Raw genomic sequence first — 144179 nt, 5'->3', positions numbered from 1 at the left:
CAAAAAGCAGAATATCAGACAGGTGGTACTGAAACGGAGCAGGAAGCCTCGGAGGAGGACAATGATGGAGAAGGATAACACTTAACAGACCGTCCCGTTAAGATTACGCCATTACCAGTCTGTCCCATTAAGTTGATGCCTTTGCCAGTCTGTACCGTTAAGGTGACACCCTTGTCATTTTGTCCCGTTAAGGTAGCGCGCTTGCCAGTCTGTCCCGTTAAGGTGATGCCCATGCCAGTCTGTCCCCTTAAACTGGTGACAACACAGAATAGAACAGTCTGTTGCTTTCAATCCCAACAAGTCACGAGTGCAGTTGAGATAGAAGGAAAGGAAATGTTTTGGAGCCGCAGTGAGGCTGAAACACTGTGTGAGGAAAACAAAAGGAAAAGCTTGTGTGTGAGTTAGTTTCTGTTTGTGTATTTGATGTTTGCAGTTTGATTTCTTTGTCTGTCTCAGGTTAGTGTCTATTAGGGTCAGTTAACCCTCTCTCATCTGGTCCTGCATGTTGTCTTAAAGTAGTTGGTTGTTTAACATGAGTGTACAGTTGGGTTTTAAATTGGTGTGAGTGGGGAGGATAAAAGTTACTATAACATGGATGTTGGAATGTTAAATAGCAATTCTATAGCAGCAGCTTTTTCGGGAGCAGTTAGTGCGAGCGAGTGAGCAGCTGGGAAGGTCAGTTTCAAAGTAAACTTAATTTCCTTTTGTTTTCGGTGGAGACCAGGGGGCTGCTGGGTAAGTAAAACCCTATATATTTGGGCTGTTTCTGAACCCGAGACCCTACACTTTCAGTGTCTCCCCCCACCCACCCTCCTCCTCTAACCAAAAAAAAGGGACTCGGTGGTGTGCAGATAAGGTCAGGCTTTTTCTACTTCTCTTTTTGTTTTATCGTGTGATTGGTAAAAACTTTTCGCTCCTTTTTCATTTAACTAAGTTAAGCTTAAGATTAAAAATGGCAGGAGATCTCAGACCCGTGTCATGCTCCTCTTGCTCAATGTGGGAGCTCAGGGAACGGCTGATACCCCTGACTCCTTCACGTGCAGGAAGTGTGTCCAGCTGCAGCTCTTGTTAGACCGCATGACGGCTCTGGAGCTGCGGATGGACTCACTTTGGAGCATCCACGATGCTGAGGAGGTCGTGGATAGCACGTTTAGCGAATTGGTCACACCGCAGATTAGGATTGCAGAGGGAGAAAGGGAATGGGTGACCAAAAGGCAGAGAAAGAGCAGGAAAGCAGCGCAGGAGTCCCCTGCGGTCATCTCCCTCCAAAACAAGTATACTGTTTTGGATAATGTTGAGGGAGATGGCTCACCAGGGGAAGGCAGCAGTAGCCATGTTCATGGCACCGTGGCCGGTTATGCTGTTCCGAAGGGCGGGAAAAAGAGTGGAAGGGCTATAGTCATAGGGAATTCGATTGTAAGGGGAGTAGATAGGCGGTTCTGTGGTCGAAAACGAGACTCCCGAATGGTATGTTGCCTCCCAGGTGCACGGGTCAGTGGTGTCTCAGACCGGCTGAAGAACATTCTGAAGGGGGAGGGTGAACAGCCAGTTGTCGTTTTGCACATAGGCACTAATGATATAGGTAAAAAACGGGATGAGTTCCTACAAGCAGAGTTTAGGGAGTTAGGAGCCAAGTTAAAAAGTAGGACCTCAGAGGTAGTAATCTCAGGATTGCTACCAGTGCCACGGGATAGTCAGAGTAGAAATGAAAGAATAGTCAGGATGAATGCGTGGCTTGAGAGATGGTGCAGGAATAAGGGGTTTCAGATTTTTGGGACATTGGGACCGGTTCTGGGGAGGTGGGACTATTACAAATTGGACGGTCTACACCTGGGCCGGACTGGAACCAACGTCCTTGAGGGTGCTTTTGCTAAAGCAGTTGGGAAGGGTTTAAACTAATGTGGCAGGGGGATGGGGACCAAATCAGGAGGTCAGTTGACAGCAAGGAGGTAGTAACTAAAGCCTGTAAGGAACTAGATAATGAAGTCAGTGTGACTAAGGGGAAGAGTCGGCAGGGAGCAGATGATGAACGCAAAGGGGCTGGTGGTCTGAGGTGCATTTGTTTTAATGCAAGATGTGTAGCAGGTAAGGCAGATGAATTTAGGGCTTGGAGTTGTACCTGGGAGTATGATGTTATTGCTCTGACTGAGACTTGGTTGAGGGAAGGGCATGATTGGCAACTAAATAACCCAGGATATCGGTGCTTCAGGCGGGACAGAGAGGGAGGTAAAAGGGGTGGAGGAGTTGCATTACTGGTCAGAGAGGATATCATAGCTGTGCTGAAGGAGGGCACTATGGAGGACTCGAGCAGTGAGGCAATATGGGCAGAACTCAGAAATAGGAAGGGTGCGGTAACAATGTTGGGGCTGTACTACAGGCCTCCCAACAGCGAGCATGAGATAGAGGTACAAATATGTAAACAGATTATGGAAAGATGTAGGAGCAACAGGGTGGTGGTGATAGGAGATTTTAATTTTCCCAACATTGACTGGGATTCGCTTAGTGTTAGAGGTCCAGATGGAGCAGAATTTGTAAGGAGCATCCAGGAGGGTTTTCTAGAGCAGTATGTAAATAGTCCAACTCGGGAAGGGGCCATACTGGACCTGGTGTTGGGGAATGAGCCCGGCCAGGTTGTTGAAGTTTCAGTAGGGGACTACTTTGGGAATAGTGATCACAATTCCGTAAGCTTTAAAATACTCATGGACAAAGACGAGAGTGGTCCTAAAGGAAGAGTGCTAAATTGGGGGAAGGCCAACTATACCAAAATTCGGCAGGAGCTGGGGAATGTAGATTGGGAGCAGCTGCTTGAAGGCAAATCCACATGTGACATGTGGGAGGCTTTTAAAGAGAGGTTGATTAGCGTGCAGGAGAGACATGTTCCTGTGAAAATGAGGGATAGAAATGGCAAGATTAGGGAACCATGGATGACAGGTGAAATTGTGAGACTAGCTAAGAGGAAAAAGGAAGCATACATAAGGTCTAGGTGGCTGAAGAAAGACGAAGCTTTGAAAGAATATCGGGAATGTAGGACCGATCTGAAGCGAGGAATTAAGAGAGCTAAAATGGGTCATGAAATATCTTTAGCAAACAGGGTTAAGGAAAATCCCAAAGCCTTTTACTCATATATAAGGAGCAAGAGGGTAACTAGAGAAAGGATTGGCCCACTGAAGGACAAAGGAGGAAAGTTATGCGTGGAGTCAGAGAAAATGGGTGAGATTCTAAACGAGTACTTTGCATCGGTATTCACCGAGGAGAGGGACATGACAGATGTTGAGGTTAGGAACAGATGTTTGATTACTCTAGGTCAAGTCGGCATAAGGAGGGAGGAAGTGTTGGGTATTCTAAAGGGCATTAAGGTGGACAAGTCCCCAGGTCCGTATCTATCCCAGGTTACTGAGGGAAGCGAGAGAGGAAATATCTGGGGCCTTAACAGATATCTTTGCAGCATCCTTAAACACGGGTGAGGTCCCGGAGGACTGGAGAATTGCTAATGTTGTCCCCTTGTTTAAGAAGGGTAGCAGGGATAATCCAGGTAATTATAGACCGGGGAGTCTGACGTCAGTGGTAGGGAAGCTGCTGGAGAAGATACTGAGGGATAGGATCTATTCCCATTTGGAAGAAAATGGGCTTATCAGTGATAGGCAACATGGTTTTGTGCAGGGAAGGTCATGCCTTACCAACTTAATAGAATTCTTTGAGGAAGTGACAAAGATGATTGATGAGGGAAGGGCTGTAGATGTCATCTACATGGACTTCAGTAAGGCGTTTGATAAGGTTCCCCATGGTAGGCTGAAGGAGAAAGTGAAGGCGCATGCGCTCCAAGGTGTACTAGCTAGATGGATAAAGAACTGGCTGGGAAACAGGTGACAGAGAGTAGCAGAGGAAGGGAGTTTCTCAAAATGGAGACGTGTGACCAGCGGTGTTCCACAGGGATCCGTGCTGGGACCACTGTTGTTTGTGATATACATAAATGATTTGGAGGAAAGTATAGGTGGTCTGATTAGCAAGTTTGCAGACGACACTAAGATTGGTGAAGTAGCAGATAATGAAGGGGACTGTCAGAGAATACAGCAGAATGTAGATAGATTGGAGAGTTGGGCAGATAAATGGCAGATGGAGTTCAATCAGGGCAAATGCGAGGTGATGCATTTTGGAAGATCCAATTCAAGAGTGATCTTTTCAGTGAATGGAAAAGTCCGGGGGAAAATTGATGTCCAGAGAGATTTGGGTGTTCAGGTCCATTGTTCCCTGAAGGTGGCAACGCAGGTCAATAGAGTGGTCAAGAAGGCATACGGCATGCTTTCCTTCATCGGACAGGGAATTGAGTTCAAGAGTTGGCAGGTCATGTTACATTTGTATAGGACTTTGGTTCTGCCACATTTGGAATACTGCGTGCAGTTCTGGTCGCCACATTACCAAAAGGATGTGGACGCTTTGAAGAGGGTGCAGAGGAGGTTCATCAGGATGTTGCCTGGTATGGAGGGCGCTAGCTATGAAGAGAGGTTGAGTAGATTAGGATTATTTTCATTAGATAGACGGAGGTTGAGGGGGGACCTGATTGAGGTGTACAAAATCATGAGAGGTATGGACAGGGTGGATAGCAAGAAGCTTTTTCCCAGAGTGGGAGATTCAATTATGAGAGGACACGAGTTCAAAGTGAAAGGGGAAAAGTTTAGGGGGGATATGCGTGGAAAGTTCTTTACGCAGAGGGTGGTGGGTGCCTGGAACGCGTTGCCAGCGGAGGTGGTAGACACGGGCATGATAGCGTCTTTTAAGATCTATCTAGGCAGATACATGAATGTGCGGGAAGCAAAGAGCTACAGGCCCTTAGAAAATTGGCGACAGGTTTGGATCGAGGATCTCGATCGGCGCAGGCTTGGAGGGCCGAAGGGCCTGTTCCTGTGCTGTAATTTTCTTTGTTCTTTTTCTTTATTCTAGTTCCTTTGTGCTGGGAAAGAGAGAGAAACGACGAGAGAAAGTGAGACAGAGAGAGGGCGGGAGAGAGAGGTGTGGAGGGAAGAGAAATAGAAAGAGAAACACGCATCCATGGATGTGGATGACTCGGACTGAGGTTTACTACAGGTTTAATCACATTGTTTGGAGTTAGAATGTTTACTTGTGAGAATTCACCTCTGTTTTCAGTTTTAATTCCAATTGTTTGAAAGTAATTTGAAGAAAGAACAGATCAAAACAACTGAAGCAATTTATTTCCTTTGTTTTCTTTCTTTTAAAACCCCTTGTTATTCTAATCTTTTAACTTAAGTTTAAAATTGTTAAAATAAACATTGTGAATGGAGAATACAAAGTAAAGTATGGGAGGCTTCCAGCGGCGCTTCTGGCTGAAGATTGTTACAAATGCTTCAGCCTTATCTTTTACACTGATGTGCTGGGCTCCCCCATCATTGAGAATGGGGATATTTGTGGAGCCACCTCCTCCAGTTAGTTGCTTAATTGTCCACCACCATTCACGACTGGATGTGGCAGGACTGCAGAGCTTAGATCTGATCCGTTAGTTATGGAATTGCTTAGCTCTGTCTATCGCACAGTACATAATAAAGTTCATCCTCACATTTCCCCTGCATCTCTTACCCAAACCTTATCTCTAGTCCTTGTACCATCACCTACAGGGAACAGATTTTCTTTGTTTACCTTATCTAAACCTGTGATAATCATGTAAATCTCCTTCATAACTCCCCTTATTCTCCTTTCTACAAGGAAAATAACACCAGATTTACCACAATAACCTTGTACTCAAAATCCCGCATCCCTGGAAACACTCTGGTAAATTTCCTCCACACGCACCTTCACATTCCTCCAAAAGTGTGGTCACCAGAATTGGACGCAGTAGTCTAGTTAAGCTTTATAAAGAGTCAGCATAACTTCCCTGCATTTCTCGGGGTACTGATCACCATACTGGTCTGGTACAGTGTGAATATGGGTCAGCCCGCCCAGGATACTGATCACCATGCTGAGCTGGTCCAGTGTGAATATGGGTTAACTAGCCCAGGATACTGATCACCATGCCGAGCTGGTCCAGTGTGAATATGGGTTAACCAGCCCAGGATACGGATCACCATGCTGAGCTGGTGCAGTCCGAATACAGGTCAAGCAGCCCAGGATACTGATCTCCAGGCCGAGCTGGCACAGTGAGAATTTGGGTCAACCCGTGCAGGATACTGATCGCCATGCCGAGTTGGTACAACGTCAATAAGTGTCAACCCAGCCCAGGATAGCGATCTCCATGCCGAGCTGGTACAATGTCAATGTGGGTCAACCCAGCCCAGGATACTGATCACCATGCTGAGCTGGTACATGTCAATGTGGGTCAACCAGATCAGGATACTGATCACCATTCCGAGCTTGTACATTTGTAATATTCATCTCCTAGTCAAGGATACTGATCGCCACGGCGAGCAGTTACAGTCTGAATATTGGCCCTCACGGGCCTGTATGCCAATTTTCCGTCTCCTTAAGGGTAGGTCGGAAGTGTTCCAACAGCCATGCTTCCACCACCATTCTGCCTACTGTCATTCATCAGCCATGTAATGGAAGGTGTCATCAATAGTGCTATCAAGTGGCATTTAATCACCAGTAATCTGCTCAACGATGATCCGTTTGAGTTCCCCTAGATCCACTCATCTCCTAATTTCATTAGAATCTTGGTTCAAACATGGACAAAATAGCTGAACTCCAGAGGTGGGCTGAGAGTGACTGCCTTGGACATCAAGTCAGCATTTGACCGAGGACGGCATCAAGCAGCCCTAGCAAAACTGAAGTCAATGGTTATCAGGGGGGAATCCCTCTGCTGGTTGGAGTGATACCTAGCACAAAGGAAGATGGTTGTGGTTGTTGGAGATCATTTATCTCAGTCCCGGGACATCACTGCAGGAGTTCCTCAGGGTAGTGTCCTAGGCCCAACCATTTTCAGCTGCTTCATCAATCACTGTCCCTCCATCATAAGGTCAGAAATGGGAGTATTTGTGAATGACTGAATCAGGTTTAGTACCATTTGTGACTGCACAGGTACTGAAGCAGTCCATACCTAAATGCAGCAAGACCTCGACAATATCCAGCCTTAGGCTGATAATTGACAAGTAAAGTTTGCTCCACACAAGTCAGGAGTTCATCGAAATAATCTCCACTTGCCTGGATGGGTGCAATTCCAACAACACTCAGGAAGGTTTAAACCATCCAGGACAAAGCAGCCCGATTGATCAGCATTTCATCCACCACATTAAACATGCACTATCATCCAACATAAAAGAGAACCCGAAGATCTTCTAATAGGCAATACAAACATTTGGTCCAGGCATGTAGATATCAATCAGATAGGACGAGGTTAGGTGGTGACTATCCGGGACAAAGCGTGTATATATGCTTCGAGGCACAGGGAAGGTTAAAATAGCAAATGATTACTTCGTTTCGCTGTTGGAACAGGAAACTTATAAAATATTAGTGGAAGTGGAGAGAGTAGAGGCAATGGAGAGAGTGAAAATTCAGAGGGAGGAGGTACGGGAAAGGCTAGCTGTGTTAGAGCAGATAATCCACCAGGTCTGGATGGTTAAAGGAAGTGGGTATGTCGATAGCAGAAGAGCTTTCCATAATCTTACATTCGTCCATAGATGGGCGAGGTGACAGAAGATTGGAGAGTGGTAAATGTGACACCCTTATACTGGAATGGGTGTAAGGACCGTCCGAGCAACTACAGGCCATTCTGTTCAACATGAGTGGTAAGTCAGGGTATAGAAACAATTATCAGGGAAACACTCAAGAGGCACATGGAGAGTGTGAGGGAGAAAATGATGTATTCACCTCACTCGGCATAGATGGCCTTCATCACCTAACGGATACATAAATGGACAGCAGACTCGGAGATGTTGAATATGTCACGTGCTCCCATCTGGAAAGATCCGGATACAGAGACGTTCAATGAAACTGTGACCTTAACAGCCACTGACAGCTCCGTCCTCACCCTGGTGTCAGGCTCAAGTTCGTGTTGCAGGAGGTGATACAGCTCTGTGACCATCTCCTTATTGAATCAGAGTCACCTCACACACTGCTCCTGGGTTAGGTGTTGGTAGAAAACCCGGGCTGGGTAGGGCAGAGCACACTCCTCCTCCCTGTTTACACAGCTCCGCTCTCTGCAGACTCTGCTTCATTTGTTGGTCATGCGACAGACCCAGAGACACTGTAACTACAGTCCCCATACCCCGTCCAGAGTTGGGTCACCAAATCCTCTGTCCTCCCTGAATGTCTGCAGCAGCTCACAACAAAATATCCAGAAAACCATCCACAGCACCTCCACTAACTTTACAATAGCAGAAGTAAGTCAAACGCCCCTCAACTGTAAGTTGGATGCCTGGTCCTTTTAACTAACACTAGAGAGTGTTCTTCGTGCTGCTGACTGTATGTTCAGCTGAGAGTGACTAACAGAGGCGGTCAGTGGACATGTCCAGACCAAGTTTCAAATACGTGTGTCAATGCTTTCGGAATGCCCTGCTCAGCATGAAACACCACTGGAGAGAAGCCACGAGTGACCGGTAGCGCATCCTACCTTTTTAAGGGTTCTAGGAGCCATAGCTTCAGCACCAGTGGCTCTAAAGTGTCCAAAATTACAGCCACAGAGAGATATAGAGGGAGAAAATTCACTTTTAAAATTGAATTGTATCAATATTGCAAGGGAAACAATTTGCAGGAATATGGCAAACTGACTGGTGAATGGGACTAGTTGGAGGGGTGAGGTCATAGAGGATTCTGAACACAAGAATAAGAAGAATAGAATTGTGGTGCGAATGGACCAGGAACCATTGTATATCTGTGAGCACAGGGTTAATGGGTGATTGGAATTTGGCGTGAGTTAGGGTACAAGCAGAAAAGATTTCAATGGCTGTGGTTCATGAAGGTTTGTAACTGGGAGACTTGTCGCTTAACATTAGGACAGTCGAGTCTGGTTTTAACAAAGCGACACATAGTGGCTTAAGGAGCATATGGTCTAAGACAGGGGATGATATTACGGAGGTGGCAGTAGACAGGAATGGTGATGGACAGGATACAGTATTGGAACTCAGCTTAGGGTCAAATCAATCAGCGAGGAAGTGAACAGTTTGTGTCAGCCTCATATATTGGTGGATTCATGAAGTAGAGAATAGAGTTTGCATTGTGGATTGAAAACTATGGCTTCAATCTCCCCAGTGCTGAAATAACAAGGACAGTAACGCAGTTAAACATGTTTTATAGAATTAATAGCTGGACAGAAAGACTTACCAGGGACACCAACAATAGCTAGGATGGGATAATAAATGTATTGAATCATCCGAAGTGCATCATAAATCCGCCATACTAATGGTATCCAATCATCATCTGCAGTAAGACGATCAAACCAATCGGATAAACTCCTGTCTATTGTTGTAACATTCCAATCTATTGTTCTCAGATTCTGAGTCATTGTAACATTCCAATCTATTGTTCTCAGATTCTGATCTGTCCCTCTTTCTGGAGCCGCTGATCCCTGTTAGTGCCGGGGATGATGTTCCCACTGACACTATGGGATAACACATTGAGAGGATCCGCTTATTAATAGAAGATGGAACCCCTCCAGTGACACAATTAGGGTTCATGGAGACTGGCATTAATTACAGTCACTTAACAAACAGGCTCAGTTAACACATATCAATCCAACACTATTGGTACCATGATAATGAATAACATTTACGCTTTCCAGGTGGATGTATGAGGGCTGCTGATGGAAAGAATGGTTGAAATAGCAGAGGAAATGGCCAGAATCTTACAATGCTCCTCGGAGATGGCAGTGGTGATAGATTACTACAGATTCCTCAATGTATCATCCTGTTTAAAACAAGATAAATGGATAAACTCTGGAATCACAGTTCCAGCAGAATAACATTGATGTAAATTTGGGGAAACTATGACAGACTGTAATCTGGGACCTGTATTTGTATTGGTGCTTGCACACAGGGAGCTCCCTCACCACCCCAACTGCCTGCTCGGGACAACCGGAGTTGCCCGGGTGAAGAATGTCTTGTTAAAATCAGAAGAGGAGAGTACCGGGCGGCTCCAGCCGTCCCGGGCGAAGAAGCCTCCCCCAACTGGAAGACAACAGACAGTTTTGGACTAATTTTGATAAAGGTGCTCCAACTGGCAGTTGGATCAAACATCCTTTTCAGCCTTTCTCTCCCTTCCTCCACTCAGTCGCCTCAGTCACCTATCCTCCCTTTTTGATTAGAGATGCAGCACTGAAACAGGCCCTTCGGCCCACCGAGTCTGTGCCGAACATCAACCACCATTTATACTAATCCTACACTAATCCTATATTCCTACCAAACATCCCCACCTGTCCCTATATTTCCCTACCACCTACCTATACTAGTGACAATTTATAATGGCCAATTTACCTATCAAACTGCAAGTCTTTTGGCTTGTGGGAGGAAACCGGAGCACCCGGAGAAAACCCACGCAGACACAGGGAGAACTTGCAAACTCCACACAGGCAATACCCGGAATCGAACCCGGGTCCCTGGAGCTGTGAGGCTGCGGTGCTAACCACTGCGCCATCCTACCCCATCCTCCTCTACTCCCACTCCACTTTGTTTAAAGTTAGCTTTTTTTTTAATTCTGTAAATTTGTTTTGTTTCTTGGGGGTGGACGTGGCTCTTAGACCCCATGGCAAGACCTCCTTCGCCGGTGGCGGGGCCTTCCCGTACAGATGCTGCTGCAGCTGCACCTGTTGCCCCATCACCGTTTGCTTTATTAACATCGAAGCATGGGGTCAAGAGCTACATCCACCCGAACATGACTATAGAGGCATGCGTGAAAGCAATGGCCGAGGTTGTCGGCCCTTCGGCCATTGTTGCAGCCTCTAAAATATACGGGAAGGCAGTGTTATTCCTGAAGACCGAGTGGGCGGTGTCCCTGGCTCTGAGCAAGGGGCTCACCATAGGCGGGACCTTTCTGCCAGTGGATCCCTGGAGGCCACTGCGCAAAGGCTCATTCTATCCAATGTCCCACCCTTCATCCCTGGTGAGCTCCTCCTTCCCCACCTGCACCATCTGGGGGAGGTAAAGACGGGGCTCACCCCAGTCCCGCTCGGTCTTCGGGAGAGCAGCCTCCGACACGTGTACTCCTTCCGCCGCCAGTTATTCATGCAGCTGGCGCGGGAGGAGGTGACAGAGGGCCACTTTAATGTAGAATTCCAGGGGACGGCCTATCGCGTCTTCTGGACCTTGGACGGGGTGCGGTGCCATGTCTGTAAGGAAGTGGGGCATGTTCGTAAGAACTGCCCCAAACTCCCGGCTGCCAACTCCAACTCGGCGGCCCAGGGTGGCGACGCTGCACCTCCTCCCACCCCCCCTACACCACCCCCAGATACCATTCAGTCGGTACCGGAGGCTGTGGTTTTCATGGCCTCCGGCAGGGAGGGGAGTGACCGTCCAAGTGGAAGGAAGGCGCGGAGGAGAAATAAACATCGAGAGGCGCGTCCCCTGGACACCGTGACACTACCCGAGTCTGAGCTCAGCACAAAGCCCGATCTCGGGAAGTCAACTTGCCCCAGGGCTGGGCTCAGGCCCAGTGTGAATAAAAAAAGGAGAGTGTGGATGATATGGAGGTCTCTGAGCCTCCGCACACAACTGGGAAAAAGAGGAGAAGGCACCACTGCACAGAGGTAACAAGGGGCCCTGAGGCGCAGGGCCCATCTGTTGGAGGGGAGCTGTCTCCTGTCTCGGGTCCACAGGTTTCCCCTACCGCCACCACCAAGGCTACAAAGTCCGGGCAGGAGCTCCCTATTCCTCAGGATGGAGGGGAGGGGAAGGCCGCGGGACATGAGGCCCCTCCTGAAGGTGTAAGTGGGGCCCTGCTTGTGGTGGGGGAGCCTGGGGACTCCGCCCATGCTGCCAATGCTACTGGGTCGGATGCCCTGAGTGAAGGGGAGGGCGAGGCCCCAGAGGGTCGGCCCTCCCAGCCGGAGTCCACCACCAACCAAGAGACACCCGACACGGTTATAACCGAGAATGCTGCCCCATCTGCTGGGCCTGTGGGTGCTGGCGAAGCGGGAGATGGCCTCCTCTCTCCGCCTCCCGTCTCGGCTCCGGCTGGTTTTTACGGAGTCGGGATCTTCTGTCTCCCCTGGACCACTCATTGTTCTGGGGACGGAGGTGGAGGGGGGTCCTGAAACGCTGGTGCCTGCAGGCTCCAGTTTCACAATAGAACCCAGAGAGGACACCTCCGCCATCGATCCTGGGGGTAGGATCGTGACGGAGGTGGGACCAGCTGGCGCGGCCGGGACGTTCGCCCCACAGTGTGCGGTGGGCGTGTCGGCCGCTGGCGGTGACGACCCGGAGGAGGATGGGTATTCGGTGTGGGGCATGGAGGATGATCTTGATTCCACCGCCAGTGATGTGGTGGTGTCCCTCGTGCCTCCCACAGAATCTCCTCTCATCTCCACGGCAGAACTCCGGGATTTCCTTGCGGTTTGCAGGGGCTGCCGCAATAAAGTTCAGCTGGCCCTCGACCGCTGGTCGAATCTGGCGCTGATCATCCAGTCCGTCCGTGCTGCCCTGAAGATAACGGGCAAGCGCGCGGGCGTGAAACTGGTTGAGAGGCGCCGTTTTAATGTGTTCTTCAATGGGTTGCTGGGGAGTGGAAGGCCAGGTGCACTTCCACTCCCTTCTCACAGTGAGCTGTTGGTGACGGGTTTTAAGTACCTTTGACATGAAGATAACCATAGCCAGCCTCAACATCAATGGCAGCAGAGGGGCTCACCGCAGATTTCACAATCTCTCAGTCCTCAGTGAAGGGAGATACGCGGTGAGCTTTCTGCAGGAAACCCACACCGTTCCGGGAGATGAAGCCACCTGGCTCCTTGAGTGGCAGGGTGGGGTCTACATGAGTCACCTCACCCCTATTTCTAGTGGGGTGGCGATCTTGTTGACCCGTCTTTTCAGCCGGAGATCTTGGGGATCAAGGAGCTAGTGCCGGGCCGCTTGCTCCACCTCGCCTGGGTAGCGTGCCGCTCCACTTTGTGAACGTGTACGCACCCAAAACCTGGCGCGTTGCAAGCGCGCTTCTTTGAAGAAGTATCCGTTCTCTTGAGCTCCATCGATAGCGGCGAGTGCATCATCCTCGGGGGGGGGGATTTTAACTGCACCCTCGAGGTGGGGGATCGCTCCGGTCCCCAGCACGGCCAAGCGTCGGTGGAGAAGTTGAGGGGACTGATCAGCTCCCTTAACTTGGTGGACGTCTGGCGGAATCTCCATCCCGACTCCAGCACCTTCACGTGGAGGTCTGGAGGAGGGGGGTCGCGAATCGATCGCCTCTACATTGCACAGGCTTATGCCTTCCATGTCTCGGCGGCCTCCATGTGGCTGGTGCCGTGCTCGGACCACCATCTGGTGTGGGCAGAGATCACTCCGCACCGCACACGGGCGGGGTCTGCGTACTGGCACTTTAACAACCGGCTGCTGGAGGACGAGCGATTTCGGGACTCGTTCTGTCGATTCTGGGCCTACTGGAGAAGGAAGCAGGGGGGCTTCCCCTCCTTGAGGCTGTGGTTGGATGTGGGCAAGACTCACATCCGTGTCTTCTGTCAGGAGTACGCGAAGTGATCGACCAAGAGGCGGGAAGCCGAGATCGGGCGCCTTGAGAGGGAGGTGCTCGACTTGGAGTCCCGCTTCGGTCATGCCGTCGTGGACCCGGCCCTGTGGCAGGTGTACAAAGAGAAGAAGGGCGCGCTGAGGGACCTGCAGCTCATAGGGACCCGAGGCGCGTACGTGAGGATGCGAATCCAGATCCTGGAAGATTTGGACCGCGCCTCACCCTTCTTCTACACGCTGGAAAAATGGTGGGGGGTCCGTAAGCAGCTCGTCGAGCTGCTGGACGACGACGGATCCTCCATCACGGATCCGGAGGGAATGGGACTCCTGGTCCGGACGTATTACAGTGCGTTGTTCTCTCCGGATCCGTCCAGTGAGGATGCGCGCAGAGTTTTGTGGGAGGACCTGCCGCAGGTCAGCCCGGAGGGCGCTGAAGGATTGGAGGCTCCGCTCACGTTGGCGGAGCGGACTGGCGCCCTCCACCAGCTCTCGAGGGGCAAATCCCCAGGGCTGGATGGGTTGACCGTGGTATTCCTCAGGGCGTTCTGGGACGTCCTGGGGGACGATTACGCGTGGGTCCTGGGGGAAAGCCTGGCGACCGGGGAGATGCCCCTCTCGTGGCACAGGGCGGTCATCGTCCTGCTGCCGAAGAGGGGTGATCTCCACCTGCTTAAAAACTGGCGTCCGGTCTCCCTCCTCAGCACGGATTATAAGATCTTTGCCCGGGCTATGTCTACCCGCCTGTGCTCCGTGCTGGCCCACATGATCCACCCCGACCAGTCCTACACGGTCTCGGGCCGGTCCATCCAGGACAACATCCACCTGGTCCGGGACCTGATCCATCTTTCCCGGAGGACTGGTCAGTCGGTCGCCTTTCTCTCCCTCTTTCAGGAGAAGGCGTTCGACAGGGTGGATCACGATTACCATTTCGGGACTCTGCGCGCTTTCGGACTCGGGCCGCATTTCGTGGCCCGGGTCCGACTTTTATACGCCACCGCAGAGTGTCTAGTCAAAGTTAACGGGTCCTTGACGGCGCCCCTTCGATTTGGGAGAGGAGTGCGTCAGGGGTGCCCCATGTCCGGCCAATTGTATACCATCTGCGTGGAGCCCTTCCTGTGCCTGCTTCGCAGGAGGTTGACGGGATTGACTCTGCGCGAGCCGGCCATGCGGGTCGTCCTCTCGGCTTACGCCGACGACGTGCTCCTCGCAATCATAGATCCCGTTGACTTGCGGAGGATGCGCGACTGCCAGCTGACCTTTTCTGCCGCGTCCTCCGCGAGGATCAATTGGGAGAAATGTTCCGGACTCCTGGTTGGTCAGTGGCGGGTGGACTCCCTGCCGGAGGAGATGACACCTTTTGCGTGGAGCACCAAGCACCTCCTCTATCTGGGAGTCCACCTTCGCCCCGCTGAGGAAGCCTGGCCGGCAAACTGGCAGGAGTTGGAGGCGAAAGTCACCGCTCGGCTGGGGCGCTGGACAGGAATGCTCCGAGTGCTTTCCTACAGGGGCCGAGCGTTGGTCATAAACCAACTGGTGGCCTCCATGTTGTGGTACCGGTTGGTCACTTTGGCCCCGCCCCCTGTATTTGCCACCAAGATCCAGAAGAAACTCGTCGATTTCTTCTGGGGCAAGATGAAACACTGGGTCTCTGCCGCGGTCCTGAGTCTCCCGATCGAGGAGGGCGGTCAGTCACTGGTGTGTGTCCGCACCCAGGCTGCGACTCTCCGCCTTCGGACCCTGCAGAGATACCTGTACGTCGAGCGTCCTCCCAGATGGTGTGCGCTGGCGATGTATTTTTTCCGCCAGTGTCACTGCCTTCAAGACGACACGCAGCTCCCGGTGGAGTCCGTTAGCCGCGCCTCTCTGAGGGAGTTGCCTGTCTTTTACCGGGATCTTTTTCGAGTCTGGAACATGGTCGCCTCCAGTCAGGGCGCTCCCCCGCCGGCGGAGGTGAGCACCTCGGCTGTCAGGGCGGCCGACTCCGGGGACGGTCCGGCGGGCGGAGCAGTAGCCGAAACCCCCGGGACGCCCCTCACTGCGGGTGGCGAGGGAGCTGACCCCCGCTCGGCCGGAACTGCTCATCGGACCCAGGCCCCGAAACCCTCCTCGGGAGCTGGTCCCACACAACCCGAGCTGCCTCTCGGAAATGCCCTCCGTGCCATTCCAATCGGCGCGGAGGGGTTTCCTGTACGGGCTGCTCCTGCACACTCTCCACTTCCTCGCCCTCGTCAGCCGGCCGTACACGCCCTGGCGGTCCGCGTTGCCATCTGGCGGCGAGGGGAAACCCCGATGGAGGTCTCTCTACGCGGGAGTCTTCCCCCTTTACATCGGGGACCTGGGGTGGAGGGTGCTGCACAAAGCAGTCCCGTGCAATAGGCTTTTAAGTAGGTTCATGGACTCTCATGTACTTTCTGCGGCCTGGACGAGTCCGTGTTCCACATTTATATGGAGTGTGCGAGGTTGCAGCCCCTATTTGAGTATCTGAAGGGGCTGCTCCTCAAATTCTGGCTGCACTTCAGTCCCACGCTCCTGATCTTTGGGCACCCGGTGCGGAGGGGCTTGGGCCGGGATGAGGATCTCCTCGTCGGTCTGCTCCTGGGCCTGGCCAAGGTGGCAATTCACAGGTCCAGGTTGCGGGCCGTCGGGGGGTCCGTCCTCCCCGATTGCCTGCCCCTCTTCCGCGGTTACGTTCGCGCCCTGGTGTCCCTGGAAAAGGAGCATGCGGTGTCCGCTGGTACGCTTGAGGCCTTCCGCGACCGGTGGGCACCGCAGAGACTGGAGTGCATTGTCGACGCCGAGAATGGCATTTTTATTTGAGTTTTTTGTTTATTTATCTGTTTTTAATAAAGTTATTTTAAAAATATAAGTGTGTATATAATGGGGGCCTGAGGAATAAAGGCCCCCTCGACATAAAAAATATATAAAAGGGGCCTGGGGTATAAAGGTCACCTTAAAAAAATAAATAAAACGGGGGTTAGATACAGAGTAAAAAAAAAAGAACTGGGATTGGGCCACTGCATGCAGTGTCCGCCGGTACGCTTAAAAAAAGAAAAAAGAAAAAAAAAAAAAACGTGATTAGATACAGAGTAAATCTGTCTCTACACTGTACACATCAAACACTCCCAGGACAGGTACAGCACGTGATTAGATACAGAGTAAATCTCCCTCTACACTGTGCACATCAAACACTCCCAGGACAGGTACAGCACGTGATTAGATACAGAGTAAATCTCTCTCTACACTGTACACATCAAACACTCCCAGGACAGGTACAGCACGTGATTAGATACAGAGTAAATCTGTCTCTACACTGTACACATCAAACACTCCGAGGACAGGTACAGCACGTGATTAGATACAGAGTAAATCTCCCTCTACACTGTACACATCAAACACTCCCAGGACAGGTACAGCACGTGATTAGATACAGAGCAAATCTCTCTCTACACTGTACACATCAAACACTCCCAGGACAGGTACAGCACGTGATTAGATACAGAGTAAATCTCCCTCTACACTGTACACATCAAACACTCCCAGGACAGATACAGCACGTGATTAGATACAGAGTAAATCTCCCTCCACACTTTCCAATTAAAACACACCCAGGACAGGTACAGCACGTGATTAGATACAGAGTAAATCTCTCTCTGCAGCGTACACATCAAACACTCCCAGGACAGATACAACACGTGATTAGATACAGAGTAAATCTCCCTCTACACTTTCCACTTAAAACACACCCAGGACAGGTACAGCACTGGATTTGGCTGCTGACTTATTGGACTACTGACTGGTGGGTGCACAATGATACTCAGCTGACTGCGAATTGTGGACTGGGAGTTGGAGGCTCGAATTTGGGGGCTGTGTGACCGCTGTACGGAGAGAGCAATAGAGACAGAGAGGAAGAATTTTCCATCTAGCCATATTCCAAAAGAGGAAAACAGGAGACGAAAAGAACTGACAGCTGTTGTGAGTTTGGTTTTCATTGAAGCCCTTTCATTGATTGTTGTGGGGAGAGACCTGATGATCTTGGGTGGGGCATCTTTGTTTGAACAGGGAGATCCTTTGTTTAACAGCATCAGAGAGGAGCTTCCTTCCCACCCCAAAAATCTAGCCTGGGCTAGCTGGAGCTGCCCAAGTGAAGGGACTTTCTCTTTTCCCTCAACACCGGATGTAAAGTGTGCCTGGGGAGCTTACAGCTGTCCCAGCTGAAGACATCGTTCCCCCTCCCGATCCCCCTCCCCTCCCCCCACCTTCAACCCCATCACCAACTGGAAGACCAGCGAAAGGACTGCCTTAAAGAAACACCGACAAAGAGATTGCTTCCTCCTAACCTTTCTCTCCGTCAGCCTCTCTTCCTTCGGACAAAGCCCAGCAAAGTATCTGTTGTTCTATTTGTTGTTGTTATTCTATTTTCCCCCTCCTTTGTCTCAAAATATTTTTATTCATCGGTGGGTGTACCTTCCACCCCATGGCTTCACAGTCCTCTCCTGTGGCGGGATTTCCTATGCTGCAGCAGCTGCAGCCGCTCCTGTATCCCCATCACCCTTTTAAATCTTGACCTCAAAACATGGGGTGAAGAGTTACAACCACCCAGCCATGACTGCTCAGGCATGCGTTAAGGCAATAGCCGAGGTTGTCGGCCCCTCGTCCATTGTCACAGCCTCAAAGATGTACGGAAAGGCAGTGTTTTTCCTGAAGACGAAGCGGACAGTGGTCCTGGCACTGAGCAGAGGGCTCACTGTGGGCGGGGCATTCCTGCCTGTGGACCCTCTGGGGGTCACTGTACAGCACGCGATACTTTCAAACGTCCCGCCCTTTATTCCCAATGACTTCCCCCTCCCCCGCTTACACCGTCTGGGGAAGAGGAGGTCAGGAATCACCCCAGTCCCGCTCAGCCTTTGGGAAAACAGCCAGCGACAGGTTTACTCCTTCCGCTGCTAGCTATTCATGCAGCTGGCACGGGAGGATGTCATGGAAGGCCACTTCAATGGGGAGTTCCGGGGGCGGCCTAGTGCATCTTCTGGACTCGGACAGGGCGCGGTGCTGTGCCTGCAAGGGGGTGTGTCACGTTCGTAAGAACTGCCCCAACCTCCCCATCGCCAGCGCCACCTCAGCGGCCCAGGGTGGTGCTGCTGTATCTCCTCCCACTCCCCCTACGCCTCCAACAGACACTGCTCAGTCGGTCCTGGAGGCTGTGGTTTTCATGACCCCGGTGGGGAATGGGGCGCCCGTCTGAATGGAAGGACGATGTGAAGGAAAAATAAATGCAGAGAGGTGCGTCCCCTGGACACAGTGGCAGAACCTGACCCTGAGCTTAGTCCAGCTCCCGATTTTGGGGAACCCACCTGCCTCAGTGCTGGGCTCAGACCCAGGGTATCCAAACAAAAGGAGGGTGCAGATCTGGAGGCCTCTGATGACATGGAGGTCTCTGAGCCTTCACGCCCAAGTGGGAGAAAAGAGGAGAAGTCACCCCTCTACAGAGGGAACACAGGGCCCTGAGGTACAGGGCCCATCTGCTGGAGGGGAGTGTATCCTGGTTCAGGTCCCCAGGGTCCTCCACCCACCAGCACCATCAAGGCTGTAAAGTCTGGGTAGGAGATCCCTATCATTCAGTACATGCAGCCCCTCCTGCAGGAGAACGTGGAGCCCTGCTTGTGGTGGGGGAGCCTGAGGACACTCCTGGAGAAGCATCCCATTCTGCCACTGGGTCCGGTACCCTGAGTGGAGGTGAAGGCGAGGCTCCAAAGGGTCAGCCCTCCCAGCCAAAGTCCACTCCAAACCAGGATGTATGCAGGTATCCACAGGCTTCAGTTGCACAGTAGAAGCCAAAGAGGACTGCTCCACCATCGATCCTGGGGTTGGGATCATGATGGAGGCAGGACTAGCTGGCACAGCCGGGACATCCACCCAACAGTGTGTGGGGTGTGTGTCTGCCAATGGCGGTGACGACCCAGAGGAGGATGGGGACTCGATGTGGGGCACGGAGGACGACCTTTATTCCATCACCAGTGCGGTAGAGGAGTCCCGCTTACCTCCCACCGAGTCTCCTCTCATCCCCACGGTGGAACTCCGGGAATTCCTCACGGCATGCAGGGGTTGCCACAATAAAGTTCAGCTGGCGCTTGGCTGTTGGTCGAATCTGGAGCTGATCATCCAGTCGGCCCATATCACCCTTCAAGAAAGCGGGGAAGGACACGGGAGTGAAACTGGTTGAGAGGCGCTGGTTTATAGTGTCCCTCGATGGGTTGCTGGAGGAGTGGAAGGCGAGGTGCACTTCCGTTTGCTCCTCACAGTCCGATGTTGGTGACGGGTTTCTAAGGACTTTTGACATGAAGATAACCATCGCCAGCCTCAACATCAACGGCAGCAGGGGGTCTCACCACATATTAGACAATCTCTCAATCCACAGGAAACACACACCGTGCCGGGATACGAATCCAGCTGGCTCCTGGAGTGGCAGGGTGGGGTCTACGTGACTCATCTCACCCAGATTTCTAATGTGGTGACTATCTTGTTGGCCCCAACTTTTAAGTTGAAGATCTTGGGGGGTAAAGGAACTTGTGCTGGGCCACTTGCACCACCTCGCCATTTGCCTGGGTAGCGTGCTGCTCCACTTAGTGAACAAGCGTGCTTCCTTGAAGAAGTGTCCACTCTCTTGAGCTGTATCGATAGTGGTGAGTATAGCATTCTTGGTGGGGGGTGGATTTTAACTGTCCCCTCGAAGTGGGGGATCACTCTGGTCTCCAGCGTGGCCAACCATCGGTGGAAAAGTTGAGGGAACGGATCAGTTCCCACAACTTGGTCCCACATCCGTCATGCTGTCGCTGTCCCGGCCCTGTGACAGGCGTACAAAGAGAAGAACTCACTGAGGGACCTGCACTTGTAAGGTCCCGAGGCTCATACGTGAGCTCGCGGATCCAGATTCTGGAAGATTTGGACCACGCCTCACCCTTCTCCTACTCGCTGGAAAAATGGCTGGGGGTCCGTCAGCAGCTCCGCTGTCATGGATCTGGAGGCAATGGGCCTCTTGGTCCTCACCTATTGCAGCACGTTGTTCTCTCCGCATCTGTCCAGCGAGGTCGTGTGCAGCGTTTTGTGGGAGGACCTGCTGAAGGTCGGCCCAGAGGATGCTAAAGGATTGGAGGCTCTGCTCACGTTTATGGAGCTGACTGGTGCCCTCTCCCTGTTCTCGAGGCAAATCCCTGGGTTTGGTCCGGCTGACTGTGGAGTTTCTCAGGTTATGCTGGGACGCCCTGGGTGGCGATTACACGCGGATCTTGGGGGAAAGTCTGGCGATTGGGGAGATGCCCCTCTCGTGGCACAGGGTGGTTGTCATCCTGTTACTGAAGAGTAGAGATCACTTGTTTAAGAACGGGCATACAGTCTCCCCGCACAGCACGGATTATAAGATTTACTCCGTCCAGGAATTCCCAACACAAAGAGATAAGCATCTCCATAGACAGTGTACCTACAGTCCCCATACCTCGTCCAGAGTTGGGTCACCTAATCCTCTGTCCTCCCTGAATGTCTGCAGCAGCTCACAACACAACCTCCAGAAAACCATGCACAGCACCTCCACTAACTTTACAATAGCAGAAGTAAGTCAAAGGCCCCTCACCTGTAAGTTGCATGCCTGGTCCTTTTAAATAACACTGGAGGGGGTTCCTCGAGCTGCTGAATGTATGTTCAGCTGAGAGTGACTAACACAGGCGGTCAGTGGACATGCACAGACGAAGTTTCAAAGACGTACATCAAAGTTGCTGGAATGGCTGAATGATGTCTCTTCAAACCACTTCTCACATTAACAGCACATGTTTGGTGAACCTGGACGAGAGCCCTGTCCAGCATGGAGCACTGGAAGTGATCGGAAGCTCATCTCATGCCATTTTATGGATCCAAGCCTTGATGGTGTTGGGCCCAGTGGCGCTGTAGAACTGAAAATCATTTCTGGACGTAGATGCAGAGAGAACGACCATACGAATTAGCAGCAGAAGTAGGCCATTCAGTCCATCGAGCCTGCTCCACCATTAATAAGATCATGGCTCATCTGTTTGTGTTTCGAATTCCACACTCCCATCTACCCCCGATAAACTTGGATTCTCTTGCCTAACAAGAAACTATCTACCTCCGCCTTAAAAATATTCAACGACCCCATCTCCAACACCTTCAGAGGCAGAGAGTTCCAAAGTTGCAGAACCCTCTGAGGGGAAAAAAATCTCCTCATCTCTGTCCAGAAAGGGCGAGTCCGAATGTTCAAACAGTGCCTTTTCAAACAGTTATTTTTAAAGGGGATTTGAAAAAAAGGCTTACAGGCAAAAGATTTGCCAGAATGTGGGAATGTGTAGGGGAATGGGACTAATTGGAGTGGTGAAGCCATGGAGGGATTCAAACACAATAATGAGAATATTAAAATGAAGATGCTACCAGACCGGAAGCCAATGTAGATCAGTGAACACAGGGGTGATGGGTGATCGGGATTCGGTGTGAGGTAGGATACAGGCAGCAGATTTCTGGATGGGCTGTGGTTTATGGAGGTTTATAACTGGGAGGGTGACCAGGAAAGAATTGAAATAGTCCACTGTGGATTTAACAAAGGTAGGCATGGGTTTTTATGCAGTAGATGGGCTGAGGCAAAGGTGGAGACGGTTGATAGTACAGAGGTGGTAGTAGACAAGGTTGGTGATGGAGAGATTATGGAGATGAACTGAGCTCATGTTTAATTCGAATACATAGGCTGCAAACTGCCTGGTTCAGCCTCAGATATTGGCCTGGGAGGAGTATATGGTTCGTGGAAAGGGGACGGACTTCCTTATGGTGACCGATCACACGAGCTCCATTCGTTCCAAAATTAAAATTGCAAGAACATTATTTCAGTGAAACAGATTTTGCAGATCTCACAGCGGGAAATACAGACTTACCAGGGGCAGCAACAGCAGCAAATATCGCAGAGTAAATTACAAGAACTCTAATACACTCTACCATCTAATAATAATGGTTTATAAGACCTAATATCTGGAGATAGGGATTTTCCAGGAATAAAGGAAGCAGCTAGGTGGGCAGAGTAAATGTCAGCAATGGTATTGCAGTTAAACATGGTTTATTGAATTAAAAGTTAGATAGAACGACTTACCAGGGAACCCTATAATAGCGAGGATGGGATAGTAAATTTATTTCATTATCTTCAGTGTGTACTCGATCCGTCTGTTTAATGAGAACTGATCATAATTTGCAGAAAGAAAGTCAAACTCCCAGATGAAACTCCTGCCCATTGTTGTCACAATCCGATCGATTGTTCTCAGATTCTGACCCATTGTTGTGACATTCCAATCTATTGTTCTCAGATTCTGACCTATTGTTGTAACATTCTTATCTATTGTTCTCAGATTCTGACCCATTGTTGTGACATTCCAATCTATTGCTCTCAGATTCTGACCCATTGTTGCAACATTCCAATTTATTGTTCTCAGATTCTGATCTATGCTCTCCCTCTCTCTGGAGCCGCTGATCACTGTTAGTGCCGAAGATGATGCTCCCGCTGACACTATGTGATAACACATTGAAAAGAGCCCCTTATTAATTGAAGAGCGAAACCCTCCAGTGACACAATTAGGGTTCATGGAGACTGACATTAGTTACAGTCACTGAACAAACAGGCTCAGTTACCATCTTTTAATCAAACACTTTTGGTACCACAATAAACTAGACCATTTACCCGATCTGGATGGAATGTATGAGGGTTGGTGAGAGAAGGAATGGGACGAAAGAGCAGACAACTGGGCATGACCTTTCAATTCTCTTTGGATATGGGAGTGCTGACAGAGGACTGGAGTGTTGTAAATGTTATACCCGGTTTACATAAAGGAGAGATGGAGTAGACCCTGTAGTGTCCAGTCAATCTGAAGTCAGTGGAGGGGAAATTTCAAAACCCAGGACAGAAATATTCGTTGCTTGGAAAAACATAGCAGAATAAATTTCAAGCAGCACAGATATGCTAATGACAATTCATGTCTGGCAAACTTCAACAAGAACTGATCCCAGGGTATTTCACAGCAGCATTATGAAACAAAGTCTAACAACAAACCACAAAGGAAGATAGTAGGTTAGGTGACCAAGCTTGTTCAGAGAGTGAGGTTTTAAAGGAATGTCTTAAAGGATAAAAGCGAGGTGGAGAGGTGGAGAGATGGAGCTGTGTAGGGCGGGTATTCCAGAGCTTTGGGCCGAGGCAACTGAAGGTGTGGCCACAATGGTGGAGTAATTAAAATCAGGGATGCACAAGAGGCCAGAATTAGAGGAGCAGAGATATCTCAGAGGTTTGTGGGGCTGGAGGAGATTACAGAGATGGTGAGGCAACGGAGGGATTGGAAAACAAGAATGTGAATTTTAAAATCCAGACATTGCTTGACTGTGAGCTGATGTCGGTCAGCCATCGGGGAATGGGACTTATTGTGAGTTAAGAAACAGGCAGCTCAAGCAAGGCTGAGGTCAATGGGACTCAGGAGGAAAACCCTCCGCCGGCAGTAGTCACACCTAGTACAAAGGAAAATGGTTGTGGTTGTTGGAGGTCAATCTTCTCAGCTCCAGGACATCACTGCAGCAGTTCCTCAGGGTAGTGTCCTCGGCCCAACCATGTTCAGCTGCTTCATCAATGACCTTCCTTCAATCATAAGGTCAGAAGTGGGAATGTTCGCTGATGATTGCACAATGTTCAGCACCATTCACGACTCCTCAGATACTGAAGCAGTCTGTGTGCAAATGCAGCAAGACCTGGACAATATCCAGGCTTGGGCTGATAAGTGGCAAATAACACTTGCGCCACACGAGTGCCAGGCAATGACCATCTCCAACAAGAGAGAATCTAACCATCTCCCCTTGACATTCAATGGCATTATCATCGATGAATCCCCAACTATCAACATCCTGGGATTTACCATTGACCAGAAACTGAACTGGAGTAGCCATATAAGTACCGTGGCTACAACAGCAGTTCAGAGGCTAGGAATCCTGCGGCGAGTAACTCACCTTCTGACTCCCCAAAGCCTGTCCCCATCTGCAAGGAACAAGTCAGGAGTGTGATGGAATACTCTCCACTTGCCTGGATGGGTGCAGCTCCAACAATACGCAAGAAGTTCGACACCATCCAGGACAAAGCAGCCGCTTGATTGGCACCCCATCCACAAACATTCACTCCCTCCACCACCGATACACAGAGGCAGCAGTGTGTACCATCTACAAGATGCACTGCAGCAACGCACCAAGGCTCCTTTGACAGCACCTTCCAGAGCCACGACCTGTGGCACCTAGAAGGACAAAGGCAGCAAATACATGGGAAAACCATGACCTATAAGTTCCCCTCCAAGTTACACACCATCCTGACTTGGAACTATGCCGCCGTTCCTTCACTGTCGCTGTGTCAAAATCCTGGAATTCCTTTCCTGACAGCACTGTGAGTGTACCTACCCCACATGGACTCAAGCGGTTCAAGAAGGCAGCTCACCACCACCTTCTTAAGGGCAATTAGGGATGGACAATAAATTCCGGCCTGGCCAGCGATGCCCACATCCCATGAATGAATTAAAACAACATATACACCCAGGTCCCTCTGCTCCTTCACCTCCTTTAGAATTGTAGCCTTTCTTCTATATTGTGGCTCCATTTACTTCCCATCATGATGAGTCACGTCACATTTCTCCACATTGAACTTCATCTGCCACCTGTCTGCCCATTCCACCAACTTGTCCGTGTCCTTTTGAAGTTCTACACTATCTTGCTCTTAGTTCACAATGCTTCCAAGTTTCGTATTTTCTGCAAAATTTGAAAGCGTCCCCTGTAAACCAAGATCTGGGTCATTAATATATGTCAGGAAGAGAAATGATCCCAACACTGATCCTTGGGGAACTCCACTAGAAACCTGAAATAAAACAGTAAGTGCTGGAAATACTCAGCAGGTCTGGCAGCATTGGTGGAGAGAGAAGCAGAGATAAACTTCCAGGCCTGTGGCCTTTCATCAGAATTGGCAACGGTTAGAAATGTAATAGGTTTTAAGCAAATAAAGCAGGGAGGGAGCAGAAGAGAACAAAAGGGCTGTTGATAGAACAGAGGGTCAGAGAGATTAACTGACGAGGAGGTAATGGAGCAAAGGCAAAGAGAGTGTGCTTATTGAGTGGTGAAAGACAAAGCGTTAGTGCAGAGAGGGTGTTAAATGACAGAATAATGAACAGCCCTAGCTAAAAGCAACAACTTAAAAAATCCAGTTTAAAGATGGCACATGGAAAAATATGATAAAACAAAATAATAATTAAAAGGGTCAGTCATGCTCTGAAATTATTGTACTCAATGTTCAGTCCGGAAGTCTGTAGAGTGCCTAATCAGACAATGAGGTGCTGTTCCTCGAGCTGACGTTGATGTTCACTGGAACACCGCAGCAGGTCAAACACAGATTGGGTGAGTGCTTTGTGGAACACCTCCGCTCAGTCCAAAAGCATGATCTCGAGCTTCCACTCGCTTGTCATTTCAGCACCTTCCACCCCCACCACTGCTCTCATGTCCACATTTCTGTCCTTGTGTTTACAACCCCCAACCCCGATTTACTTGCTTAAAACCTAATACATTTCTCACCTTTGCCACTTTTGCTGAAAGATCACAGACCTCAAAAGTTAACTCTGCTTCTCTCTCTACAGATGCTGCCAGACCTGCTGAGTATTTCTGGCACTTTCTGTTTTTATTTCAGATTTCCAGCATCGGCAGTATTTTGCTTTGATTCCACAACAAACCTTACTCCAGCCCGAAAAGCATCCATTGATCACTACTCTCTGTTTCCTGTCTCTCAACCAATTTAATTTCATGTTGCTACCGTGCTTTTTATTTGATGAGCTATAACTTTGCTCACAACTCTGTTGGGTGGCACTTTATCAAATGCTTTTTGGAATTCCATTTCCACCACATTAACAACATTGCCCTCATCAAGCTTCCTTTTTACCTCATCAAATAACTCCAGCAAATTAGTTAAACATCATTTCCCCTCAGTAAATCTGTGCTGTTTTTCCTTAATTAACCCACATTTGTCCATGTGCCTATTAATGTTGTCTGGAATATGACACTAATTTGGACAACAGACTTTCTGAATCTCAGACTGTTACCAAGGAGAGGGATGGAATCAATAGCAAGGGAACAGAGTTGGAGTGGGGAGTGAAACAATGATTTCAGTCTTCCCAATATTTAATTGGATGACATTCCTGCTCATCCAGTACTGGATGTCGGATAAGCAGTTGGATAATTTAACAGCAGTGGAGGAGTGGAGAGAGGTGGTGCTGAGGTAAACTTGATGGAGTTCTTTGATAAAACAATGGCGATGGTTGATGAGGGAAGGAATGGTGGAAATAGCAGAGGCACTGGCCAGAATCTTTCAATCCTCCTTGGATCTCGGATTGATGACAGAGGACTGGAGGGCTGCAAATGTTAGTCCCTGTTACAAAAGCAGAGATTAGATAAATTCTGTAACTACTGGCCAGTCAATCTAATATTGGTGGTTGGAAATTACTATAAGCCAGAACGCAGCACAAAGATATATCTTTCTTGCAAAAACATGGGATAGTAAATGACAAGCAGCACGGATAGGTTAAGGACAAATCATGTCTGATAGTCTTGATCAAGTTAATTGATGACTTAACTGTGAGTGTTGATGAGGATAGTGTGTTTCCTGTTATGGATATGGACTTTCAAAAGGCCTGTGATCAAATGACATTTCATAGACTTGTTATGAAAAATGGAACACCTGGATTAATGTGACAGTGATAGTGTGGATATGACATTGACTCAGTGACAGAAAGCAGAGAGAAGTCGTGAACGGTCATTGTTCATACTGGGGGAGGGGGTGTATAAAGAGCTGTTTCTCAGGGGTCAGCTGCTGTTCCTGACATCTAGATAGATATATAAATGTTTCAGTCAAGAAAACCCGCCTGATTGGTTCCTTCATAATTGCAACAAAGGTAAAATACTGATTGAGGTGCTCAGAACGTCCACTGCTCAAAAGGAAATAACCCTGTTGCGGTGAAATAAGATATAGGACAAGAGGGGAGCCTGGGACCCCTCCTCACCTCGCTGTAACAGAAATCTGGAGGTTCCAGTGATCGTAAACCAACAAAAAATTAGAAATTGGAAATGGTAAAAACAATTGATCCTGAGAAAATAAAATAAAAATTCAATGCAGGTTTCATTGTGGTTTTCATTGCTGGAACACTAAAATGTCCACATTCGAAACCAATACCTTCAGAAGCCAGAGCATATGAACATACGAATTAGGAGCAGGAGTAGAGACACTAGGTCCCTCAAGTCTGCTCTGCCATTCAATAAGATCAAAGCTAATCTGATTCTAACCTCGACTCCACATTACTACCTCGCCCGAATAACCTTATCAAGAATCTGTCTACCTCTGCCTTACAAATACTTTAAGAGTCTGCTTCCACTGTCTTTTGAGGAAGAGAATTCCGAAGACAAACGACCCTCTGAGAGAAAACAATATTCTCCTCATCTCTGTTTTAATTGGGCGACCCCTTATTTTTAAATAGTGAACCTTAATTATAGATACACCCAGAAGGTTAAATCCACCCTGTCAAGACACTTCAGGATCTTATGTTTCAAACAATTCTCCTCTTACTTTTCTTAATTCCAGTGGATAAAAGCCTAGCCTGTCCAATCTTTCCTCATACGACAACCCACCCATTCCAGGTATTAGTCTAGTAAACATTCTCTGAACTGCTTCCAATGCATTTACACCCTTCCTTAAATAAGGAGACCAATACTGTACACAGTATTCCAGATGTGGACTCACCAATGCCCTGTATAACTGAAGCATAATCTCCCTACTTTTGTATTCAATTCCCCTTGCAATAAACGACAGCATTCAATTCGCTTGCCTGATAAATTGCTGAACCTGCAAATTAACCTTTGGTGATGCATGCACTGGGACTCCCAGATCCCTCTGCATTTCAGAGCTCTGCAATCTCTCACCATTTAGATAATATGCTTCTTTTTTTATTCTTCCTGCAAAAATGGACAATTTCCCACTTTCCCACATTGTAGTCTTTTTTCCTGGTTTTTCCCCACTCACTTAACCTATCTATATTAATTTGCAGCCTCCTTATGTCCTCTTCACAAGTTGCTTTCTGATTTATCTTTGTGTCATCAGCAAATTTAGCAACCATGCCTTCGGCCCCTTCATCCAAATCATTGATATAAATTGCAAAAAGTTGAGGCCCCAGCACAGATGCCTGTGGCACACCAGTCCTTACATCTTGCCATCCTGAAAATGACCCATTAATGCCTTCTCTCGATATTCTGTTAGCTAACCAATCTTCTATCCATTCTAACTTCTTACCCCCTTCACCAGGAGATTTCATTTTCGCAAAACCTTTGACGTGGCACCTTATCAAATGCATCCTGGAAATCAATTTACAGTACATCCACCATCCCCCTTTCTCCACAGCACATGGCACATCTTCAAAGAATTCCAAAAAGTTGATTAAACATGATTTCCCTTTCATAAAACCATGTTGATTCTGCCTGATTACCTCGAATTTATCTATGTGCCCTGCTATACCGTCCTTTATAATAGCTTGCAACATTTTCCCCAAGACATATGTGATTCTAACTGGCCTGTAGTTTTCTGTTTTCTGTCTCCCTCCATTTCTGACTAAAGGAGTTATATTCGCAATCAAGGAGTTATATACAAAGTGAAGTAACTTGGTACAGGTTAAAAGCCCTGTCTGCTGAAAAGTTGAGTAATGTAGCTGGACAGTTAGGGATTACTCTCCGTCCAAAAGCGAGGAAACCCGAAATCCTTAGACTTGTGGCCAACCATTTTTCACTTGAAACTGAAGACTCAAACAGGGTTAGAATCATAAAACAGATAGAGTAATGTCAGCTAAGGTAAAACTAGAACAGAAGAGACTAGAATTAGAATTCCAGAGAGAGAGAGAAAGAGCAGACTGAGTGTCAAGAAAGGGAAAAAGTAACTGTGTTCCAGAGGGAGAAGGAGGAAAGGGAGCTAAGGCGGCTCAAAAAACTACAGGAAGTCCCAGTACACCCAGTGAAGGCACAGCTAGTGAGGGAGCTGCCCCGAGCTCAGGACCATGTGCTGATCTCTTAAAGTTCTCCCAGTTCATTCCAAAATTCCATGACGAGGATGTGGCAGAATTGTTCATCACTTTTGAAAAGCTTGCAAGCAACTAAAATGTCCGGCGGAGAGCTGGACGCCGTTAATACAAAGAAAAATAACAAGAATAGCACATCAATTTTATATTTGTTGCCAGATGAAAGTTCCTCAGATTATGAGATGACTAAACATGCTTTCCTGGGCGCATATGAGATAGTACTGGAGGTGTCCCAGAAAAAAAATTGGACCCTCCAAAAGCAGCCTGACCAAACTTACCTCGAGTTTGAAAGAGACTCGGAGGGCGGAGCTCCAGAGCGTTGAGTGACCTCGGGTGGGAAAAAAAACATGAAAAAGTGACGTCACAGTAAAGCTGTGACCTGATTGGCTGGTGGGGAATCTGTACCGAATTTGAAAACAGTGGTGTTCCACAGGGATCCGTGCTGGGACCACTGTTGTTTGTGATATACATAAATGATTTGGAGGAAAGTATAGGTGGTCTGATTAGCAAGTTTGCAGACGACACTAAGATTGGTGGAATAGCAGATAGTGAAGGGGATTGTCAGAGAATACAGCAGAATATAGATAGATTGGAGAGTTGGGCAGAGAAATGGCAGATGGAGTTCAATCAGGGCGAATGCGAGGTGATGCATTTTGGAAGATCTAATGCAAGAGTTAACTATACAGTAAATGGAAAGTCCTGGGGAAAATTGATGTACAGAGAGATTTGTGTGTTCCGGGCCAATTTTCCCTGAAGGTGGAAACGCAGGTCAATAGAGTGGTCAAGAAGGCAAATGGCATGCTTTCCTTCATCGGACGGGGTATTGAGTACAAGAGTTGGCAGGTCATGTTACAGTTGTATAAGACTTTGGTTCGGCCACATTTGGAATACTGCTTGCAGTTCTGGTCGCCACATTACCAAAAGGATGTAGATGCTTTGGAGAGGGTGCGGAGGAGGTTCTGATAAAAATTGATTAAAACACTAATTAACTAATTAATATGTAGAATAACTAAACCAGAGGGAGGAGATTACTGTATTTAGACAGCATTTAATATTTATTGTAGAAATCTAGCACAGGAACCACATAGTGAAGTGTATCATAATTTAGTAAGGATTTAATAACTATTTATTTATTTTCTATCAATTAACTAATTAGTGATAGAAATGTCTGTTGGAGGGGTGAAGTGCTTCACCTGTGAGATGTGGGAAGTCCGTGACGCTTCCAGCGTTCCAGGCGACTACATCTGCAGGAAGTGTACCCAGTTGCAGTTCCTCACAGATGTATGGATCGGTTGGAGCGGCAACTGGATGCACTTAGGAGCATGCAGGTGGCGGGAAGCGTCATAGACAGGAGGTTTCGAGACGTGGTTACAGCCAAGGTGCAGGCAGATAGATGGGTAACCGCTAGAAGGGGCAGGCAGTCAGTGCAGGACTCCCCTGTGACGATCCCCCTCTCTAACAAGAAAGAGACTGCAGGATGGTATGTTTCCTCCCTGGTGCCAGGGTCAAGGATGTATCTGAACAGATAGGGGGCATTCTGAAGGGGGAAGGTGAACAGCCAGAGGTTGTGGTACACATCGGTACCAACGACACAGGCAGGAAGAGTGATGAGGTCCTGCAGTGGGAGTTTAGGGAGTTAGGTAGTAAGTTAAAAAACAGGACCTCTAGGGTTGTAATCTCTGGATTACTCCCTGTGCCACGTGCCAGTGAGGCTAGAAGTAGGAAGATAGTGCAGCTAAACACATGGCTGAGCAGCTGGTGTAGAAGGGAGGGTTTCAGATATCTGGACCATTGGGCTCTCTTCAGGGACAGATGGGACCTGTACAAAAAGGACGGGTTGCATCTAAACTGGAAGAACACTAATATCCTTGCTGCAAGAATTGCTAGTGTCACTCGGGAGGGTCTAAACTAGTGTGGCAGGCGGGTGGGAACCAGAGCAGGAGGACAGCTAGTGAAGTAAATGAGGAGGACATAGTAAAGAAGGCCAGGAGGACTTAGAGGAAGAGCAGGCAGGGAGATATTACTGTGCACAGCGGGACTGGTGGTCTGAAGTGCATTTGTTTCAATGCGAGAAGTATAACAGGTCAGGCAGACGAACTTAGAGCTTGGATTAGTACTTGGAAATATGATGTTGTTGCTATTACAGAGACTTGGTTGAGGGAAGGACAGGAGCAGCAGCTAAATCTTCCAGGCTTTAGAAGCTTCAGGCGGAATAGAGGGGGATGTAAAAGGGGTGGAGGAGTTGCATTACAGGTTAAGGAGAATATCACAGCTGTACTGTGGGAGGACACCTGCAGCGAGGCAGTATGGGTGTTCTTCCCACGTGTTGATTCTCCCACCACCTGCCGCAGACCCACTCCAGCAGCCATGTCCTTTAGGACTCGGCCAGCTCGGTCAGTAATGGTGCTACCGAGCCACTCTTGGTGATGGACATTGAAGTCCCCCACCCAGAGTACATTTTGTGCCCTTGCCACCCACAGCGCTTCCTCAAAGTGATGTTCAACATGGAGGAGTACTGAGTCATCAGCTGACGGAGGGCGGTAGGTGGTAATCAGTAGGAGGTTACCTTGCCCATGTTTGACTTGATGCCATGAGACTTCATGGGGTCCGGAGTCGATGTTGAGGACTCCCAGGGCAACTCCCTCCCAACTGTATACCACTGTGCCACCACCTCTGGTTGGCCTGTCCTGCCGGTGGGACAGGACGTACCCGGGGATGGTGATGGCTGTGTCTGGGACATTGTCTGTTAGGTATGATTCCGTGAGTATGACTATGTCAGGCTGTTGCTTGACTAGTCTGTGGGACAGCTCGCCAAACTTTGAGGGAAGGAATGGTGGAAATAGCAGAGGCACTGGCCAAAAGCTTTCAATTCACCTTGGATCTGGGAGTGATGGCAGAGGACTGGAAGATTGTAAATGTTACACCCTGTTAATAAAAGGAGACATTAGATAAAGCCTGAAACTTCTGACCAGTCCGTCTAATGTCGGCGGTTGGAAATTTTGAGAGGCAGTAACCCTGTACAAAGATATATATTTCTTGGAAAAACATGGGATAATAAATGACAAACAGCACGGATAGGTTAATGACCAATCACGTCTGATAATTTTGAGAAAGTTCGTTGATGACATAACTGTGGGTGCTGATGAGGATAATGTGTTTCGTATGATGTATATGGACTTTCAAACGGCCTGTGATCAAATGACATTTCATTGACTTGTTATGAAAAATGAAGCACATGGATTAATGCGACAGTGATAGTGTGGATATGACACTGACTCAGGGACAGAAAGCAGAGAGAAGTGGTGAACAGACATTAGAATTAGAATTAGAATTGGAATTAGAACATTACAGCGCAGTACAGGTCCTTCGGCCCTCGATGTTGCGCCGACCTGTGAAACCATCTGACCTACACTATTCTATTTTCATCCATATGTCTATCCAATGACCACTTAAATGCCCTTAAAGTTGGCGAGTCTACTACTGCTGCAGGCAGGGCGTTCCAAGCCCCTACTACTCTCTGAGTAAAGAAACTACCTCTGACATCTGTCCTATATCTATCACCGCTCAACTTAAAGCTCTGTCCCCTCGTGGTTGCCATCGCCATCCGAGGAAAAAGACTCTCACTATCCACCCTATCTAACTCTCTGATTATCTTATATGTCTCTATTAAGTCACCTCTCCTCCTCCTTCTCTCCAACGAAAACAACCTCAAGTCCCTCAGCCTTTCCTCGTAAGACCTTCCCTCCATACCAGGCAACATCCTAGTAAATCTCCTCTGCACCCTTTCCAAAGCTTCCACATCCTTCCTATAATGCGGTGACCAGAACTGCACGCAATACTCCAGGTGCGGTCTCACCAGAGTTTTGTACAGCTGCAGCATGACCTCGTGGCTCCGAAACTCGATCCCCCTACTAATAAAAGCTAACACACCATATGCCTTCTTAACAGCCCTATTAACCTGGGTAGCAACCTCCAGGGATTTATGTACCTGGACACCAAGATCTCTCTGTTCATCTACACTACCAAGAATCTTCCCGTTAGCCCAGTACTCTGCATTCCTGTTACTCCTTCCAAAGTGAATCACCTCGCACTTTTCCGCATTAAACTCCATTTGCCATCTCTCAGCTCAGCTCTGCAGCCTATCTATGTCCCTCTGTACCCTACAACATCCTTCGGCACTATCCACAACTCCACCGACCTTAGTGTCATCTGCAAATTTACTAACCCACCCTTCTACACCCTCTTCCAGGTCATTTATAAAAATGACAAACAGCAGTGGCCCCAAAACAGATCCCTGCGGTACACCACTAGTAACTAAACCCCAGGATGAACATTTGCCATCAACCACCACCCTCTGTCTTCTTTCAGCTAGCCAATTTCTGATCCAAAGCTCTAAATCACCTTCAACCCCATACTTCAGTATTTTCTGCAATAGCCTACCGTGGGGAACCTTATCAAACGCCTTACTGAAACCCATATACACCACATCCACTGCTTTACCCTCAGCCACCTGTTTGGTCACCTTCTCGAAAAACTCAATAAGGTTTGTGAGGCACGACCTACCCGTCACAAAACCGTGCTGACTATCGCTAATGAACTTATTCTTTTCAAGATGATTATAAATCCTGTCTCTTATAACCTTTTCCAACATTTTACCCACAACCGAAGTAAGGCTCACAGGCCTATAATTACCAGGGCTGTCTCTACTCCCGTTCTTGAACAAGGGGACAACATTTGCTATCCTCCAGTCTTCCGGCACTATTCCTGTCGACAATGACGACATAAAGATCAAGGACAAAGGCTCTGCAATCGCCTCCCTAGCTTCCCAGAGAATCCTAGGATAAATCCCATCTGGCCCAGGGGACATACCTATTTTCACACTTTCCAATATTGCTAACACCTCCTCCTTGTGAACGTCAATCCCATCTAGCCTAGTAGCCTGAATCTCAGTATTCTCCTTGACAGCATTTTCTTTCTCCACTGTAAATACTGATGCAAAATATTCATTTAACACTTCCCCTATCTCCTCTGTTTCCACACACAACGTCTCACTACTATCCTTGATTGGCCCAAATCTAACTCTAGTCATTCTTTTATTCCTGATATACCTATAGAAAGCCTTAGGGTTTTCCCTGATCCTATCCTCCAATGACTTCTCGTGTCCTCCCCTTGCTCTTCTTAGCTCTCCCTTTAGATCCTTCCTGGCTAGCTTGTAACTCTCAAGCGCCCTAACTGAGCCTTCACGTCTCATCCTAACATAATCCTTCTTCTTCCTCTTGACAAGCGCTTCAACTTCTTTAGTAAACCACGGCTCCCTCGCTCGACAACTTCCTCCCTGCTTGACAGGTACATACTTATCAAGGACACGCAGCAGCTGCTCCTTGAATAAGCTCCACATTTCGATTGTTCCCATCCCCTGCAGTTTCCTTCCCCATCCTACGCATCCTAAATCTTGCCTAATCGCATCATAATTTCCTTTCCCCCAGCTATAATTTTTTGCCCTGCGGTCTATACCTGTCCCTGCCCATCGCTAAGGTAAACCTAACCGAATTGTGATCACTATCACCAAAGTGCTCACCTACATCTAAATCTAACACCTGGCCGGGTTCATTACCCAGTACCAAATCCAATGTGGCATCGCCCCTGGTTGGCCTGTCTACATACTGTGTCAGAAAACCCTCCTGCACACACTGGACAAAAACAGACCCATCTAAAGTACTCGAACTATAGTATTTCCAGTCAATATTTGGAAAGTTAATTGTTCAGACTGGGGGAGTTTCAGTTCTGTTTCTCAGGGGTGTGGATAGGTATACAAGTGATAGAGACGTATATGTAAAAAAACATAATTTCAATGCTTGAAGGTGACATGAAACTCATAAATAAGGATGGCAAAGGCGCAGACCACAGAATTATCCAACCTCACAGACGTTGTTTATTTTTAATTTATTCTGGACTGAAATCCAAATGCAAATGTATTTCTCACTCTGTAACATATTTGTGTGATTTGCCTGTGTGTGTGTGCGTGAATGTGTACCGTATATTTTTATTATTTTATTTAGAGTCGTTTTAGATTTTAAAGTATAATAAACTCACCTCTTGTTTAAATTCAAGAAAAACTGTCCTACTGGTTCTTTCACGATCAGAACAAACGTAAAAGGTAAAATACTCATTGAGGTGGTCAGCACGTTCACTGCTAAAAAGGAATAAACCCCGTTGCAGAGAAATAAAAGATAGGGCATGAGGGGAGTCTGGGACCCCTCCTCACCTGGCTGTATCAGAAATGTGGAGGTTCTAGTGATCATAACCCAACGAGAAACCAGAATTTGTAAGTGTCATAGAGTCACAGAGTTATACAGCAAAGAAACAGCCCCTTCGGCCCACTGTGTCTGTGCCTGTCAAGAAGCCTATCCATTCTAATCCCATTTTCCAGCACCTGGCCCATAATCTTTTAAGCTATGGGATTTCAAGTGCTCATCTAACTACTTCTAAAATGTTCCTGCCTCTACCACCGCTTCAGGTAGTGTGTTCTGGAAGCCAACCACCCTCTGGGTGAATTACTTTTTTGCTCAAATCCCCTCTGAACCTCCTGCCCCTTAACTTAAATCAATGCCCCATGGTTATTGACCCCTCCACTAAGGAAATATTTCTTCCCACCTACCCTATCTATGCCCCTCATAATTTTTCGAGCTTTCTGTTTCTCTCCCTTTTTGTATAAAGGAGTTATAGTCGCAATAAAGGAGTTACATACAGAGTGAAGTAACTTGGGACAGGCTAAAATCCCTCTCTGTTGAAAAGTTGAATAACATTGCTTGTCAAGAAAGTGAAAAGTAAGAGTGTTCCAGAAGGAGAAGGAGGAAAGGGAGTTAAGGTGGCTCAAATAACTGGAGGAAGACCCAGTACACCCAGTGAAGGCACAGCTAGTGAGGGAACTACCCCTTGCGAAGGACCATGTGCTGAACTCTTAAAGTTCTCCCAGTTCATTCCAAAGTTCCATGAGGAGGATGTGGCAGAATTTTTCATCACTTTTGAAAAGCTTGCAAAACAGCTGAAATGATCGGCAGAGAGACGGACACAGTTTTTACAAAGGAAAGTAACAGGAAAAGCACACGTGGTTTATTCACTGTTACCAGATCAACATTTATCACATCATGAGATGACTATAAATGCTATCCTGGGTGCATATGCGACAGTACCAGAAGTGTACCATCAAACATTCCGACCCCTCAGAAAGCAGCCTCACTAAACTGACCTCGAGTTTGAAAGAGTTAAACAGCTTAGGAATTTCGGAACATAGGAGCTGAAGTAAGCCATTCAGCCCATCGAGCCAGTTCCACCATTCAATATGATCATGGCTGATCATCAATTTCAATGCCTTTTCCCCACACTATCCTCGTATCCCTTTATGTCATTGGCATTTAGAAAACTGTCAATCTTTGATTTAAACATACTCAATGACTGAGCTTCCACAGCTCTCTGGGGCAGAGAATTCCAAAGATTCATAACCCTCTGAGTAAAGAAATTCCTTCTCATCGCCGTCCTAAGTGGCTTATTTTTTTTATTCATTCATGGGATGAGGGCGTCACTGGCCAGGCCAGCATTTCTTGCCCATCCCTAATTGCCCTTGAGAAGGTGGTGATGAGCTACCTTCTTGAACCGCTGCAGTCCATGTGGGTTAGGTACACCCACAGTGCTGTTAGGAAGGGAGTTCCAGGATTTTGAACCAGCGACAGTGATGGAACGGCGATATAGTTCCAAGTCAGGAAGATGTGTGACTTGGAGGGGCTGAACTCATCCAGGCAAGTGGAGGGTATTCCATCACACTCCTGACTGGTGCCTTGTAGACGGTGGACAGGCTTTGGGGAGTCAGGAGGTGAGTTACTCGCCATAGAATTCCAAGCCTCTGACCTGCTATTGTAGCCACGGTATTTATATGGCCACTCCTGTTCAGTTTCTGGCCAATGATAGCCCCTAGGATGTTGATAGTGGGAATTCAGCGATGGGAATGCCGTTGAATGCCATGGGGAGATGGTTAGATTATCTCTTGTTGGAGATGGTCATTGCCTGGCACTTCTGTGGCGTGAATGTTACTTGCCACTTATCAGTCCAAGCCTGGATATTGTCCTGGTCTTGCTGCATTTCTACACAGACTGCTTCAGTATCTGAGGAGTCAGGAATGGTGCTGAACATTGTGCATTCATCAGCGAACATCCCCACTTCTAACCTTACGATTGAAGGAAGGTCATTGATGAAGCAGTTGAAGATGGTGGGGCCTAGGACACTACCCTGAGGAACACCTGCAGTGATGTCCTGGAGATCAGATGATTGACCTCCAACAACCACAACCATCTTCCTTTGTGCTAGGTATGACTCCAGCCAGTGGAGGGTTTTTTCCTGATTCCCATTGACCTCAGTTTTGTGAGGGCTCCTTAATGCCATACTCAGTCAAATGCTTCCTTGATGTCAAGGGCAGTCACTCTCATCTCATCTCTTGAGTTCAACTCTTTAGTCCATGTTTGAACCAAGGCTATAATGAGGTCAGGAGCTGAGCGGGCGTGGCGGAACCCAAACTATGCGTCACTGAGCAGGTTATTGCTGAGCAAGTGCTGCTTGATGGCACTGTTGATGATACCTTCCATCACTTTACTGATGATTGAGAGTAGGCTAATGGGGCCGTAAATTGCCCGGTTTGACTTGGCCTGCTTTTTGTGTACAGGACATACCAGGGCAATTTTCCACATTACAGGGTAGATGCCAGTGTTGTAGCTGTACTGGAACAGCTTGGCCAGGGGTGCAGCAAGTTCTGGAGCACAGGTCTTCAGTACTATTGCCCGAATATTGTCAGGGCCCATGGCATTTGCAGTATCCAGTGCCTTCAGTCGTTTCTTGATATCACGTGGAGTGAATCGAATTGGCTGAAGTCTAGCATTTGTGATGCTGGGAACGACAGGAGGAGGCCGAGATGGATCATCAACTTGGCACGTCTGACTGAAGATTGTTGCAAATGCTTCAGCCTTATCTTTCGCACTGATGTGCTGGGCTCCCCCATCATTGAGGATGGGGATATTTGTGGAGCCACCTCCTCCAGTCAGTTGTTTAATTGTCCACCACCATTCTCAGCTGGATGTGGCAGGACTAGAGATTTGATCTGATCCGTTGGTTATGGGATCGCTTAGCTCTGTCTATCGCATGCTGCTAACGCAGTTTGGCATGCAAGTAGTCCTGGGTTGTAGCTTCACCAGGTTGACACCTCATTTTGAGGTATGCCTGGTGCTGCTCCTGGCATGCCCTCCTGCACTCTTCATTGAAGCAGGGTTGGTCTCCTGGCTTGATCATAATGGTAGAGTAGGGGATATGCCGGGCCATGAGGTTACAGATTGTGGTTGAGTACAATTCTGCTGCTGCTGATGGCCCACAGCGCCTCATGGACGCCCAGTGTTGCATTGCTAGATCTGTTGGAAATCTATCCCATTCAGCACGGTGATAGTGCCACGCAACACGATGGATGGTATCCTCAATGTGAAGTGTGAAGGCGGGACTTCATCTCCACAAGGACTGTGCGGTGGTCAATCCTACCAATACTGTCATGGGCAGATGCATCTGCGGCCGGCAGATCGGTGAGGCCGAGATCAAGTATGTTCTTCCCTCGTGTTGGTTCCCCCACCACCTGCCGCAGACCCAGTCTAGCAGCCATGTCCTTTAGGACTCGGCTAGCTCGGTCAGTAGTGATGCTACTGAGCCACTCATGGTGATGGACATTGAATTTCCCCACCCAGAGTACATTTTGTGCCCTTGCCACCCTCAGAGCTTCCTCCAAGTGGTATTCAACATGGAGGAGTACTGAGTCCTCAGCTGAGGGAGGGCGGTAGGTGGTAATCAGTAGGAGGTTACCTTGCCCATATTTAACCTGATGCCATGAGACTTCATGGGGTCCAGAGTCGATGTTGGGGACTCCCAGGGCAACTCCCTCCCTACTTTATACCACTGTGCCACCACATCCGGTTGGTCTGTCCTGCTGGTGGGACAGGACGTACCCGGGGATGGTGCTGGCAGGTGCTGGGACAATGTCTGTAAGGTGTGATTCCGTGAGTATGACTATGTCAGGCTGTTGCTTGACTCGTCTGTGGGACAGCTCTCCCAACTTTGGTCCAAGCCCCCAGATGTTAGTAAGGAGGATTTTGCAGGGTCGACAGGACTGGGTTTGCTGTTTTCGTTTCTGGTGCCTTGGTCGATGCCGGGTGGTCTGTCCGGTTTCTTTCTTTTTTATGGACTTTGTAGCGGTTAGGTACAACTGAATGTCTTCCTAGGCTATTTCAGAGGGCATCTCTCGTTTTGAAATTGTGTCTGCTTTTTCTAGACTCCCCCACCAGGAGAAACATGTTAGCTGCGTCTACCCTGTCTATCCCTTTAAATATTTTTGTAGGATTCAATGAGATCATCTCTCATTCTTCGAATCTCGGGAGAGTACAGGCCCAGTTTCCACAATCTCTCTTCATAGGACAGTCCCACCATCCCGGGAACAAGTCTGGTGAACCTTCTTTGCACTCTCTCTGTGGTCAGCATATCCTTCCTCAGGTAAGGGGACCTTACTGCACACAGTACTCCAAGTGCAGTCTAACCAAGCATCGATACAATTGCAGCAAGACTTCACTACTCCTGTACACAAATGGTCTTGTGATAAATGCTAACATACCATTAGCCTTCCTAATTGCTTGCTGCGCCTGCATGTTTGCTTTCAGTGACCTATTGCTGAGGACACCCAGGTCCCTTTGTGCATCTACACTTTCTAATCTCTTACCATTTAAAAAAAAATACTCTGCACATCTATTCATTCTATCAAAGTGGCTAACCTCACATTTTTCCACATTATACTCCATCTGTCACATTCTTGCCCACTAAGTCTGTCCAAATCCCCTTGAAGCCGCTTTGCATCTTCCTCACAACACACATTCCCACCTAGTTTTGTGTCATCTGCAAAGTTGAAAATATCACTTTGGTCCCCATATCCAAATCATTGATATATATTGTGAACAGCCTGGGCCCAATCACTCATCCCTGCGGGACTCCACTTTTCACAGCCTGCCAATGCAAGAATATCCCGTTTATTCCTACTCTCTGTTTCCTACCTGTTAACCAGTCCTTACTGCATGTCAGTACATTACCTGCTATCCCATGTTCCTTAATTTTGCTTACCAACTTCCTGTAGGACACTTTATCAAAAGCCATCGGAAAATCCACCGGCTCCCCTTTCCTATTCTGATAGTAACATCCTAAAAAAACTCCAACAGGTTCATCAAGCATGATTTCCCATTTATAAATTCATGTTGCCTATGCCCAATCAGATCCATTTATCGCATACTTTAGAATAGATTCTAGCATTTTCCCTAGTACTGATGTAAGGCTAACAGGTCTGTAGTTCCCAATTTTCTCTTTTCCTCACTTCTTAAATAGTGGGATGACATTTGCTACCTTCCAATCTGCAGGAAGCATTCCAGAATTGATAGAATTTTTAAGGATGATCACAAATGCATGAACAATCTCCATTGCTACTTCCATCAACACTCTGGGATGTAGACTTTCAGATCCTGGGTAACTGACAAACATCAGTCCTATTAATGTCTCCAATAGAAACTTCTTACTAATACTAATTTCCTTCAATTCCTCATTCTCCCAAATCCCTTGGATGTCTAATTCTGGGAGATTTCTTGCATCTTCCTCAGTGAAGACAGACACAAAATAATCATTTAACTTATTTGTCATTTCTCTATTTCCCATTATAAATTCTCCTGACTCTGCCTGTAATGGACCCACATTTGTCTGAGCTCAACGTTACCTTTTAACGTATCTATAGAAGATTGTGCAGTCTGTTTTGGTGTTTACAGTTGACCAGTAGATGCAGACACTCAAGATACAGCCGACATATGACAACCTCAGAGTGGTGATCCTTCTCGAGGAGTTCGAAAACTCGCTCCTCCTTCCATTAAAACCCACATAGAGGAACAAAAGGTTCAAGGAGCCAGGCAAGTTGCAATGCTAACTGACAAATCTTCCCTTGAACATAAGGCCTTACCCCAAAGGGAAACCCTTCCCTAGTAACCCCAAAGACCCGAGGTTAAAAGACAGAAGGGTAATTGGAGTCCGAACAGACATGAGCAAGAAGGAAACGCTGGACACAAAGGGGGCCTCCTCAGGCTAAATAGGACGGTACTGAGAGCAGGAGTAACGGCCGAAGATCTGTGTGTTTACACTAATTATACAGTTGAATATTGGAAATGACGGGGAAAACCTGTAGGATTAATCAGGGACCATCAGATCAGTGCAGGGAAAGGTGCCCGAATGAAAAGCACAGCAGATCAGGCTGTGCCTTTAACTGCGGCAGTCAGACCCAGTAAATCTACCACAGAGAGTGTGGGAAAACTTAACAAAATCCCTGAGAGTTACCAGGTATTTGTATCCCAAGGAAACGTGACCCCATCCCCCTCGACTGAGGCAAGCAAGCCCATAGTCATACTGAGGGATACAGGGGCCACCCAATCTCTGATGCTGGGAAAAGGCATGACCTTCCTCCGAGCGTGCAGTGAATGCTAGAGTGTTAGTGAATGGTATCGGAAGATAGTATATGTCCAAACCTTTATATCGGCTGCTCTTGGAGTGTGACCCAGTTTCAGGACTGGTAACCATGTGGATTGTACCTAGTTTACCAGTGGATGGGTCGACCTGCTCCTGGGTAATGATCTGACAGGGGAAAAGGTGGCAGCTTCCCTAGTAGTTCTAGGGAGACCAAAAGAGGTTTGGGAGACAGAGCAGTCACAGGAGAAGTTCACTGGCATTCTCCCTGATCATGTGGTGACTCGGTCCATGGCCAAACAATCTCCTGAACTGACACTGCAGACGGATGACCCTACTGTCTGGTTGCCGGAAACCTTCTTTGGGAAGTTAGAGGACACAAAGGATTTTCTAAACAGATCCTCCTTAGTTGAGGCTCAACATCCCGACCTAGTGTTAAATAATAGCACAGACTGTCCAAACCAAAACTGAAGCAGAGGGAGTTCCAGGGTGCTACTATTTAAAGAATGAGGTGCTGACGAGGAAGTGGAGATCTCCTCACAGACCTGCGGATGAAGAGTGGACAGTGGTGCACCAGACAGTGCTGCCGAGGTACCTTAAAGAAATATTAAGAATGGTCCACGAGCTTCCAATGACTGGACATGGCAGTGTATGGAAAATCGAAGCCCGCATAAGACAGCATTTTGACTGGGTACAACTCCACAAAGATGTGGTGGAGTTCTGCAAAACTGGTCACATGTGCCAGGTTGTGGGGAAGCCCTGGAAGCCAGGAAACCTGCACCCCTAATTCCCATAGCTGCTATTTGGGAACCCTTCAGCATAGTGCTGGTGGATTGTGTGGGAGACCTGCTGAAAACAAGTAGAAAACAAGTGAAAACCAGTATATTCCCAGCATTATGGATGTGGTAACCCGATTCCCAGAGGCCATTCTCCCAAATAACTATCTCTGCCAAGGTAGTGGTGGAGGGGCTAACTCAGGTCTTTACCCGATATGGGCTGCCTGCTCAGATCCAGTCGGATCAGGGCACATATTCTCTGTCCAGTATTTTTGAATAGGTCATGGGTATTCTGGACATAACCCAGCTAAAGTCCTCAGCCTACCAGCCACAGTCACAAGGGGCTTTGTAGCGGTACCACCAGACCCTCAAGACAATGATCAGGCCATACTGCTATGAGTAACCCCATGACTGGGACAAAGGGCTGGGATTTCACCTGTTGGTTACCGGGACTTATCTAATGAGTCCACTGGGTTTAGTCTCTTTGAATTAGTTTATGGACACGAGGTGAGAGGTCCTCTTAAACTAATCAAGGAGAAGTTTTTGAGACACAGGGATGTGTCTTCCATGTTAGACCACATTTCCATGTTCTGGGAGCGGCTCAGGGGAGCCTGTGCAATGGCTCAGGAACACCTAAACACCTCCCAGGCAGCTATGAATAGATAAGCAGGCAAAAATGCCAAGGCTAGAACATTTCAGGACAAAGACCATGTATTGTTACTACTCCCAATGCAGCGTGAACCCTGAAAGCCCGGTTCAGTGGTCCATATCGAGTGGCAAAAGGAACAGTCAGGTAAATTATTTAATTGACACCCAGACCAAAGGCAAAAAAGGAAAGTTTGTGGAGGGGACAGACAAGTACAGATCTGTCAGACAGTCAGAATGGGAGGATTTAAAAGGACAGTGAGGATAGGTTAGAGGAGGTCCAGGAGGATTCCCAACCAGAATCCCCTATTCTCCGATTAGCCAACCCTGAAATGTTTGATCAATTGGACCAAACGCTCTCCTCCTTAAATGCATGTCAAAGAGGCACCCTAAAAAGGTTGCTAACAGCATTTACAGAAAGCTGCAAGGACAAGGACCCTTCCCAAAAAGGCATGCCAATGGTAAGGGAGATGCCTCACCTAGTCGAAGTGCCATAGGAGAGTGCAGTCAAAGCTGGACAGACATTTGCGAGCACTAATGTCACAGAGGACATAGTCCAGATTAGGAAAAATATTCTCCCCATAGTAAAGAGAAAAGGGAAGGGACAATACCCTAAAGTAAACAGCACTTGTGTACCTCACCAGAATGCTCAAAGTAAGGTCAGTGTGGATCTACCCACTGAAGCACCCAATGATCAGATCCCAAACACAAATCTAATCAAACCCAACAATTTCAAAGCAGAACTCAGCAAAAACAAAGGCCCAGAGGAAATCTCAGACATCTCACAGGGGCTAAAAAAACAATTTATTACACACTGTCAGTTTAGAGAGAAAGATTATCAAGGTGCAGGAACCTGAATGGTTTAAGCTTCATTGCAGGAGAGAAAAAATCAATGTAATTGTTGATGCAATGTCCAGGGTGAACCCGACATATCCCAGACAAAACTCCATAAAATTAAATCAGCACAACTGTAACAGACAATGTCAGCTGCAGTAATTCTAAGGGTAATGTGTGAATTTGAGAAGTGATTATTGAGAATGAATGTGTGTTTCTTTCTTTTTCTTCCCACAATTCTGTAATGAAATGTTCCTATCATCACATTTCTTCCCATGTTCTGCATATGTCAAATGAGGAATTTAATTCATCGATTAGAAATTTACACTTAACGTTTAGTGGAAAAAAATCCTACAGTTAACCTTGAAAAAACTGGCAGCCAAGATGACCACCGCAATTGGCATCTGAAACACCTTTTCACATTCCAAGGCCTCCAACATGTCTGATGTGCCTCGACCCAAATCATTGGCTGGCTCCAGTGAATGCATTCCCGAACATTACATTCATTAACACGGCAAACAGGGCCCTCCTGACACGTTGACTTTGAAAGAGGAAACACCTCCAAGTGTGAATACTGGTTTCCTGAACCCTGGGGAGATAGAAGTTTCGAACCTTGAATCTCATTATGAGGGTCAAGAGAATAAAGTGAGGCAGTCATGAGACCCTCTGTCCATCTCTGTGAAAGCTGGGAGCTTCCCCTGGACAAAGACAGACAAGTCAGTGATTCAAACTGTGCAGAAGCTGAAGGGCTGTGTCTCCATCTCCCTCTCTCTGTCTCTCTCTCCAGATAACATCACAAGTTAGAAAACCACATGCGACTGTGGGCCTTCCAAGCATACAGATTACGACAAACAGAGACATCAGGGAAAGGAGTAGATTGGAGTCCAGAATAAATATAAAAATAAAATACTCATTCTGTGAGGTTGGACGATTCGGAGGTCATCTGGCCGAAGTTGTATTCTTGAAGTCTTTGGCTGTTGGAAGTGTCCTTTGTGGCTGGCCCACATGGCTCAGGGATTTCTGGGAGGCAGATACACAGAAGGTCAATGAATCTGTGACCTTAACTGCCACTGACAGCTCCGTCCTCACCCTGGTCTGAGGCTCCAGGTTGTGTTACAGGAAGTAACAGTGCTCTGTGAACACCTCGTTATTGAATCACAGTCACCTCCTGGGTTAGGTGTAGGTAGGAAAAGTGCTCTTAGAAAACCCGGGGTGGGTAGGGCCCCCTCTCCTTTCTCTTTACAGAGTTTCCCCTCTCTGCAGCCTCTGCTCCATTTGTTGGTCATGTTACAGACCCAGAGACACTGTAACTACAGTCCCCATACCTCGTCCAAAGTTGGGTCACCAAATCCTCTGTCCTCCCTGTATGGCTGCAGCAGCTCACAGCACATCCTCCAGAAAACCATCCACAGCACCTCCACTAACTTTACAATAGCAGAAGTAAGTCAAAAGCCCCTCACCTGTATGTTGGATGCTGGTCCTTTTAAATAACACTAGAGGGGGTTCCTCGTGCTGCTGAATGAATGTTCAGCTGAGAGTGACTACCACAGGCGGTCAGTGAACATGCACAGACCAAGTTTCAAAGAAGTACATCAAAGCTGCTGCTATGGTACATTGACATCACTTTCAAATCCACCCTCAAAGGAACAACACATACAAGGTACAATTGAGCGAGAGCCCTGCGCAGTTTGGGACACTGTGCAGGCCACAGTAGAAGTGGCCGGCTGTGAAGACCACGCTGACAGCACAAAGATGATGCGACTGGGCTGGAGCCCCGCTCAGCATGGGATATTGTGCAGACCGCACCGGAAGTGGCCGGCTGTGCGATTCACATCTCTTTTTGGATCCCAATTCTGTACCGTCAGCAGCAGTCATGATGCAGAGTCTAAAATCGTGGCTCGGGACACATACAGAGTGAAATAAATTGACTTTAAAAGGAGAACTGAAAAAAGATTGAAGTCAAAAGAGTTGCAGGAATATGTGAAATGGACAGGGGAAAGTGAATAAATGGAGGGGTGGGCCATGGAGCGATTCAAACACAAGAATGAGAATATTAACATTAAGGTGTTGCCAGACTGGGAGCCAATGTAGATGAGTGAGCACAGCGGTGATGGGTGATCGGGATTTGGTGTGAGTTAGGATAAAGGCAGCAGAGTTCTAGATGGGCTGTGGTTTATGGAGGTTTATAACTGGGAGGGTGACCAAGATGGAATTGGAATAGTCAAGTGTGGATTTAACCGTGACACGGATGAGGGTTTATGCAGCAGATGGGCTGAGGCAGAAATGGAGATGGGTGATTTCACAGAGGTGGTAGTAGGCACACTTGGTTTTGGAGAGAATATGGAGATGAACTCAGCTCAGGCTTAAATGTAACACAGAAGTTGTAAACAGTCCGGTTCAAGCTCAGATATTGGGCAGGGTGGAGTATGTGCTTCCCAGATAGGGGATGGAGTTTGAGATGGAGACCAATGACACTGGCTTCAGTCTTCCCAAAATTTACATTACAGAACAGTATTTCAGTGAAACAGGGTTTACAGATCTCCTAGCCTGAAACAGAGACAGCAACAGTAGCAGAGAGAGTAAATGACAAGAACTGTAATACAGTTGACAATGGTTTATAGAGCTAATAGCTGAAGATATTCACCAGGCATACAACAGCAGCAAGAAGGGCATAGTAAATTAGAGGAGCAGTAATGCAGTTAAACATGGTTTAAAGAATTAATAGTTGGATAGAGAGACTTACCAGGGACACCAATAATAGCCAGAATGGGATAGTAAATGTATTGAATAATCCTCAATGTGAAATAGATACGAGTGTTTAATGAGTACCAATCATAATATGTAGAAAGAGAGTAAATAACCGAGGATAAACTCCTGTCCATTGTTGTAACATTCCAATCTATTGTTCTCAGATTCTGACCCATTGTTGTAACATTCCAATCTATTGTTCTCAGATTCTGACCCATTGTTGTAACATTCCAGTCTTTTGTTCTCTGATTCTAACCTATCCTCTCTCTATCTCTCTGGAGCAGCTGATCTCTGTTAGTGCCGGGGCTGATGTTCCCACTGACACTATGGAAGAACACATTGAAAGAAGCCCCTTATTAATAGAAGATGGAAAACACAATTAGGATCCATGGAGACTGACATAAATTACAGTCACGGAACAAACAGATTCAGTTAACCCTTTTCAATCCAACATTTTTTGTACCACAATAAATTTGAACATTTACCCAGTCTGGATGGAATGTATGAGGTTCGCTGAGGGCGGGAATGGTGGAAATAGCCGAGGCACTGGCCAGAATCTTCCAATCCCCCTTGGATATGGGCGTGATGACAGATTTTCACAGGCTGGCCACTCTCTGGGTGAAGAAACTTCTCCTCATCTCAGTACTGAAAGTTTTACCCCGTATCCTTAGACTATGACCCCTGGCTCTGGACTCCCCCAACATCAGGAACATCCTTCCTGCATCTACCCTGACAAGTCATGTTAGAATGTTATAGGTTTCGATGAGATCCCTCCTCACTCTTCTGAATTCCAGTGAATATAGTCCTAACCGACTCAATCACTCCTCATACGTCAGTCCCGCCATCCCAGGAATCAGTCTGGTAAAACTCTACTGTACTCCCTCTATAGCAAGAACATCCTTCCTCCGATAAGGAGACCAAAACTACACACAATATTACAAGTGCGGCCTCACCAACGCCCTGTATAATTGCAGCAAAACATCCCTGCTCCTGTACTCGAATCCTCTCGCTATAAAGGTCAACATAACATTCGCCTTTTTCTACCGAATGTTGCATCTGCATGCTTACCTTCAGTGACTGGTGTACGAGAACACCCAGGTGTCGCTGCATATTCCCCTCTCTCAGTTAAATGGTCAGCTATTTAATTGTTTTCCATAATAAATGTCCCTGTTTCTGACTGTAACGGACCAACATTTGTCTTCACCAATCTTTTCCGCTTCACATACCTATAGATTCGTTTACAGTCAGTTTTTATGTTCCCTGCAAGCTTACTCTCGAGCTCCATTTTCCACTTGTCAATCAATCCCTTGGTGCTCCTTTGCTGAGTTTTAAGATGCTCCCAATCCTCAGGTCTGTTGTTTTTTTCTGGGAAATTTATTTGCCTCTTCCTTGGATCTAATGCGATCTCTAATTTTCCTTGTAAGCCATGATTTGGCTGCCTTTTCCGTTTTACTTTTGCGCCAGACAGGAGTAAACAATTGTGGCAGTTCATCAATGTGCTCTTTGAATGTTTGCCATTGCCTTTCCACCGTCATCTCTTTAAGTTGTCAATGTATGATCGACAACTCATGCCTCATACCTTCGTAGCTTACTTTATTAAGATTCACGACTCTAGTCTCAGAATCAATTAGGTCACTCTCCATTGCGATGAAGAATTCTATCATATTATGGTCGCTCATCCCCGAGGGATCTGGCACTACTAGATTGTCAATTATTCCTCTCTCATTACACTATCACAAGTCGAGGATGGCCTGTTCTCCAGTTGGTTCCTCAAAGAATTGGCCCCGAAAACCATTCCGTATATTCTCCAGGAATTCCTCCACAATGTATTGTGACCAATTTAATTTGCCCAATCTATATGCAGATTCAAGAAACCAATAATTACAGATGTTCCTTTATCGCATGCGTCTCTAATTTCCTGTTCAATGCCATTCCCAAATTCAGCACTACAGTTTGGGGGTCTATATACAACCCCCACTAACGTTTTCTGCCCCTGAGTGTTTCTCAGCTCTACCCATACATATTCGACATCGTCAGAGCTAATATCCTGCCTCACTATTGCGTTCATTTACTCTTTTATCAGCAAAGCAACTCCACGGGGGGGTGGAGATAAGCCATTTTAGTGATGGTGTGAATATTTGGTAGGAAGCTCATCTCAAGACATCTCAGGGTTAACTATGTAACTAAGTTTGTGAACAGTTTGGCTTAGTCTCAAACATTTACAAAGGAGAGGGATGGAGTGTGTAACAAGGAAATGTTTGGAGCAGAGACAGAAAACAATGGCTTCAATCTTCTCAATATTTACTTGACATTGCAGATGTGTGAGGTAATACATTTTGAAAGGATGAATGAGGAGAGACAATACAAGTTAAATGGTACAGCTATAAAGGTGGCGAAATAACAGAGACACCTGGGGTGTTTGTGTACAAATCTTTGAAGGTGGCAGGAAAGGTTATCTTGACAGTTAATAAATGTATGGGATCCTAGGGTTTATAAACAGAGGCAAAAAGAACAAAAGCAAGGACATTATGTGAAACATATATAAAATACTAGTTCAGCTTCACCTGGAGTCTTGTGTCGAATACTGGGAACCACACTTTAGGAAGGACATGAAGCCTTCGGAGAGGGTACAGAACTGTTTTACTAGAATTTGTCCAGGCTTGAGGGATTAGAGTTATGTAGCTGGGGTTGTTCTGCTTAGAGCAAAGATCTTTCAGAGGAGATTTGATTGAGGTGTTTAACATTCGGAAGGATTTAGATAAATTAAATAAAGAGAAACTATTTCCAGTGTCCAAGAGACACAGATTGAAGGCGATTGGTAAAAGAAGCAGATATGAGGATTTTTGTTTCTGAGTGGTTTGGATTTGGAATGCAATGTCTGATAGGCTGATGGATACAGATTCAATAGTAGATCCCAAATGGGAATTGGATAAATATCTGAAGGAGAAAAAAATGCAAGGAATAGTGAAAGAGCCTGGGAGTGGGACTAACTGGATTGCTCTTTGAAAGGGCTAGCACAGACTTGATGGGCCGAATGACCTCATTCTGTATGTGCTATTCTATGAATCTATGATGGTTCCCACCTGGACTTTCACAATATTCCTATTCTTTCACAAGGAGTTTGATAAAGTACCACATGAAAGCCATGTTACCGAATTAGAAACACATAGGATAAAAGGACCAATATCAGCCGTGGCTCAGTTTGTAGCTCTCTCCCCTTTCAGTCACAAGCTTCCAGGATCAAGTGTCACTGCAGGACTTGATCACAAGAATCAATGCTGACATTGCAGTGCAGTACTGAGGGTATGTTGCACTGTCAGAGGTGCAGTCTAGCGAATGAAACTTTAAACCAAGTTGCAGTCTGTCCTCTCAGGTGGATGTTAAATATCCCATCGCACTATGTAGAAGCAGAGCAGGGGAATTATTCCCGTTGTCCTGGTCAAAATGTTTCCTTCAATCAACATCACAAAAACAGATCTGATCATTATCACATTTCTGCTTGTGGGATCTTGCTGTGCAGAAATTGTCTGCTTGTTTCCTACATGACAAGAGTGACTTCGCTTTAAGAAGTATTCATTGGTTGTAAATCACTTTGGAACATGCAGTGGTCACGAAAGGCGTTTCATAAATGGAAGTCTGTTCTTTTATTTTCAATGTCAGCATGCGGGAAATTAGCTCAGTGACAGAAAGTAGAGAATAGTGGAGAATGGTTGTTGTTCAGTCTGGAGGGAAGTACACAGTGGGGTTCCCCAGGGTCACTGTTGCTGCATGTTAATGCAATGGGCTTGTGTACAGAGGTGATAATGAGAAATATTTCAGATGGCAGGAAAGGCAGAAAAGTTAATAAGCAATGAGAAGGATAATAACACACTTCAGGAGGACAGTGACTGACTGGTGAAATGGGCAGGCGAATGGCAAATATTAGTTAACACAGTGAAGTGTGAGGTGAAACATTTGAGTAGGAAGTGCAAGGGAAGGCAACAGAAACAAATTGGTATTGTTTAAATGAGGAGACAGGAACAGAGAGACTTGGTGTGTATTCAGACAGATCTTTGAAGGCCGCACGAAAGGTTGACAAGTTTATGCCTGATATAACAGACATCAGGTAGAAAATACTATTGAGAAACAGGCTGAATATTGAAAGTCCAGAGGGGAAGTGAAAAAGAAAATAAGAGAAGCAAAGAGAGAGCATGAAAAGAGGCGAGCATTAAAGGAAATCCCAAAGTTTTCTATCGGCATCTAAATAGTAAAAGGGTAGTAAAAGGAACAATGGGGCCGACTCAGGACCATAAAGGGGATTTGCACATGGAGGCAGAGGGTATAGCTGAGGTAATAAATGAATAATTTCCACCTGTCTTTACCAAGGAAGAAGATATGGAATACTTTCCTTTATTAGCCGAGGTATGGAATATACGAGCAGGGAGGTTATGCTGGAATTGTATAACTCATTGGTTAGGACACAACTTGAGTACTGTGTGCAGTTCTGCTCACCTCATTACAGAAAGGATGTAATTGCACCAGAGAGGGTACACAGGAGATTTATGAGGATGTGGCGAGGACTGGAAAAATGCAGCTATGAGGAAAGATTGGACAGGCTGGGGTTGTTCTCCTTGAAATAGAGAAGGCTGAGGGGAAATCTGATTGAAATGTACAAAACTGAGAGTAGAGTGGAGCTGAAGGGTCCATTCACCTTAGCAAAGAGGTCAGTGATGAGGGGGCATGGACTTAAAGTGATTGGTAGAAAGACTAAAAGGGAGCTGCGGATTTTATTTTTCACCCAGCGGGTGGTCAGAGTCTGGAACTCACTGTCCGAAAGGGTAGTTGAGGCAGAAACCAACAACTCATTCAAAAGGTGTCTGGATATGCACCTCAAGTGCTGTAATCTATCAAATGCTGGAAGGTAGGATTAGAATGGATGGATCGTTTTTTGGACAGCATAGACACGATGGGCCAAGTGGTCTCTCTGTGTGCCATAAACTGTCTATGATTCTTAAGATGCAACCCAGGCAATGTTGAAAGAGGAGGTAAGTCAGACACTAGTGGGGTTTAAAATTGATAAAGAGGAAGTATTAGATAGGCTGTCTGGAATTAAATTGAATAAAGCACCAGGACCAGATGAGATGCATCCAAGGATACTGAGGGATGTGAGGGTGGAAATCGCAGAGGCACTGGACATAATTTTTCAGTCCTCCTTAGACTCGGGGTGATGCAAGAGGACTGGAGAATTGTAAACGTTACACCCTTGTTCAAAAAAGGGTGTAAAGGTAAGGCCAGCAACTATAGGCCTGTCAGTTAAACTTCGGTGGTGGGAAAACTTCTAGAAAGAAATAATCTTGGACAAAGCTAATAGTCACAAGGACAAATGCGAGTTAATTAAACAAGCCAGCATGGATTTCTTGAGAGAACATCATGTTTAACTAATTTGCTGGAGATGTTTGAGGTGGTATCAGAGAGAGTTGATGAGGGCAATTCTTTTTATGTGGTGTACATTGATTTTCATATAACGGTCTATTCAGTTTCAAATGAACCTGCCTCCACCATTCTCAAGCAGTGCATTCCAGACATTTAACTATTCCCTGCATGCAAAAACCTTTTGATACAATGCCACACAACAGACCTGTGAGCAATCTTGTCGCTCATAGAATAAAAGGGACATTAGCAACATGGATACGAAATTAGCTGAGTGACAGGAAACAAAGAGCAGTGGTTAATGGATGTTTTACAGGCTGGAGGAAGGTTTGTGGTGGAGTTCCCCAGAGATCAGTGTTGGGATCCTTGCTTTTCCCGATATATATTAAGGACCTAAACCTGGGTGTACAGGGCACAATTTCAAAGTTTGCAGCTGATACGAACGTTGGAAGCACTGTGAACTGTGAGGAGGATAGTGCAGAACTTCAAAAGAACACACACAAGTTGGTGGAATGGGCAGACAGGTGGCAGATGTAGTTCAATACAGAGAAATGTGAAGTGATTCATGTTTGGAGGAAGAACATGGGGTGACAATATACAATTCTATAGGGTGTTCAGGAGCAGAGGAACCTGTGTGTATATGCGCAGAAGTCATTGAAGGCGGCAGAACAGGTTGAGAAAGTGTTTAATAAAGCATGCAGTATCGTGGGCTTTATTAATATGGGCATCGAGTACAAGAGCAAAGAAGTTATATTGAACTTATATAAGACACTATTTCAGCCTCAGCTGTGGTATTGCGTCCAGTTCTGGGTGCCACACGTGAGGAAAGACGTGAGGGCATTGGAGAGAATACAGAAAAGTTTGACCAGAATCATTCCCAGGTTGAGGAATTTTAGTTATGAAGATAGATTGGAGAAGTTAGGACTGTTTTCCTCGGAGAAGGCCGAGAGGTGATTTATTGGAGGTTTCAAAAATCATGAGGTGTCTGGACAGAGTAGATAGAGAGAAACAGTTCCCACTCGTGAAAGGATCGAGAAAGAGAGGGCACAGATTTAAAGTCATGGGTAAAAGAAGCAAAGACGACCTGAGTGTGGTGGAGGCAGGTTCAATTAAAGCTGAATAGACTGTTATATGAGAAGGAAGAATGTGCAGGATTACAGGAAGAAGGCAGGGAACGGCACTGGGTGAATTGCTCATTCGGAGAGCGAGTGCAGACACAAAAGGCTGAATTGGTCCTTCTGTGCTGTAATAATTCTCTGATGTTTTTATTACAGGATGCTGACCAAGGGGACACTGTGATGGGGCGTCTCAGATGGGTGTAATGGTGGAGAATGGGGAATTCATGGCTGGAAAGGGAAGTTGTCCTATGGGAACTGGAATCTTAGCAGGGACTCTCCGACAGCCTGTCCGGGTCGAAGGCATCCAGGAAATATCTTCCCTCCCACCTCCTCCTGAGGTGGCCTCTGGATTCCTGGTGCCAATGCCTGTGTCCTCATGATGGTGATGATGTGAAGGGTGCAGCAGAACACCATGAACTTGGACACCTGCTCCAGTGAATACTGGAGGGCTCTCCCCGAGCGGTTCAGACATCGGAAGCATTGCTTCATCACACCGATGGTCTGTTCCACCATGTTCCTGGTGACTCCATTGCTCACATCATACACATGCTAATTCCATAACTAACGGTTGATGGTGGGAGGTGGATTGAGGGTGTAGAAGCATGGGCTGTGTCTAGAGGGGGTTCATTTGTCTCCAAGGAGCTACATCCTGGTTCTTCATGGAGCCCCGATGTGTTGGGACCGGCTGACTGCTTCAGAATGAAGGTATGGTGGCTGCTGCCAGGATGGTGGACATTCACCAACATGACGTACTGGCCATGCTCACACACCAACTGCACATTGATGGAGTTAGAGTTATTTCAGTCCCTGTACGTCAACCCATGGGTTGACATGGGGGCCCCTCAGAGCAACCTACACCATCAGGAATCCCGCTATCCTAACAAAGCCACGGGATCTTTCATCCTGCTTCTACCTGCTGAGGGAGATATTGATGACATAGATGGTCACCCTCACTTCCCAGAATTATCAGTGGACAACACACAGGCCTAGTAACGACTGGCCAGTTAGTTTAACATCAGTTGTGAGGAAAGTTTTAGAAACAATAATCAGGGGAAAAGGACAACACACACTTGGAGAGGTTGAGTTAATTAAGGATTGTCAGCACGGATTTCTAAAAGGCAGATCATGCTTGATGAAGTAATTAAATTTATTTAGAAAATCAGAGAAGGTTGATGAAGGGAATGTAGTGGATGTTGTCTACGTGGATTTTATGAAATTATTTGACGAAGAAACACACAGAAGCTTGGCTAACAAAATTGAACCTCATGGAATAGCATCTAATTGGATCAAAAATTGTCCATAGGATAGAAAAAAGAGAAATGTGTTAAATGGTTGTTTTTCAGACTGGAGGATGGTAGACAGTGATGTTCCCGAAGCGTCAGTGCTTAGGACCACTGTTTGATTTTTTGCTATATATGTGTTGCATGGATCTTGGAATACAGAGTAGATTTTCAAAATTTTCCGATGATACCAATCTTGGAGGTGTGGTAAACAGTGATGATGTTGCAAACCACCTGTAGCAGGATACAGATTGGCTAGCAGAATGGACAGAGAAGTGGCAGGTGGAATTTCATACAACGGAGTGTGAGGTGATGTATTTTGTCAGAAGGAATAGGAAGGTAATATAGACTTAATGACACAGTTCTAAAGATTGTGCAGGGACAGAGCTACCTGGGGCTGCATATGCATTGATATTTGAAGTTGGCATTACATATTAGGAGAGTGTTTAGCGAAGCATATCAGATCTTGGACTTCATCATTAGAGACAATGAATTCAAAAGGATACTGGATGGACACCCGAAGGAGATGATCTTGCAGGGATACGGGGACTGACTGTGAGAGTGGGACTGACTGGATTGTTCCACAGGGAGCGGGCACCGAGGGGCCGAATGGCCATCTTCTGTGGCATAAATCTATCTGTCACTCTCTATGACTCTATGTTTGATATGTCTCCTGCTCCTGCCTGGAAATATTCAGATACATGGAAGTTCACTGAAACTGTGACCTTAACAGCCACTGACAACTCCGTCCTCACCCTGGTGTTAGAAAGAACAAAAGAACAAAGAACATTACAGCATAGGAACAGGCCCTTCGGCCCTCCAAGCCTGCGCTGATCCAGATCCTCTATCTAAACATTCGCCTATTTTCTAAGGGTCTGTATCTCTTTGCTTCCTGCCCATTCATGTATCTGTCTAGATACATCTTAAAAGACGCTTTCGTGCCCGCGTCTACCACCTCCGCTGGCAATGCGTTCCAGGCACCCACCACCCTCTGCGTAAAGAACTTTCCACGCATATGCCGCCTAAGCTTTTCCCCTCTCACTTTGAACTCGTGACCCCTAGTAATTCAAACCCCACTCTGGGGAAAAGCTTCTTGATATCCACCCTGTCTATACCCCTCATGATTTTGTACACCTCAATCAGGTCCCCCCTTAATCTCCATCTTTCTAATGAAAATAATCCTAATCTGCTCAACCTCTCTTCATAGCTAGCGCCCTCCATACCAGGCAACATCCTGGTGAACCTCCTCTGCACCATCTCCAAAGCATCTGCATCCTTTTGGTAATGTGGCGACCAGAACTGCACGCAGTGAGGCTCCAGGTCGTGTTGCAGGAGGTGACACATCTCTGTGACCACCTCCTAATTGAATCAGAGTTAACTCACACACTGCTCCTGGGTTAGGTGTGCATAGGAAAAGTGCTCTTGGAAAACCCAGGGAGGGTAGGGCAGAGCCCCTTCCTCCTCTCACTTTACAGAGCTTCCCCTCTCTGCAGCCTCTGCTCCATTTGTTGGTCGTGTTACAGACCCAGGGACACTGTAACTGCAGTCAAGAACAAATACCAAAGAACAGTACAGCACAGGAACAGACCATTCGGCCCTCCAAGCGTGCGCCGATCTTGATGCCTGCCTAAACTAACACCTTCTGCACTTCCGGGGACCATATCCCCCTATTCCCTTCCTATTTATGCATTTGTCAAGATGTCTCTTAAAGGTCGCTATCGTATCTGCTTCTAACACCTCCCCCGGCAGCAAGTTCCAGGCACTCACCACCCTCAGTGTAAAAAATATGCCTCGCAGATTCCTTCTAAACTTTGCCCCTTGCACCTTATACCTATGTCGCCTAGTAATTGACTCTTCCACCCTGGGAAAAAGCTTGTAACTATCCAAACTGTCCATGCCGCTCATAACTTCGTAAATCTCGATTATGTCGCCCCTCCACCTCCGTCGTTCCAGTGAAAACAATCCGAGTTTTTCCAACCTCTCCTCATAACTAATGCCCTCCAGACCAGGCAACATCCTGGTAAACCTCCTCTGTACCCTCTCCAAAGCCTCCACGTCCTTCTGGTAGTGTGGCAGTCGGAATTGCACGCAAAATTCCAAGTGTGGCCTAACTAAGGTTCCGTACAGCTGCAACATGACATGCCAATTTTTATACTCTGTGCCTCGTCCGATGAAGGCAAGCATGCCGTATGCCTTCTTGAATACCTTATCCACCTGCGTTGCCACTTTCAGTGACCGGTGGACCTGTATGCCCAGATCTCTCTGCCTGTCAATACTCCTAAGGGTTCTGCCATTTACTGTATACCTCCCACCTGCATTAGCCCTTCCAAAATGCATTACCTCACATTTGTCCGGATTAAACTCCATCTGCCATTTCTCCGCCCAAGTCTCCAACCGATCTATATCCTGCTGTATCTGTTGACAATCCTCATTATTATCTGCAACTCCGCCAACCTTTGCATCGTCCGCAAACTTACTAATCAGACCAGCTGCATTTTCCTCCGAATCATTTGCACATACTATCAAACGTCCCAGCACTGGTTCCTGCGGAACACCACTAGTCACATCCCTCCATTAAGAAAAATACTCATCCACAGATACCCTCTGTCTTCTATGACCGAGCCACTTCTGTATCCATCTTGCCAGCTCACCTCTGATCCCGTGTGACTTCACCTTTTGTACCAGTCTGCCATGCGGGACCTTGTCAGAGGCTTTACTAAAGTCCATATAGATAACATCCAATGCCCTTCCTTCATCAATCATCTTCGTCACTTCCTCAAAAAACTCAATCAAATTAGTAAGACACGACCTCCCCCTCACAAAACCATGCTGTCTCTCGCTAATAAGTTCGTTTGTTTCCAAATGGGAGTAAATCCTATCCCGAAGAATCCTCTCTAATAATTTCCCTACCACTGACGTCAGGCTCACAGGCCTATAATTTCCTGGATTATCCTTGCCACCCTTCTTAAACAAAGGAACAACATTGGCTTTTCTCCAGTCCTCTGGGACCTCACCTGTAGCTAATGAGGATGCAAAGATTTCTGTCAAGGCCCCAGCAATTTATTCCCTTCCCTCCCTCAGTATTCTAGGGTCGATCCCATCAGGCCCTGGGGACTTATCTATCTTATTGCTTTGCAAGACACCCAACACCCCCTCCTTATTGATAATGAGATGACTGAGACTATCTGCACTCCCTTCCCTCGGCTCATCATCCACCAAGTCCTTCTCTTTGGTGAATACTGATGCAAAGTACTCATTTAGCACCTCGCCCATTTCCTCTGGCCCCACGCATAGATTCCCATCTCTGTCCTTGAATGGGCCAACCCTTTCCCTGGTTACCCTCTTGCTCTTTATAAATGTATAAAATGCCTTGGGATTTTCCTTAATCCTGTTTGCCAATGACTTCTCATCACCCCTTTTAGCCTTCCTGACTCCTTGCTTAAGTTTCTTCCTACTGTCTTTATATTCCTCAAGTCTGTTCCTAGCCATCCAGCCCTTACAACTGCTTCCTTTTTCTTTTTGACGAAGCTCACATTATCCTGTGTTATCCAAGCTTCCCGAAACTTGCCAAACTTGTCTTTCTTCCTCACAGGAACATGCTAGTCCTGGATTCTAATCAGCTGACGTTTGAAAGAGTCCCACATGTCAGATGTTGATTTACCCTCAAACAGCCACCCCCATTCTAAATTCTTCAGATCCTGCCTAATTTTGTTATAATTAGCCTTCCCCCAATTTAGCACCTTCACCCGAGGACTACTCTTATCCTTATCCACAAGTACCTTAAAACTTATGGAATTATGGTCACTGTTCCGGGAAAGCTCCCCCACTGAAACTTCGACCACCTGGCCGAGCTCATTCCCCAATAACAGGTCCAGAATGGCCCCATCCCTTGTTGGACAATCTACATACTGTTTCAAGAAGACCTCCTGGATGTTCCTCACAAATTCTGCCCCATCCAAGCACCTAGCACTAAGCGAGTCCCAGTCAATATTGGGGAAGTTAAAATCACCCACCACTGCAACACTGTTGCCTTTACATCTTTCCTAAATCTATCTACATATCTGCTTCTCTACCTCCCGCTGGCTGTTGGGAGGCCTGTAGTAAACCTCCAACATCGTGACTGCACCCTTCCTATTCCTGAGCTCCACCCATACTGACTCGCTGCATGACCCCTCTGAGGTGTCCTGAGCAGTACAGCTGTGATATTCTCCTTAACCAGTAATGCAACTCCCCCAACCCTTTTACATCCCCCTCTATCCCGCCTGAAGCTTCTAAAACCTGGAACGTTTAGCTGCCAATCCTGCCCTTCCCTCAACCAAGTCTCTGCAATAGCAACAACATCATATTTCCAAGTAGTAATCCAAGCTCTAAGTTCACCTGCCTTACCTGTTATACTTCTCGCATTGAAACAAATGCATTTCAGAACACCAGTCCCGCTGTGCTCAGAAACATCTCCCTGCTTGCTTTTCCTCTTAGTCCTACTTGCCTTCTTTACTATGTCCTCCTCATTTATTTCACTAGCTGTCCTACTGCTCTGGTTCCCACCCCCCTGCCACACTAGTTTAAACCCTCCCGAGTGACGCAACCTCCAACAAACCATCCACAGCACCTCCACTAACTTTACAATAACAGAAGTAAGTCAAAAGCCCCTCACCTGTAAGTTGGATGCCTGGTCCTTTTAAATAATACGAGAGGGGGTTCCTCATGCTGCTGAATATATGTTCAGCTGAGAGTGACTAACACATGCGATCAGTGGACATGTACAGACCAAGTTTCAAAGACGTACATCAAAGCTGCAGGTATGGTATATTGACATCACATTCAAAACCATCCTCAGAGCAACAACACATACATGGTACGATTGAGCTAGAGCCCTGCCCAGCATGGGGCACTGTGCAGGCCGCACTAGAAGTGCCTGGCTGTGCAGTTCACATCTCTCTTTGGATCCTAGCTTCTGTACCGTCAGCACCAGTAGTGCTGTAGAGTCTAAAATAGCGGCTCGGGACAGATACAGTGGGAAAGGAATTCACTTCAGAAGGAGAAATGAGAAAAGATTGAAGTCAAAACATTTTCAGGAATATGAGAATGGACAGGAGAATGGGACTAATTGGATGGGTGAGGCCATGGAGGGATTCAAACACAAGAATGACTATATTAAAATTAAGGTGCTGCCAGACCAGGAGCCAATGTAGATCAGTGAGCACAGGGTTGATGGGTGATCAGGATTTGGTGTGAGTTAGGATACAGGCAGCAGAGTTCTGTATGGTCTGTGGTTTATGGAGGTTCATAACTGGGAGGGTGACCAGGATAGAATTGGAATAGTTAAGTGTGGATTTAACAAAGGTACAGGTGAGGGTTTATGCAGCAGATTGGCTGAGACAGAGGTGGAGATGGGGGATATTACAGAGGTTGTCGTAGACAGGGTTGGCAATGGAGAGAATATGGAGATGGACTCAGCTCAGGTTTAAATAGAACACACCGATTGCAAACAGTCTGGTTCAGCCTCAGATATTGGGCAGGGAGGTGTATTTGTTTCACAGATAGGGGATGGAGTTTGTGATGGAGACCAATGACACTGGCTTCAGTCTTCCTAAAATTTACATAACAGAACAGTATTTCAGTGAAACGGGGTTTACAATGCCCTGCCGGGAAATAGAGACAGCAACAGCAGTAAAGATGAGAGAGCAAATGTCAAGAAATCCAATAAAGTTGGCAATGGTTTATTGAGCTGATAGCTGGACATATTCACCAGGAATACAACGGCAGCAAAACGTGCAGAGTAAATTACAGGAGCAGTAATGCTGTTAAACGTGGTTTATAGAATTAATAGCTAGATAGAGAGACTTACCAGGGACACCAATAATAGCCAGGATGGGATAGCAAATGTATTGAATAATCTTCAGTGCGAGACGCATACGAGTGTTTAATGAGTAAAAATCATAATATGTAGAAAGGTAGTAAAGATCCGAGGATAAACTCCTGTCCATTGTTGCAACATTCCAATCTATTGTTCTCAGATTCTGACCCATTGTTGGAACATTCCAGTCATTTGTTCTCAGATTCTGATCTATCCTTTCTTTCTCTCTGGAGCCGCTGATCTCTGTTGTGCTGGTGTTGATGTTCCGGCTGAAACTATGGGACAACACATGGGAGCCCCTTATTAATAGAAGATGGCAAACCTCTAGTGACACAATTAGGGTCCATGGAGACTGATATTATTTGCAGTCACTGAACAAACAGATTCAGTTAACCCTTTTCAATACAGCACTTTTTGTACCACAATAAAGTAGATCATTTACCCAGTCTGGATGGGATGCATGTGGGTTGCTGAGGGATGGAATGGTGGAATTAGCAGAGGCACTGGCCAGCATATTCCAATCCTTCTTGGACATGGGAGTGATAACGTAATTTCACTGGCTCACCACGCTCTGGGTGTTGAAATTTCTCCTCATTTCAGTCCTGAAAAGTTTACCCCGTATCCTTCGACTATGACCCCTGGTTCTGGACTCCCCCACCATCGGGAGCATCCTTCCTGCAACTACCCTGTCAAGTCCTGTTAGAATTTTAGAGCTTTCTATGAGATCCCTCTTCACTCTTCCGAACTCCAGCGAATATAATCCTTTCTCTCCTCATACGTCAGTCCCGCCATCCCAGGAATCAGTCTGATAAACCTTCATTGCACTCTCTCTATAGCAGGAACATCCTTTCTCGGAGAAGGAGACCAAAACTGCACACAATATTCCAAGTGCGGCCTCACCAAGGCCCTGTATAATTGCAGCAAGACATCCCTGCTCCTGTACTAGAATCCTGTCTCTATGAAGGCCAACATAACATTCGCCTTTTTCTACCGCCTGTTGCACCTGCATGCTTACCTTCAGTGACTGGTGTACGAGAACACCCAGGTCTCGTTGCATATTCCCCTCTCTCAGTTTATAGCAGTTCACATAATAATCTGCCTTCCTGTTTTTGCTAAGAAAGTGGATAACCTCACATTTATTCACATTATACTGCATCTCCCATGCAATAGCCCACTCACTCAACCTGTCCAAATCACCCTGAAGCCTCTCTGCATCCTCCTCACAACTCACCCTCCCACCCAGTTTTGTGTCTGCTGAAAATTTGGAGATATTACATTTCGTTCCCGCATCTAAATCATTAATATAGAGTGTGAATAGCTGGGGTCCTAGCGCCGGTCCCTGGGGTACGCCACTAATCACTGCCTGCCTTTTGGAAAAAGATCCGTTTATCCCTACTCTTTTTTTCCATCTGCCAACCAATTTTCTATCTATCGCAATACACTACCACTAATCCCATGCGCTTTAATTTTACTCACTAATCTCTTATGTGGGACTTTGTCGAAAGCCTTCTGAAAGTCCAAATAAACCACATTCTCTGACTCCCCCTCATCCACTCTATGACTTACATACTCGAATATTCTGATAGATTTATCAAGCAAGATTTCCCTTTCGTAAATCCATGCTGACGCTATCCGATTCTAACACTGTTCTCCAAATGCTCTGTCATAAAAACTTTGATAATGGACTCTAGAACTTTCCCCACTACCGACGTCAGGCTGACTTGTCTATAATGCCCTGCTTTATTTCTACCTCCCTTTTTAAATGGTGGGGTTACAGTAGCTGCCCTCCAATCAGCTGGAACTGTTCCAAAGTCGAAAGAATCTTGAAAGATGACCACCAAAGCATCCACTATTTCTAGGTCACTTCCTTAAGTAATGTGGGATGTAGATTTTCAGGCCCTGAGGATTTATCGGCCTTCAATAACATCAACTTTTCCCCAACACAATTTCTCTACTAATACTGATTTCCTTCGGTTCCTTCCTCTCACTAAACCCTGTGTTCCCCAACATTTCTGGTAAGATATTTGTGCCATCCTTTGTGAAGACAGAATCATAGTATGCATTTAGTTGGTTCGCCATTTCTTTGTTTCCCATAATAAATTCCCATGTTTCTAACTGTAAGGACCTGCATTTTTCTTAACCAATCCTTTCCTCTTCACATACCTACAGAAACCTTTACAGTCAGGTTGTATGTTCCCTGCAAGCTTACCCATGTACTTTATTTTCCCCTTATTAATCAATCCATTGGTCCTCCTTTGTTGAATTCTAAACTGCCCAATCCTCAGGTCTGTTGTTTCTTTCTGGCGAATGAATATGCCTCTTCCGTGAATCTAATGCTATCTCTAATTATACTTGGAAGCAATGGTTTGGCTACCTTTCCCATTTTACTTTTGCGCCAGACAGGAGTAAACAATTGTTGCAGTTCATCAATGCACTCTTTGAATATTGCCATTGCCTTTCCACCATCATCCCTTTAAGTAACGTTTCCAAATCCATCAGAGCCAACTCATGCCTCACACCTTCATACTCCCGTACTTTATTTTTCCCTTCTTAATCAATCCCTTGGTCCTCCTTTGCTGAATTCTAAACTGCTCCCAATCCTCAGGTCTGTTGTTTCTTTCTGTTGAATGTATCTGCCTCTTCCGTGGATCTAATATGATCTCTAATTTTCCTAGTAAGCCATGGTTTGGCTACCTTTCCCATTTTACTTTTGCGCCAGACAGGAGTAAACAATTGTTGCAGTTCATCCATGTGCTCTTTGAATATTTGCCATTGCCAATCCACCGTCATCCCTTTAAGTAACGTTTCCCAATCCATCATAGCCAACTCGTGCCTCATACCTTCATACTTTCCTTTATTAAGATTCACGACATTAGTCTCAGAATCAACTACGTCACTCTTCATCTTAGAGTCATAGATTCGTGCAGCATAGAAACAGGCCATTCGGCCCACTGCGTCCATGCCGACCATAATGCCTATCTATACTAATTCCACGTGCCTGCATTAATTCCATATCCGTCTATGCCTTGCTCATTCAAATACCTGTCCAGATGCCTCTTAAATGTTGCTGCTGGTCTTGCCTCCACCTCCTCCTCTGGCAGCTCATTCCAGATACCCACTATTATTTCTGTGAAAAATTTACCCCTTTGATCCCCTTTACACCTCCTCGATCTCAACTTTAATTTATGCCCTCCAGTTTTAGTCAGCCCTACCATGGGAAACAGACTCTGGCTATCTGCCCATCTATGCCTCTCATAATTTTTTATACCTCTATAATGTCCCCTCTCAGCCGTCTTCGCTCCTGGGAAAACAGACCCAGCCTATCCAATCTCTCTTCATAACTCAAGCCCTCCAAACCAGGCAACATCCTTAAGAATCTTTTCTGCACCCTCTCTAGCTTAATCACATCTTTCCTATAGTGCGGCGACCAGAACTGCACACAGTACTCCAAATGCGGCCTAACCAATGTTATGTACAACTGCAACATGACATCCCAACTCTTGTACACCATGCGCAGCTGATGAAGACAAGCATGCCATACACCTTCTTCACCACTCTGCCGAGCTGTGTTGCCACTTTCATGGTACTATGTACTTGCACCCCAAGGTCTCTCTGCTCAACAACACTCCCCAGGCCCTGTCATTCACTGTATATGTCCTGCCCTGGTTTAACTTCCCAAAATGCATCACTTCACACTTATCTGTGTTAAATTCCATTTGCCAATCCATTGCCCACTTTCCAAGTTTATCCATATCCTGTTGTAACCTTAGACAACCTTCTTCACTTTCTACTATTCCATCAATTTTTGTATCATCTGCAAACTTACCAATCATGTCCCCTACATTCACATCCAAGTCATTAATATATATGACAAACAAACGAGGGCCCAGAACCGATTCCTGCGGCACACCACTGGTCACCGGCCTCCAATCTAAAAAACAACCCTCCAGTTCCACCCTCTGCCTCCTATTACCAAGCCAATGTTGTATCCAATTGGCTAGCACACCCTGGATCCCATGTGTTCGAACCTTCTGGACCAGCCGACCATGCGAGACCTTGTCAAAGGCCTTGCTAAAGTCAATGTAAACAACGTCCATCGCCCTGCCTTCGTCAATCCTCATGGTCACCTCCTCAAAAAACTCAGTCAAATTCGTGAGACATGATTCCCATGCACAAAGCCATGCTGACTATCCCGAATCTGACGTTGCCTTTCCAGATGCAAATAAATCCTGTCTGTCAGAATCCCTTCCAATAACTCTCCCATCACTGATGTAAGGCTCACCGGCCTGTAGCTCCCTGGCTTATCACTGCTGCCCTTCTTAAATAAAGGCACAGCATTAGCTATCCTCCAGTCTTCCGGTATCTCACCCGTGGCTAACGATAATGCAAAAACCTCTGCTCGGGCTCCAGAAATCTCCTCCCTTTCTACCCATAGCATCCCAGGATACACCTGGTCAGGCCTTGGGGGATTTATCCACCTTAATGCGCTTCAAAACCTCCAACACCGCCTCCTTTGTAATGTTGATATGCTCCAGGATATTGCTGTTCCCTCCCTTGAAATCACTAGCTTCCATGTCATCTCCATGGTAAATATAGATGCGCAGTATTCATTTAAGACCTCGCCCATTTCCCGTGGCTCCACACATAGATTACCACACTGTTCCTTAAGGGGACCTACTCTCTCCCTAGCGTCCCTTTTCCTCTCAATCTACTTATAGAATATTTTAGGATTCTCCTTTAGCTTATCTGCCAGCGAAATCTCATGGCCCCTTTTCACCCTCCTAACTTCCTTCTTAAGGGTACTCCTACATCCCCTGTACTCCTCGAGGGACTCGTGTGATCCCCGCTGTCTGTACCTGACATATGCCTCCTCCTTTGTCCTGACCAGAACCTCAACATCCCTTGTCAACCAAGGTTCCCTAAACTTGCCAGCCTTGCCTTTGCATCTAACAGGAATATGCCAGCCCATAACTATTCCTTTCTCACTTTTAAAAGCCTCCCACTTGCCAGACGTCCCTTTACCTGCAAACCGTATCTGCCATTCAACTTTTGAGAGTTCCTGTCTGATGCCATCGAAATTAACCTTCCTCCAATTTGGGACTTCAAGCTGAGGACCAGTCCTATCCTCTTCCATAACTATCTTGAAGCTCATAGAGTTATGGTCACTGGTCCCAAAGTGCTCCCCCACTGACACATCATCTACCTGACCATCTTCATTTCCTAAGAGGAGGTCGAGTGCAGCCTTTTCTCTCGTAGGGCCATCCACATACTGTTTCAGAAAACTATCCTGGACACACTTAACAAATTCTTGCCCATCTGATCCCTTAGCGCTAAGACAGTCCCAGTCAATATTAGGGAAGTTAAAATCACTTACTATTACAACCTTATAATTCCTACACCTATCTGTGATTTCCCTACATATATGCTCCTCCAATTCCCTCTGACTATTGGGGGGCCGATAGTATAATCCCATCAAAGTGATCACCACTTGCTTATTTCGAAGCTCTACTCAAATGGCCTCACTGGACGTTACCCCCGGGATATCCTCTCTAACTACTGCCGTGATGCGCTCCCTAATCAATAGTGCAACTCCCCATCCTCTCTTAGCTCCACCTGAAGCATCGGTACCCCGTAACATTGAGCTGCCAGTCTTGCCTATCCCTCAACCACGTTTCTGTAATAGCTACAATATCACAATCCCATCTACTGACCCGTGCTCTGAGTTCATCTGCCTTATCTGTAAGGCCTCTTACATTACAGTACATGCAGTTTAGCCTACCAGATCTTCCACGCTCCCTGTCCGGCCCCTGCCCGGCCTGCCTACTGGACTTTCTTGCATTAACCTCTACACTTACCTCAACTACCTCATCGGAGAGACTACTACTTTGAGTCCTACCCCCCTGCAAGACTAGTTTAAACCCTCCCGAGTAGTACTAACACACCTCCCCGCAAGGATATTGGTCCCCTTCCAGTTTAGACGCAACCTGACCCTCTTGTACAGGTCACCTCTGCACCAGAAGAGATCCCAATCATCCAAGTAGCTGAAGCTCTCCCGCCTACACCAGCTCTTCAGCCACACATTCATTTGCCTAATCCTCCTATTCCTACCCTCACTAGCACGTGGCACAGGGAGTAATCCTGAGATTCTTCTTCTTCTTTGGCCTCCTTGTCTCGAGAAACAATGGATAAGCGCCTGGAGGTGGTCAGTGGTGTGTGGAGCAGCGCCTGGAGTGGCGATAAAGGCATATTCTAGAGGGACAGGCTCTTCCACAGATGCTGCAGAAAAATGTGTTTGTCGGGGCTGTTACACAGTTGGCTCTCCCTTTGCACTTCTGTCTTTTTTCCTGCCAACTGCTCAGTCTCTTCGACTCGCCAAACTTTAGCCCTGCCTTAATTGCTGCCCGCCAGCTCTGGCGATCGCTGGCAACTGACTCCCGCAACTTGTGATCTATGTCAAAGGACTTCATGTCGCATTGGCAGACGTCTTTAAAGCGGAGAAATGGACGGCCGGTGGGTCTGATACCAGTGGCGAGCTCGCTGTACAATGTGTCCCTGGGGATCCTGCCAACTTCCATGTGGCTGACATGGCCAAGCCATCTCAAGCGCCACTGACTCAGTAGTGTGTATAAGCTGGGTATGTTGGCCGCCTCGAGGACTTCTGTGTTGGAAATACGGTCCTGCCACCTGATACCAAGTATTCTCCGGAGGCAGCGAAGATGGAATGAATTGACACGTCGCTGTTGGCTGACCTACGTTGTCCAGGCCTTGCTGCCATTCAGCAAGGTACTGAGGACACAGGCTTGATACACTCGAAGTTTTGTGTTCTTTGTCAGTGCGCCTTTTTCAACACTCTCTTGGCCAGTCTGGACATAGCAGTGGTAGCTTTTCCCATGCGTTGTTGATTTTATTTTAGAGATACAGCACTGAAACAGGCCCTTCGGCCCACCGAGTCTGTGCCGACCATCAACCACCCACTGATACCAATCCAACACTGATCCCATATTCCAACCACATCCCCACCTGTCCCTATATTTCCCTACCACCTACCTCCACTAGGGGCAATTTTATAATGGCCAATTTACCTATCAACCTGCAAGTCTTTGGCATGTGGGAGGAAACCGGAGCACCTGGAGGAAACCCACGCAGACACAGGGAGAACTTGCAAACGCCACACATTTCTGCATCTAGAGACAGGTTACTGGTGATAGTTGAGCCTAGGTTGGTGAACTCTTGAACCACTTCCAGAGCGTGGTCGCCAATATTGATGGATGGAGCATTTCTGACGTCCTGTCCCATGATGTTCGTTTTCTTGAGGCTGATGATTTGGCCAAATCCTGAGATTATCCCTAGAGGTTCTACTTTTTAACCTTCTGCCTAACTCCCTGTATTCACTGTGCAGGACCTTATCTCTCTTCCTGTGTATATCGTTTGCACCAATATGGACCACGACCTCTGGCTGCTCACTCTCCCCTTTCAGAATTTTCTGCAGCCACTCCGAGACATCCTTGACCCTAGCAGCAGGGAGGCAACATACCATCCTGGTGCCTCTTTTGCGGCCACAGAAACGCCTACCTGCACCCCCTACGATAGAATCCCCTATCATGATAGCTCTTCCACCCGTTTTCCACCCCTGCTGTGCAGCAGAGCCCTCTGTGGTCCCACGGGCCTGGCTGTTGCCGCTTTCCCCTGGGAGGTCATCCCCCCAACAGTATCCAAAGCGGTCTATCTGTATGAGAGGGGGGTGGCCACAGGGGACTCCTGCACTACCTGCCAGTGCCTACTACTCTGTCTGGTGGTCAGCCATCCCTTTTCTGCCTGTGCAGCGATTACCTGCGGTGTGTCCACCTCGCTAAACATGTTATCCACGACTTCCTCAGCATTATGGATGCTCCACAGTGATTTCACCCGCAGCTCCATCTCAGTAATGTGGGTAGCCAGCAGCAGCAGATGGATCCACTTCCTGCACACATGGTCACCAGGGGCACTGGAAGCGTCCCTGATTTCCCACAAAGGGCAGGAGGAGCAGATCACGGGGCTGAACTCTCCTGTCATGACCTACCCTTAGACTAATTAGTTACACCCTTAATTTAAAAAAAATACTAATTACATGAGGGGCCTTTTTCTACCCACTTCAATCTAAGATTCTTAATAAACTACACTGAATTAAAAAAGAAACATTTCAGTCGTACTCACCTTATCACCAGAGTTCTTTTCCCACAAAAATAAACTTTTCACTTTTTTAAAGATATCGACATGCACTAACAGCTGCTACTCACCCAACCAATCAGCTTGCAACTCCCCCCTGCAGACACTCCCCCCTGCTCTCATGCTCACATCTATGTCCTGGGATTGCTGCAGTGTTCCAGTGAACATCAACGCAAGCTCGAGGAACAGCATCTCATCTACCGATTAGGCACACTACAGCCTGCCGGACTGAACATTGAGTTCAATAATTTCAGAGCATGACAGCCCCCCATTTTACTTTCATTTTTAGTTATTTTTTCTTCCTTTTTTTTACATTCTTTTTTACATTTTTTACAATCTTTTTTTGCATTTATTTCATTTCATCTTAGTTTGTTCAGTTTGCTGACCCACTGTTTTTTTCCAGGTTTTTTTTCAGGTTTGCACTTGCTGCTGTTCAATAATCAGTGTATTTACACCTAATCTGTACTAATGCTTTGTCTTTCAACACACCATTAACATATTGTTTGCCTTTGCTCCGTGACCTTTTGGTCAGCTATGTGGCCTGGTCCAATCTGCACCTTCTCCTTTGTTATCTCTTGCCCCACCCCCACCTCACTTGTTTATAATCTGTGACTTTTCTAATATTTGTCAGTTCCGAAGAAGGGTCACTGACCCGAAACGTTAACTCTGCTTCTCTTTCCACAGATGCTGCCAGACCTGCTGAGTGATTCCAGCATTTCTTGTTTTTATTTCAGATTTCCAGCATCCGCAGTATTTTGCTTTTGTTATGGCCTGTTCTCTGGTTGGTTCCTCAACGTATTGGTCCAGAAAACTATCCCATATACATTCCATGAATTCCTCCTTGACGTTATTGTGACAAATTTGATTTGACCAATCTATATGCAGATTAAACTCACCCATAATTACAGATGTTGCTTTATCGCATGCATCTCTAATTTCCTGTTTAAGACCATTCCCACATCACCACCACAGTTTGGGGGTCTATATATAACACCCACTAACGTTTTTTGCCCCTTAGTGTTTCTCAGCTCTTCCCATACAGACTCCACATCATCAGAGCTAATATCCTTCCTCACTATTGGGTGGAAATAAGCCGTTTTACTGATGGTGTGAATATTTGGTCGGAAGCCCATCGCCAGGCATCTCAAGGTTAACTATGTACCCACGTTTCTGAACAGTGTGACTTCGTCTCAAGCATTTACAAAGGAGAGGGATGGAGTGTGTAGCTAGGAAATGTTTGGAGCAGAGACAGAAAACAATGGCTTCAATCTTCTCAATATTTAATTGGCATTGCAGATGTGTGAGGTAATACATTTTGAAAGGATGAATGAGGAGAAACACTACAAGTTAAATGGTACAACTATAAAGGTGGTGAAATAACAGAGACGCCTGGGGTGTTTGTACACAAATCTTTGAAGCTGGCACGAAAGGGTAGCGAAACAGTTAATAAATATATGGGATCCTAGGTTTTCTAAAAAGAGGCAAAATGAACAAAAGCAAGGACATCATGTGAAACATATATAAAATACTAGTTCAGCTGCACATGAAGTCTTGTGTCGAATACTGGGAACCACACTTTAGGAAGGACATGAAGCCTTTGGAGAGGTGACAGAACTGTTTTACTAGAACTTGTCCAGGCATGAGGGATTACAGTTATGTATTTGGGATTGTTCTGCTTAGAGCAGAGAACTCACAGAGGAGATTTCATTGAGGTGTTTAACATTAGGAAGGGTTTAGATAAATTAAATAAAGAGAAACTGTTTCCAATGTCCAAGGGACCGCTAACCAGAGACACAGTTTTAAGGTGATTGGTAAAAGAAGCAGACATGAGCATTTTTGTTTCTGAGTGGTTTGGATTTGGAATACAATGTCTGATAGACTGATGGATACAGATTCAACAGTGGATCCCAAATGGGAATTGGATAAATATCTGAAGCAGAAGAAATGTTAGGATATAGTGAAAGAGTCAGGGAGTGGGAGTAACTGGATTGCTCTTTGAAAGGGCCAGCACTGAATTGATGGGCAGAATAACATCATTCAGGGCTGTGCAATTCTATGATTCTATGATTGTTCCTGTCTGTACTTTCCCAATATTCCTATCCTTTCAACAGGTGTTTGAGAAGGTACCACATAACAGCAGTGTTACCGAATTAGAAACACATGGAATTAAAGGGTCAATGTCAGCCGTGGCTCAGTTTGTAACTCTCTCCCCTTTCAATCACAAGCTTCTAGGATCAAATGTCACTGCAGGACTTGATGACAAGAATCAAGGCTGACACTGCAGTCCTGTACTGAGGGAGTGTTGCACTGTCAGAGGTGCCGCCTTATCAAAGAAAAGGTAAAGCCAGGCCCCGTCTGCCCTCTCAGGTGGATGTAAAGATCCCATGGAATTATTTAGAAGGTCAGGGGAATTATTCCCAGTGTCCTGTTCAACATTTACCCCTCAAATTAACATCACAAAAACAGATCTGATCATGATCACACTGCTACTTGTGGGATCTTGCTTAGGCTTTATTAATAGAGACACAGAGTAGAATAGTCAGGATGATATATTAATCCCATAGAAAAGACTAGTTCATCTGCACCTGGACTATTGTGTCCAATAATGGAAAACCCACTTTAGGAAGGACATTAAACCTTTGGAGAGGGGATTTCACTGGAACATTTCCAGGGATGAGGGATTACAGTTATGTAGCTGGGATTGTTCACCTTAGAGTTGGGAAATTTAAAAGGAGATCTGATCGAAATGTTTAAGATTATGTGGAGTTTATATAAATTAAATTAAATGAAATTGTTTCCAATGTGTGAGGGGCCATTAACCAGAGGACACAGATTTACGGTGATTGGAAACAAGAAGCAGAGGTGACACGGGGATTTTTTTTATGCAATGGGTGTTTCGGATTTGCAATGTGTGGTCTGGTAGGCTGAAGGATACAGATTCAATAGTAGATTCCAAAAGGGAATCGGATAGATATCTTAAGGCAGAAAAAATGGAAGAATCTGGGAAAGAGCCCGGTTGAGGGACTAACTGGAAGCTATTCAAAAGTGACAGCACAGACTTGATGGACCAAATGGCCTCCTTCAGTGCAATGCTATTCTATAATTCCTATGATTGTTCCTGCCTGTACTTTCCAAATATTCCTATCCTTTAAACGGGCGTTTGATAAAGTACTACATCACAACCATGTTACCAAATTGGAAACACATGGGATTAAAGGACCAATGTTAGCAGTGGCTCAGTTTGTCGCTCTCTCCCCAATCAGTCACAAACTTCAAGGATCAAATGTCACTGCAGGACTTGATCACAAGAATCAAGGCTGACACTGCAGTGCAGTACTGAGGGAGTGCTGCACTGTCACAGGTGCCGCCTTATCAAAGAAAAGGTAAAGCCAGGCCCCGTCTGCCCACTCATGGGATGGAAAGATCCCATGGAATTATTTAGAAGGTCAGCGGAATTATTCCCAGTGTCCTGGCCAACATTTACCCCTCAAATCAACATCACAAAAACAGATCTGATCATGATCACACTGCTACTTGTGGGATCTTGCTGTGCGGAAATTGGCTGTGTTTTTCCTACATTACAAGACTGACTAAACATTAAAAGGTACGCGTTGGTTGTAAATCGCTTTGGGACATGCAGTGGTCATAAAGGCGTTACATAAATGGAAGTGCTTTTTTTTATTTTCAATGCCAGCAAGCAGGAACTTAGCTCCGTGACAGAAAACGGAGAGTATTGGAGAATGGTTGTTGTTCGGTCTGGAGGGAAGTACACAGTGGGGTTCCCCAGGGTCACTGTTGGGATCACTGTTGCTGCATGTTAATGTAATGGGCTTGTGTACAGACGGGATAATGTCAAAGTTTCCAGATGACAGGAAACTCAGAAATGTTAATAAAGAGTGTGAATGATAGTAACAGACTTCAGCAGGACAGAGACTGACTGGTGAAATGTACAGGAACATGGCAGATGTAATTTAACACAGTGAAGTGTGAAGTGAGACATTTGGGTAGGAAATATGAGGAGAAACAATATAAACTCAATGGTACCATTATAAAGTGGGTGCAGGATTAGAGAGAACTGGAGGTGTACACACACAGATCTTTGAAGGTAACATGTAGTTTTCTTGGTGTTAGAGAGAGGCACAGAGTAATAAAACTCAGGAGGAAATGCTGATTTTTATACATTCTTGGTTAGGTCCCAGCTGGAGAATTGTGTCCAATTCTGATCACCACACTTTGGTAAGGATGTCAAGGACTTAGTGAAGATACAGAGATGATTTACTAGAATGGTACCAGGGACCTGGGAATTCAGTTACGTGGAGAGATTTGAAAAGCTGGTATTGTTCTCTTTAGAGCAGTGAAGGGTAAGGGGAGATTTAATATAGAATTCAAAATCATGAAGGGTTTTGATAGAGTAATTAATGTGAAACTGTTTCCAGTGTCAGAAAGTTCAGTATTAAGAAGACACAGATTGAAGGTAATTGACAAAGAACCAGAGGTGAAATGAGGAGAATTTCCTGACACAGCAAGTTGTTGGGATCTGGAATTCACTGCCTGAAAACATGGTGGAAGCAGATTCAATAATATCTTTCAAAAGAGAATTCAGCAAATACATGAATTGGAATTTAAAAAGCTGGAATGTGGGGCAAGAGGAGGGGAGAGGAACTAATTAGATATCCCTTTCAAAGAGACTGCACTAACACAATGGGCCGAATATCCTCCTTCTGTGCGTCGGGTTTGTGATTCATGATCTGCCCGTGCCCGTTCTTGTTGAGGCAGGTGACACACAAAGCTTCTGCGGTCTCCTCATTTCCATGAATTCTACTTACTGCCCAGGGTGATCCGCACTGCTGTCTGTCTGCACTGTTAACTGGGACAGAACTGTGTGTGAGGCTGGCTCGTGTTTCAGCCAGCATTCAGCTTTTAAAGGCAGTCTGTCCCTCTTAAAGGGAAGCTGCACTGAATCACAGGAGTCTGCGTGTGCTGACTGTGAATTCTGCAATTGGAAACAAGGTAAATGGAACATTAGGGCGGCACAGTGGTGCAGTGGTTAGCACTGCAGCCTAACAGCTCCAGCGACCCGGGTTCAATTCTGGGTACTGCCTGTGTGGAGTTTGCAAGTTCTCCCTGTGTCTGCGTGGGTTTCCTTCGGGTGCTGCGGTTTCCTCTCACATGCCAAAGACTTGCAGGTTGATAGGTTAATTTCCCATTATAAATTGCCCCTAGTATAGGTAGGTGGTAGGGAAATATAGGGACAGGTAGGAATATGTGGTAGGAATATGGAATTAGTGTAGGATTAGTATAAATGGCTGGTTGATGATCGGCACAGACACGGTGGGCCGAAGGCCTGTTTCAGTGCTGTATCTCTAACACTAAAACTAGAAAACTATAGAGGGCTTTGCAGTTCACGGATGTGGTGCTGGAGGCCTTAGTCATGGAGGGTGACAGGAGGAAAGAGGCCATGTTTCCATGGCGTGCGGCCGAGGCCCTCAAGTAACGCTCTCTGAAGGGACTGGGAGAAGGTGGCCAGGGATGTCAATGCAAGAGGTGTGGGCCCGAGGACGTGGCAGCAGTGCCAGAAGAAGTTTAATGAGCTCACACGGGTGTTCGATGTCAGTGACTTCATCTCCAAATGGCATCTCCTACCCCCAACATCACCAACATCTCACACTGCTCAATGCACCACACCCCCATCACTCACCCATCAGGAGCACCTAACACTCAGGACTCACACCGAACATTCACATACTCCACCTCACCCTCACACACCTTCCACTGATACCAGCCTCATACCCACCTCTCACTGCCTCCACATACCTCCAGCTATTCAGCTATGGCAGGCACATCACCCAAATACAGTGAAACACAATTACTGATATTCCATCCCATCTCTTACAGGACAAGGTGGCCCATAATCACAGGCGAAGAAGTGAACCGGCGGGGGCCAGGCAGACCTTCATCCCCTGAGCCAAAGGGAGGAGCTGGTTCTCCACATCATGGGACCGGCTGTGACAGAGCCCGTAGCATCCGACATGACCAAGAGCATTCAGGATGATGTTATGCACCTGCCTGATGTCCCTTCTTAACTCCCACCTCCCCCTCATCCTGCTGTCTGGGATGATGTACAAGCTGCAGATGGTGGGACCATGGACCTCCTGCTTTCCATCCCACCCCCAATCCCACAACCCAACCCTCCCCTTCTGATTTTGTACTTTCCAACGATAACTGAAAACTGCCAGCTTCCCAGTCACAGCAGCTCCAGGAGACAGAGAAAGAGCAGCAGCACAGCACTGATGGTGAAGCCCCATCACTTGGTCTGATACTCACAGCCAACAGCTCAAATACTTACACTGTGTGTGCTGTAGAGGCTGGTATAGAGTCAGAATCTGCACGTGGTGAGTCACCGAGCACGAGTGAGCTGCAGCCAGGCCACGGGGAAAGGATAGTTCATGTGCCAGCTCACCGGAGGGCAAGGTCACAAACGAGTTATTATACACAGGACTCAGATATAAACATTGCTGGAACAGCATGCAGGAGAATGCTGATCGACATGTACACTGAGATACTTTGTCCATTGACAGGCCTGTCCGACAGTCTGTTATCACTGTCAAGGAACATGGAGGAGTCCGGCTCCAACATGGCACAGGACATTGCACAGAGCGAGAAGCCTATTCCTTCCCCTGTGGAAGTGGTCACTAACTCTATGACAGCATTAGGGGACTCAGCTGCGATACAGTGTTTGGTGACCATTAGATTAGATTAGAACATTACAGCGCAGTACAGGCCCTTCGGCCCTCGATGTTGCGCCGACCTGTGAAACCATCTAAGCTACACTGTTCCATTTTCATCCATATGTCTATCCAATGACCATTTAAATGCCCTTACAGTTGGCGAGTCTACTACTGTTGCAGGCAGGGCGTTCCACGCCCCTACTACTCTCTGAGTAAAGAAACTACCTCTAACATCTGTCCTATATATATCACCCCTCAACTTAAAGCAATGTCCCCTCGTGTTTGCCATCACCATCCGAGGAAAAAGACTCTCACTATCCACCCTATCTAACCCTCTGATTATCTTGTATGGCTCTATTAAGTCACCTCTCCTCCTCCTTCTCTCCAACGAAAACAACCTCAAGTCCCTCAGCCTTTCCTCGTAAGACCTTCCCTCCATACCAGGCAACATCCTCGTAAATCTCCTCTGCACCCTTTCCAAAGCTTCCACATCCTTCCTATAATGCGGAGACCAGAACTGCACGCAATACTCCAGGTGCGGTCTCACCAGAATTTTGTACAGCTGCAGCATGACCTCGTGACTCCGAAACTCGATCCCCCTACTAATAAAAGCTAACACACCATATGCCTTCTTAACAGCCCTATTAACCTGGGTAGCAACTTTCAGGGATTTATGTACCTGGACACCAAGATCTCCCTGTTCATCTACACTACCAAGAATCTTCCCATTAGCCCAGTATTCTGCATTGCTGTTACTCCTTCCAAAGTGAATCACCTCGCACTTTTCCGCATTAAACTCCATTTGCCATCTCTCAGCCCAGCTCTGCAGCCTATCTATGTCCCTCTGTACTCTACAACATCCTTCGGCACTATCCACAACTCCACCGACCTTCGTGTCATCCATAAATTTACTAACCCACCCTTCTACACCCTCATCCAGGTCATTTATAAAAATGACAAACAGCAGTGGCCCCAAAACAGATCCTTGCGGTACACCACTAGTAACTAAACTCCAGGATGAACATTTGCCATCAACCACCACCCTCTGTCTTCTTTCAGCTAGCCAATTTCTGATCCAAAGCTCTAAATCACCTTCAACCCCATACTTCCGTATTTTCTGCAATAGCCTACCGTGGGGAACCTTATCAAACGCCTTACTGAAATCCATATACACCACATCCACTGCTTTACCCTCATCCACCAGTTTGGTCACCTTCTCGAAAAACTCAATAAGGTTTGTGAGGCACGACCTACCCTTCACAAAACCGTGCTGACTATCGCTAATGAACTTATTCTTTTCAAGATGATTATAAATCCTGTCTCTTATAACCTTTTCCAACATTTTACCCACAACCGAAGTAAGGCTCACAGGTCTATAATTACCAGGGCTGTCTCTACTCCCCTTCTTGATCAAGGGGACAACATTTGCTATCCTCCAGTCTTCCGGCACTAATCCTGTCGACAATGACGACATAAAGATCAAGGACAAAGGCTCTGCAATCTCCTCCCTGGCTTCCCAGAGAATCCTAGGATAAATCCCATCTGGCCCAGGGGACTTATCTATTTTCACACTTTCCAAAATTGCTAACACCTCCTCCTTGTGAACCTCAATCCCATCCAACCTAGTAGTCTGAATCTCAGTATTCTACTCGACAACATTTTCTTTCTCTACTGTAAATACTGACGAAAGATATTCATTTAACGCTTCCCCTATCTCCTCTCATTCCACACACAACTTCCCACTACTATCCTTGAGTGGCCCTAATCTAACTCTAGTCATTCTTTTATTCCTGATATACCTATAGAAAGCTTTAGGGTTTTCCCTGATCCTTTCCCCCAATGACTTCTCGTGTCCTCTCCTTGCTCTTCTTAGCTCTCCCTTTAGATCCTTCCTGGCTGGCTTGTAACTCTCAAGCGCCCTAACTGAGCCTTCACGTCTCATCCTAACATAAGCCTTCTTCTTCCTTTTGACAAGCGTCTTCAACTTCTTTAGTAAACCACGGCTCCCTCGCTCGACAACTTCCTCCCTGCCTCACAGGTACATACTTATCAAGGACACGCAGTAGCTGCTCCTTGAATAAGCTCCACATTTCGATTGTGCCCATCCCCTGCAGTTTCCTTCCCCATCCTACGCATCCTAAATCTTGCCTAATCGCATCATAATTTCCTTTCCCCCCGCTATAATTCTTGCCCTGCGGTATATACCTGTCCCTGCCCATCGCTAAGGTAAACCTAACCGAATTGTGATCACTATCACCAAAGTGCTCACCTACATCTAAATCTAACACCTGGCCGGGTTCATTACCCAGTACCAAATCCAATGTGGCATCGCCCCTGGTTGGCCTGCCTACATGCTGTGTCAGAAAACCCTCCTGCACACACTGGACAAAAACAGACCCATCTAAAGTACTCGAACTATAATATTTCCAGTCAATATTTGGAAAGTTAAAGTCCCCCATAACAACTACCCTGTTACTCTCGCTCCTGTCAAGAATCCTCTTCGCTATCCTTTCCTCTACATCTCTGGAACTATTCGGAGGTCTATAGAAGACCGGTGACCTCTCCTCTCCTGTTTCTAACCTCGGTCCATACTACCTCAGTAGACGAGTCCTCAAACGTCCTTTCTGCCGCTGTAATACTCTCCTTGATTAACAATGCCACACCCCCTCCTCTTTTACAATCTTCTCTGTTTTAACTGAAACATCTAAATCCCGGAACCTGCAACATCCATTCCTGCCCCTGCTCTACCCATGTCTCCGAAATGGCCGCAACATCGAAATCCCAGGTACCAACCCATTCTACAAGCTCACCCACCTTATTCCGGATGCTCCTGGCGTTGAAGTAGACACACTTTAAACCAAGTTCTTGCTTGCCAGTGCCCTCTTGCGTCCTTGTAACCTTATCCCTGACCTCACTACTCTCAACATCCTGTACACTGGAACTACAATTTAGGTTCCCATTCCCCTGCTGAATTAGTTTAAACCCCCCCGAAGAGCACTAGCAAATCTCCCCCCCAGAATATTGGTACCCCCCTGGTTCAGGTGAAGACCATCCTGTTTGTAGAGGTCCCACCTACCCCAGAATGAGCCCCATTGTCTCAGCTTCCACAGCAGCACAGACGGCAGACACCCAGTATCTCAGTGATCCGGTGGATTACATGGATTGCTGAGGTGTCATCAAGTGGGATTTACAGTGGCTCCGTGGAGCATGAACCTGCTTTCCTCTCTCAGGATGACAGTATTTGTTCTCCCTTCACTGTCACTCCACCAATGTCCTTGCTGTTACTCATCAGCCAGCCCAGGCTGCTGCTGCCCATATTGAGGTGGTGCAGTCTGAATCCGAGCCCTCAGTGCCCAGAGCCGCTCGAGGACGTCCTCCAAGGCAATCTGCAGTCACCCCCCAGTGAAAGTCAGCAGCCTTTCACCAGCCATGCTGCAGTCACTAGAGAAACATTGTGCAGGAGCACAAGGCAGGTCGAGGGAACTCACAAGACAGGCACCAAGGGAATACACAAGTGTGAATAGTTCAGTTTTGTTTGTTTAATTGGTGATGGATAGAGATGTTAATGAAAAGGTTTTTGTTGGTGGCTTTTATTGCAGGATGGTGACCAAGGGGACGCTGTCACGGGGCGTTCAGATGGGTGTAATGGTGGAGAATTGGGGGGATACATGGTTGGACAGGGAAGTTGTCCTGTGGTATCTGGAATCTTGGCAGGGACTCTCCGACAGCCTGTCCGGGTCGAAGGCAACCAGGAAATATCCTCCCTGCCTCCTCCACTTCCTCCTGAGGGAACCTCCGGATTCCTGGTGCCAATGACTGTGTCCTCATGATGGTGATGATATGAAGGGTGCAGCAGAACACCATGAACTTGGACACCTGCTCCAGTGTGTACTGGAGGGCTCCCCCCGAGCGGTTCAGACATTGTAAGCATTGCTTCATCACACCGATGGTCTGTTCCACTGTGTTCCTGCTGGAGTGTTTGTTTGACTGGCAGTGGAAAGTGGGTTTGGGGGTGTAGGAGGTATAGTCATGTCTGGGGTGGGGGGGGGGGTCCATTGTCTCTGAGGAACCGCATTCCGGTTTTCCATGGAGCTCCGAAATATTGGGACCAGCTGACTGTTTCAGAATGAAGGTATCCTGGCTGGTGCCAGGATAGTGGACATTCACCAACATGATGTACTGGGCATGCTCACACACCAACTGCACATTAATGTAGTGAGAGTTCCACCAGTTCCTGTATCTCTCCCCGTTGTCAAGGGGACCCCGCAGAGCCACCTACACCATCACGAATCCCGATATCCTGACAAAGTCACAGGACCTTTCATCCTGCTTCTCTCTGCTGAGGATTGGACACAGGGCAGTCTTTGAGGTGGACAGGGGTAGACACTGAATGAGGGTCCACTGATACCCCACAAGCCTGAGGATTGGACACCGGGCAGTCTTTGTAGATCCAATAGTTGGATACAGAGACTTACCAGGTACACCAATAATAGCGAGGATGGGATCGTAAATCGTTTCAATCATCGTCAGTGCAAAATAGATCCGCCATTCTAATGTTATCCAAAAATAATCTGCAGCAATTTCGCCAAGCCAATAGGATAAACTCCTGCTGCCCATTGTTGTAACATTCCAAGATATTGTTCTCAGTTTCTGACCCATTGTTGTAACATTCCAATATATTGTTCTCAGTTTCTGACCCATTGTTGTAACATTCCAATCTATTGTTCTCAGATTCTGACCCATTGTTGTAACATTCCAATTTATTGTTCTCAGATTCTGACCCATTGTTGTAAGATTCCAATCTATTGTTCTCAGATTCTGACCCATTGTTGTAAGATTCCAATCTATTGTTATCAGATTCTGATATATCCTCTCCATCTCACTGCAGCCACGGATCCCTGTTTCTGTCAGGGTTGATGCTCCAACTGAAACTATGGGATAGCACTTTGAATGGAGCCCATTATTAATAGAAGATGGAAACCCTCCAGTGACGCAATTAGTGTCCATAGTGACTGACATTAATTACAGTCACTGAACAAACAGGTTCAGTCAACCCCTTTCAATCCAACACTTTTTGGACCACAATAAAGTAAAAGATTTAGCCGGTTTAGATAGGATATATGAGGTTTGTTGAGGGAAAGAATGGTGGACATAGCAGGGGCACTGGCCAGAATCTTACAATCCTCCTTAGATATGAAAGAGTTGTCAGAGGACTGGAAGGCTATAAATGTCACACCCTGTTTCCAAAAGGAGAGATTCGATAAACCCTATAACTACCGACCAGTCAGTGTATGTTGGTGTTTGGTAATTTCTAGAGGCCGTAGCCCAGTGCAAATAGATATCTTGCTTGGGAAAACAGGGTATAATAAATAACACGTGCCAGTGAGGATAGAAATAGGAATATGGTGCAGTTAAACACGTGGCTGAACAGCTGGTGTAGAAGGGAGGGTTTCTGATATCGAGACGATTGGGATCTCTTCAGGGACAGATGGGACCTTTACAAGAAGGACGGGTTGCATCTAAACTGGAGGGGCACAAATATCCTGTCTGCGAGGTTTGCTAGCGTCACTCGGGAGGGTTTAAACTAGTGTGGCAGGGGGTGGGAATCAGAGCAGAAGGCCAGAAAGTGAAATAAATGAGGGGGAACAAGTAAATAAGGCCAGTAAGACGAAGAGGAAGAGCAGGCAGGGAGATGTTGCGGAGCACAGCGGGACTGGCGGTCTGAAGTACATTTGTTTCAATGCAAGAAGTATAACAGGTCAGGCAGATGAACTTCGAGCTTGGATTATTACTTGTAAATCTGATGTTGTTGCTATTACAGAGAATTGGTTGAGGGAAGGGCAGGATTGGCAGCTAAATGCTCCAGGCTTTAGAAGCGTTAGGCGGGATATACGGGGTGTAAAAGGGGTGGGTGAGTTGCATTACTGGTTAAGGAGAATATCACAGCTGTACTGCAGGAGGACACCTCGGAGGGGGCATGCTGCGAGGCAATATGGGTGGAGCTCAGGAATAAAAAGGGTACAGTCACGATGTTGGAGGTTTACTACAGGCCTCCCAACAGCCAGTTGAAGGTAGAGGAGCAGATATGTAGACAGATTTTGGAAAGATGTAAAGGTTGCAGTGGTGGGTGATTTTAACTTCCCCAATATTGACTGGGACTCACTTAGTGCTCGGGGCTTGGATGGGGCAGAATTTGTGAGGAGCATCCAGGAGGGCTTCTTGAAACAATACGTAGATAGTCCAACTAGGGATGGGGCCGTACTGGACCTGGTATTGGAGAATGAGCCCGGCCAGGTGGTCGAAGTTTCAGTCGGGGAGCATTTCCGGAACAGTGACCATAATTCCATAAGTTTTAAGGTACTTGTGGATCAGGATAAGAGTAGTCCTCGGGTGAAGGTGCTAAATTGGGGGAAGGCTAATTATAACAATATTAGGCAGGAACTGAAGAATTTAGAATGGGGGCGGCTGTTTGAGGGTAAATCAACATCTGACATATGGGAGTCTTTCAAATGTCAGTTGATTTGAATCAAGGACCAGGATGTCCCTGTGAAGAAGAGCGATCAGTTTGGCAAGTTTCTGGAACCTTGGATAACGCGGGATATTGTGAGTCTAGTCAAAAAGGAAAAGGAAGCATTTGTAAGGGCTGGATGGCTAGGAACAGACGAATCGTTTGAGGAATATAAAGACAGTAGGAAAGAACTTAAGCAAGGATTCAGGAGGGCGAAAATTGTTTATATGAAGTCATTGGCAAACAGGATTAAAGAAAATCCCAAGGCTTTTTATACGTATATAAAGAGCAAGAGGGTAACCAGGGAAAGGGTTGGCCCACTCAAGGACAGAGAAGGGAATTCTACGTATGGAGCCAGAGGAAATGGGCGAGGTACGAAATCAGTACTTTGCATCAGTATTCACCAAGGAGAAGGACTTGCTGGATGATGAGCCTAGGGAAGGGAGTGTAGATAGTCTCAGTCATCTCATTATAAAAAAGGAGGAGGCGTTGGGTGTCTTGCAAAGCATTAAGGTAGATATGTCCCCAGGGCCTGATGGGATCAGGCCCAGAATACTGAGGGAGGCAAGGGAAGAAATTGCTGGGGCCTTGACAGTAATCTTTGCATCTTCATTGGTGGCAGGTGAGGTCCCAGAGAACTGGAGAATAGCCACTGTTGTTCCTTTGTTTAAGAAGGGTAGCAAGGATAATCCAGGAAATTATCGGTTGGTGAGCCTTACGTCAGTGGTAGGGAAATTATTAGAGAGTGTCTTCGGGGCAGGATTTACTCCCATTTGGAAACTAATGGACGTGTTAGCGAGAGGCAGCATGGTTCTGTGAAGGGGAGGTCGGATCGCACTAATTTGATTGAGTTTTTGAGGAAGTGACGAAGATATTTGATGAAGGAAGGGCATTGGATGTTATCTATATGGACTTCAGTAAAGCCTTTGACAAGATGGCAGACTGATACAAAATGTGAAGTCACATGGGATCAGAGGGGAGCTGGCAAGATGGATACAGATCTGGCTCAGTCATAGAAGACAGAGGGTAGCAGTGGAAGGGTGCTTTTCTGAATGGAGGGATGTGACTAGTGGTGTTCCACAGGGATCAGTGCTGGGACCTTTGCTCTTTGTAGTATATATAAATGATTTGGAGGAAAATGTAGCTAGTCTGATAAGTACAACACAAAGGTTTGTGGAGTTGCGGACAGTGATGAGGATTGTCAGAGGATACAACAGGATATAGATCGGTTGGCGACTTGGGTGGCGAAATGACAGATGGAGTTTAATCCGGAAAAATGTGAGGTAATGCATTTTGGAAGGTCTAATGCAGTTGGGAAGTTCACAGTAAATGGCAGAACGCTTAGGAGTATTGACAGGCAGAGAGATCTGGGCGTACAGATCCACAGGTGACTGAAAGTGGCAACGCAGGTGGATAAGGTAGTCAAGAAGGCATACGGCATGCTTGCCTTCATCGGTCGCGGCATAGAGTATAAAAATAGGCAAGTCATGCTGCAGCTGTACAGAAACATAGTTAGGCCACACTTACAATATTGCATGCAATTCTGGTCGCCACACTACCGAGAAGCACGTGGAGGCTTTGGAGAGGGTACAGAAGAGGTTTACCAGGATGTTGCCTGGTCTGGAGGGTATTAGCTATGAGAGGAGGTTGGATAAACTCGGAATGTTTTCACTGGAACGACGGAGGTGGAGGGGCGACATGATAGAGGTTTACAATGTTATGAGCGGCATGGACAGAGTGGATAGTTACAAGCTTTTTCCCAGGGTGGAAGAGTCAGTTTTTGGGGACATAGGTTTAAGGTGAGAGGGGCAAAGTTCAGAGGGGATGTGCGAGGCAAGTTCTTTACGTAGAGGGTGGTGACTGCCTGGAACCTGTTGCCGGGGGTGGTGTTGGAAGCAGTTACCGTAGAGACGTTTAAGAGGCATCTAGACAAATACGTGAATAAGATGGGTATAGAGGGATCCGGACCCCGGAAGTGCAGAAGGTTTTAGTTTAGGCAGGCATCGTTATCGGAGCAGGCTTGGAGGGCTGAATGGCCTGTTCCTGTGCTGTACTGTTATTTGTTTGTTCTTTGACATTCAGCACTGATAGGGTAATGGAAAATCATGTCTGATAATCTTAATCAAGTTAGTTGATGACATAACTGTGAGTGTTGATGAGGATAATGTGTTTTGTCTTATGTATATGGACTTTCAAAAGGCCTGTGATCAAATGACATTTCGTTGACTTGTTATGAAAGATGGAACACATGGATTAATGTGACAGTGATAGTGTGGATATGACACTGACTCATGGACAGAAAGCAGAGAGAAGTGGTGAACAGACATTGTTCAGACTGGGAGAGGGGGAGTATACAGTATTGTGTCTCAGGGGTCCGTATTGGAACTAGCGCTGTTCCTGACATACAAATAGATATATGAATGACATGGACCTTTATGTAAAGTAAAACATAATTTCATGTCTTTCAGATGACATGAAACTCATAACTAAGGGTGGCAAATGCACAGACCACAGAATCATCCAACCTCACAGACCTTGTTTTTTAAAGAATTATTCCGGATTCATATCCAACCACAATTTATTTCTCATTCTAATTTATTTGTGTGTGGTTATCGTGTCAGTGTCTGCGTGAATGCAGTATATTTTAATTATTTTATTTAGATTCAATTAGAATTTTGAAATGTAATACACTTACTTCTAGTTTAATCTCAAGAAAACCTGTCTGATTGGTTCTTTCACGATCACAACAAACACTCACTGAGGTGTTAAGCACGTCCACTGTTAAAAATGAATAAACCTTGTTGTGATCAAATAAACACTAGGACAAATGGGGAGACTGGGACCCATCCTCATCTGCTTTCGACAGACATCTGGAAGTTCCAGTGACCATAACCCAACAACAAACGAGAAATTGGAGTCACAGGGTTGCACATCATAGAAACTGTCCCATTGGCCCACCGTGTCCACGCCCGCCATCAGGCCTATCTATTCTAATCCCATTTTCCAGCACTTGGCCCGTAATCTTGTACGGTATGGCGTTTCAAATGCTCATCTAAATACATCTTAAACGTTGTTGTGAGGCTTCCTGACCTTCACCCCTTCAGGCATGTGTTCCAGATTCCAACCACCCTCTGGGTGAAAATAATTTTTCCTCAAATTTTCTTTATACCTCCTGCCCCTTAATTTCAGTCTTTGCCCCCCTAGTTATTGACACTTCTGATAAGGGAAAAGGTTTCTTCCTATCTCAGTCCTTATAATTTTGTGCACCTCAGTCAGGTCCCCAGTCAGCCATCTCTGCGCTAAGGAAAACAACTCTAGCCTATCCAGTCTCTCTTCATAGCTGAAATTCTCCAGCCCAGGCAACATCCTGGTGAATCTCCTCTGCAGTTTTCCTCCCCAGTGCAATCACATCCTTCCTATAGTGTGGTGACCAGATGTGTACACAGTACTCCAGCTGTGCCCTCACTAGCGATTTATACAGCTCCATCATAGCCTCCCTGCTCTTACATTCTATAACTTGGCCAATCAAGGCACGTGTCCCATATGCCTTCCTAACCACCTTATCTCCTTGTACTGCTGCTTTCAGTAATCTATAGACAAGTACACCATGGTCCTTCTGACCCTCTGTACTTCCAGGGGTCCTCCCTTGCATTGTATATTCCCTTGCCCTGCTATTCCTCCCAAAATGCATCATCTCACATTTCTCAGGATTAAATTCCATTTGCCACTGTTTGCCCATCTTAATAGCCCATCTATATCGTCCTGTTATCTAAGGCTTCCCTCCTCACTATTTTCAACACCGTCAATTTTCGTGTCATCTGCGAACTTACTGATCATGCCTCCTATATTCACGTCTAAATCATTGATGCATACTACAAACAGCAAGGGTCCCAGCACCGATCCCGGTGGTACACCACTGGTCACAGGCTTCCACTCGCAAAAACAGCGCTCAACCATCACCCTCTGCCTCTAGCCACTAAGCCAATTTTGGATCCAATTTGCCAAATTACCCTGGATCCCATGGTCTCTTACCTTCTTAACCAATCTCCCATGCGGGACGTTATCAAAAGCCTTACTGAGGTTCATGTAGACTACATGAACTGCTTTATCCTCATTGACACATCTAGTCACCTCCTCGAAAATTCAAGCAAGTTTTTTAGACACGATCTCCCCCTGACAAAGCCATGCTGACTATCCCTGATTAATCTCTGCCTCTCCAAGTGGAGATTAATCCTGTCCTTCAGATTTTTTTCCAATAGTTTCCCAACCACTGATGTTAGACTCACTGGCCAGTAATTACCTGGTATATCCCTGCTACCCTTCTTGAATATGGTACCACATTCGCTGTCCACCAGTCCTCTGGTACCCCTCCTTTGGCCAGAGAAGTGGCAAAAACAACTGATCCTGAGAAAACAATTACAAATTTCAAAGCAGTTTTATTGTGTTTTCCACTGCTAGAGCACTAAAATATCCACATTCGAAGCCAGTACCCTCCGAAGCCAGCGCAAACGAACACGTGAACATACGAATTAAGAGCAGGAGTAGGCCACTCGGCCCCTCAAGCCTGCCTTGCCATTTAATAAGATCATCGCTAATCTGATTTTAACCTCAACTTTAACTTCTCACCTACCTCTGATAACCTGTTACCCCCTTGTTTATCAAAAATCTATCTACCTCTGCTTTAAAATATTTAAAGACTCTGCTTCTACTGCCTTTTGAGGAAGAGAATTCCAAAATCTCACAACCCTCTGACAGAAAGAAATTCTCCTCTTTCCTGTTTTAAATGGGCGACTCCTTATTTTTAAATAGGGACCCCTAGCTCTAGATTCTCTCACAATGGGTAACATCCTTTTCCACATGCACCCTGTCAAGACCCCTCATGATTGTATATGTTCCAGTCAAGTCGCCTCTTACTCTTCTAAACTGCAGCGGATACAATCCTAGCCTGTCCAATCCTTCCTCCTAAGACAATCCACCCAATCCAAGTATTAGTCTCGTCAACCTTTTCTGAACTGCTTACAATGCAGTTACATCATTCCTTAAATAAGGAGACGAGTACTGTACACAGTACTCCAGATGTGATCTCACCAATGCCCTGTACAGCTAAAGCATAATCTCCCTACTTTTGTATTCAATTCCCCTCATGATAATCGATAACATTCTATTAGCTTTCCTAATAACGTGCTGTACCTGCATACTAACCTCTTGCGATTCATGCAGTAGAACACCCAGATCCCTCTGCATCTCTGAGCTCTGCAATCTCTCACCATTTAGATAATATGATTCTTTTTTATTCTTCCTGCCAAAATAGACAAGTTCACATTTTTCCACATTGTACTCCATTTGCCAGATCTTTGCCCACTGACTTCACCTATCTATATTCCATTTTTAACCTCCTGATGTCCTCTTCACAACTTACTTTACTGCCTAACTTTGTGTCATCAGCAATTTTAGCAACGAGACCTTTGGTCCATTCATCCAAGTCATTTCTATAAATTGTAAAAAGTTGAGGCCCCAACATTGATTCCTGTGTCACACCACTCATTACACCTTGCCAACCAGAAAATGACCCATTTATGCCTACCTTCTGTTTCCTGTGAGCTAGCAATTCTTCTATCCATGCCAATATGTTACCCCCTATACCATGAGCAATAACGTTTGATGTGACACCTTATCAAATGCATTCTTGAACTCTAAGTACAGTACATCCACCTGGTTCCCTTTCTCCACAGCACATGCTACTTCTTCAAAGAAATCGAATAACTTTTGTTAAACATGATTTCCTTTTCAGAAAACCATGTTGACTCTGCCTGATTTTCTGATTTTTCTAAGTGTCTGCTATTACGTCTTTAATAATAACGTCTCACATTTTCTGCAAGACAGATATAAAGCTAACTAGCCTGGAGCTTCCTACTTTCTGTCTCCCTATCTTTTTGAATAAAGGAGTTCCATTTGCAATAAAGGAGTTACATACAGAGTAAAGTAACTCGGTACAGGTTAACATCCTATCAGTTGAAAAGTTGTGTAACAAATTAAAAGCAAAATACTGCGGATGCTGGAAATCTGAAACAAAAACAAGAAATGCTGGATTCACTCAGCAGGTCTGGCAGCATCTGTGGAAAGTTGAGTAATGTGGCTGGACAGTTAGGGGTTACTCTCCGTCCAAAAGCTCGGAAACCCGAAATCCTAAGACCCGTGTGCAACCATTTCTCACTTGAAGCTGAAGACTCACACAGGGTTAGAATTACTAACAGATAGAGTAATGTCAGCTATGGTAAAACTAGAACAGAACAGACTAGAATTAGAATTCCAGAGAGAGCGAGAAAGAGCAAAGTGATAGGGAAAAAGTAAGAGTGTTCCAGAAGGAGAAGGAAGAAAGGGAGTTGAGGTGGCTCAAACAACTAGAGGAAGACCCAATACGCCCAGTGAAGGCACAGCTAGTGAGGGAGCTACCCCGAGATCAGGACCATGCGCCGAGCTCTTAAATATCTCCCAGTTCATGAGAAAGTTCAATGAGGAGGATGGCAGAATTTTTTGTCACTTTTGAAAAACTTGCAAAGCAGCTGAAATAGCCCGCAGAGAGAAGGACACTGTTTTTGCAAAATAAATTAACAGGAAAAGGTTTATTCACTGTTTCCAGATGAAAGTTCATCAGATTTATGATGACTAAAAATGTTATCCTGGGTACATACGAGATAGTACCAGAGGTGTACCAGCAGAAATTCTGAACCCTTCGAAATCGGCTTGACTAAACTTACGTCGAGTTTGAAAGAGGTAAGCAGCTTCGGAACATAGGAGCTGGAGTAGGACATTCAGCCCATCGAGCCTGGCCCGCCATTCAATATCATAATGGCTGATCATCCACTTCAATGCCTTTTTCCCACAATATCCCCATATCCTATTATGTCACTGGTATTTAGAAAACTGTCAATCTCCACTTTAAACATACACAATGACTGAGATTACACAGCCCTCTGGGGTAGAGAATTCCAAAGATCACAACCTTCTGAATAAAGAAATTTCCCCTCATCTCTGTCCTAACTGGCTTCTCTATTATTTTAAAATTGTATCTGCTGGTTCTAGACTCCCCAACCAGAGGAAACATTTTACCAGCATCTACCCGGTCTAGCCATTTCAGTATTATGTAGGTTTCAATGAGATCATGGTGGGTGCGTGGAATGCGCTGCCAGCGGTGGTAGTAGAAGCAGATACATTAGGGGCATTTAAGCGACTCTTGGCTAGGTACATGGGCGATAGTAGAATGAAGCATAGGTAGTTACTTAGATCTTGAGTAGGTTAATGGTTCGGCACAACACCGTGGGTCGAAGGGCCTGTACTGTGCTGTACTGTTCTATGTTCTATGACCTCTCGGTCTTTGAAACATGAGAGAATACAGGCCTAGTTTCCCCACTCTCTCTTCACAGGACAGTCCCGCCATCCCAGGAACAAGTCTGGTGAATCTTCGTTGCTCTCCTTCTACGGCAATAATATCCTTCCTAAGGTCAGGGGACCAGAACTGCACACAGCACTCCAGGTGTGGTCAAACCAAGGTTCTATACAATTGAAGCAAGACTTCACTACTCCTGTACACAAGTCCTCTTGTGATAAAGGCTAACATACCATTAGCCTTCCTAATTGCTTGCTGCACCTGCATGTTATCTTTCAGTGACTTATTGACAAGGATACCCTGGTCCCTTTGTACATCTACACTTTCCAATCTCTTACCATTTAAGAAATGCTCTGCACATCTGTTCCTCCTACCAAAGTGGATAACCTCACATTTGTCCACTTTATATTGCCTCTGCCATGTTCTTGCCCACTCACTAAGTCTGTCCAAATTCCCTTGAAACCGCTTTGCATCTTCCTCACAGCATGCATTCGCACTTATTTTGGTATCATCTGTGAACTTGGAAATATTACGTTTGTCCTCATATCCAAATCATTGATATATGTTGTGAACAGCTTGGGCCCAAGCATTGATCCATGCAGCACCCCACTAGTCGCAGCTGGCTAACGCAAGAATGCGCTATTTATTCCTACTCTCTGCTTTCTGCCTGTTAACCAATCCTTAATGCATACACATATATTATCCCCTATTCCATGTGCTTTAATTTTGTTAACCGATCTCTTGTGGGATACTTTATCGAAAGCCTTCGGAAAATCCAAGCATACCACGTCCACGGACTCCCCTTTACCAATTCGGATAGTAACATCCTCAATAAAAACTCCAACAGGTTCGTCAAGAATGATTTCCCATTCATAAATCCATGTTGACTATGCCCAATCAGATCATTATTATCCAAGTGTCCATTTATCACATCCTTTGGAATAGATTCCAGATTTTTACCAACGACTGATGTAAGGCTAACAGATCCTTAATTTCCGGTTTTCTTTATCCCTCCCTTCGTTAATAGTGGAGTGACATTTGCTACCTTCCAATCTGCAGGAACCACTCTGGACTCTATAGAATTTTGAAAGATGATCATCAATGCACCCACTATCTCCATAGTTACCTCTTTCAACACTCTGAGATGCAGGATATCATATCCTGGGGACTTGTCAACCTTCAGCCCCATTAATTTCTCCAATGCAACCTTCTTACTAATACTAATTTCCTTCACGTCCTCATTCTCCCGAGTCCCTTGGATCTCTAATTCTGGGAGATTTCTTGTATCTCCCTCAGTTAGGACAGACACAAGATAATCATTTCGCTTCTCTGCCGTTTCTCTGTTCCCCATTATAAATTCTCCTGACTTTGCCGCAATGGACCCACATTTGTCTTAACCAAACGTTTCCTTTTTATGTATCTATAGAAGATTTTACAGTCTGTTTTTATATTTTCTTTTGACCAGTAGATATTGACACTCAAGATAGAGCCCACATATGTAGACCTCAGATCGTTCTCGAGGAGTTCAAAAACTCGCTCTCCCTCCCATTAAAACCCACAAAGAGGGGCAAGAGGTTGAAAGAGCCAGGCTGGTTGCTTTGCAGGCTGATGAATTTTCTCTTGTACACAAGGCCTTAACACCAAAGGTAAACACTTCCCTTGTCTCCCCGAAGACCAGAGAATAAAAGGAGGATCATTGGATCCCGGCTAGCCATGGGCTAGAAGGAAAAGCTGGACACACGGGGGCCCATCCTCAAGCCAAATAGGACGGTACTGAGACCAGGAGTAATGGCCGAAGATCTGTATGTTTCCACTGTAATAAGGCCGCTCACCGTCGAGCTGAATGATGGAAATGACGGGGAAAACCTGTAGGATTAATCAGAGTCCACCAGATCAGTGCTGGAAAACGGGCCCCAATGGAAAGCACGGCAGATCAGACTGTGCCTCTAACTGCGGCAGTCAGACCCAGTAAACCTACCACAGAGAGAGCGGGAAAACTTAACAAAATCACCGAGAGTTACCTGGAATTTGTATCCCAAGGAAAAGTGTCCCTATACCCCTCCAATGACGCAGGCAAGCCCATAGTCATACTGAGGGATACAGGGGCGACCCAATCCCTTTTGCTGGGAAAAGGCATGACCTTCCTCCGAGCGTGCAGTGAATGCTAGAGTGTTAGTGAATGGTATCAGAAGATGGTATATGTCCATACTTTTATATCGGGTGCAGTTGGAGTGTGACCTAGTTTCAGGACCGCTAACCATGGAGATTGTACCTAGTTTACTGGTGGATAGATCGACCTACTCCCAGGTAATAATCTGACAGGGGGAAAGGTGCCGCTTCCCCAGTAGTTCTCGAGAAATCAAAAGAGGTCAGGGAGAAAGAGCAGTTACAGGAGAAGGTCCCTGACATTCTCCCTGATTGTGCGGTGACTCGGTCCATGGATAAACAATCCCTTGAACTGACACTGCAGATGGATGACACGACTGAAAAAAACTGAAGCAGAGGGAGTTGCAGAGTGCTACTATTTAAAGAATGAGGTGCTGATGAGGAAGTGTAGATCTCCTCATCAGACCTGCGGATGAAGAGAGGACAGTGGTTCACCAGACAGTGGTGCCGCTGAGGTACCTTAAAGAAATATTAAGAATGGCCCACGAACATCCAATGGCTGGACATGTCGGTGTATGAAAAATCGAAGCCGACAGAAGACAGCATTCTGACTGGCCACAACTCCACAAAGATGTGGTAGAGTTCTGCAAAACTGGTCAGACATGCCAGGTTGTGGGGAAGCCTCAGTCTGCAGTAAAACATTCACCCCTAATTCCCATACCAGCTTTTGGGGAACTGTGGGAGCAGTTTTGCTGAACTGTTATTTGAGTAAGTAGATTAATATAATCCTAGTGAATATATTTATACACTCATATACAAGTTGAAAGTATAGCCACATATTGTTACAGAATGGAGTATTTACCCAAGGCATTGTGGGACAAATTAGTTAGCTTGCAGCCTTGAGCAAGGTACTGCTTAGCACAGCCAATTAGCCTGACCAAGGAGGGCCCCCATATCAGTGCATAAGACAGCAGTTTTGTGTAACTGCAGACTGCACGAAGCAATCAGGAATGCAAGCTTGATAAAGGTAGAAGGATTCATTGTGAAGACTCAAGGATAGTTGATAAGGGGGTCTGGGAACATCACAAGATGATCAGGGGGCTTGCACGAGCTGATCACGTAACCACATGATGCCTAATGAGTAATCTAATTGGTAATATGTATAATGTATGTAATCAATAACCGTTATGATTGGATTATGTCCAGCTGGGATGGAATGAGTAACTGTATATCCGTTGTGGATTTCCTTTGTTCAATGGAGTGGCACTGGACCGCCTTTAGGTAAGGTGTGCGCCCCATGATATCATGCAATAAAGTGTTTATTCTCAAAGTCTGAGTCCGGAGAATTTGTTCAATAATTTTGGCATAATCTGTATTTCTCCAACAGGAACCATTCAGCAGAGTGTTGGTGGATTGTGTGGGACACCTACTGAAAACAATAGAGGGATTACCAGTATCTTCTCACCATTATGGATGTGGTGACCCGATTCCCAGAGATCATTCTCCGGAAGAACTATCTCTGCCAAGGTAGTAGTGGAGGGGCTAACCCAATTCTATACCCGATATGGGCTGCCTGCTGAGATCCAGATGGACCAGGGCAAACATTTTATGTCTAATCCTTTTGAAAAGGTCATGGGTAATCTGGACATAACCCAGCTAAAGTCCAAGGCTTACCAACCACAGTCACAAGGGGCTCTGGAGCGGTACCACCAGACCCTAAAAACAATGATCAGGCCATACTGCTATGAGAAACCCCATGACTGGGACATAGGGCTGGGATTTCTCCTGTTGCCTATCAGGGACTTAACCAATGATTCCACTGGCTTTAGTCTCTTTGAATTAGTTTTTGGACACGAGGTGAGAGTTCCTATTAAATTAATCAAGGAGAAGTTTTGGGGACAGAGGAATGAGGCTTCCGTGTTAGACTACATTTCCATGCTCTGGGAGTGGCTCACGGGAGCCTGTGTAGTGCCGCAGGAACAACTAAAGATCTCCCAAGCAGCTGTGAAAATGTAAACATAAAGAAATGCCAAGGTTAGAACATTTCAGGACAGAGACCATGTATTGTTACTACTCCCAATGCAGGGAGAACCCCTGAAATCCCGGTTCAGTGGTCCATATCGAGTGGCAAAAGGAATAGCCAGGTAAATTATTTAATTGACACCCCAGACCAAAGGAAAAAAAAAGTAAAGGGTGTGGAGGGGACAGACAACTACAGATCTGTCAGACAGTCAGGAGGGAAGGATTGAAAAGAATCGTGAGGACAGGTTAGAGGAGGGCCAGGAGGAATACCAACTGGAATTTCCTATTCTCCGATTAGTCAACCCTGAAATGTTAGATAAATTAATCCCCACACTCTCCTCCTTAAATACAGATCCAAGAGGCACCCTAAAAAGACTGCGAACAGCATTTACATAAACATGCAAGGACAAGGAAAGTTCCCAAAAATGCATGCCAATGGTGAGTGAGATGCCTTACTTAGTCGAAGTGCCGCAGGAGAATGCAGTGAAAGCTGGACAGACATCTGCGAGCACTAATATCCCAGAGGATAAAGGGCAGATTGGAAAAAAGATCCTCCCCATAGTAAAGGGAAAAGTGAAGGGAAAATAGCCTCAAGTAACCAGCACTTGTGTACCTCACCAGAAAGCTAAAAGTGAGCTCAGTGTGGATCTACCCACTGAAGAACCCAATGATCAGGTCCCAAACCCAAATCTAATCAAACCCAACAATTTCAAAGCAGAACTCAGCAAGAACAAAGGCCCAGAGGAAATCTCAGACACCTCTCAGGGGTGAAAGAAACATGTTATTACTCACTGTCGGTTTAGGGAGAAAGATTATCAAGGTGCAGGAACCTGAATGGTTAAAGCTTCATTGCAGGAGAGATAAAAAAATATATAGTAGCTGTTGATGCATTGTCCAGGGTCGAACCCGACACATAACCATCCCAGAAAAAAACTCCAACACAATTAAATCAGCACAACTGCAACAGAAAATGTCAGCTGCAGTAATTCTAAGGTTAATGTGTGAATTTGAGAAGTGATTATTGGGAATAAATGTGTGTTTCCGTCTATTTCTTCCCACAATTCTGCAATGAAATGCTCCTATTATCACATTTGCAGTGTCAAGATAACACATTATGCCAAATGATGAATTTTAATTCATCGATTGGAAACTTACACTAAATATTTAATGGAAAAATCCGACAGTTAAACTCGAAAAAACAGGCAGCCAAGATGGCCACCGCAATTGGCATCTGAAATACTTTTTCACACTCCAAGGCCTACAACAGGAGACACGTCTGATGAGCCTGGACCCAAATCACTGGCTTGTTCTAGCGATTGAATTACCTAAGCTTACAATCATTAACATGGCATACAAGGCCACCCTGACACACTGACTTTGAAAGAGCAAACTCCTCCAAGTGTAAGTACTGGTATCCTGAACCCTGGGGAGATAGAAGTTTCCAACCTTGAATCTCATTATAAGGTTCTAGAGAATACAGTGAGGCAGTCATGAGACCTTCTGCCCATCTCTGTGAAAGCTGTTAGTTTCTGCTGGACAAAGACAGACAAGCCAGTGGTTCAAATTGTGCAGAAGCAGAAGGGTTGTGTCCCTTCTCTCTCTTCAGATAACATCGCAAGTTTGAAAACCACATCCGACTGCGGTCCCTCCAGGTCTATAGATTACTACAGACAGAGACATCAGGGAAAGGAAGACACCTACAAGTCTGCCTCCAAGAAATCTCTTAGCCATGTGGGCCAGCCACAAAGGACACTTCCAATAGCCAAAGACTTCAAGAATACAACTTCAGCCAGAAGACCTCCGAATCGTCCAACCTCACAGAATGGGTATTTTATTTTTATATTTATTCTGGACTCCAATTCAACCATAAATTTACTTCTCACTCTGTAATCTATTTCTGTGTGATTCTCGTGTGGATGTGTTTTATATTGTTAAGTATAATAAACTCACCTCTTTCGTGTTTCAACTTTCTAAACTCCTCTCAACTTTCTGTAGTATTGAGTTCTCAGTGTCGGATATATGCTTTCCTTTGCTGTCTTATCTTACCATATAGGATCCTTGACATCCATGGGACTCTAGATTTGGCCGCCTCACTCTTTTCCTTTGTGGGAACATGTTTACCCTGAACCCCTTGAATCTCCACTTTGAATGCCTCCCAGTGCTCTGAGACTGATTTACCTTCAAGTCGCTGTTTCCAGTCCACTTTCGCTCCTCGGTTTAGTAAAATTGGCCTTGCCCCAATTGAGAACTCTAACTCCTATTCTATGTCTGTACGTTTCCATAGTTATGTTATAACTGACTGAATTATGATCACTCCCACCAAAATGCTCTCCCCTGACACTCCATACACCTGCCCATCGTCATTTCCTAAAACAAAGTCTAAAACTGCACCCTCACCTGTTGGACTTTCTGCATGCTGGACAAAAATGTTGTCCTGAATGCACCTCAAGAATTCTTCTCCCTCAATTCTTTTCATACTAAAACTATCCTCGTTAACATCGGGGTGATTAAAATACCCTACTATTACTGCCCTATTGTTCTTGCACTTCTCAGAGACTTGCCTACTTATCTGCTCCTCCATCTCCCTCTGACTATTTGGCTGTCGAGATCACACTCCCTGCAGTGAGATTGCCCCTTTTTGGTTCCTTAGCTCAATCCATATGGCCTCACTTGATGAACCTTCCAACATATCATCCCTCCTCACAGCTGCAAAAGATTCCTTGACCAGAATTGCCATTCCCCTCATTTCTTATCCCCCTCCCTATTGCGTCTGAAAACCCGGTAACCAGGAACGTTGAGCTGCCATTCCTGTCCCTCCTTAAGCCATGTTTCTGTAATAACTATGATATCATACTGCCACATGTTTATCTTTGCCCTCAGCTCATCTGCTTTATTTGCAGCACTCCATACATTGAAATAGATACCCTTGAACACTGCCAAACCATTTTTTCATTTTCTCACCCTCATTTCCTCTGTCTTCTAGACTCATCCATTAATTTGCCACCTTCCATTTTCATTTCTGATTTTGTCCCAGTTGAGTCTACCCTCAGGTCCCCATTCCCCCTGCTAAACTAGTTTAAACCCTCCCCAACAGTGCGAGCAAAACATTCCACAAGGAACCCAGTCCTGGCTCTGTTCACGTGCAACCCGTCCGGCCTGTAAAGGTCCTGTCTCCCCCAGAGCCGGTCCCAGTGTCCCAGGAATATGAATCTCTCCCTCCTGCACCATCTTTCCAGCCAAACATTCTTCTGTCTTATCTTTCTATTTCTATACTCAGTTGCACCTGGCACTGGGAGTAATCTGGAGAATTCTACTTTTTGACTATGTTTGATGTCCTGCTTGCTAATTTCTTCCCTAGCTCCCTAAATTCTGACTGCAAGACCACATCCCTCTTTCTACCTCTGTAGTTGGTTCCTATGTGGAGCACGACTTCTGGCTGTTTCCCTCCTCCTTCAAGAGGCTCTGCAGTCGCTGAGTGAGATCCTTGACCCTGGTACCAGGGAGGCAGCACACCATCCTGGATTCACGTCTGTGGCCACAGAAACGCCTGTCTGTTGCCCTGACTATTGACTCACCTATCACTATGGTTCTTCCAGTCATCCCTGTATCCTGCTCTGCAGCTGAGCCACCCGTGGTGCCATGGACTTGCTGTGGCTGCTCTCCCCAGGAGAATCATCACTTCCCTCAGTATTCAGAACTGAATACCTGTTGGAGACTGAGATGCACTCAGGGGTCTTCGGCACGACCTGCCTGATACTTTTTGAATGCCTGCTGATCACGCATTCCCTCTCTCCCTGCATGCTCTTCAACAGTGTGGTGAGCAAATCTATGAACATGCTAAAGCTGAATAAACTGGTATATGAGAAGGAAGGATGTGCAGTGTTACAGGAAGAAAACAGGGAATGGGATTAGGTGAATTGCTCATTCAGAGAGGCGGTGCAGACAGGAAGGGCTGAATAGTTCCTTTTGTGATGTAATAACACTGTGATGGGGCATCTCAGATGGTTGTAATGGTGGAGAATGGGGGATCCATGGAGGGAAAGAGAAGTTGTCCTATGGGAACCGAAATCTCAGCAGGGACTCTCCGACCACCTGTCCGGCTGGAAGGCATCCAGGAAATATCCTCCCTGCCTCCTCCTCCTGAGGTAGCCTCCGGATTCCTGGTGCCAATGCATGTGTCCTCATGATGGTGATGATATGAAGGGTGCAGTAGAACACCATGAACTTGGACACCTGCTCCAGTGAGTACTGGAGGGATCCCCCATAGCGGTTCAGACATCGGAAGCATTGCTTCATCACACCGATGGTCTGTTCCACCATGTTCCTGGTGATTCCATTGCTCACATTATACCCATGTTAATTGTGTGAGGTTGGTTGGTGGCGGGATGTGTTTTGGGGGTGTAGAAACATGAGCTGTGTCTAGAGGGGTTTCCTTTGCCTCCGAGAAGCCACATTCTGGTTCTGCAAAGAGCCCCAGAGTATTGGGACCGGCTGACTGATTCAGAATGAAGGTATCCTTGCTGCTGCCAGGATAGTGGACATTCACCAACATGATTTACTGGGCATGCTCACACACACATTCATGGAGTGAGAGTTCTTTCAGTTCCTGTACCTCTCACCCTTGACATGGGGGCCCCGCGCAGACACCTACACCATCAGGAATCCCGCTCTCCTGACAAAGCCACGGGATCACTCATCCTGTTTCTCCCTGCTGAGGGAGAAAATGATGACACAGATGTTCACCCTTACCTCCCAGAATTATCAATGTACAACACACAGGCCTCGCAACTACTGGTCAGTTAGTTTAACATCATTGGTGAGTAATGTTTTCGAAACAATAATCAGGGGAAAAATCAACACACACTTGGCGAGGTTTGAGTTATTTAAGGATTATCAGCACGGATTTTTAAAAGGCAGATCTTGCTTGACTGAGCTAATTGAATTTATTTTGATAATCTGAGAAGGTTGATGAAGGGAATGTGTTGGATGTTGTATACATGGATTTTATGAAATTATTTGATGAACAACCACACACAAGCTTGGTTAACAAAATTGAAGCACAGAAATAGCATCGAATAGGATCAAAAATTGTCCAAATGACAGAGAAAAGAGAAACGTGTTAAATGATTGTTTTTCAGACTGGAGGATGGTAGACAGTGATGTTCCCCAATGGTCAGTGCGAGGAACACTGTGCTTTTTCTTTGCTACATATAAATGACATGGATTTTGGAATAATGAGTAGAATTTACATTTTTTCTGATGATTGCAATCTTGTAGGTGTGGTAAACAGGGAGGATGTCACAAACCACCTGCAACATGATATAGATAGGTTAGCAGAATAGAAAGAGAAGTGGCAGGTAGAATTTAATAAAGAGGAGTGTGAGATGATCCATTTTGTCAGAAGGAATAGGAAGGCAATATAGACTTAATGACACAGTTCCAAAGACTGTGCCGAAACAGAGGGACCTGGGGCTCCATATGCATTGATTTTTGAAGGTGCCAGGACATATTAGGAGGGTGTTTAGCAAATCATATCAGATCTTGGGCTTCATCATTAGAGGCAAAGATACAAAATAAGGAAAGTTATGCAGAAACTTCATAAAGCTTTGGTTAGACCCCAACTAGAGAACTGTGTCCAGTTCCGGTCACCACACTGGAGGAAGGATGTGAAAGTCCCTGAGAGGGTGCAGAAGAGATTTACCAGAATGATTCCAGGGATGGGAGTTTAGTTACAAAGTGAGTTTGGAGAATATGGAGTTGTTCTCCCTGGTGCAAAGGAGATTGAGAGAGATTTGATAGAGGTGTACAAGATTATGATAGACTTAGATAAGATAGACAAGGAAAAACTATTCCCATTAACTGATGAAACACGGACTAGGGGACACAGATGGAAGGTTTTGGGTAAGAGATGCAGGGGGAATATGAGGAAGAACCTTTTTACACAGTGGATGGTAATGAGCTGGAACTCACTGCCCATGAGGGTGGTGGAAGCCAAGACAATCAATGATTTCAAAAGGAAACTGGATGGACACCTGAAGGAAATGAACTTGCAGGGATACGGGGATTGAGCGGGGGAGTGGGACTGACTGGATTGTTCAACAGAGAGCTGGCATGGAGGAGCCGCATGGCCTCCTTCTGTCTTGTAAATGTCTCTATCACTCTCTGTGACTCAATGTTGGATATGTCTCCTGCTCTAGCCAGGAACGATCCAGATACACAGAAGGTCAATGAATCTGTGACCTTAACTGCCACTGACAGCTCCGTCCTCACCCTGGTGTGAGGCTCCAGGTTGTGTTACAGGAAGTAACAGTGCTCTGTGACCACCTCCTTATTGAATCAGAGTCACCTCCTGGTTTAGGTGTAGGTAGGAAAAGTGCTCTTAGAAAACCCGGGGTGGGTAGGGCCCCCTCTCCTCTCTATTTCCAGAGTTTCCCCGCTCTGCTGCCTCTGCTCCATTTGTTGGTCATGTTACAGACCCAGAGACACTGTACCTACAGTCCCCATACCTCGTCCAGAGTTGGGTCACCAAATCCTCTGTCCTCCCTGTATGTCTGCAGCAGTTCACAACACAACCTCCAGAAAACCATCCACAGAACCTCCACTAACTTTACAAAAGCAGAAGTAAGTCAAAAGCCCCTCACCTGTATGTTGGATGCTGGTCCTTTTAAATAACACTAGAGGGGGTTCCTCGTGCTGCTGAATGAATCTTCAGCTGAGAGTGACTACAACAGGCGGTCAGTGAACATGCACAGACCAAGTTTCAAAGAAGTACATCAAAGCTGCTGCTATGGTACATTGACATCACATTCAAATCCACCCTCAAAGGAACAACACATACAAGGTAAAATTGAGTGAGAGCCCTGCGGAGTTTGGGACACTGTGCAGGCCACTGTAGAAGTGGCCTGCTGTGAAGACCACGCTGACAGCACATAGATGATGCGACTGGGCTGGAGCCCCGCCCAGCGTGGGACATTGTGCAGACTGCACCGGACGTGACCAGCTGTGCGATTCACATCTCTTTATGGATCCCAATTCTGTACCGTCAGCAGCAGTCATGATGCAGAGTCTAAAAGCGTGGCTCGGGACAGATACAGAGGGCAATAAATTCACTTTACAAGGAGAACTGCAAAAAGAGTGAAGTCGAAAGTTTGCAGGAATATGTGAAATGGACAGGGGAAAGTGAATAAATCGAAGGGTGAGGCCATGGAGAGATTCAAACACAAGAATGAGAATATTAAAATTAAGGTGCTGCCAGACTGGGAGCTAATGGAGATCAGTGAGCACAGGGGTGATGGGTGATCAGGATTTGGTGTGAGTTAGGATACAGGCAGCAGAGTTCTGGATGGGCTGTGGTTTATGGTGGTTTATAACTGGGAGGGTGACCAGGATAGAATTGGAATAGTCAAGTGTGGATTTAACGGTGACACGGATGAGGGTTTATGCAGCAGATGGGCTGAGGCAGAAATGGAGATGGGTGATTTCACAGAGGTGGTAGTAGGCACACTTGGTTTTGGAGAGAATATGGAGATGAACTCAGCTCAGGCTTAAATGTAACACAGAAGTTGTAAACAGTCTGGTTCAAGCTCCGATATTGGGAAGGGTGGAGTATGTGCTTCCCAGATAGGGGATGGAGTTTGAGATGGAGACCAATGACACTGGCTTCAATCTTCCCAAAACTTACATTACAGAACAGTATTTCAGTGAAACAGGGTTTACAGATCTCCTAGCCTGAAACAGAGACAGCAACAGTAGCAGAGAGAGTAAATGACAAGAACTGTAATACAGTTGACAATGGTTTATAGAGCTAATAGCTGAAGATATTCACCAGGCATACAACAGCAGCAAGAAGGGCATAGTAAATTACAGGAGCAGTAATGCAGTTAAACATGGTTTAATGAATTAATAGTTGGATAGAGAGACTTACCAGGGACACCAATAATAGCCAGAATGGGATAGTAAATGTATTGAATAATCCTCAATGTGAAATAGATACGATCGTTTACTGAGTACCAATCATAATATGTAGAAAGAGAGTAAATAACCGAGGATAAACTCCTGTCCATTGTAGTAACATTCCAATCTATTGTTCTCAGATTCTGACCCATTGTTGTAACATTCCAATCTATTGTTCTCAGATTCTGACCCATTGTTGTAACATTCCAGTCTTTTGTTCTCAGATTCTGATCTATCCTCTCTCTATCTCTCTGGAGCAGCTTATCGGTGTAAGTGCCGGAGCTGATGTTCCCACTGACACTATGGAATAACACATTGAAAGAAGCCCCTTATTAATAGAAGATGGAAAACACAATTAGGGTCCATGGAGACTGACATTAATTACAGTCACGGAACAAACAGATTCAGTTAACCCTTTTCAATCCAACACTTTTTGTACCTCAATAAAGTTGAACATTTACCCAGTCTGGATGGAATGTATGAGGTTCGCTGAGGGCGGGAATGGTGGAAATAGCCGAGGCACTGGCCAGAATCTTCCAATCCCCCTTGGATATGGGCGTGATGAGAGATTTCCACAGGCTTACACCTCTCTGGGTGAAGAAACTTCTCCTCATCTCAGTCCTTGAAAGTTTTACCCCGTATCCTTAGACCATGACCCCTGGCTCTGGACTCCCCCACCATCAAGAACATCCTTCCTGCATCTACCCTGACCAGTCATGTCAGAATTTTATAGGTTTCGATGAGATCCCTCCTCACTCTTCTGAATTCCAGTGAATATAGTCCTAACCGACTCAATGACTCCTCATACATCAGTCCCGCCATCCCAGGAATCAGTCTGGTAAAACTCTACTGTACTCCCTCTATAGCAAGAACATCCTTCCTCCGATAAGGAGACCAAAACTACACACAATATTACAAGTGCGGCCTCACCTGTATAATTGCAGCAAAACATCCCTGCTCCTGTACTCGAATCCTCTCGCTATGAAGGTCAACATAACATTTGCCTTTTTCTACCGAATGTTGCATCTGCATGCTTACCTTCAGTGACTGGTGTACGAGAACACCCAGGTGTCGCTGCATATTCCCCTCTCTCAGTTAAATGGTCAGCCATTCAATTGTTTTCCATAATAAATTTCCCTGTTTCTGACTGTAACGGACCAACATTTGGCTTCACCAATCTTTTCCGCTTCACATACCTATAGATTCGTTTACAGTCAGTTTTTATGTTCCCTGCAAGCTTCCTCTCGAGCTCCATTTTCCCCTTCTCAATCAATCCCTTGGTGCTCCTTTGCTGAATTTTAAACTGCTCCCAATCCTCAGGTCTGTTGTTTTTTTCTGGGAAATTTATTTGCCTCTTCCTTGGATCTAATGCTATATCTAATTATCCTGGTATGCCATGATTTGGCTGCCTTTTCCGTTTTACTTTTGCGCCAGACAGGAGTAAACAATTGTGGCAGTTCATCAATGTGCTCTTTGAATGTTTGCCATTGCCTTTCCACCGTCATCTCTTTAAGTTGTCAATGTATGATCGACAACTTATGCCTCATACCTTCGTAGCTTACTTTATTAAGATTCACGACTCTCGTCTCAGAATCAATTAGGTCACTCTCCATTGCGATGAAGAATTCTATCATATTATGGTCGCTCATCCCGAGGGATCTCGCACAACTAGCTTGTCAATTATTCCTCTCTCATTCTACACTAACCAGTCTAGGATAGCCTGCTCTCCAGTTGGTTCCTCAAAGAATTGGCCCCGAAAACCATCCCGTATATTCTCCAGGAATTCCTCCACAATGTATTCTGACCAATTTGATTTGCCCGATCTATATGCAGATTCAAGAAACCCATAATTACAGATGTTCCTTTATCGCATGCGTCTCTAATTTCCTGTCCAATGCCATTCCCAAATTCAGCACTACAGTTTGGGGGTCTATATACAACCCCCACTAACGTTTTCTGCCCCTTAGTGTTTCTCAGCTCGACCCATACATATTCGGCATCGTCAGAGCTAATATCCTGCCTCACTATTGCGTTCATTTACTCTTTAATCAGCAAAGCAACTCCACGGGGGGTGGAGATAGGCCGTTTTACTGATGGTGTGAATATTTGGCAGGAAGCTCATCTCAAGGCATCTCAGGGTTAGCTATGTAACTAAGTCTGTGAGCAGTTTGGCTTCGTCTCAAACATTTACAAAGGAGAGGGATGGAGTGTGTAACTAGGAAATGTTTGGAGCAGAGACAGAAAGCAATGGCTTCAATCTTCTCAATATTTAATTGGCATTGCAGATGTGTGAAGTAATACATTTTGAAAGGATGAATGAGGAGAGACAATACAAGTTAAATGGTACAACTATAAAGGTGGTGAAATAACAGAGACACCTGGGGTGTTTGTACACAAATCTTTGAAGGTGGCAGGAAAGGTTATCTTGACAGTTCATAAATGTATGGGATCCTAGCCTTTATAAATAGAGGCAAAAAGAACAAAAGCAAGGACATTATGTGAAACATATATACAATACTAGTTCAGCTCCAACTGGAGTCTTGTGTCGAATACTGGGAACCGCACTTTAGGGAGGACATGAAGCCTTCGGAGAGGGTACAGAACTGTTTTGCTAGAATTTGACAGGGTATGAGGGATTACAGTTATGTAGCTGGGGTTGTTCTGCTTAGAGCAAAGAACTTTCAGAGGAGATTTGATTGAGGTGTTTAACATTCGGAAGGATTTAGATAAATTAAATAAAGAGAAACTATTTCCAATGTCCAAGAGACACAGATTTAAGGCGATTGGTAAAAGAAGCAGATATGAGGATTTTTGTTTCTGAGTGGTTTGGATTTGGAATGCAATGTCTGATAGACTGATGGATACAGATTCAATAGTAGATCCCAAAAGGGAATTGGATAAATATCTGAAGGAGAAAAAATGCAAGGATATAGTGAAAGAGCCAGGGAGTGGGACTAACTGGATTGCTCTTTGAAAGGGACAGCACAGACTTGATGGGCCGAATGACCTCATTATGTCTGTGCTATTCTATGAATCTATAATGGTTCCCACCTGGACTTTCACAATATTCCTATCCTTTCACAAGGAGTTTGATAATGTACCACATAAAAGCCGTGTTACCAAATTAGAAACACATGGGATAAAAGGACCAATATCAGCTGTGGTTCAGTTTGTAACTCTCTCCCCTTTCAGTCACAAGCTTCTAGGATCAAGTGTCACTGCAGGACTTGATCACAAGAATCAATGCTGACACTGCAGTGCAGTACTGAGGGAGTGTTGCAGTGTCAGAGGTACAGTCTATCGAATGAAACTTTAAACCAAGTTGCAGTCTGCACACTCAGGTGGACATTAAATATCCCATCGCACTATGTAGAAGCAGAGCAGGGGAATTATTACCGGTGTCCTGGTCAATATTTATCCTTAAATCAACATCACAAAAACAGATCTGATCATTATCACATTGCTGCTCTTGGGAGCTTGCTGTGCAGAAATAGTCTGCCTGTTTCCTACATTACAAGAGTGACTTCGCTTTAAGAAGTATTCATTGGTTGTAAATCACTTTGGGACATGCAGTGGTCATGAAAGGCGTTTCATAAATGGAAGTCTGTTCTTTTATTTTCAATGTCAGCATGTGGGAAATTAGCTCAGTGACAGAAAGTAGAGAGTAGTGGAGAATGGTTATTGTTCAGTCTGGAGGGAAGTACACAGTGGGGTTCCCCAGAGTCACTGTTGCTGCATGTTAATGCAATGGGCTTGTGTACAGAGGGGATTATGTCTTCGTTTTCACATGGCGGGAAAGTCAAAAATGTTAACAAACAGTGAGAAGGATAGTAACAGACTTCAGGAGGACAGAGACTGTCTGGTGAAATGGGCAGGAACATGGCAAATATAATTTAACACAGTGAAGTGTGAAGTGAGACATTTGGGTAGGAAGTGCAAGAGAAGGCAACAGAAACAAATGGGTATTGTTTAAATGAGGAGACCGGAACAGAGAGACTTGGTGTGTATTCAGACAGATCTTTGAAGGCCGCACGAAAAGTTGACAATTTTATGTCTAATATAACAGACATCAGGTAGAAAATACTATTGAGAAGCAGGCAGAACATCGAAGGTCCAGTGGGGAAGTGAAAAAGCAAATAAGAGAAGCAAAGAGTGAGCATGAAAAGAGGCGAGCATTCAAGGAAATCCCAAAGTTTTCTATTGGGATCTAAATAGTAAAAGGGTAGTAAACGGAACAATGGGGCCGACTCAGGACCATAAAGGGGATTTGCACATGGAGGCAGAGGATATAGCTGAGGTAATAAATGAATAATTTCCATCTGTCTTTACCAAGGAAGAAGATATGGCATCCTTTCCTTTATTAGCCGAGGTATAGAATATACGAGCAGGGAGGTTATGCTAGAATTGTATAACTCATTGGTTAGGACACAACTTGAGTACTGTGTGCAGTTCTGCTCACCTCATTACAGAAAGGATGTAATTGCACCAGAGAGGGTGCAGAGGAGATTTATGAAGATGTGGCGAGGACTGGAAAAATGCAGCTCTGAGTAAAGATTGGACAGGCTGGGGTTGTTCTTCTTGGAATAGAGAAGGCTGAGGGGAAATCTGATTGAAATGTACAAAACCGGGAGGGGCCTGGATAGAGTGGAGGTGAAGGGTCTATTCACCTTAGCAAAGAGGTCAGTGACGAGGGGGCATGGACTTAAAGTGATTGGTAGAAAGATTAAAAGGGAGCTGCGGATTTTATTTTTCACCCAGCGGGTGGTGGGAGCCTGGAACTCACTTTCTGAAAGGGTAGTTGAGGCAGAAACCCACAACTCATTCACAAGGTGTCTGGATATGCACCTCAAGTGCTGCAATCTATCAAATGCTGGAAGGTAGGATTGGAATGGATGGATCGTTTTTTGGACAGCATAGACACGATGGGCCAAGTGGTCTCTCTCTGTGCCATAAACTGTCTATGATTCTAAGATGCAACCCAGGCAATGTTGAAAGAGGAGGTAATTCAGACACTAGTGGGGTTTAAAATTGATAAAGAGGAAGTATTAGATAGGCTGTCTGTACTTAAATTGAATAAAGTACCAGGATAAGATGAGATGCATCCAAGGATACTGAGGGAAGTGAGGGTGGAAATCGCAGAGGCACTGGACATAATTTTTCAGTCTTTCTTAGACTTGGCGGTGATGCCAGAGGACTGGAGAATTGTAAACGTTACACCCTTGTTCAAAAAAGGGTGTAAAGATAAGGCCAGCAACTACAGGCCTGTCAGTTAAACTTCGGTGGTGGGAAAACTTCTAGAAATAAATAATCTTGGACAAAGCTAATAGTCACATGGACAAATGCAAGTTAATTAAACAAGCCAGCATGGATTTCTTGAGAGAACATCATGTTTAACTAATTTGCTGGAGATGTTTGAGGTGGTATCAGAGAGAGTTCATGAGGGCAATTCTGTTGATGTGGTATTGAGTTTGATTTTCACATAACGGTCTATTCAGTTTCAAATGAACCTGCCTCCACCATTCTCAAGCAGTGCATTCCAGACATTTAACTATTCCCTGCATGCAAAAACCTTTTGATACAATGCCACACAACAGACCTGTGAGCAAACTTGTAGTTCATAGAATAAAAGGGACATTAGCAACATAGATACAAAATTAGCTGAGTGACAGGAAACAAAGTGTAGGATAGTGTAGAACTTCAAAAGGACACACACAAGTTGCTGGAATGGGCAGAGAGGTGGCAGATGAAGTTCAATACTGAGAAATGTGAAGTGATTCATGTTGGTAGGAAGAACATGGGGTGACAATATACAATTCTATAGGGTGTGCAGGAGCAGAGGAACCTGTGTGTATATGTGCAGAAGTCATTGAATGCGGCAGAACAGGTTGAGAAAGTGTTTAATAAAGCTTACAGTATCCTGGGCTTTATTAATAGCGGCAGAGAGTACAAGAGCAAGGAAGTTATATTGAACTTATATAAGACACTATTTCAGCCTCAGCTGTGGTATTGCGTCCAGTTCTGGGTGCCACACTTGAGGAAAGACGTGAGGGCATTGGAGAGAGTGCAGAAAAGATTCACCAGAATTATTCCCAGGATGAGGAATTTCAGTTATGAAGGTAGATTTGAGAAGTTCGGACTGTTTTTCTCGGAGAAGGCTGAGAGGTGATTTATTAGAGGTTTCAAAAATCATGAGGTGTCTGGACAGAGTAGATAGAGAGAAACAGTTCCCACTCGTGAAAGGATCGAGAACGAGGGGGCACAGATTTAAAGTCAAGGGTAAAAGAAGCAAAGACGACCTGAGGAAAATATTTTTTCACACAGTGTGTGGTTAGAGTCTGGAATGCACTGCCTGAGAGTGTGGTGGAGGCAGGTTCAATTAAAGCTGATTAGATTGTTATATGAAAAGGAAGAATGTTCAGGATTACAGGAAGAAGGCAGGGAACGGCATTCGGTGAATTATTCTTTCGGAGAGCCAGTGCAGATACGAAAGGCTGAATTGGTCCTCCTGTGCTGTAATAATTCTCTGATGTTTTTATTACAGGATGCTGACCAAGGTGACACTGTGATGGGGCGTCTCAGATGGGTGTAATGGTGGAGAATGGGGAATTCATGGCTGGAAAGGGAAGTTGTCCTATGGGAACTGGAATCTTAGCAGGGACTCTCCGACAGCCTGTCCGGGCCCAAGGCATCGAGGAAATATCTTCCCACCCATCTCCTCCTGAGGTGGCCTCCGGATTCCTGGTGCCAATGCCTGTGTCCTCATGATGGTGATGATATGAAGGGTGCAGCAGAACACCATGAACTCAGACACCTGCTCCAGTGTGTGCTGGAGGGCTCTCCCCGAGCGGTTCAGACATCGGAAGCATTGCTTCATCACACCGATGGTCTGTTCCACCATGTTCCTGGTGACTCCATTGCTCACATTATACACATGTTAATTGCGTAACTAACGGTTGACGGTGGGAGGTGGTTTGGGGGTGTGGAAACATGGGCAATGTCTAGAGGGGTTTCATTCATCTCCAAGAAGCCACATTCTGGTTCTTCATGGAGCCCCGATGTGTTGGGACCGGTTGACTGATTCAGAATGAAGGTATGGTGGCTGCTGCCAGGATAGTGGACATTCACCAACATGACGGACTGGCCATGCTCACACACCAACTGTACATTAATGGAGTGAAAGTTCTTTCAGTTCCTGTACCTCAACCCAGGGGTTGACATGGGGGCCCCGCAGAGCCACCGACACCATCAGGAATCCCGCTATCCTGACAAAGCCACGGAATCTCTCATCCTGCTTCTCCCTGCTGAGGGAGAAATTGATGACAAAGATGGTCACCAGAATTATCAATGGACAACACACCGGCCTAGTAACTACTGGCCAGTTAGTTTAACATCAGTTGTGAGGACCGTTTTAGAAGCAATAATCAGGGGAAAAGGACAACACACACTTGGAGAGGTTGAGTTAATTAAGGATTGTCAGCACGGATTTCTAAAAGGCATATCATGCTTGATGAACTAATTGAATTTATTTAGAAAATCAGAGAAGTTTGATGAAGGGAATGTGGTGGATGTTGTCAACGTGGATTGTATGAAATTATTTGACGAAGAACCACACAGAAGCTTGGTTAACAAAATTGAACCTCATGGAATAGTATCCATTTGGATCAAAAATTGACCAGAGGACATAAAAAAGAGAAATGTGTTAAATGGTTGTTTTTCAGACTGGAGGATGGTAGACAGTGATGTTCCCCAAGGGTCAGTGCTTAGGACCACTGCTTGTTTTTTTGCTATATATAAGTTACATGGATCTTGGAATACAGAGTAGAATTTCAAAAATTTCTTATGATACCAATCTTGGAGGTGTGGTAAACATTGAGGATGTTGCAAACCACCCGTAGCAGGATATAAATAGGCTAGCAGAATGGACAGAGAAGTGGCAGGTGGAATTTCATACAACGGAGTGTGAGGTGATGTATTTTGTCAGAAGGAATAGGAAGGTAATATAGACTTAATGACACAGTTCTAAAGATTGTGCAGGGACAGAGCGACCTGGGGCTGCATATGCATTGATATTTGAAATTGGCAGGACATATTAGGAGAGAGTTTAGCGAAGCATATCAGATCTTGGACTTCATCATTAGAGGCAATGACTTCAAAAGGATACTGGATGGACACTCGAAGGAGGTGATCTTGCAGGGATACGGGGAATGACTGGGAGAGTGGGACTGACTGGATTGTTCCACAGGGAGAGGGCACCGAGGGGCCCAATGGCCTTCTTCTGTGCCATAAATATATCTATCACTCTCTATGACTCTCTGTTTGATATGTCTCCTGCTCCTGCCTGGAAATATTCAGATACATGGAAGTTCACTGAAACTGTGACCTTAACAGCCACAGACAACTCCGTCCTCACTCTGGTGTGAGGCTCCAGGTCATGTTGCATGAGGTGACACAGCTCTGTGACCACCTCCTAATTGAATTGTATCAGAATTACCTCACACACTGCTCCTGGGTTAGGTGTACATAGGAAAAGTGCTCTTGGTAAACCCAGGGTGGGTAAGGCAGAAACCCCTTATCCTCTAACTTTACAGAGCTTCCCCTCTCTGCAGCCTCTGCTCCATTTGTTGGTCCTGTGACAGACCCTGTGACACTGTAAGGCCGGTGAGCCTTACGTCAGTGGTAGGGAAAGTATTAGAGAGGAGTCTTCGGGACAGGATTTGCTCCCATTTGGAAACAAACGAACTTATTAGCGAGAGGCAGCATAGTCTTGTGAAGGGGAGACCGTGTCTTACGAATTTGATTCAGTTTTTTGAGGACGTGACGAAGATGATTGATGAGGGAAGGGCAGTGGATGATATCAATATGGACTTTAGTAAGGCCTCTGCCAAGGTCCCGCATGGCAGACTGGTACAAAAGTTGAAGTCACACGGGATCAGAGGTGAGCTGGCAAGATGGATACAGAAGTGGCTCGGTCACAGAAGACAGAGGGTATCAGTGGATGGGTTTTTTTTCTGAATGGAGGGATGTGACTAGTGGTGTTCCGCAGGGATCAGTGCTGGGACGTTTGCTGTTTGTAGTATATGTAAATGATTTGGAGGAAAATGTAGCTGGTCTGATTAGTAAGTTTGCGGACAACACAAAAGTTGGCGGAGTTGCAGATAATGATGAGGATTGTCAGAAAATACAGCAGGATATGCGTGGCTTGAGAGATGGTGCAGGAGGGAGGGGTTCAGATTTTTGGGACATCGGGACCGGTTCTGGGGGAGGTGGGACTATTGCAAATTGGACGGTCTACACCTGGGCCGGACTGGAACCAATGTCCTTGGGGGTGCTTTTGCTAACGCTGTTGGAGGGGGTTTAAACTAATGTGGCAGGGGGATGGGAACCAAAAGAGGTCAGTAGAGAGTAAGGATGCAGTAACTAAAGCTTGTAAGGAACTAGATAATGAAGTCAGCATGACTAAGGGAAAGAGTAGGCAGGGAGCAGATGATGAAAGCAAAGGGCCTGGTGGTCTGAGGTGTATTTGTTTTAATGTAAGAACTGTAGTAGGTAAGTCAGATGAACTTAGGGCTTGGATTAGTACCTGGGAGTATGATGTTATTGCTATTACTGAGACTTGGTTAAGGGAAGGGCATGATTGGCAACTAAATATCCCAGGATACCGATGCTTCAGGCGGGATAGAGAGGGAGGTAAAAGGGGTGGAGGAGTTGCATTACTGGTCAAAGAGGATATCACAGCTGTGCTGAAGGAAGGCACTATGGAGGACTCGATCTGTGAGGCAATATGGGCAGAACTCAGAAATAGGAAGGGTGCGGTAACAATGTTGGGGCTGTTCTACAGGCCTCCCAACAGCGAGCGTGAGATAGAGGTACAAATATGTAAACAGATTATGGAAAGATGTAGGAGCAACAGGGTGGTGGTGATAGGAGATCTTAATTTTCCCAACATTGACTGGGATTCACTTAGTGTTAGAGGTCTAGATGGAGCAGAATTTGTAAGGAGCATCCAGGAGGGTTTTCTAGAGCAGTATGTAAATAGTCCAACTCGGGAAGGGGCCATACTGGACCTGGTGTTGGGAAATGAGGCGGGCCATGTGGTTGACGTTTCAGTAGGGGACTACTTTGGGAATAGTGATCCCAATTCCGTAAGTTTTAGAATACTCTTGGACAAAGACGAGAGTGGTCCTAAAGGAAGAGTGCTAAATTGGGGGAAGGCCAACTATACCAAAATTCGGTCGGAGCTGGGGAATGTAGATTGGGAGCAGCCGTTTGAAGGTAAATCCACATTTGATATGTGGGAGACTTTTAAAGAGAGGTTGATTAGCGTGCAGGAGAAACATGTTCCTGTGAAAATGAGGGGTAGAAATGGCAAGATTAGGGAACCATGGATGACAGGTGAAATTGTGAGACTAGCTAAGAGGAAAAAGGAAGCATACATAAGGTCTAGGCAGCTGCAGAAAGACGAAGCTTTGAAAGAATATCGGGATTGTACTCACAATCTGAAACGAGGAATTAAGAGGGCTAAAAGGGGTCATGAAATATCTTTAGCAAACAGAGTTAAGGAAAATCCCAAAGCCTTTTATTCATATATAAGGAGCAAGAGAGTCACTCGAGAAAGGATTGGCCCACTCAAGGACAAAGGAGGAAAGTTATGCGTGGAGTCAGAGAAAATGGGTGAGATACTAAACGAGTACTTTGCATCGGTATTCACCGAGGAGAGGGACATGACGGATGTTGAGGTTAGGGACAGATGTTTGATTACTCTAGGTCAAGTCGGCATAAGGAGCGAGGAAGTGTTGGGTATTCTAAAAGGCATTAAGGTGGACAAGTCCCCAGGTCTGGATGGAATCTGTCCCAGGTTACTGAGGGAAGCGAGAGAGGAAATAGTTGGGGCCTTAACAGATATCTTTGCAACATCCTTAAACACGGGTGAGGTCCCGGAGGACTGGAGAATTGCTAATGTTGTCCCCTTGTTTAAGAAGGGTAGCAGGGATAATCCAGGTAATTATAGACCGGTGAGCCTGACGTCAGTGGTAGGGAAGTTGCTGGAGAAGATACTGATGGATAGGATCTATTCCCATTTGGAAGAAAATGGGCTTATCAGTGATAGGCAACATGGTTTTGTGCAGGGAAGGTCATGTCTTATCAACTTAATAGAATTCTTTGAGGAAGTGACAAAGTTGATTGATGAGGGAAGGGCTGTAGATGTCATATACATGGACTTCAGTAAGGCGTTTGATAAGGTTCCCCATGGTAGGCTGATGGAGAAAGTGAAGGCGCATGGGGTCCAAGGTGTACTAGCTAGATGGATAAAAAACTGGCTGGGCAACAGGAGACAGAGAGTAGCAGTGGAAGGGAGTTTCTCAAAATGGAGACGTGTGACCAGTGGTGTTCCACAGGGATCCGTGCTGGGACCACTGTTGTTTGTGATATACATAAATGATTTGGAGGAAAGTATAGGTGGTCTGATTCGGAAGTTTGCAGACGACACTAAGATTGGTGGAGTAGCAGATAGTGAAGGGGACTGTCAGAGAATACAGCAGAATATAGATAGATTGGAGAGTTGGGCAGAAAAATGGCAGATGGACTTCAATCAGGGCAAATGCGAGGTGATGCATTTTGGAAGATCCAATTCAAGAGTGAACTACACAGTAAATGGAAAAGTCCTGGGGAAAATTGATGTACAGAGAGATTTGGGTGTTCAGGTACATTGTTCCCTGAAGCTGGCAACGCAGGTCAATAGAGTGGTCAAGAAGGCATACGGCATGCTTTCCTTCATCGGACGGGGTATTGAGTACAAGAGTTGGCAGGTCATGTTACAGTTGTATAGGACTTTGGTTCGGCCACATTTGGAATACTGCGTACAGTTCTGGTCGCCACATGACCAAAAGGATGTGGATGCTTTGGAGAGGGTGCAGAGGAGATTCACCAGGATGTTGCCTGGTATGGAGGGCGCTAGCTATGAAGAGAGGTTGAGTAGATTAGGATTATTTTCAATAGAAAGATGGAAGTTGAGGGGGGACCTGATTGAGGTGTACAAAATCATGAGAGGTATAGACAGAGTGGACAGCAAGAAGCTTTTTCCCAGAGTGGGGGATTCAATTACAAGGGGACACGAGTTCAAAGTGAAAGGGGAAAAGTTTAGGGGGGATATGCGTGGAACTTCCTTTCGGCAGAGGGTGGTGGGTGCATGGAACGCTTTGCCAGCGGAAGTGGTAGACGCGGGTACGATAGCGTTTTTTAAGATGTATCTAGACAGATACATGAATGGGCAGGAAGTAAAGAGATACAAACCCTTAGAAAATAGGCGACAGGTTTAGATAGAGGATTTGGATCGGCGTAGGCTTGGAGGGCCAAAGGGCCTGTTCCTGTGCTGTAATTTTCTTTGTTCTTTGTTCTTTGTAAATTACAGGAGCAGTAATGCTGTTAGAATTGGTTTACAGAATTAATAGCTAGATAGAGAGACTTACCAGGGACACCAATAATAGCCAGGATGGGATAGTAAATGTATTGAATAATCTTCAGTGCGAGATGGATACGAGTGTTTAATGAGTACCGATCATGATATGTAGAAAGGTAGTAAAGATCCGAGGATAAACTCCTGTCCATTGTTGTAACATTCCAATCTGTTGTTCTCAGATTCTAACCACATTTTGTTACATTCCAGTCATTTGTTCTCAGATTCTGATCTATCCTTTCTCTCTCTCTGGAGCTGCTGATCTCTGTTGTGCCGGGGTTGATGTTCCAGCTGAAACTATGGGATACAACATGGGAGCCCCTTATTAATAGAAGATGGAAAACTTCCAGTGACACAATTAGGGTCCATGGAGACTGATATTATTTGCAGTCACTGAACAAACAGATTCAGTTAACCATTTTCAATACAGCACTTTTTGTACCACAATAAAGTAGATCATTTACCCAGTCTGGATGGGATGCATGTGGGTTGCTGAGGGATGGAATGGTGGAAGTAGCAGAGGCACTGGCCAGCATATTCCAATCCCTCTTGGACATGGGAGTGATAACGTAATTTCACTGGCTCACCACTCTCTGGGTGAAGAAATTTCTCCTCATTTCAGTCCTGAAAAGTTTACCCCGTATCCTTAGACTATGACCCCTGGTTCTGGACTCCCCCACCATCGGGAGCATCCTTCCGACAACTCCCCTGTCAAGTCCTGTTAGAATTTTATAGGTTTCTATGAGATCCCTCTTCACTCTTCCGAACTCCAGCGAATATAATCCTAACTCTCCTCATACATCAGTCCCGCCATCCCAGGAATCAGTCTGATAAACCTTTGTTGCACTTTCTCTATAGCAGGAACATCCTTTCTCGGAGAAGGAGACCACAACTGCACACAATATTCCAAGTGCGGCCTCACCAAGGCCCTGTATAATTGCAGCAAGACATCCCTGCTCCTATTCTCGAATCCTGTCTCCATGAAGGCCAACATAACATTCGCCTTTTTCTACCGCCTGTTGCACCTGCATGCTTACCTTCAGTGACTGGTGTACGAGAACACCCAGGTCATGTTGCATATTCCCCTCTCTCAGTTTATAGCTATTCAGATAATTATCTGCCTTCCTGTTTTTGCTACCAAAGTGGATAATCTCACATTTATTCACATTATACTGCATCTGCCATGCAATAGCTCACTCACTCAACTTGTCCAAATCACCCTGAAGCCACTCTGCATCCTCCTCACAACTCACCCTCCCACCCAGTTCTGTGTCTTCTGAAAATTTGGAGATATTACATTTAGTTCCTTCATCTAAATCATTAATATAGAGTGTGAATAGCTGGGGTCCTAGCACCGATCCCTGTGGTACCCCACTAATCACTGCCTGCCTTTTGGAAAAAGATCCGTTTATCACTACTCTTTTTTTCCATCTGCCAACCACTAACCCCATGCGCTTTAATTTTACACACTAATCTCTTATGTGGGACTTTGTCGAAAGCCTTCTGAAAGTCCAAATAAACCACATTCTCTGGCACCCCATCATCCACTCTGTTAGTTACATACTCGAATAGTCTGATAGATTTATCAAGCATGATTTCCCTTTCGTAAACCCATGCTGACTCTATCCGTTTCTAACACTGTTCTCCAAGTGCTCTGTCACACAAACTTTGATAATGGACTCTAGAACTTTCCCCACTACCGACGTCAGGCTGACTTGTCTATAATGCCCTGCTTTATTTCTACCTCCCTTTTTAAATGGTGGGGTTACATTAGCTGCCCTCCAATCAGCTGGAACTGTTCCAAAGTCGAGAGAAGCTTGAAAGATGACCACCAATGCATCCACTATTTTTAGGTCACTTCCTTAAGTAATGTGGGATGTAGATTATCAGGCCCTGAGGATTTATCGGCCTTCAATACCATCAACCTCTCCAACACAATTTCTCTACTAATACTGATTTCCTTCGGTTCCTTCCTCTCACTAAACCCTGTGTTCCCCAACATTTCTGGTAAGATATTTGTGTCATCCTTTGTGAAGACAGAATCAGAGTATGCATTTAGTTGGTTAGCCATTTCTTTGTTTCCCATAATAAATTCCCATGTTTCTAACTGTAAGGAGCTACATTTGTCTTAACCAATCCTTTCCTCTTCACATGCCGACAGAAACCTTTTCAGTCAGGTTGTATGTTCCCCGCAAGCTTACTCGTGTACTTTATTTCCCCCTTATTACTCAATCACTTGGTCCTCCTTTGCTGAATTCTAAACTGCTCCCAATCCTCAGGTCTGTTGTTTCTTTCTGGCGAATGTACATGCCTCTTCCGTGGATCTTATACTATCTCTAATTTTCCTTGTAAGCCATGGTTTGGCTACCTTTCCCATTTTACTTTTGCGCCAGACAGGAGTAAACAATTGTTGTAGTTCATCAATGCACTCTTTGAATATTGCCATTGCCTTTCCACCATCATCCCTTTAAGTAACGTTTCCCAATCCATCATAGCCAACTCGTGCCTCATACCTTCATACTTTTCTTTATTAAGATTCACGACCCTAGTCTCAGAATCAACTATGTCACTCTCCATCATGGAGTCATAGATACGTACAGCATAGAAACAGGCCCTTCGGCCCACTGCGTCCATGCCGAGCATAATGCCGAGCTATACTGATTCCACGTGCCTGCATTAATTCCATATCCGCCTATGCTTTGCTCATTCAAATACCTGTCCAGATGACTCTTAAATGTGGCTACTGTTCCTGCCTCCACCACCTCCTCTGGCAGCTCATTCCAGATACGCACTATTCTTTGTGTGAAAAATGTACCCTTTTAATCCCCTTTTATCCTCCTCCCTTTCATCGTAAATCTATGCCCTCTAGTTTTAGTCACCCCTGCCATGGGAAACAGACTCTGGCTACCTGCTCTATCTATGCCTGTCATAATTTTATATACCTCCATCATGTCCCCTCTCAGCCTTCTTTGCTCCAGGGAAAACAGACCCAGCCTACCCAATCTCTCTTCATAACTCAAGCCCTCCAAACCAGGCAACATCCTTATGAATCTTTTCTGCACCGTCTCTTGCTTAATCACATCTTTCCTGTAGTGCTGCGACTAGAACTGCACACTGTACTCCAAATGCGGAATAACCAATGTTATGTACAACTGTAACATGACATCCCAACTCTTGTACTCCATGCCGCAGTTGATGGAGACAAGCATGCCATACACCTTATTCACCCCCCTGTCTACCTGTGTTGTCACATTCAGGGAACTATGCACTTGCACCACAAGGTCTCTCTGCTCAACAACACTCCCCAGGCCCTGTCATTCACTGGTTATGTCCTGCCCTGGTTTAACTTCCCAAAATGCATCACCTCGCACTTGCCTGCATTAAATTCCATTTGCCAATTCCTTGCCCACTTTCCAAGTTTATCCATATGCTGTTGTAACCTTAGATAACCTTCTTCACTTTCTACTATTCCATCAATTTTTGTTTCATCTGCAAACATACCAATCATGCCCCCAACATTCATATCCAAGTCATTAATATATATGACAAACAAGAGAGGGCCCAGAACCGATCCCTGCGGCATACCACTGGTCACTGGCCTCCAATCTGAAAAACAACCCTCCACTTCCACCCTCTGCCTCCTATTACCAAACCAATTTTGTATCCAATTGGCTAGCACACCCTGGATCCCATGTGTTCGAACCTTCTGGACCAGCCGACCATGCGGGACCTTGTCAAAGGCCTTGCTAAAGTCCATGTAAACAACGTCCATCGCCCTGCCCTCGTCAATCCTCTTGGTCACCTCCTCAAAAAGCTCAATCAAATTCCTGAGACATGATTCCCATGCACAAAGCCATGCTGAATATCTCTAATCAGATGTTGCCTTTCCAAATGCATATAAATCCTGCCTGTCTGAATCCCTTCCAATAACTTTCCCATCACTCATGTAAGGCTCACTGGCCTGTAGATCCCTAGCTTATCACTGCTGCCCTTATTAAATAAAGGCACAACATTAGCTATCCTCCAGTCTTCCGGTACCCCACCCGTGGCTAACGATAATGTAGAAATCTCTGCTCGGGCTCCAGGAATATCCTTCCTTTCTTGCCATAGCATCCTAGGATACACCTGGTCAGGCCCTGGGGATTTATCTACCTTAATGCGCTTCAGAACCTCCAACACCTCCTCCTTTGTAATGTTGATATGCTCCAGAATATCGCTGTTCCCTCCCTTGAACTCACTAGCTTCCATGTCGTCTCCATGGTAAATAAAAACGAGAAGTATTAATTTAAGACCTCGCCCATTTCCCGTGGCTCCACACATAGATTACCACACTGATCCTTAAGGGGACCTACTCTCCCCCTCGCGTCCCTTTTCCTCTCAATATACTTATAAAATATTTTACGATTCTCCTTTAGCTTATCTGCCAGCGAAATCTCATGGCCCCTTTTCACCCTCCTAATTTCCTTATTAAGTGTACTCCTATATCCCCTGTACTCCTCGAGGGACTCGTTTGATCCCCACTGTCTATACCTGACATATACCTCCTTCTTTGTCCTGTGGAGACCCTCAACATCCCTTGTCAACCAAGGTTCCCTAAACTTGCCAGCCTTGCCTTTGCATCTAACAGGAATATGCCAGCACATAACTATTCCTTTCTCACTTTTAAAAGCCACCCACTTGCCAGACGTCCCTTTACCTGTAAACCGTATCTGCCATTCAACTTTTGAGAGTTCCTGTCTGATGCCATCGAAATGAACCTTCCTCCAATTTGGGACTTCAACCTGAGGACCAGTCCTATCCTCTTCCATAACTATCTTGAAGCTAATAGAGTTATTGTCACTGGTCCCAAAGTGCTCCCCCACTGACACATCATCTACCTGCCCATCTTCATTTCCTAAGAGGAGGTTGAGTGCAGCCTTTTCTCTAGTAGAGCCATCAACATACTGCTTCAGAAAACTATCCTCGTCACACTTAACAAATTCTTGCCCATCTGATCCCTCAGCACTAAGCCAGTCCCAGTCAATATTAGGTAAGTTAAAATCACTTACTATTACAACCTTATAATTCCTACACCTATCTGTGATTTCCCGACATATATGCTCCTCCAATTGAGCTGCCAGTCTTGCCTATCCCTCAACCACGTTTCTGTAATAGCTACAATATCACATTCCCATGTACTGACCCATGCTCTGAGTTCATCTGCCTTACCTGTGAGGCCTCTTACATTAAAGTACATGCAGTTTAGCCTACCAGATCTTCCACGCTCCCTGTCCAGCCCCTGCCAGGCCCGCTTACTGGACTTGCTTGCATTAACCTCTACATTTACCTCAACTATCTCATCGGAGAGACTACTACTTTGAGTCCAACCCTCCTGCAAGACTAGTTTAAACCCTCCCGAGTAGTACTAACAAATCTCCCCGGAAGGACATTGATTCCCTTCCAGTTTAGATGCAACCCGACCGTTTTGTACAGGTTACCTCTGCACCAGAAGAGATCCCAATGATCCAAGTAGCTGAAGCCCTCCCGCCTTCACCAGCTCTTCAGCCACACATTCCTTTGCCGAATCCTCCTATTCCTACCCTCACTAGCACGTGGCACAGGGAGTAATCCTGAGATTCTTCTTCTTCATTGGGCCTCCTAGTCTCGAGAAACAATGGATAAGCGCCTGGAGGTGATCAGTGGTGTGTGGAGCAGCTCCTGGAGTGGCTATAAAGGCGTATTCTAGAGTGACAGGCTCTTCCACAGATGCTGCAGAAAAATGTGTTTGTCGGAGCTGTTACACAGTTGGCTCTCCCCTTGCGCTTCTGTCTTTTTTCCTGCCAACTGCTAAGTCTCTTCGACTCGCCACACTTTAGTCCTGCCTTAATTGCTGCCCGCCAGCTCTGGCGATCGCTGGCAACTGACTCCCACAACTTGTGATCTTTGTCAAAGGACTTCATGTCGCGTTTGCAGACGTCTTTGAAGCGGAGATGCGGACGGCTGGTGGGTCTGATACCAGTGACGAGCTCGCTGTACAATGTGTCTTTGGGGATCCTGCCAACTTCCATGTGGCTCACATGGCCAAGCCATCTCAAGCGCCGCTGACTCAGTAGTGTGTATAAGCTGGGGATGTTGGCCGCCTCGAGGACTTCTGTGTTGGAGATACGGTCCTGCCACCTGATGTCAAGTATTCTCCGGAGGCAGCGAAGATGGAATGAATTGAGAGTTGCTGTTGGCTGACATACGTTGTCCAGGCCTCGCTGCCAAAGAGCAAGGTACTGAGGACACAGGCTTGGTACACTCGGAGTTTTGTGTTCCGTGTCAGTGCGCCATTTTCCCACACTCTCTTGGCCAGTCTGGACATAGCAGTGGAAGCTTTTCCCATGCGTTGTTGATTTATTTTTAGAGATACAGCACTGAAACAGGCCCTTCGGCCCACCGAGTCTGTGCCAACCATCAACCACCCACTGATACTAATCCTACACTATACCATATTCCAACCACATCCCCACCTGTCCCTATATTTCCCTACCACCTACCTCCACTAGGGGCAATTTTATAATGGCCAATTTACCTATCAACCTGCAAGTCTTTGGCATGTGGGAGGAAACCGGAGCAGCCGGAGGAAACCCACGCAGACACAGGGAGAACTTGCAAACGCCACACATTTCTGCATCTAGAGACAGGTTACTGGTGATAGTTGAGCCTAGGTAGGTGAACTCTTGAACCACTTCCAGAGCGTGGTCGCCAATATTGATGGATGGAGCATTTCTGACGTCCTGTCCCATGATGTTCGTTTTCTTGAGGCTGATGATTAGGCCAAATCCTGAGAGTAACCCTAGAGGTTCTACTTTTTAACCTTCTGCCTAACTCCCTATATTCACTGTGCAGGACCTTATCTCTCTTCCTGTGTATATCGTTAGCACCAATATGGACCACGACCTCTGGCTGCTCACTCTCCCCTTTCAGAATTTCCTGCAGCCACTCCGAGACATCCTTGACCCTAGCAGCAGGGAGGCAACATATCATCCTGGTGCCTCTTTTGCGGCCACAGAAACGCCTTCCTGCACCCGCTACGATAGAATCCCATATCATGATAGATCTTTCACTCCTTTTCCTCCCCTGCTGTGCAGCAGAGCCCTCTGTGGTCCCATGGGCCTGGCTGTTGCCGCTTTCCCCTGGGAGGTCACCCCCCCAACAGTATCCAAAGTGGTCGATCTGTTTGAGAGCGGGGTGGCCACAAGAGACTCCTGCACTACCTGCCTGTGCCTACTACTCTGTCTGGTGGTCACCCATCGCTTTTCTGCCTGTGCAGCTATTACCTGCGGTGTGACCAACTCGCTAAACATGTTATCCACGACTTCCTCAGCATTATGGATGCTCCACAGTGATTTCACCCGCAGCTCCATCTCCGTAATGTGGGTAACCAGCAGCTGCAGATGGATACACTTCCTGCACACATGGTCACCAGGGACACTGGGAGCATCCCTGATTTCCCACCTAGCGCAGGAGGAAAATCACGGGGCTGAGCTCTCCTGTCATGACCTACCCTTAGATTAATTAGTTACACCATTAATTTAAAAAATACTAATTACATGAGGGGCCTTGTTCTGCCCACTTCAATCTAAGGTTCTTAATAATCAAAAAAAAGAAACACTTCAGCAGTACTCACCTTATCACCAGAGTTTTTTCCACAAAAATAAACTTTTCACTTTTTTAAAGATATCTACATGCACTAACAGCTGCTACTCACCCAACCAATCAGCTTGCAACTCTCCTCTGACTTCACTGTTGGCGTTCTTCCTGAAGAATTCTATCATATTATGGTCGCTCATCCTCAAGGGATTTCACACAACTAGATTGTCAATTATTCCTCTCTCTTTACACAATACCCAGTCTGGGATGGCCTGTTCTCCAGTTGGTTCCTCAACGTATTGGTCCAGAAAACTATCCCATATACATTCCATGAATTCCTCCTTGACGTTATTGTGACAAATTTGATTTGACCAATCTATATGCAGATTAAACTCACCCATAATTACAGATGTTGCTTTATCGCATGCATCTCTAATTTCCTGTTTAAGACCATTCCCACATCACCACCACAGTTTGGGGGTTTATATATAACACCCACTAACGTGTATTGCCCCTCAGTGTTTCTCAGCTCTACCCATACAGACTCCACATCATCAGAGCTAATATCCTTCCTCACTATTGCGTTAATTTCCTTTTTAACCTGCAATGCAACTCCACCGCGGATGGAAATAAGCCGTTTTACTGATGGTGTGAATATTTGTTCAGAAGCTCATCGCCAGGTATCTCAAGGTTAACTATGTAACCACGTTTCTGAACAGTTTGACTTCGTCTCAAGCATTTACAAAGGAGAGGGATGGAGTGTGTAGCTAGGAAATGTTTGGAGTGGAGACAGAAAACAATGGCTTCAATCTTCTCAATATTTAATTGACATTGCAGATGTGTGAGGTAATACATTTTGAAAGGATGAATGAGGAGAGACAATACAAGTTAAATGGTACAACTATAAAGGTGGTGAAATAACAGAGACACTTGGGGTATTTGTACACAAATCTTTGAAGGTGGCAGGAAAGGTTAACTAGACAGTTAATAAATATATGGCATTCTCGGGTTTATAAATAGAGGCAAAAAGAACAAAAGCAAGGACATTATGTGAAACATATATAAAATACTAATTCAGCTGCACCTGGAGTCTTGTGTCGAATACTGGGAACCACACTTTAGGAAGGACATGAATCCTTCGGAGAGGGTACAGAACTGTTTTACGAGAATTTGTGCAGGCATGAGGGATTACAGTTATGGAGCTGGGGTTGTTCTGCTTAGAGCAGACAACTTTCAGAGGAGATTTAATTGAGCTGTTTAACTTTAGGAAGGGTTTAGATAAATTAAATAAAGAGAAACTGTTTCCAATGTCCAAGGGACTGGTAATCAGAGACATAGATTTAAGGCGATTGGTAAAAGAAGCAGACATGAGGATTTTTGTTTCTAAGTGGTTTGGATTTGGGATGCACTCTCTGATAAGCTGATGGATACAGATTCTATAGTTGATCCCAAAAGGGAATTGGATAAATATCTGAAGCAGAAAAAATGTTAGGATATAGTGAAGGAGTCAGGGAGTGGGAGTAACTGGATTGCTCTTTGAAAGGGCCAGCACTGACTTGATGGGCCGAATGACATCATTCAGGGCTGTGCTATTCTATGATTCTATGATTGTTCCTGTCTGTACTTTCCCAATATTCCTATCCTTTCAGCAGCTGTTTGATAAAGTAGCACATAACAGCCGTGTTAGCAAATTAGAAACACTTGGGATTAAAGGACCAATGTCAGCCGTGGCTCAGTTTGTCGCTCTCTCCCCTTTCAGTCACAAGCTTCTAGGATCAAGTGTCACTGCAGGACTTGATGACAAGAATCAAGGCTGACACTGCAGTCCTGTACTGAGTGAGTGCTGCACTGTCCGAGGTGCCGCCTCATAAAATAAAAGGTAAAGCCAGGCCCCGTCTGCCCTCTCAAGTGGATGTAAAGATCCTATGGAATTATTTAGAAGGTCAGGGGAATTATTCCCAGTTTCCTGGTCAACATTTACCCCTCAAATTAACATTACAAAAACAGATCTGATCATGATCACACTGCCACTTGTGGGATCTTGCTGTGCGGAAATTGGCTGTGTTTTTCCTGCATTCCAAGACAGACAAAACGGTAAAAGGTACTCGTTAGTTGTAAGTCGCTTTGGGACATGCAGTGGTCATGAAGGCGTTACATAAATGGAAGTCCTTTTTTTATTTTCAATGTCAGCATGCAGGAAATTAGGTCAGTGACAGAAAGCAGACAGTAGTAGAGAATGGTTGTTGTTTAGTCTGGAGGGAAGTACAAAGTGCGGTTCCCCAGGGTCACTGTTGGAATCACTGTTGATGTATGTTAATGCAATGGGCTTGTGTACAGAGAGGACAATTTCAACGTTTTCAGAGGGCAGGAATCTCAGAAATGTTAATAAACAGTGTGATGGATAGTAACAGACTTCAGCAGGACAGAGACTGACTGGTGAAATGGACAGGAACATGGCAGATGTAATTTAACACAGTAAAGTGTGAAGTGAGACATTTGGGTAGGCAATATGAGGAGAAACAATATAAATTCAATGGTACCATTATAAAGTGGGTGCAGGATTAGAGAGACTGGGGGTGGACACACACAGATCTTTGAATGTAACATGTAGTGTCCTTGGTGTTAGAGAGAGAGGCACAGAGTAATAAAACTCAGGAGGAAATGCTGATGTTCATCCATCATTGGTTAGGTCCCAGCTGGAGAATTGTGTCCAATTCTGATCACCACACTTTGGTAAGGATGTCAAGCACTTAGTGAATATACTGAGGTGATTTACAAGAATGGTACCAGGTATCTGGGAATTCAGTTACGTGGAGAGATTGGAAAAGCTGGGATTGTTCTCTTCTGAGCAGTGAAGGGTAAGGAGAGATTTAATATAGAATTCAAAATCATGAAGGGTCTTGATAGGTTAATTAATGTGAAACTGTTTCCAGTGTCAGAAAGTTCAGTATTAAGAAGACACAGATTGAAGGTAATTGACAAAGAACCAGAGGTGAAATGAGGAGAATTTTCTTACACAGCGAGTTGTTGGGATCTGGAATTCACTGCCTGAAAACATGGTGGAAGCAGATTCAATAATATCTTTCAAAAGAGAATTCAGCAAATACATGAATTGGAATTTAAAAAGCTGGGGAGTGAGTCAAAAGGAGGAGAGAGGAACTAATTTGATATCTCTTTCAAAGAGACTGCACTGACACAATGGGCTGAATATCCTCCTTCTGTGCGTAGGGTTTGTGATTCATGATCTGCCCGTGCCGGTACTTGTTGAGGCAGGTGACACACAAATCTCCTGCTTTCTCCTCATTTCCATGAATTCTACTTGCTGCCCAGGGTGACCCACGCTGATGTCTGTCTGCACATTAACTGGGAGCGAAGTGTGCGTGAGGCTGGCTCGTGTTTCAGCCAGCATTCAGATTTTAAAGGCAGACTGTCCCTCTTAAAGGGAAGCTGCACTGAATCACAGGAGGCTGCGTGTGCTGCTGGTGCTGCTGACTGTGAATTCTGCAATTGGAAACAAGGTAAATGGAATACTAGGACTGAGAGAGGCATCTGCAGTTCACGGATGTGGTGCTGGAGGCCTTAGTCATGGAGGGGAACAGGAGGAGGGAGGCCATGTTTTCATAGCGTGGGGCCGAGGCCCTCAAGTAACACTCTCCGAAGGGAATGGGAGCAGGTGGCCTGGGAGGTCAATGCAAGAAGTCCGGCCCCGAGGACCTGGCAGCAGAGTCGGAAGAAGTTTAATGAGCTCACACGGGTGATCAATGTCGGTGAATTCATCTCCACATGGCATCTCCTACCCCCAACACAACCAACGTCTCACACTGCTCAATGTACCACACCCCCATCACTCACCCATCAGCAGTCCCTAATACTCAGGACTCACACCTAACATTCACATACTCCACCTCACCATCACACACCTTCCACTGATGCCAGCCTCACACCCACCGCTCAATGCCTCCACATACCTCCAGCTATTCAGCTATGGTAGGCAAATCACCCAAACACAGTGAAACACAATCACTGCCATTCTGCTCTCTCTCTTACAGGACAAGGTGGCCCATAATCACAGGGAGCAGCAGTGTTCCGGCGAGGGCCAGGCATACCTTCATCCCCTGAGCCTGAGGGAGGAGATGGTTCTTCACATCATGGGACCGGCTGTGACAGAGCCCGTAACATCCGGCATCACCGACAGTATTCAGGATGATGCTGTGCTCCTGCCTTATGTCCCTTCTTAACTCCCACCTCCCCCTCATCCTGCTGTCTGGGATGATGTACAAGCTTCAGATGGTGGGACCATTGACCTCCTGCTTTCCATCCCACCCTCAATCCCTCACCCCAACTTTCCCCTTCTAATGTTATACTTTCCAATGATAACCCAAAACTACCAGCTTCCCAGTCACAGCAGCTCCAGGAGACAGAGAGAGAGCAGCAGCACAGCACTGATGGCGAAGCGCCATCACTTGGTCTAATACTCACAGCCAACAGTTCAAATACTTACACTGTGTGTGTTTTAGAGGCTGGTATCGAGTCGGAATCTACACGTGGTGAGTCACCGAGCACAAGTGAGCTGCAGCCAGGCCAGGGGGAAAGGATAGTCCATGTGTCAGCTCACCAGAGGGCGAGGTCACAAACGAGTTATAATACACAGGACTCAGATATGAACATTGCTGGAACTGCATACAGGAGAATGCTGATGGACATGTACACTGAGATACTTTGTCCATTGACAGGCCTGTCAGACAGTCTGTTATCACTGTCAAGGAACATGGAGGAGTCCGGCTCCAAGATGGCACAGGACATTGCACAGAGATTGAAGCCCATTCTTTCCCCTGTGGAAGTGGTCACTAACTCCATGACATCACTCGCAGACCCAGCCATGACACTGCATCTGGTAACCATTGTCTCAGCTTCCACTGCAGCACAGACGGCAGACACCCAACGTCTCAGTGCTGCAATGGAAGCTCAGACTGAGGTCATGAGATCCATGCTTGCTGCCATGCAGGATCAAGCTTCTCTGGTGGGTAGGGCAGAGCCCCCTCCTCTTGCCTCTTGACATAGATTGCCCTCTCTGCTGCCTCTGATCCATCTGTTGGTCATGTTACAGACCCAGAGACACTGTAACTACAGTCCCCAAACCTCGTCCAGAATTGGGTCACAAAGTCCTCTGTCCTGCCTGAATGTCTGCAGCAGCTCACAACACAACGTCCAGAAAAACATCCAAAGCACCTCCACTAACTTTACAATGGCATTAGCAGGTCAAAAGCCCCTCACCTGTAAGTTCGATGCCTGGTCCTTTGAAATAACAAGTGACTAACACAGATTGTCAGTGGACATCCACAGACCAAGTTTCAAGGACAGACATCAACATTGTTGCGCTGGTGCACTGACGTCACCTTGAACCCTCTTTACACTAACAGCACATACATAGAACGCCCGGGCAAGTCCCCTGCCCAGCATGGGGCACTGTGTTGGCCACACTAGAAGCGGCCGGCTGTGCAGATAGCATCATTTTGTGGATCAAGGTTTCTGTAACATTGGCACCAGCATGGAATTCACAGCCGGGGGAAATAGAGAGAAAAAGCAACTCACTTTCAATGGGGAATTGGGAAAAGAGTTGAAGGCATAAGATTTTCAAGAATATGGGATATGGACAGGGAAATGGGACTAATTGGAGGGGTGAGGCCATGGAGGGATTCAAACACATGAATGAGAATATTTAAATTAAGGTGCTGCCAGACCGGGAGCCAATGTAGATCAGTGAGCACAGGGGTGATGGGTGATCAGGATTTGGGGTGATGGGTGATCGGGATTTGGTGTATATTAGTTTACAGGCAGCAGAGTTCTGGATGGTCTGTGGTTTATGGAGGTTTATAACTGGGAGGGTGACCAGGACAGAATTGGAATAGTCAAGTGTGGATTTAACAAAGGCACAGATGAGGGCTTATGCAGGAGATGTTTTGAGTAGAGGTGGACATGGGTGATATTACAGAAGTGGTATTAGGCAGGTTAAGTGATGGAGAGAACATGACGATGAACTCAGCTCAGGTATAAATAGAACATAGAGGTTGTAAACTGTCTGTTTCAGCCTCAGACATTGGCTAGTGAGGTCGATATAGACAGTGGATAGGGAGCAGACTTTGTGAGAGAGTTTGAAGACAGAGGCTTTAGTATTCCCAGGATTTACATGACAAGAACACAAGTCAGTGACATATGGTTTATAGATTTAATAGTTGGATACAGAGACTTACCAGGGACACCAATAATAGCGAGGATGGGATAGTAAATCGTTTGAATCATCTTTAGTGCATAATAGATTCGCATTTCTAATGTTCTCCAATAATAATCTGCAGTAACTTCGCCAAACCAATAGGATAAACTCTTGCTGCCCATTTTTGTAAAATTCGAATCTATTGTTCTCAGATTCTGATCAATCCTTTCCCACTCTCTGGAGCTGCTGTTAGTGTGGGGGTGATGCTCCCGGCTTGGAATAACACATTGAAAGAAATCCCTTATTAATGGAAGTGGAAAACTCTCCAATGACACAATTAAGGTGCATGGAGACTGACATTAATTACACACATTGAACAAACAGATTCAGTTAACCCCTGTCAAACCAACAATTAGTGTTCCAAAATAAAGTAGAACATTTACCCAGACTGGATGTTATGTATGAGGTTTGTTAAGGGAAGTAGTGGTAGAGTCACTGGCCAGAAGCTTTCACTCCTCCTTGGCTATGGGAGTAGTGACAGGGGAGTGGAGGACTGTAAATTATGCACCCTATTTTAAAAAAAAGGAGATTGGATAAACCCTGTAACTTCTGACCAATCAGTCTAATGTTGGCGATTGGAAATTTCTAGAGGCCAAAACCCAGCTCAAAAATATATCTTTCTTGGAAAAACATCTGATAATAAATGACAAACAGGATGGATAGCTTGATAACCAATCATGTCTGATAATCTTGATCAAGTTAGTTGATGACATAACTGTGAGTGTTGATGAGGTCAGCTTGTTTCGTGTTATGTATATGATCTTTCAAAAGGCCTGTGATCAAATGACATTTCATAGACTTGTTATTAAAAACTGGATGACATGGATTAATGTGAGAGTGATAGTGTGGATATGACATTGACTCAGGGACAGAAAGCAGAGAGAAGTTGTGAACAGACATTGTTTATTCTGGGGGTGGAGAAGTATACAGTGATGTTTCTCAGGGGTCAGTATGAGAACCATTGCTGTTTCTGACATATAGATAGATGCATGATATAGACTTAAATGTAAAAATAAACAATTTCAACTCCTGCAGATGACATGAAACTCATATGTAAGGGTGGCAAAGGCGCAGACCACAGAATTATCCAACCTCACAGACTGTATATGTTTTTAAAAAATTATCATGGACTCTCATCCAACACCAATGTATTTCTCACTCTAATTTATTTATGTGTGATTCTCGTTTGAGTGTGTGCGTGAACGTGTAGCGTACATGTTTATTATTTTATTCAGATCCAGTTTAGATCGTTAAGTATAATAAACTCACCTCTTGTTTAATCTCAAGAAAACCTGTCTGACTGGCTCTTTCACGAGTTCAATAAAGATATAAGGTAAAATACTCACTAAGGTGGTCAGCACGTCCAATGCGATAAAGGAATAAACCCTATTGTGGTCAAATGAGAGATAGGAGAAGAGGGGATCTGGGACCCCTCCTCACATGGCTGTAACAGAAATTGATTGTAACCCAATGACAAACGAGAAATTAGAAGTAGGAAAAACAATTGATTCCCAGAAAAAAAATGAAGATTTCAATGTAGGTTTTATTGTGGCTTTCGCTGCTACAGCACTAAAAAGTTCACATTCGGAGACAGTACCATCCTAAGCCACAGCTTATGAAAATATGAACAGATGAATTAGGATCACGAGTAGGCCACTCGGCTCCTCAAGCCTGCTCTGCCATTCAATAAGGTCATGACTAATCTGATTGTAAACTCGACTTCACATTTCCACCTGCCCCCGATAACCTTTCACCCCCTTGCTTATCAATAATCTATCTACCTCTGCCTTACAAATATTCAAAGACTCTGCTTCCAGCGCCTTTTGAGGAAGAGATTTCCAAAAACACATGACCCTCACAGGAAAAAAATCTCCTCATCTGTGTGTTAAATGGGTGACCCCCTTATTTTTAAATAGTGACCCCTAATTCTAGATTCTCCCACAATGGGAAACATCCTTTCCGCATCCACCCCGTCAAGACGCCTCAGAGTCCTATATGTTTCAATCAAGTCGCCTCTTACTCTTCTAAAGTCCAGCGGATACAAGCCCAGCCTGTCCAATAAACCCACATAAGACGGCCCGCCCATTCCAGGTATCAGTCTAAATAGCCTTCTCTGTATTGCCCCCAATACATTTACATTATTCCATTAACAAGGAGACCAATACTGTACACAATACTCCAGATGTGGTCTCACCAATGCCCTGGAAAACTGAAGCATGACCTCCATACTTTGCTACTCAATTTCTCTTGCTGTAAACAATAACATTCTATTAGTTTTCCAATTACGTGCTGTACCTGCTTACTAGCCTTTTGTGATTCATGCACTTGGACACCCAGATCCCTCTGCATCTCAGAGCACTGCAATCTCTCACCATTTAGATAACAGGCTTCTTTTTTATTCTTCCTGCCAAAGTGGACAATTTCACACTTTCCTGCAGTATACTCCATTTTCCAGGTCTTTGCCCACTCACTTAACCTATCTATATTCCTTTGCAGTCCCCTAAGTCCTGTTCACAGCTTAGTTTCCTACATATCTTTGTGTCATGGGAAAATTTAGCAACCATACCTTCGGTCCCTTCATCCAATTCATTAATATAAATTGTAAAAGGTTGAAGATCCCTGTGGTACACCACTCGTTTCATCTTACCAACCAGAAAATTACACATTTATGCTGACATTCGGTTTTCTGTTAGCTAGTCAATCTTCTTTCCATACCAATATGTTACCCCCGACAACATGAGCTTTTATTTTCCACGATAAACTTTGATGTTGCATCTTATCAAATGCCTTATAGAAATCTAAGTGCAGTACATCCACCGGTTCTCCTTCATCCACAGCACATGTAACTCAAAGAACAAAGAACAAAGAACAATGAAAATTACAGCACAGGAACAGGCCCTTCGGCCTTCCAAGCCTACGCCGATCCAAATCCTCTATCTAAACCTATCGCCTATTTTCTAAGGGTCTGTATCTCTTTACTTCCTGCCCATTCATGTATCTGTCTAGATACATCTTAAAAGACTCCATCGTGCCCGCGTCTACCACCTCTGCTGGCAACGCGTTCCAGGCACCCACCACCCTCTGCATAAAGAACTTTCCACGCATATCCCCCGTAAACTTTTCCCCTTTCACTTTGAACTCATGTTCCCTTGTAATTGAATCCCCCACTCTGGGAAAAAGCTTCTTGCTATCCACCCTGTCTATACCTCTCATGATTTTGTACACCTCAATCAGGTCTCCCCTCAACCTCCGTCTTTCTAATGAAAATAATCCTAATCTACTCAACCTCTCTTCATAGCTAGCGCACTCTATACCAGGCAACATCCTGGTGAACCTCCTCTGCACCCTCTCCAAAGCAGCTACATCCTTTTGGTAATGACGCGACCAGAACTGCACGCAGTATTCCAAATGTGGCCGAACCAAAGTCCTATACAACTGTAACATGACCTGCCAACTCTTGTACTCAATACCCCGTCCGATGAAGGAAAGCATGCCGTATGCCTTCTTGACCACTCTATTGACCTGCGTTGCCAGATTCAGGGAACAATGTACCTGAACACCCAAATCTCTCTGTGCATCAATTTTCCCCAGGACTTTTCCATTTCCTGTATAGTTCCCTCTTGAATTGGATCTTCCAAAATGCATCACCTCGCATTTGCCCTGATTGAATTCCATCTGCCATTTCTCTGCCCAACTCTCCAGTCTATCTATATTCTGCTGTATTCTCTGACTGTCCCCTTCAGTATCTGCTACTCCACCAATCTTAGTGTCGTCTGCAAACGTGCTAATCAGACCACCTATCCTTTCCTCCAAATCATTTATGTATATCACAAACAACAGTGGTCCCAGCACGGTTCCCTGTGGAACACCACTAGTCACACGTCTCCATTTTGAGAAACTCCCTTCCACTGCTACTCTCTGTCTCCTGTTGCCCAGCCAGTTCTTTATTTATCTAGCTAGTACACCTTGGACCCCATGCGCCTTCACTTTCTCCATCAGCCTACCATGGGGAACCTTATCAAATGCCTTACTGAAGTCCATGTATATGACATCTGCAGCCCTTCCCTCATCAATCAACTTTGTCACTTCCTCAAATAATTCTATTAAGTTGGTAACACATGACCTTCCCTGCACAAAACCATGTTGCCTATCACTGATAAGCCCATTTTCTTCCAGATGGGAATAGATCCTATGCCTCAGTATCTTCTCCAGCAGCTTCCCTACCACTGATGTCAGGCTCACCGGTCTATAATTACCTGGATTTTCCCTGCTACCCTTCTTAAGCAAGGGGACAACATTAGCAATTCTCCAGTCCTCCGGGACCTCACCCGTGTTTAAGGATGTTGCAAAGATATCTGTTAAGGCCCCAACTATTTCCTCTCTCGCTTCCCACAGGAACCTGGGATAGATCCCATCCGGACCTGGGGACTTGTCCACCTTAATGCCTTTTAGAATACCCAACACTTCCTCCCATCAAAGAAACTCCATCAAAGAAATCCAACAAACTGATTAAACATGATTTAACTTTCATAAATCCAGGTTGATTCTGCCTGATTACCTCGATGTGTTCTGAGTGCTGGCGATATCATCTCTAATAATATCTTCTAAATTTTTCCCCAAGACAAATGTGAAGCTAACTGGCCTGCAGTTTCCTGCTTTCTGTCTCCCTCCCTTTTTGAATAAAGGAGTTATATTGCCAATAAAGGAGTTACATACAGAGTGAAGTAACTTGGTATAGGTTAAACGCCCTGTCTGCTAAAAAGTTGAGTAATGTAGCCGGAAGGTTAGGGATTTCACTCCGGCCAAATGCTAGGGAATACGTAATCGTTAGACTTGTGGCCAACCATTTTTTTCTTGAAGCTGAAGGCTCAAACAGGGTTAGAATCACTAACAGATAGAGTAATGTTAGCTAAGGTAAAACTAGAACAGAAAAGACTAGAATTGGAATTCCAGAGAGAGCGAGAAAGAGCAGAGTGAGTGTCAAGAAAGGGAAAAAGTAAGAGTGTTCCAGAAGGAGAAGGAGGAAAGGGAATTATGGCGGCTCAAACAACTAGATGAAGACCCAGTACACCCAGTGAAGGCACAGCTGCTGACGGAGCTATCCCGAGATCAGGACCATGTGCTGAGCATTTAAAGTTCTCCCAGTTCATTCTAAAGTTCAATGAGGAGGATGTGGCAGCACTTTTCTTTCCTTTTAAAACATTTTCAACGCAACTGCAATGACCGTCAGAGAACTGGACGCTGGTTTTACAAAATAAAATAACAGGAAAAGATGAAAGTTCATCAGATTATGAGAGGACTGAAAATGCTATCCTGGGCCCATATGAGATAGTACTGGAGCTGGACCAGCAGAAATTCAGAATCTTTGGAAAGCAGCCTGACCAAACCTACCTGGCGTTTGAAAGAGTTAAGCAATTTCGGAACATTGGAACATAGGAGCTGCAGTAGGACATCGAGCCTGTTCCACCATTCAATATGATAATAGCTGATCATCCACTTCAATGCCTTTTTCCGACACAATCCCCATTTCCCGTTACGTCACTGGTATTTAGGCTGGGGCATTGAGTACACCAATTGGGACATCATGTTACATTTGTACATAACATTGTTTAGGCCGCATTTGGAGTATTGTGGGCAGTTCTGGTCGTCGCACTACACAAAAGATGTGATTAAGCGAGAGAGGGTGCAGAAAAGATTCACAAGGATGTTGCCTGGTTTGAAGGGCTTCAGTTATAAAGAGACTGGATAGGCTGGGACTGATTTCCCTGCAGCGAAGGAGGCTGAGAGGAGACATGATAGAGGTATCTCAAATTAAGAGAGGCATAGATAGGGTAAATAGCCAGAGTCTGTTTCCCATGCTAGGGGTGACTAAAACTAGAGGGCATAGATTTAAGTTGAGAGGGAGGAGGTTTAAAGGGATCAAAGGGTTAAATGTTTCACACAAAGAATAGTGGGTATTTGGAATGATCTGCCTGAGGAGGTGGTGGAGGCAGGAACAGTAGTGACATTTAAGAGGCATCTGGACAGGTACTTGAATGAGCAAGGCATAGAGGGATATGGAATTAATGCAAGCAGTTGGGATTAGTACAGATCGGCATTATAGTCAGCCCGGACGCGGAGGGCCGAATGGCCTGTTTCTATGCTGTACGACTCTATGACTCCATTTAGAAATCTGTTAATCTCTGCTTTAAACATACTCAATGACTGAGCTTCCACAGCCCTCCGGGGTAGAGAATTCCAAAGATTCACAACCCTCTGAGAAAAGACATTTCTCCTCATCTCTGTCTTCAGTGGATTTCCACTTATTTCGAAATTGTTTCCCCTGGTTCTAGACTCCCCAACCAGCGGAAACATGTTAGCTGCATCTACCCTGTCTATCACTTTCAGTATTTTGTAGGTTTCAATGAGATCACCTCTCATTCTTCGAAACTCTAGAGAATACAGGCCCAGTTTCCCCAATCTCTCTTCATGGGATGGTCCCGCCATCTCGGGAACAAGTCTGATGAACCGTCATTGCACTCCCTCGATGATCATAACATCCTTCCTAAGGTAAGGGGACCAAAACTGCACACATACAATTGCAGCAAAACGTCACCACTCCTGCACTCAAATCCACTTCAATAAAGGCTAACATACCATTAGTCTTCCTAACTGCTTTCTGCACCTGCATGTTTGTTTTCAGTGACTTATTGACGAGGACATCCAGGTCCCTTCGTACAACTACACTTTCTACTCTCTTACCGTTTAAGAAATACTCTGCACATCTATTCCTGCTACCGAAGTGGATAACCTCACATCTTTCCACATTATATTTCAACTGCCATGTTCTTGCCCACTCACGAAGTCCGTCCAAATCCCCTTGAAGCCGTTTTGCATCTTCCTCGCAACACTCATTCCCATCTAGTTTCCTGGCATCTGAAAACCTGGAAATATTACATTGGTCCCCACATCCTAGTCATTGATACATATTGTGAACAGCTGGGGCCCAAGCACTGATCCCTGCAGTACCCCACTAGTCACAGCCTGCCAAGGCAAGAATGACTCATTTATTCCTACTCTGCTTTCTGCCTGTTCTTCTTCTTTGGGCCTCCTTATCTCGAGAGACAATGGATACGCGCCTGGAGGTGGTCAGTGGTTTCTGAAGCAGCGCCTGGAGTGGCTATAAAGCCCAATTCTAGAGTGACAGGCTCTTCCACAGGTGCTGCAGAGAAATTTGTTTGTCGGGGCTGTTGCACAGTTGACTCTCCCCTTGCGCCTCTGTCTTTTTCCTGCCAACTACTAAGTCTCTTCGACTCGTCACATTTTAGCCCCGTCTTTATGGCTGCCCGCCAGCTCTGGCGAACGCTGGCAACTGACTCCCACGACTTGTGATCAATGTCACAGGATTTCATGTCGCGTTTGCAGACGTCTTTAAAGCGGAGACATGGATGGCCGAAGGGTCTGATACCAGTGGCGAGCTCGCTGTACAATGTGTCTTTGGGGATCCTGCCATCTTCCATGTGGCTCACATGGCCAAGCCATCTCAAGCGCCGCTGACTCAGTAGTGTGTACAAGCCGGGCATATTGGCCGCCTCGAGGACTTCTGTGTTGGAGATACGGTCCTGCCACCTGATGCCAAGTATTCTCCGGAGGCAGCGAAGATGGAATGAATTGAGACGTCGCTCTTGGCTGACATACGTTGTCCAGGCCTCGCTGCCAAAGAGCAAGGTACTGAGGACACAGGCCTGATACACTCGGACTTTTGTGTTCCGTGTCAGTGTGCCATTTTCCCACACTCTCTTGGCCAGTCTGGACATAGCAGTGGAAGCCTTTCCCATGCGCTTGTTCATTTCTGCATCTAGAGACAGGTTACTGGTGATAGTTGAGCCTAGGTAGGTGAACTCTTGAACCACTTCCAGAGCGTGGTCGGCAATTCTGCCTGTTAACTAATCCTTAATCCATGCCAGTACATTATCTCCTATTCCTTGTGCTTCAATTTTACTAACCAACCTCCTGTCGGGGACTTTATCAAAAGCCTTCTGAAAATCCAAGTATACCACGTCCACCGACTCCCCTTTATCAATTCTGTGAGCAACATCCTCAAATAACTCCAACAGGTTCGTCAAACATTGCTTCCCATTTATATATCCATGTTGACTCTGCCCAATCAGATCCATTTATCACATTCTTTAGAATAGAGTATAGCTTGTTCCCAGCGACTGATGTCAGGCTAACATGTCTGTAGTGCCCTGTTTTCTCTCTCCCTCCATTCTTAAATACTGGGGAGACATTTTCTATCTTCTAATCTACAGGAACAGTTCCAGAATCTACAGAATATTGAAAGATATTCACCAATGTATCCACTATTTCCAAAGCTACCTCTTTCAACACTCTGGGATGTAGAATATCAAGTCCTGGGGACTTGTCAACCTTCAGCTCCATTAATTTCTCCAAGCTAACCATCTTACTCATACTAATTTCCTTCACTTCCTCAATCCCCCTAGTCCCTTAGATCTCTAACTCTGGGAGATTTCTTGTATCTTCCTCAGGCAGACACAAAATAATCATTTAGCTTCTCTGCCATTTCTCAATTCCCCATTATAAATTCTCCTGACACTGCCTGTAATGGACCCACATTTGTCTTAGCTAACCTTTTCCTTTTTCCGTACCTGCAGAGGATTTTACAGTCCATTTTTGTGTTTGTTTTTGGCCAGTGATATGAGCGCTCAAGATAGAGCCCACATATGAAACCCTCAGAGCGGTGATCCTCCTCGAGGAGTTCACAAACTCGCCCGCTCGCATTAAAACCCACAACGAGGGCCAGAAGGTTCACAGATATTCTGGCTGATGATTTTTCCCTTGTACGCAAAGCCTTAACCCCAGAGGGAACTCCGTTCCTAGTCACCCCAAAGATCCGAGAATAAAAGGTGGAAGGGTGATCGGAGTCCGAGCAGCCATGGGCAAGAACGAAAATCGGGACACACAAGGGTCCATCCTCAGGCCAAATAGGACGGTACTGAGAGCAGGAGTAATGGCTGAAGATCTGTATGTTTTCACTGGAATAAGGCAGATCACCATCGAGAAGACTAATGGACGTGACGGGGAAAACCTGTAGGATTAATCAGGGTCCACCAGAGCAGTGCAGGAAAACGGGCCATGATGGAAAACACAGCAGATCAGGCTGTGCTTTTAACTGTCGCAGTCAGACCCAGTAAACCTACCGCCGAGCGTGTGGAAAACTTAACAAAATCCCAGAGTTACCAGGATTTTGTATTCCAAGGAAAAGTGACCCCATACCCCTCGAGTGAGGCAAGCAAGCCCATCGTCATACTGAGGGATACAGGGGCCACCCAATCCCTTCACCTGGGAAAAGGCATCACCTTTCCTCCAGAGAGTACAGTGAATGCTGGAGTGTGAGTGAATGCTATCGGAAGACAGTATATGTCCATACCTTTATATCAGCTGCACTTGGAGTGTGACCCAGTTTCAGGACCGGTAACCATGGGAATTGTACCTAGATTACTGGTGTATGGGTCGACCTGCTCCTGGGTAATGATCCGACAAGGGAAAAGGTGGCAGCTTTCCCAGTAGTTCTTGAGACACCAAAAGAGGTCAGAGAGACAGAACATTTACAGAAGAAGATCCCAGGCATTCTCCCTGATTGTGTGGTGACTCGGTCCATGGCCAAACAATCTCCTGAACTTACACAGCAGACGGTTGACCCTACTGTCTGGTTGTCTGAAACCTTCTTTGGGAAGTTAGAGGACCCAAAGTATGTGTTAAACAGATCCTCCTTAGTTGAGTCTCTGTGTTAAAAAAAAGCACAGACTGTCCAAACCAAAACTGAAGCAGAGGGAGTTGCAGAGTGCTACTATTTAAAGAATGAGGAGCTGATGTGGCAGTGGAGACCTGCTCACAGACCTGCGGATGAAGACTGGACAGTGGTTCACCGCATAGTGGTGCCGCTGAGGTCCCTTAAAGAAATATTAAGAATGTCCCACGAACATCCACTGACTGGACATGTCGGTGTACGAAAAATCGAAGACCGCATAAGAGAGCATTTTGACTGGCCACAACTCACAATTCACCAAAGTGAAGGACTTGGTGGATGATAAGCCAATGGAAGGGAGTGTAGATAGTCTCGGTCATGTCGTTATCAAAAAGGAGGCGTTGGGCGTCTTGCAAAGCATTAAGGTAGATAAGTCCCCAGGGCCTGATGGGATCTACCACAGAATACTGAGGGAGGCAAGGGAAGAAATTGCTGGGTCCTTGATTGAAATCTTTGCATCCTCATTGGCTACAGGTGAGGTCCCAGAGGACTGGAGAATAGCCAATGTTGTTCCTTTGTTTAAGAAGGGAGGCAAGGATAATCCAGGAAATTATAGGCCGGTGAGCCTTACGTCAGTGGTAGGGAAATTATTAGAGAGCATTCTTCGGGACAGGATTTACTCCCATTTAGAAACCAACAAACTGATTAGCGAGAGGCAGCATGGTTTTGTGAAGGGGAGGTCGTGTCTCATTAACTTGATTGAGTTTTTTGAGGAAGTAACGAAGATGATTGATGAAGGAAGGGCAGTGGATGTTCTCTACATGGACTTCAGTAAAGCCTTTGACAAGGTCCCTCATGGCAGACTGATACAAAAGGTGAAGTCACACGGGATCAGAGGTGAGCTGGCAAGATGGATACAGAACTGGCTCGGGCATAGAAGACAGAGGGTAGCAGTGGAAGGGTGTTTATCTGAATGGTGCACTGTGACTTGTGGTGTTCTGCAGTTCTGTGACCTTTGCTGTTTGTAGTGTCTATAAATGATTTGGAGGAAAATGTAGCTGGTCTGATTAGTAAGTTTGTGGACAACACAAATATTGGTGGAGTTGTGGATAGTGATGAGGATTGTCAAAGGATACAGCAGGATATAGATCGGTTGGATACTTGGGCGGAGAAATGGCTGATGGAGTTTAATCCGGACAAATATGAGGTAATGCATTTTGGAAGGTCTAATGCAGTGGGACGTATACAGTCAATGGCAGAACCCTTAGGAGTATTGACAGGCAGAGAGATCTGGGCGTACAGGTCCACAGGTCGCTGAAAATGGCAACGCAGGTGGATAAGGTAGTCAAGAAGGCATATGGCATGCTTGCCTTCATCGGTCGGGGCATAGAGTATAAAAATTGGCAAGTCATGCTGCAGCTGTACAGAACCTTAGTTAGGCCACACTTAGAATAATGTGTGCAATTCTGGTCGCCACACTACCAGAAGGACTTGGAGGCTTTGGAGAGGGTACAGAAGAGGTTTACCAGGATTTTGCCTGGTCTGGAGGGCATTAGCTATGAGGAGAGGTTGGATAAACTCAGATTGTTTTCACTGGAACGACGAAGGTGGAGGGGCGACATGATCGAGGTTTACAAAGTTATAAGTGGCATGGACAGACTGGATGGTTAGAAGCTTTTTCCCAGGGTGGAAGAGTCAGTTACTAGGAAAAAATAGGTTTGCGGTGAGAGGGGCAAAGTTTAGAGGGGATGTGCGAGGCAAGTTCTTTACACAGAGGATGGTGAGTGCCTGGAATTTGCTGCCGGTGGAGGTGGTGGAAGCAGGTACGATAGCGACGTTTAAGAGGCATCTTTGACAAATACATGAATAGGATGGGAATAGAGGATACAGTCCCAGGAAGTGCAGAAGATTTTAGTTTAGGCAGGCATCAAGATCGGCGCAGGTTTGGAGGGCCGAATGGCCTGTTTGTGTGCTGTACTGTTCTTTGTTCCATGAAGATGTGGTTGAGCTCTGTAAAACTGGTCACATGTGCCAGGTTGTGCGGAAGCCACAATCGACAATAAAATCTGCATCCCTAATTCCCATACAGTTTTTGGGGAACCCTTCGGCAGAGTGCTGGTGGATTGTGTGGGACACCTGCTGAAAACAAAGTGGGGTCTACCAGTATCTTCTCACCATTATGGACGTAGTGGACCAATACCCAGAGGCCATTCCCCTGAGGAGCTATCTCAGCCAATGTCGTGGTGGAGGGGCTGAACCAATTCTTTACACGATATGGGTTGCCTGCTGAGATCCAGATGGACCTGGGCACACATTTAATGTCCAGTATTTTTGAAAATGTCATGGGTAATCAGAACATAACCCAGCTAAAGCCCTGAGCCTAGCACCCGCAGTCACAACGGGCTTTGGAGCGGTACCACCAGACCCTAAAGGCAATGATCAGCTCATACTGCTATGAGTAACCCTATGACTTTAACAAAGGGCTGGGATTTCTCCTCTTGGTTACCAGGGACTTATCCAGTGATTCCACTGGCTTTAGTCTCTTTGAATTAGTTTATAGACAGGAGATGAGAGATCCTCTTTAGCTAATCAAGGAGAAGTCATTGTGCACATAGGCACTAATGATATAGGTAAAAAAACGGGATGAGGTCCGACAAGCAGAATTTAGGGAGTTAGGAGCCAAGTTAAAAAGTAGGACCTCAGAGGTAGTAATCTCAGGATTACTACCAGTGCCACGTGATAGTCAGAGTAAAAATGAAAGAATAGTCAGGATGAATGCGTGGCTTGAGAGATGGTGCAGAAAGGAGGGGTTCAGATTTTTGGGACATTGGGACCGGTTCTGGGGGAGGTGGGACTATTACAAATTGGACGGTCTACACCTGGGCCGGACTGGAACCAATGTCCTTGGAGGTGCTTTTGCTAACGCTGTTGGGGAGTGTTTAAACTAATGTGGCAGGGGGATGGGAACCAATTGAGGTCAGTTGACAGTAAGGAGGTAGTAACAAAAGCCTGTAAGGAACTAGATAATGAAGTCAGTGTGACTAAGGGGAAGAGCAGGCAGGGAGCAGATGATGAATATAAAGGGACTGGTGGTCTGAGGTGCATTTGTTTTAATGCAAGAAGTGTAGTAGGTAAGGCAGATGAACTTAGGGCTTGGATTAGTACCTGGGAGTATGATGTTATTGCTATTACTGAGACTTGGTTTAGGGAAGGGCATGATTGGCAACTAAATATCCCAGGATATCGATGCTTCAGGCGGGATAGAGAGGGAGGTAAAAGGGGTGGAGGAGTTGCATTACTGGTCAAAGAGGATATCACAGCTGTGCTGAAGGAGGGCACTATGGAGGACTCGAGCAGTGAGGCAATATGGACAGAACTCAGAAATAGGAAGGGTGCGGTAACAATATTGGGGCTGCACTACAGGCCTCCCAACAGCGAGCGTGAGATAGAGGTACAAATATGTAAACAGATTATGGAAAGATGGAGGAGCAACAGGGTGGTGGTGATAGGAGATTTTAATTTTCCCAACATTGACTGGGATTCACTTAGTGTTAGAGGTCTCGATGGAGCAGAATTTGTAAGGAGCATCCAGGAGGGTTTTCTAGAGCAGTATGTAAATAGTCCAACTCGGGAAGGGGCCATACTGGACCTGGTGTTGGGGAATGAGCCCGGCCAGGTTGTTGAAGTTTCAGTAGGGGACTACTTTGGGAATAGTGATCACAATTCCGTAAGCTTTAAAATACTCATGGACAAAGACGAGAGTGGTCCTAAAGGAAGAGTGCTAAATTGGGGGAAGGCCAACTATACCAAAATTCGGCAGGAGCTGGGAAATGTAGATTGGGAGCAGCTGTTTGAAGGTAAATCCACATGTGATATGTGGGAGGCTTTTAAAGAGAGGTTGATTAGCGTGCAGGAGAGACATGTTCCTGTGAAAATGAGGGATAGAAATGGCAAGATTAGGGAACCATGGATGACAGGTGAAATTGTGAGACTAGCTAAGAGGAAAAAGGAAGCATACATAAGGTGTAGGCGGCTGATGAAAGACGAAGCTTTGAAAGAATATCGGGAATGTAGGACCAATCTGAAACGAGGAATTAAGAGGGCTAAAAGGGGTCATGAAATATCTTTAGCAAACAGGGTTAAGGAAAATCCCAAAGCCTTTTATTCATATATAAGGAGAAAGAGGGTAACTAGAGAAAGGATTGGCCCACTAAAGGACAAAGGAGGAATGTTATGCTTGGACTCAGAGAAAATGGGTGAGATTCTAAACGAGTACTTTGCATCGGTATTCACCGAGGAGAGGGACATGACGGATGCTGAGGTTAGGAACAGATGTTTGATTACTCTAGGTCAAGTCGGCATAAGGAGGGAGGAAGTGTTGGGTATTCTAAAGGGCATTAAGGTGGACAAGTCCCCAGGTCCGGATGGGATCTATCCCAGGTTACTGAGGGAAGCGAGAGAGGAAATAGCTGGGGCCTTAACAGATATCTTTGCAGCATCCTTAAACACGGGTGAGGTCCCGGAGGACTGGAGAATTGCTAATGTTGTCCCCTTGTTTAAGAAGGGTAGCAGGGATAATCCAGGTAATTATAGACCGGTGAGCCTGACGTCAGTGGTAGGGAAGCTGCTGGAGAAGATACTGAGGGATAGGATCTATTCCCATTTGGAAGAAAATGGGCTCATCAGTGATAGGCAACATGGTTTTGTGCAGGGAAGGTCATGTCTTACCAACTTAATGGAATTCTTTGAGGAAGTGACAAAGTTGATTGATGAGGGAAGGGCTGTCGATGTCATATACATGGACTTCAGTAAGGCGTTTGATAAGGTTCCCCATGGCAGGCTGATGGAGAAAGTGAAGGTGCTTGGGGTCCAAGGTGTACTAGCTAGATGGATAAAGAACTGGCTGGGCAACAGGAGACAGAGAGTAGCAGTAGAAGGGAGTTTCACAAAATGGAGACGTGTGACCAGTGGTGTTCCACAGGGATCCGTGCTGGGACCACTGTTGTTTGTGATATACATTAATGATTTGGAGGAAAGTATAGGTGGACTGATTAGCAAATTTGCAGACGACACTAAGATTGGTGGAGTAGCAGATAGTGAAGGGGACTGTCAGAGAATACAGCAGAATATAGATAGATTGGAGAGTTGGGCAGAGAAATGGCAGATGGAGTTCAATCAGGGCAAATGCGAGGTGATGCATTTTGGAAGATCCAATTCAAGAGTGAACTATACAGGAAATGGAAAAGTCCTGGGGAAAATTGATGTCCAGAGAGATTTGGGTGTTCAGGTCCACTGTTCCCTGAAGGTGGCAACGCAGGTAAATAGAGTGGTCAAGAAGGCATACGGCATGCTTTCCTTCATCGGACGGGGCATTGAGTACAAGAGTTGGCAGGTCATGTTACAGTTGTATAGGACTTTGGTTCGGCCACATTTGGAATACTGCGTACAGTTCTGGTCGCCACATTATCAAAAGGATGTGGATGCTTTGGAGAGGGTGCAGAGGAGGTTCACCAGGATGTTGCCTGGTATGGAGGGCGCTAGCTATGAAGAGAGGTTGAGTAGATTAGGATTATTTTCATTAGAAAGACAGAGGTTGAGGGGGGACCTGATTGAAGTGTACAAAATCATGAGAGGTATAGACAGGGTGGATAGCAAGAGGCTTTTTCCCAGAGTGGGGGTTTCAATTACTGGAGGACACGAGTTCAAAGTGAAAGGGGAAAAGTTTAGGGGGGATATGCGTGGAAAGTTCTTTGCGCAGAGGATGGTGGGCACCTGGAATGCATTGCCAGCGGAGGTGGTAGATGCGGGCACGATGGAGTCATTTAATATGTATCTAGACAGATACATGAATGGGCATGAAGAAAAGAGATACAGAACCTTAGAAAATAGGCGACATGTTTAGAGAGAGGATCTGGATCGGCGCAGGCTTGGAGGGCCGAAGGGCCTGTTCCTGTGCTGTAATTATCTTTGTTCTTTGTTCTTTGTTCTTTGAGAAGTCTTTGGGACACAGGGATGAGTCTTCCATGTTAGACAACATTTCCATGCTCTGGGAATAGTTCAAGAGAGCCTCTGCAATGGCTCAGGAATACCTAAAAACCTCTCAGATAGCTATGAAAATGTAAGCAGGCAAAAATGCCGCGGCCAGAACATTTCAGGACAGAGACCATGTATTGTTATTCCTCCCAATGCAG

This window comes from Heterodontus francisci, unplaced genomic scaffold (assembly GCF_036365525.1).
Source record: "Heterodontus francisci isolate sHetFra1 unplaced genomic scaffold, sHetFra1.hap1 HAP1_SCAFFOLD_217, whole genome shotgun sequence".
Lineage (NCBI taxonomy): Eukaryota > Metazoa > Chordata > Chondrichthyes > Heterodontiformes > Heterodontidae > Heterodontus > Heterodontus francisci.
The sequence above is the reverse complement of the archived record's forward strand: the minus strand, read 5'-3'. Positions refer to the sequence as shown.